We start from the raw sequence: 121,203 nt of genomic DNA, 5'->3' as shown, positions 1-121,203 counted from the left end.
TTTTAGCTGTGTCAGCGGTCTGTACACTAGATACTTTTGGCAGATCAGCGTATTGCTCATGAGTGACAGGCTTCACAAATCCTAACGTTGTATTATCATCTATCTTTACACTCACTTTCAATATTCAAATACGGCACAGTGACATAAGATCTTTGATTGTCAGATGAAGGGGTTAACTTAACTATCCCTGAGCACAAGACTCTAGCCTGAGGAGTACTAACACAAGGCTCAAATAAAGCTTCACTTGCCTGTAGTTGCGTCACTAGCGTTATGTAACCTGCAACAGATGCATGCAGTTGCAAAGGTTCCGCTGCTTGGCAACGTACGGCCTTATTTTCAGTGAGACATTCTTCATTTCCATCTACATTTAGCTAAGATCCTTCACCTCTAGATATAAGACATATTTTTCCTGGCATAATTGTATGGTTTCGCCTTCTATTATCAGTTTTAAGCTTCGTTCTTTTGTTCCTCATTTAGTTGCAATGTTTTCAAAATAATCTCGTGCTACACGACAAATCAGTACTCAACATAATATGAGTCGGCAAATCTACATCGCGTGTTATCAATAAGTCTTGGAAACTACTTTTTCCTTCCATATTAACTTGTCTTTTACCGTCATTTTCAATATGGTATCTTTGCACAGAGACAATATTCACGGGTTTCGCTTCACAGTTATTTACTGCGAGCCCTAATTCTTTAATAAATTCATCCGTTAAAAACTCACACACGCTCCTGGTTCTAGGAGTGCTGCCACTTTTGCATATGTGTTATCATGAGTAGTGCGATCTGCCTAACAAAGTTACTCTTGAGTTATGTTGATTATAGCCTTCTTTTCATTATTTTTAAGGTCACTCCCTTGTTCGTTATAGCCTTCTTTTCCTTATTTTTATGTGATGCGGTTACTCCCTTGTTCGTTATAGCCTTCATCTTATTATATTAAAGGTTACTCCCTTGTTCGTTATAGCCTTCATCTTATTATATTAAAGGTTACTCCCTGTTTTGTTCTTCGCTCATTTTCCGTTTTTTCCACTGCAAGTGTGCATATTTATTTATTTATTATTCATTTATTTATTTAATGTTATTTGTAGTATATAACTGAGGGGGCACTACTCTGGCCTCCTCTTCCTCTGATTCTCTTACTTCACATTTATCTTAATACTTCACACTATTGTCCATATGCTTCATTTTTTATTTTTATTCATGACTTTTATCCATACCTCACACTTTTCTTAGTATTTCACATTTTTTCTAGATCATACTCTACACTTCCTCCCTGGGGGACGCTGGTTAGGCCTTTATAAAGTCACTCTATGGCTGCATGCCCGCCGCGGCACACCACCACCCTGTGAGGCGTAGAGCCCCGTGCTCCCCTCCATCCTGGGGTAACAATCCTAAAACAAACAAACCTGAGGCGGGACGCTGCCGCTGCCTGTCACCTGACACCCTCTCACTGATGAATGGATCGTGGCGCGGGTGGAGAGAGACTGCCCATCCCTTTCCACTCCGCCCGGGAAGGAACTCATGATTTCTCGGTTGAGTCTCGTGTGCTACCCATTGCACTACAGAACAACAGTGGTTGGCCAGAGTTTCCATTACCATATCGTCAAAGTCCATGTCCTCCGGAAGAACCATTAATTATATAATTAAATCGTCACTATTATTTCCGCCACTTAAAACGAGCAAAGCTTAATGAAAATAAGAGGCGTTTTCTCGTCAGAGTAAATTAAACAAAAGCACTGTAAGCACATGTCCCTATTTATCCCTATACCGCTGCCGCCAGTTTTAGACCCTTCTTTTCTTGTATTAAATCAACTCTTTTATCACTCATTAATTACTCCATAAATGATCTCACCGTCTCGTATCCCTGGTAGCGTGATCCGGCTTAAGTTGTTATTGGAGACTGGTGTTCGGGGATAAACAAGGGAAACAGTAAATATACATTTATTTAAAATTAAATGAAAGTAATTGCCTTACGCAATATTCTATGCTCAGACGATCATAACGCTGGCATATTCAGCAATGGATGCGACATATGACAAACGACATGTCTTAAACATAATACGTACTACAATATGTGCTCAGTTGTTGCCAATAATAATAACACTCGTCGTTCCACAAGCAGTGGTTTGTATCTCTCTGCTTACATCACAATCATTATGTACTCTCTTCACAAAATCCTAATAACACATTCCTATAGTATAATCTACTACAAGTCACGGAAACACCCAATTTTACCACACCCAGTGGTTTTACCTTTGCTTTACATCGCAAACAAATAATCACAATCCTGTCCCACTCACAATCCTACTTCACATCTCCTACATTATAATCTCCAGGACAATACAGTCGGTTTCCCTTAGATTCTCGAATTTCTACTCACGATTAAGATCACAACAGCCATCCTCGGCTGAGTGAGTAGCAGGTCTGCTTGAGGCGAGAACCAAGCTCGGTCTACCCATACCACTGATTTCTAGGCCACATTTTTCTTTGCTTTAGGCGGACTTACATCCTTGACACGCCCTTAATTTTCTACATAACCAATGGCCAATACTTCCTGTCACACCCATCTGCTCGCTCATTATGTTGTATTGTTTTACTTCTCCTGCTATTCGTGAGTCAGTCTTAAGACACTCCCTCAGTGATATTTCTGTTAAATTATTGGCTCATAACATGTCGCCACGACTGACGTCACGGGTCAGAGTCTTTTTCAATGGTTGTTCACACTTTCTGACCACGCCCACTGGGCATCTGTTTTCTGTACCTGAGTCTGGGTATCTGTTTTCCTTTACCCTCGTTGTTTCCCCTCTTTGGTACTTGAGATGCTTACACTGTTATATATGTCACTTTTTTTGTTAGTGTTTGTCCTGTCAGATGTCTACACAGTTGTATACCTGCCTTTCCTCTCTGGGTATCTGTTTTCCTTTACCCTCGTTGTTTCCCCTCTTTTGTACTTGAGATTTTTACACTTATATATATGTCACCCTTTTGTTAGTGTTTGTCCTGTCAGGTGTTTACACAGTTGTATATCTCACTCCTCTGTTTCCTCGTTTTCTGGGTCCTGACATTACTTCCCTTCCGGAAGATCTCGCCCCTGAGATCTCACAGGTGTTGGTGGAGAAGATACGCCTTGCAATGTCTGCAGTTGGTTCGAGTCTGGAATTAGGCGGCGTCGTGCGTAGCGTAGGACATAGGAATACCCCACGGCAGACGTCACCAGCAGAAGAACCAGGATCACGACAATGGCGAAGACAATCCACCAATGGATTGCGGGTTGAAAGGGCTGATCCGGCTCGACCACATAATTTAGGGGCTGCAAGCCAGCTGTTAGCTCCTGTAGGGGATGGACTCAGCACTGCGAAGAGAACCTTGCCGAAGCATCAATATCCCATTATCCGTCAGGCTGACAGTATGTCTGTTTACAGGATGGGTAGGGCATGTGAGTGTCAGAGTGATGGGGGAGGCAAGTGAACAGGTCCAGTAGCCAGGACCTTTGAATAGCATAGGGTGAAATGTTTTCAAGACTATTGTGTGGCAGAGGTTGATCACTGACTCATGTTTCAAGAAAGCAGCCGATTTACAAGAGGCTGCGTTACTATCCTCATATACGGGGCCTGTGGGAGGACAAACTAACATATGGTTATTCTTGTTACAGTGTTTTATACTAGAAAGCAGAAAATATATTTTCCTATTCTCACTGAGGGCAATACATCGTGAATCAACACTATACATAAGAAAGTAAGTGCTATTCTGCACAGAACATGGAAGGAGTCGATTCGAAAGACATCAAAGGTGTCAATCGGATCTCCTCGCAAAGGTTTAGTGAAATAGAAATTACGAGAATCGTGCAAAGCCGTTGTCCTGGAGGACAGTTATTACATCCCTATATAGAGCTAAAAAATCAAGAACTGCAAGGCACAAAAAACCTGGAGGCCGATCCTAGGCTTCCTTTAATGTACTGAACAACTGTTTGTTTCACATAATGGTTGGAGTTATGTATGTTTGCAGGGGAGCCTGCAGACTCAAATATAAATCTTGTATACCTGGACTTATGTGTCTCAATGCTAAGTCAAAATATAACAATTCTTGTAGGAGCTTTTATCTCTTCCTAATGCCATAGTCTATTGTAAAATGGCGCACAACTTGGTTCAATACATCTACAGCTGAATATAGCCTGTTAAAGGCAGATTGCATGGCATGCATATTACTTAATGATGTTGAGTTTTCCATAATAAACATTTAACTATATAAAATCTTTCTCAGTTAATGACTCTAGTCCTCTATTGTTTCATGAATAGCATCAACTTGAGCCTGGGTCGCGGTACCAAATAGGTTATTAGACAAGGATCCTCAAAAAAAAATTATTTCCCGTTTTTTTCTTTTCTCTATAATTCATAGAAGCATGCAGCTTGTTTTGAATAGTAGTCATCACATAGCCTAAAACTTTTCTTAGATGATGCAACAATGAACTGAATTCGTTTTCAAAATTAAAGAGTGTGTATTTTTCGCTTTTACAGCTGGATACTCAGGTGACATTTGAATAGCATTTCAAGTAACGAAGCAGTTAAAATCCGTGCTTTATATAATGCAGCTAAAATATCTTCTGTGAGGCTAAACGGTACTATAGTCTCTGTCTGTGAGGACTATAATATAGATAGTATGTTGGTGTGAAACTTTGGCCAGCACGTGTTGGGGACTCCTGTTGTGTCATTGAGTCGTACACCGAAAGAGTCAAATCAATCTGTTGTTTATTTCGTCATATTTCCGCTCAGTTATTGCATTTTTAACCTTATACATTATTCCTGTTCTATATCGTATTAGTTTTGACATTACATTAGGCAACTCTTGTACCGTCGAAGAGCGAAGGCTTTATCTATGCCGAGGTGGCTCTGAAAGTTTGGGAGTAACCTGAGAAGGTAGGGCCTGTGCATCAGCTGTTTATTGCTGTTGTAGAACGAACATTATTTAATGTGTCATGAGTAGCAGTCACCTCTCCGCTACGAGTCATTATTTTCGGTAGAAGTTTTCTCAGCGATTTCAGGGTTGAGCAATGCAAAGAATAGATCAGTGTCTGTCTCTAGATTTAAAGGGTATGCTCGCCTAATCGTTGGACATTGCTGCACATCAATGCAATCTTCATGAAGAACTTTTACTATATCTGTGGGGGCCGTTGAAACCTTACTAGTCCTGAGGTTCCTAATTTTTACCATTATATCACTGATCTTCTCTATTACCCTGTAGATTCCATCAAAACAGGTTACAACTTTTTTTACTTTTCTTTGTGGTCTCATTTTAGGAACACTGTCTCCAACGTTGATAGTTTTGATTTTGTAGCTTTGTATTACTTTTCTATTTCTTCTCTACCTTTTTCAATGTAAACCTGGCATCTATCATAAACTTTCTTTGCAACTGCAGCCATTTCCTCTTCATAGGAGTCAATATCATAAACTTTCCTTGCATTACATCCATTTCCTCTTCATAGGAGTCAATATCATAAACTTTCCTTACAATTGCAGCCAGTTCCTCTTCATAGGAGTCAATATCATAAACTTTCCTTGCAATTGCAACCATTTCCTATTTATAGGAGTCAATATCATAAACTTTCCTTGCAATTGCAACCATTTCCTATTTATAGGAGTCAATATCATAAACTTTCCTTGCAATTACAACCATTTCCTCTTTACAGGAGTAAATATCATACCAGGGCTGCTGATTTTTTTTCTAACATAGTGTAGGGTACAGGAGGATCTCTAAAAATCCTCTCTCTGTCTCTCTCGATAAAATAGGGACTCCTTTATGGTGCGATAATACGCAGCATTATAGGCCAAAATGTCTATAAGTAGCATTATATCCCAAACGGACACATTTCCTAGAACATTCTCCTCAAAATGTTAACAACAGTATAATTTGCGCGCTTTATTATTCCATTCCCATTTGTATGGTAAGCCGTTATTCGCGTGTCGCACAGGTAGCTTCTAATTTATCTCCTGCATCACGGAATTAACGAACTCTGAACCTTGACCTGTAACAACTGTCTGAGGAACACCGTGTACACAAACAACATCCACGTACAACGCCCTTGCCATTTCGCGGGCTTCCTTACTCCGTAAGGGTACTATAATCAAATACCTTTTAAAAACATCAACTATGGGCATTACGTATCGAACCCCATTGTCCGATACACCCATGGGACCCACAAGGTCCATGTGTATTCTTCCAAAAGGAGCGGTGACGTCTGGATATTGCCGCCAAGGAGCAGGGTGCAAGTTCCCAACTCACTTTTAAAACGACTACCATGACGCACTTCCTTACATAATTTTCTACATCCCGTTTCTTTCCAGGCCAGAAAGCGAACTTTCTACACCGACATAACGTAACTTTGGTTCCTCCGTGCCCTGCAGTGGCGACGAATGAGCCAGAGTTATCGCCTTGGAAATACTTGGGGGGTAGAATCACCACCTTAGTGGCTTCTCCGTACGGACTCACTAAAACACATCATTTATTTCCACCTGTAACTCTGACAGGGGCGGCATCTCACATTATGCCCATCTTCAACACAATATAACATAATTTCCACCTGTACCTCTAACAGGGGCGGCATCTCAGATTATGCCCATCTTCAATACAATATAACACATTTTCCACCTGTACCTCTAACAGGGGCGGCATCTCACATTATGCCTTTTTTCTCTGAGTCTTTGCTCAATTTTCATTCTTGGGGCTTCCTTCTTTTAGCATACTTATATGCTGGCTGCTCATCATGCAGCTCACTAATCTCCTGAATACTCCAGTCAAGTGTGTGGCCAATACACTCACTATTCAGGTCCATACATATCATGTATTTTATTTTCTCATTTTTCGGCGCCTGTTTCTTTTTCTGCACTAGTGCAATACCTTGCCCCTCATTATCCACGTGTTCCACGGTTTTTGTTGTTCCCCATCCACAAACATTATCGCGCGTGTCCTTCTAATTCAATCTCAGTGTCCTGTTGAGCCTTCATCCTTGATAAAAAAATCTGCTACTATATTTTCCTTGCCAGGCAAATGATTGATTGTGAAACCATACTCACTCATGAGAGTCTGCCATCTAGCTATCCTGCCGTTGGGACTAGCTACCTGTAATAACCATACTAAAGGTCTGTGACCCGTGTGGATCTCAACAGGGTAACCCAGTATTAATGGGGGGTTTACGTGTAACCCATAAATTACAGTTAAAGCCTCTCGTTCAACTATACTGTACCGCTGTTCTGCCGTATTCAATTTCTCACAAAAAAAGATACAGGTCTTAGTTTATCATCATTATCCTGTTATTGCAATACTCCACCAGTATTGTAGTAGGATGCGTAGAGTGACTGTACCAAGCATTCTATCCTTAAGGGTTGAGAACGCAATTTTTGTTTCATCCGTCCATATGAGTGGAGTTTTAATTATTTATTTATTTATTTTTTGTGTACCTTTCTTCCCTTTGTAAATCTTTAGAAAAGGAGCAACAATTTGTGAATAATTTGCAATAAATTTGCGATAATAATTAGTCAATCCAAGAAATGACTGTAAATCATGAACAGTTTGGGGGGCCGGGACGTTTTGTATGGCCTCCAGCTTGCTAGATTGAGGTCTTATTCCCTCTGAGCGGATGGCATGGCCCAGGTAATCTACTTTGTCCTTAAAAAAGTTACACTTCTCCATCTTAAGAGTCAGTTTGGCTTCCTTTAAGCGATCCAGAATTTGTTCTAAGTTATCTGCGTGATTAGAAAATATATCGCCCAGGATAATTATGTCATCAAGGTACACCTGAACCTTGTTGCTTAATAGTCCTGTAAGGACAGTGTTTATTATTTTCTTGAAGCAGGACGGGGCTGTTTTAAGGCCAAAGGGGAGGGAAGTAAATTCCCAATGTCCTGCTGGAGAAGAAAATGCCATCTTCTCTCTGCTGATTTCATCTAGGGGGATTTGATGGTAACCCTGTTTCATGTCTAGGCATGAAAAAAAACTTACTATCTCCCAATTGATTGAGTATGGTAGTTATATTAGGGAGTGGGTACCGGTCGTCCCGTAGTGTTTTATTAAGTGCCCGGAAGTCCAGACAAAGTCGTAGTACTCCATGTTTTTTTGCACTGGGATAAGTGGGGCATTATAGGGTGATCGCGAAGGGCGAATCACACCCTGTTGCTGGAGCGATATAAGTTGTTTATTTACTCTGTCATGATAACTGATATGAATGTTATATGGACGCCTGTACACTACTTCATCAGTGTTTTGCTTGATGGTGCTTAAAAAAAATAGGGCGTTACTGTTAATGGTTTTTGTTCTGTGGAAAACACTGTTATATATTTATCTATTAAGGACTTTAAAGCCTGATTCTTTCTCTTCACTTGGGAATTTAGCGTCAACAATTTGATAGAGGCTTTTCTTCCTTACTTCAAGCTCTGCGGGCTTCAAGTCTGTTTTAGCTGTGTCAGCGGTCTGTACACTAGATACTTTTGGCAGATCAGCGTATTGCTCATGAGTGACAGGCTTCACAAATCCTAACGTTGTATTATCATCTATCTTTACACTCACTTTCAATATTCAAATACGGCACAGTGACATAAGATCTTTGATTGTCAGATGAAGGGGTTAACTTAACTATCCCTGAGCACAAGACTCTAGCCTGAGGAGTACTAACACAAGGCTCAAATAAAGCTTCACTTGCCTGTAGTTGCGTCACTAGCGTTATGTAACCTGCAACAGATGCATGCAGTTGCAAAGGTTCCGCTGCTTGGCAACGTACGGCCTTATTTTCAGTGAGACATTCTTCATTTCCATCTACATTTAGCTAAGATCCTTCACCTCTAGATATAAGACATATTTTTCCTGGCATAATTGTATGGTTTCGCCTTCTATTATCAGTTTTAAGCTTCGTTCTTTTGTTCCTCATTTAGTTGCAATGTTTTCAAAATAATCTCGTGCTACACGACAAATCAGTACTCAACATAATATGAGTCGGCAAATCTACATCGCGTGTTATCAATAAGTCTTGGAAACTACTTTTTCCTTCCATATTAACTTGTCTTTTACCGTCATTTTCAATATGGTATCTTTGCACAGAGACAATATTCACGGGTTTCGCTTCACAGTTATTTACTGCGAGCCCTAATTCTTTAATAAATTCATCCGTTAAAAACTCACACACGCTCCTGGTTCTAGGAGTGCTGCCACTTTTGCATATGTGTTATCATGAGTAGTGCGATCTGCCTAACAAAGTTACTCTTGAGTTATGTTGATTATAGCCTTCTTTTCATTATTTTTAAGGTCACTCCCTTGTTCGTTATAGCCTTCTTTTCCTTATTTTTATGTGATGCGGTTACTCCCTTGTTCGTTATAGCCTTCATCTTATTATATTAAAGGTTACTCCCTTGTTCGTTATAGCCTTCATCTTATTATATTAAAGGTTACTCCCTGTTTTGTTCTTCGCTCATTTTCCGTTTTTTCCACTGCAAGTGTGCATATTTATTTATTTATTTATTATTCATTTATTTATTTAATGTTATTTGTAGTATATAACTGAGGGGGGCACTACTCTGGCCTCCTCTTCCTCTGATTCTCTTACTTCACACATTTATCTTAATACTTCACACTATTGTCCATATGCTTCATTTTTTTATTTTTTATTCATGACTTTTTATCCATACCTCACACTTTTCTTAGTATTTCACATTTTTTCTAGATCATACTCTACACTTCCTACCTGGGGGACGCTGGTTAGGCCTTTATAAAGTCACTCTATGGCTGCATGCCCGCCGCGGCACACCACCACCCTGTGAGGCGTAGAGCCCCGTGCTCCCCTCCATCCTGGGGTAACAATCCTAAAACAAACAAACCTGAGAGGCGGGACGCTGCCGCTGCCTGTCACCTGACACCCTCTCACTGATGAATGGATCGTGGCGCGGGTGGAGAGAGACTGCCCATCCCTTTCCACTCCGCCCGGGAAGGAACTCATGATTTCTCGGTTGAGTCTCGTGTGCTACCCATTGCACTACAGAACAACAGTGGTTGGCCAGAGTTTCCATTACCATATCGTCAAAGTCCATGTCCTCCGGAAGAACCATTAATTATATAATTAAATCGTCACTATTATTTCCGCCACTTAAAACGAGCAAAGCTTAATGAAAATAAGAGGCGTTTTCTCGTCAGAGTAAATTAAACAAAAGCACTGTAAGCACATGTCCCTATTTATCCCTATACCGCTGCCGCCAGTTTTAGACCCTTCTTTTCTTGTATTAAATCAACTCTTTTATCACTCATTAATTACTCCATAAATGATCTCACCGTCTCGTATCCCTGGTAGCGTGATCCGGCTTAAGTTGTTATTGGAGACTGGTGTTCGGGGATAAACAAGGGAAACAGTAAATATACATTTATTTAAAATTAAATGAAAGTAATTGCCTTACGCAATATTCTATGCTCAGACGATCATAACACTGGCATATTCAGCAATGGATGCGACATATGACAAACGACATGTCTTAAACATAATACGTACTACAATATGTGCTCAGTTGTTGCCAATAATAATAACACTCGTCGCTCCACAAGCAGTGGTTTGTATCTCTCTGCTTACATCACAATCATTATGTACTCTCTTCACAAAATCCTAATAACACATTCCTATAGTATAATCTACTACAAGTCACGGAAACACCCAATTTTACCACACCCAGTGGTTTTACCTTTGCTTTACATCGCAAACAAATAATCACAATCCTGTCCCACTCACAATCCTACTTCACATCTCCTACATTATAATCTCCAGGACAATACAGTCGGTTTCCCTTAGATTCTCGAATTTCTACTCACGATTAAGATCACAACAGCCATCCTCGGCTGAGTGAGTAGCAGGTCTGCTTGAGGCGAGAACCAAGCTCGGTCTACCCATACCACTGATTTCTAGGCCACATTTTTCTTTGCTTTAGGCGGACTTACATCCTTGACACGCCCTTAATTTTCTACATAACCAATGGCCAATACTTCCTGTCACACCCATCTGCTCGCTCATTATGTTGTATTGTTTTACTTCTCCTGCTATTCGTGAGTCAGTCTTAAGACACTCCCTCAGTGATATTTCTGTTAAATTATTGGCTCATAACATGTCGCCACGACTGACGTCACGGGTCAGAGTCTTTTTCAATGGTTGTTCACACTTTCTGACCACGCCCACTGGGCATCTGTTTTCTGTACCTGAGTCTGGGTATCTGTTTTCCTTTACCCTCGTTGTTTCCCCTCTTTGGTACTTGAGATGCTTACACTGTTATATATGTCACTTTTTTTGTTAGTGTTTGTCCTGTCAGATGTCTACACAGTTGTATACCTGCCTTTCCTCTCTGGGTATCTGTTTTCCTTTACCCTCGTTGTTTCCCCTCTTTTGTACTTGAGATGTTTACACTTATATATATGTCACCCTTTTTGTTAGTGTTTGTCCTGTCAGGTGTTTACACAGTTGTATATCTCACTCCTCTGTTTCCTCGTTTTCTGGGTCCTGACATTACTTCCCCTTCCGGAAGATCTCGCCCCTGAGATCTCACAGGTGTTGGTGGAGAAGATACGCCTTGCAATGTCTGCAGTTGGTTCGAGTCTGGAATTAGGCGGCGTCGTGCGTAGCGTAGGACATAGGAATACCCCACGGCAGACGTCACCAGCAGAAGAACCAGGATCACGACAATGGCGAAGACAATCCACCAATGGATTGCGGGTTGAAAGGGCTGATCCGGCTCGACCACATAATTTAGGGGCTGCAAGCCAGCTGTTAGCTCCTGTAGGGGGATGGACTCAGCACTGCGAAGAGAACCTTGCCGAAGCATCAATATCCCATTATCCGTCAGGCTGACAGTATGTCTGTTTACAGGATGGGTAGGGCATGTGAGTGTCAGAGTGATGGGGGAGGCAAGTGAACAGGTCCAGTAGCCAGGACCTTTGAATAGCATAGGGTGAAATGTTTTCAAGACTATTGTGTGGCAGAGGTTGATCACTGACTCATGTTTCAAGAAAGCAGCCGATTTACAAGAGGCTGCGTTACTAGCCTCATAGACGGGGCCTGTGGGAGGACAAACTAACATATGGTTATTCTTGTTACAGTGTTTTATACTAGAAAGCAGAAAATATATTTTCCTATTCTCACTGAGGGCAATACATCGTGAATCAACACTATACATAAGAAAGTAAGTGCTATTCTGCACAGAACATGGAAGGGAGTCGATTCGAAAGACATCAAAGGTGTCAATCGGATCTCCTCGCAAAGGTTTAGTGAAATAGAAATTACGAGAATCGTGCAAAGCCGTTGTCCTGGAGGACAGTTATTACATCCCTATATAGAGCTAAAAAATCAAGAACTGCAAGGCACAAAAAACCTGGAGGCCGATCCTAGGCTTCCTTTAATGTACTGAACAACTGTTTGTTTCACATAATGGTTGGAGTTATGTATGTTTGCAGGGGAGCCTGCAGACTCAAATATAAATCTTGTATACCTGGACTTATGTGTCTCAATGCTAAGTCAAAATATAACAATTCTTGTAGGAGCTTTTTTCTCTTCCTAATGCCATAGTCTATAGTAAAATGGCGCACAACTTGGTTCAATACATCTACAGCTGAATATAGCCTGTTAAAGGCAGATTGCATGGCATGCATATTACTTAATGATGTTGAGTTTTCCATAATAAACATTTAACTATATAAAATCTTTCTCAGTTAATGACTCTAGTCCTCTATTTTTTCATGAATAGCATCAACTTGAGCCTGGGTCGCGGTACCAAATAGGTTATTAGACAAGGATCCTCAAAAAAATTATTTCCCGTTTTTTTTTTTCTATAATTCATAGAAGCATGCAGCTTGTTTTGAATAGTAGTCATCACATAGCCTAAAACTTTTCTTAGATGATGCAACAATGAACTGAATTCGTTTTCAAAATTAAAGAGTGTGTATTTTTTTGCTTTTACAGCTGGATACTCAGGTGACATTTGAATAACATTTCAAGTAACGAAGCAGTTAAAATCCGTGCTTTATTTAATGCAGCTAAAATATCTTCTGTGAGGCTAAACGGTACTATAGTCTCTGTCTGTGAGGACTATAATATAGATAGTATGTTGGTGTGAAACTTTGGCCAGCACGTGTTGGGGACTCCTGTTGTGTCAATGAGTCGTACACCGAAAGAGTCAAATCAATCTGTTGTTTATTTCGTCATATTTCCGCTCAATTATTGCATTTTTATCCTTATACATTATTCCTGTTCTATATCGTATTAGTTTTGACATTACATTAGGCAACTCTTGTACCGTCGAAGAGCGAAGGCTTTATCTATGCCGAGGTGGCTCTGAAAGTTTGGGAGTAACCTGAGAAGGTAGGGCCTGTGCATCAGCTGTTTATTGCTGTTGTAGAACGAACATTATTTAATGTGTCATGAGTAGCAGTCACCTCTCCGCTACGAGTCATTATTTTCGGTAGAAGTTTTCTCAGCGATTTCAGGGTTGAGCAATGCAAAGAATAGATCAGTGTCTGTCTCTGGATTTAAAGGGTATGCTCGCCTAATCGTTGGACATTGCTGCACATCAATGCAATCTTCATGAAGAACTTTTACTATATCTGTGGGGGTCGTTGAAACCTTACTAGTCCTGAGGTTCCTAATTTTACCATTATATCACTGATCTTCTCTATTACCCTGTAGATTACATCAAAAACAGGTTACAACTTATTATTTACTTTTCTTTGTGGTCTCATTTTAGGAACACTGTCTCCAACGTTGATAGTTTTGATTTTGTAGCTTTGTATTACTTTTCTATTTCTTCTCTACCTTTTTCAATGTAAACCTGGCATCTATCATAAACTTTCTTTGCAACTGCAGCCATTTCCTCTTCATAGGAGTCAATATCATAAACTTTCCTTGCATTACATCCATTTCCTCTTCATAGGAGTCAATATCATAAACTTTCCTTACAATTGCAGCCAGTTCCTCTTCATAGGAGTCAATATCATAAACTTTCCTTGCAATTGCAACCATTTCCTATTTATAGGAGTCAATATCATAAACTTTCCTTGCAATTGCAACCATTTCCTATTTATAGGAGTCAATATCATAAACTTTCCTTGCAATTACAACCATTTCCTCTTTACAGGAGTAAATATCATACCAGGGCTGCTGATTTTTTTTCTAACATAGTGTAGGGTACAGGAGGATCTCTAAAAATCCTCTCTCTGTCTCTCTCGATAAAATAGGGACTCCTTTATGGTGCGATAATACGCAGCATTATAGGCCAAAATGTCTATAAGTAGCATTATATCCCAAACGGACACATTTCCTAGAACATTCTCCTCAAAATGTTAACAACAGTATAATTTGCGCGCTTTATTATTCCATTCCCATTTGTATGGTAAGCCGTTATTCGCGTGTCGCACAGGTAGCTTCTAATTTATCTCCTGCATCACGGAATTAACGAACTCTGAACCTTGACCTGTAACAACTGTCTGAGGAACACCGTGTACACAAACAACATCCACGTACAACGCCCTTGCCAGTTCGGGCTTCCTTACTCCGTAAGGGTACTATAATCAAATACCTTTAAAAACATCAACTATGGGCATTACGTATCGAACCCCATTGTCCGATACACCCATGGGACCCACAAGGTCCATGTGTATTCTTCCAAAAGGAGCGGTGACGTCTGGATATTGCCGCCAAGGAGCAGGGTGCAAGTTCCCAACTCACTTTTAAAACGACTACCATGACGCACTTCCTTACATAATTTTCTACATCCCGTTTCTTTCCAGGCCAGAAAGCGAACTTTCTACACCGACATAACGTAACTTTGGTTCCTCCGTGCCCTGCAGTGGCGACGAATGAGCCAGAGTTATCGCCTGGAAATACTTGGGGGGTAGAATCACCACCTTAGTGGCTTCTCCGTACGGACTCACTAAAACACATCATTTATTTCCACCTGTAACTCTGACAGGGGCGGCATCTCACATTATGCCCATCTTCAACACAATATAACATAATTTCCACCTGTACCTCTAACAGGGGCGGCATCTCAGATTATGCCCATCTTCAATACAATATAACACATTTTCCACCTGTACCTCTAACAGGGGCGGCATCTCACATTATGCCTTTTTTCTCTGAGTCTTTGCTCAATTTTCATTCTTGGGGCTTCCTTCTTTTAGCATACTTATATGCTGGCTGCTCATCATGCAGCTCACTAATCTCCTGAATACTCCAGTCAAGTGTGTGGCCAATACACTCACTATTCAGGTCCATACATATCATGTATTTTATTTTCTATTTTTTCGGCGCCTGTTTCTTTTTCTGCACTAGTGCAATACCTTGCCCCTCATTATCCACGTGTTCCACGGTTTTTGTTGTTCCCCATCCACAAACATTATCGCGCGTGTCCTTCTAATTCAATCTCAGTGTCCTGTTGAGCCTTCATCCTTGATAAAAAAAATCTGCTACTATATTTTCCTTGCCAGGCAAATGATTGATTGTGAAACCATACTCACTCATGAGAGTCTGCCATCTAGCTATCCTGCCGTTGGGACTAGCTACCTGTAATAACCATACTAAAGGTCTGTGACCCGTGTGGATCTCAACAGGGTAACCCAGTATTAATGGGGGGTTTACGTGTAACCCATAAATTACAGTTAAAGCCTCTCGTTCAACTATACTGTACCGCTGTTCTGCCGTATTCAATTTCTCACAAAAAAAGATACAGGTCTTAGTTTATCATCATTATCCTGTTATTGCAATACTCCACCAGTATTGTAGTAGGATGCGTAGAGTGACTGTACCAAGCATTCTATCCTTAAGGGTTGAGAACGCAATTTTTGTTTCATCCGTCCATATGAGTGGAGTTTTAATTATTTATTTATTTATTTTTTTGTGTACCTTTCTTCCCTTTGTAAATCTTTAGAAAAGGAGCAACAATTTGTGAATAATTTGCAATAAATTTGCGATAATAATTAGTCAATCCAAGAAATGACTGTAAATCATGAACAGTTTGGGGGGCCGGGACGTTTTGTATGGCCTCCAGCTTGCTAGATTGAGGTTTTATTCCCTCTGAGCGGATGGCAGGGCCCAGGTAATCTACTTTGTCCATAAAAAAGTTACACTTCTCCATCTTAAGAGTCAGTTTGGCTTCCTTTAAGCGATCCAGAATTTGTTCTAAGTTATCTGCGTGATTAGAAAATATATCGCCCAGGATAATTATGTCATCAAGGTACACCTGAACCTTGTTGCTTAATAGTCCTGTAAGGACAGTGTTTATTATTTTCTTGAAGCAGGACGGGGCTGTTTTAAGGCCAAAGGAGGGAAGTAAATTCCCAATGTCCTGCTGGAGAAGAAAATGCCATCTTCTCTCTGCTGATTTCATCTAGGGGATTTGATGGTAACCCTGTTTCAAGTCTAGGCATGAAAAAAACTTACTATCTCCCAATTGATTGAGTATGGTAGTTATATTAGGGAGTGGGTACCGGTCGTCCCGTAGTGTTTTATTAAGTGCCCGGAAGTCCAGACAAAGTCGTAGTACTCCATGTTTTTTTGCACTGGGATAAGTGGGGCATTATAGGGTGATCGCGAAGGGCGAATCACACCCTGTTGCTGGAGCGATATAAGTTGTTTATTTACTCTGTCATGATAACTGATATGAATGTTATATGGACGCCTGTACACTACTTCATCAGTGTTTTGCTTGATGGTGCTTAAAAAAATAGGGCGTTACTGTTAATGGTTCTTGTTCTGTGGAAAACACTGTTATATATTTATCTATTAAGGACTTTAAAGCCTGATTCTCTCTCTTCACTTGGGAATTTAGCGTCAACAATTTGATAGAGGCTTTTCTTCCTTACTTCAAGCTCTGCGGGCTTCAAGTCTGTTTTAGCTGTGTCAGCGGTCTGTACACTAGATACTTTTGGCAGATCAGCGTATTGCTCATGAGTGACAGGCTTCACAAATCCTAACGTTGTATTATCATCTATCTTTACACTCACTTTCAATATTCAAATACGGCACAGTGACATAAGATCTTTGATTGTCAGATGAAGGTTAACTTAACTATCCCTGAGCACAAGACTCTAGCCTGAGGAGTACTAACACAAAGCTCAAATAAAGCTTCACTTGCCTGCAGTTGCGTCACTAGCGTTATGTAACCTGCAACAGATGCATGCAGTTGCAAAGGTTCCGCTGTCGGCAACGTACGGCCTTATTTTCAGTGAGACATTCTTCATTTCCATCTACATTTAGCTAAGATCCTTCACCTCTAGATATAAGACATATTTTTCCTGGCATAATTGTATGGTTTCGCCTTCTATTATCAGTTTTAAGCTTCGTTCTTTTGTTCCTCATTTAGTTGCAATGTTTTCAAAATAATCTCGTGCTACACGACAAATCAGTACTCAACATAATATGAGTCGGCAAATCTACATCGCGTGTTATCAATAAGTCTTGGAAACTACTTTTTCCTTCCATATTAACTTGTCTTTTACCGTCATTTTCAATATGGTATCTTTGCACAGAGACAATATTCACGGGTTTCGCTTCACAGTTATTTACTGCGAGCCCTAATTCTTTAATAAATTCATCCGTTAAAAACTCACACACGCTCCTGGTTCTAGGAGTGCTGCCACTTTTGCATATGTGTTATCATGAGTAGTGCGATCTGCCTAACAAAGTTACTCTTGAGTTATGTTGATTATAGCCTTCTTTTCATTATTTTTAACCCTAGAACGCTAACCATGGGTATGAAGTACCCGAAGCGAATAACGTCATTGCCATTGTGTATGGTTCCGGTGCTCTGAGGGTACCCACCTCCTCAGTAGCTTCATGTGCCCGCTTGACAGTGTAGGGGAAGGTCACGTTGTCTCGCTCTCTCTGCTCACCTTTGTTGTAGGCCTACATTCGGGTGCGGCATACCCATGGTTGGTGATACAGGGTGTTGTACATGTCCCTAGGATATTGTTTACGTACTTTTTTAGTGATCACCTGTGCAGTGGATCACAGGACCTGGGAGGCCATACAAGAAGTTTGGAAGCCATCGGATGATAAATTTTTTTATGAAATTTTTTTTTTGAAATTTTTGAACATTTTTCCTATTTTTAGTAACATTTTTCAGTACCTGATTTTCATACCAAAACAATACGTTTTTCAGTTCTTCTTAATGTTAAGTCAAGATACAAAGTTTGAAGTCCCTTCATGTAACTTTATTCCATTAAAACTTTACATTTAATTTTATTTATTTTTTTTTCAAAATCGGGTATGATGTACCCATGGTTAGTAGTGGTGTGACTTTTTCTAAGGTTAGTGTTCTAGGGTTAAGGTCACTCCCTTGTTCGTTATAGCCTTCTTTTCCTTATTTTTATGTGATGCGGTTACTCCCTTGTTCGTTATAGCCTTCATCTTATTATATTAAAGGTTACTCCCTTGTTCGTTATAGCCTTCATCTTATTATATTAAAGGTTACTCCCTGTTTTGTTCTTCGCTCATTTTCCGTTTTTTCCACTGCAAGTGTGCATATTTATTTATTTATTTATTATTCATTTATTTATTTAATGTTATTTGTAGTATATAACTGAGGGGGGCACTACTCTGGCCTCCTCTTCCTCTGATTCTCTTACTTCACACATTTATCTTAATACTTCACACTATTGTCCATATGCTTCATTTTTTTATTTTTTATTCATGACTTTTTATCCATACCTCACACTTTTCTTAGTATTTCACATTTTTTCTAGATCATACTCTACACTTCCTACCTGGGGGACGCGGGTTAGGCCTTTATAAAGTCACTCTATGGCTGCATGCCCGCCGCGGCACACCACCACCCTGTGAGGCGTAGAGCCCGTGCTCCCTCCATCCTGGGGTAACACTCCTAAAACAAACAAACCTGAGAGGCGGGACGCTTCCGCTTCCTGTCACCTGAAACCCTCTCACAGATGAATGGATCGTGGCGCGGGTGGAGAGAGACAGCCCATCCCTTTCCACTCCGCCCGGGAAGTAACTCATGATTTCGGTTGAGTCGCGTGTGCTACCCATTGCACTACAGAACAACAGTGGTTGGCCAGAGTTTCCATTACCATATCGTCAAAGTCCATGTCCTCCGGAAGAACCATTAATTATATAATTAAATCGTCACTATTATTTCCGCCACTTAAAACGAGCAAAGCTTAATGAAAATAAGAGGCGTTTTCTCGTCAGAGTAAATTAAACAAAAGCACTGTAAGCACATGTCCCTATTTATCCCTATACCGCTGCCGCCAGTTTTAGACCCTTCTTTTCTTGTATTAAATCAACTCTTTATCACTCATTAATAACTCCATAAATGATCTCACCGTCTCGTATCCATGGTAGCGTGATCCGGCTTAAGTTGTTATTGGAGACTGGTGTTCGTGGATAAACAAGGTAAACAGTAAATATACATTTATTTAAAATTAAATGAAAGTAATTGCCTTACGCAATATTCTATGCTCAGACGATCATAACGCTGGCATATTCAGCAATGGATGCGACATATGACAAACGACATGTCTTAAACATAATACGTACTACAATATGTGCTCAGTTGTTGCCAATAATAATAACACTCGTCGTTCCACAAGCAGTGGTTTGTATCTCTCTGCTTACATCACAATCATTATGTACTCTCTTCACAAAATCCTAATAACACATTCCTATAGTATAATCTACTACAAGTCACGGAAACACCCAATTTTACCACACCCAGTGGTTTTACCTTTGCTTTACATCGCAAACAAATAATCACAATCCTGTCCCACTCACAATCCTACTTCACATCTCCTACATTATAATCTCCAGGACAATACAGTCGGTTTCCCTTAGATTCTCGAATTTCTACTCACGATTAAGATCACAACAGCCATCCTCGGCTGAGTGAGTAGCAGGTCTGCTTGAGGCGAGAACCAAGCTCGGTCTACCCATACCACTGATTTCTAGGCCACATTTTCTTTTGCTTTAGGCGGACTTACATCCTTGACACGCCCTTAATTTTCTACATAACCAATGGCCAATACTTCCTGTCACACCCATCTGCTCGCTCATTATGTTGTATTGTTTTACTTCTCCTGCTATTCGTGAGTCAGTCTTAAGACACTCCCTCAGTGATATTTCTGTTAAATTATTGGCTCATAACATGTCGCCACGACTGACGTCACGGGTCAGAGTCTTTTTCAATGGTTGTTCACACTTTCTGACCACGCCCACTGGGCATCTGTTTTCTGTACCTGAGTCTGGGTATCTGTTTTCCTTTACCCTCGTTGTTTCCCCTCTTTGGTACTTGAGATGCTTACACTGTTATATATGTCACTTTTTTTGTTAGTGTTTGTCCTGTCAGATGTCTACACAGTTGTATACCTGCCTTTCCTCTCTGGGTATCTGTTTTCCTTTACCCTCGTTGTTTCCCCTCTTTTGTACTTGAGATGTTTACACTTATATATATGTCACCCTTTTTGTTAGTGTTTGTCCTGTCAGGTGTTTACACAGTTGTATATCTCACTCCTCTGTTTCCTCGTTTTCTGGGTCCTGACACCTTGCCATTATTCAGACAGATAATATAAGGTTAATTGCACATCAAAAAAAAAAAAATCCTATATCCTAACCTTCCTCTCAGGTGCAGTCTAACACCTAGCCACCATGAACTCACTCTGTAAAGTTTACTGATAATGAGTTTCTAATAAGTTAATTTTCCCCCACAATGGTTCAATTCTCAACTAGTTAAAGTGAGATCCCACCGCTGAAACACCAATATAACAGCCCCGGGTTCGACCCCTGGCCTTCACAGGTTGAAAAAAAAAAAAAAAGGGAGGAAGAGGAAAAATAGTGACGCTATGATTCCTCAACCTCCCAGAGAGTGTATGGCTGGGTTCGATTCCCTGCTGTTCCCTCTCTGTAAGCTGCCACCAGGAGGTTGTAATATGGCACAACCCCCAAAGCCTGCAAGTGAGGAACGGCAGTTCTATGAACCAGGTGGGGCGGAACTAAACTAACTGTTTAGTCCCCAAACTCTCCCTGCCCTGGCAGGCCTGGCAACACTTGACTTTAACAACTGTCCCACCTGGTAGATAGTGTCCGTCGTTCCCCAGCTTACTATGGGTTGTTCCTTGAGGTAGATGGTATCCTCAGTCCCAAGTTTGGTAGTGTGGGGTCGTGGTTACCTTCGGAGGTAGTGATGGGGGAGATTGTGAGACTGCACCTTAGGCTAGGAAGGCTGTATGCATTAATACAGGACATACAGAATACAATTTATTGGTTTAATCCTCACTCCCGATGGAAGGGTAGCATGTTTTGGTTAATACAAAATTGTAAATCTTTCTTCTAATTCCTAACATTTTTATCGATAAATGCTACACACGAGAGATGACCATATGTAGGTATATATCACAGGGCTACCGCCCGATTGACTAGACAATCCGATTTCAACTTCCCGCATCGGCGTGCATACACAAATAAAAACACTCATGACAAAAGTAGGAAGAAGGGTAAGTATGAGAGAAAGATCAGACTGTTACAGCTAAAGGGGGGGTGAGGATACTGTTAGCCCCTCGTCCACCAAGCGGATGCCCCTTACCCGGTTTACACAATTTCCTTGGCTTGGTGGAGGCCTGAGAGCTACACTATATGCTGTTGTGCCGTGCCTAAAGGGGGGGCTTCGGAGCCGTTTCTACTCCCATCACCAGCCTGCTGATCTCGGGGGCGGCAGGGACTGGACTGGCTCGCCCTTACCTCGGCTCAGTTCAGGCACTCATGACTGAGGGCATGACCCTTGTTCACCACTGGCGTCTGGGTCCATTCTCGACTCTCAATGGGGGCGGCTTCAAGATGGCGGGCCACTCGCCTTGCCTAACCCGGGATACCGGCCTTCAGCTGTCTCGCGCCCTCACCTGTGCCGTGGAAAGGTTGTCCCGAATGAATCACTAATGAACGCCGGCTAGGGCTATCTCTCACTCCCAGACACTCAGGACTCTAGCGAGCGGTGAGCTTACCTGTGGCGTGGAAAGGTTAAGTCCCGAATGAATCTCATCAGGCCGAGCGGTTAACTCGTTGTTGTTGTTGTTGTTGAAGGTTTACCCCCTAAAAAGGGGGAACGGGCCTTTGTCACAGTGGACGGCCCGTCGCAAAGGGGGACCCGCCGCTGGCGTGCGGCGGGTGGGGGAACCCTTCCGACGCCGCCTCAGCCACGGGTATAAGCCGGGGGGCAGCGACGGAGGAACGGGCCCTCCGAGCTCTGGCTCAGGAGCAGCCCGTTCGTATGGGCGAGCAATGCAAGCTCGATGCGGGACGCCTCCGCCGCCGCCACAGCCACGGGTAACAGCCGGCGAGCAGCGACGGAGGCACGGGCTCTCTGGGCAGGCGCCCAGCAGACACCCGTAGCGGTGCACGGGCGAGCAGCCGACCGATCGACTTGACTGCCGCGGTGGGGCCCTAAGCGAGGATGACCAAGCTGGTCAACCACGCCGCAGCAGAAGGACCCCCCGGCCGCTCGCCCGAGGAGTGCTGGCGGTCCACTGGGTTAACTCGTGACCTTTCCTCTGACTTGGCCACCTCAAGGTTCCAACACTTTTCCTTCTCGCCTTTCAGCTTGGTACAATAATCTATCCTTCCTCTGCCTTTCTGAGGTTGTCTTTTTGTATGTTAATTCTAAACTTAATTTTCCCTTAATTTCTAAGTCCTAACGTATAAATATATATAAAAATAGGGATCCGGCTGGATTTATATCAGGGGTGCCAACCCAAGTTGTGGTTCGTATTTCTCGCTCTCTTCCCTTATCTACTTATGACATATTAACCTCTACGGGTATTGTTTCGGCCGAGGAGAAACTGGATCCGGTAAATAGCCATGGCCATGTACAAGGGATTATTCCCACTTTTCCCAGTTGGCTTTTAACTGGCTTCTGGGGTGTTGGTATGCCGGCAGGTACGTTACAGTAGGGTATCCTGGACGGTTGTCTATTCGGGGCATACCGCCTACCAGGTGCCTTGTAGGGACGGAAAGAGGGTCTCCGAGTCCCTAGTTTCCTGGCCTTGTGAGCCTCCTCGCATTTCTTTACCACGTCGAACGGGAACAGATCATCCTTTCCTACCTCACACTCCCATTTGCAGAGGTCTGCCAGGGCAGAGTCGTGTACGTGGGATCCGTGCAACCTCCTTCCTCAGGTGATTAACGTAATTAACAGCCGAAGTAAGGAGTCTGAGGCTATTATTTAGTCCATCTAGGTAGCAATGGATGTTCTGACCTTTCTTATCCCCAATATCACTGATGCAACGGGCAATGGGGACCAATGCCTTAGCAATCAGGCCATTAGTATGCGAAAGCCGAGCATCAACTAACTTCCCTCCTAAACTCATGGCCTTGGTGATGGCAGAATTGGTCATTGGAACCTTCAAATTTAGCACATTACTTGGGATTTTGATCTTGCCACAAGTTGCCTTAACTCCTTCAGACGAGGGCCGGCGTCTCAGACTCGAATCGAGGATGGAAGCCAGACGCTCAGACAAGGGCTCACCTTTCTCTTCCTCACCGTGGAAGTGGCCTGAGAGGTCCTCGAGGGCTTTAAGGAAGTCTGGATCATCACCTGAATCACGGTTAGGCTGCACGGCGGTGAACTTGTCTAGTTCATCAAGGGGGTCAGGCAGGCACTCTGGAATTTCTCCGTCTTCGCCCTCAGAGGAGGAGAGGTTATGAAAACCACTGAAGTCAGTACTGTTCACCGTCGGCACATCAGTCTCTATCGGTTTCTTGTCCGGTTGGTCTAAGAAGCCACTTAACAGGGCACTCAGACGGTCAAAACTGTCGGTCCCAGACACCCACTCTGTTGCAGTGTTGACATGACTCGGGCCGGCAACAGACGGTGGAGAAGCGCACACGGCCCCCAGCTGTAAACTAGAAACTACCAGGGAAGCTTTTCTCCTCTTAGTAGAAAGTGTATCTTCATCCTGGGAATCCTTCTCGCGTCGTTTCCTTTCAGAAGTAGACGAACGCCTTGGCGTCTCTAGAACGTTCTCCAGGCCCGCCATCTGTCAAGCGAGAACATAAAGCCGGGTCACAAAAGAGAGTCCATATATGTCCTTGGATCATATATGTGTTGTGCTGGAAGCTTCCCCCGGCGACCATAGGCCTCTAGAAGGCTCCCGGAGAAACGAGCAAGGGGGTGGAGAGCAAGGCGAGGCGTCCGCGGCGGCCAGGCGCCAGGCGGGAAGTGTTGCCAACTCGCATATATTTTTGCTACATGTTCTTGCATGATCTAAAATACACTGTAACATTCTAGACTGTACTGTTCTGGATATATATAGGAGAAGAGGGCGAGAGAGGCCCAGTCCCAGTCATAGTAAGCTAGTGGTAAGTGAAGAGTCAGAGTGAAGTGTACTACTGAGGAAGAATATTAAACTACAGAAGCGGTGCAAAGTGTTTACATATCCCCCTCCCACGGAGTCTCCTGACGGCGACACGGAACCCAAGTAACACGTCCGGCATAACACTGGTGTCAGGAGTGTAGCCATTTGTTTTTTCGCCATGGAGACTCGTTCCCAAGCTGCCCAGAGGGACGACATGTTGACTGAACTTTTGGAAGCCTTGAGACTACAGGGGGAGAAACAAGAAAGAGCACACCAAGAACTCAAAGAACAACAAGAAAAAGCACACCAAGAACTCAAAGAACAACAAGAAAAAGCACACCAAGAACTCAAAGAACAACAAGAGCACAGCATCAACAAGAAGGAACACTCCAAGTGGTTTTCAACACTGGATATGAAGTCTGGGTATCACAAAGTCAAAATGGCGGAACAGGACAAAGAGAAAACAGCCTTCTCTTACGGTCAAGGCCTGTGGCAGTTTAAGGTCATGCCCTTTGGCCTATGCAACGCGCCGGCCACGTTCGAGCGGCTGATGGAGAGGGTGCTGGAGGGACTTTACTGGAAGACGGCACTCATCTACCTCGACGACGTGATTGTCTTTGGCCAGACCTTCGAGCAGGAGATGGAAAGGCTATCAGAGGTTTTCGCCCGGTTTAGAGCTGCACACCTTAAGCTCAGCCCGAAGAAATGCTGTCTGTTCCAAAAGGAGGTCCAATACTTGGGACACATCGTGAGCGAGGCTGGAGTACGCACTGATCGTGAGAAGGTGGCTGCGGTAAGGGACTGGCCGACACCCACCAACGTGAAGGAGCTGCGGAGCTTCCTCGAGTTGTGCTCATACTACCGCAGGTTTGTGAAAGGCTTCGCTACGGTTGCTGCACCACTGCACCTCCTGACGAAGAAGGGGCGCAAGTTTGAGTGGACAGCGGAGGCTCAGGTTGCCTTTGAGAAGCTCAAGGAGGCCCTCATCAGCTCGCCCGTACTCACCTACCCAGACCCCTCTAAGCCTTTTATACTGGATTGTGATGCCAGTGATGAGGGGATTGGTGGAGTGCTATCCCAGGCATGTGCCGACATGGAACGGGTTGTGGCCTACTTCAGCAAGAAGCTCACCCCAGCCGAGAAAAACTATTGCGTGACCCGGAAAGAACTCCTGGCAGTAGTCAAGAGCCTTGACTTTTTCCATGCTTACCTGTACGGTGCAACTTTCACCATCCGCACGGATCTCGCTGCATTGCGGTGGTTGAAGTCACTGAAAAACCCTGAGGGCCAGCTTGCTCGCTGGATAGGTAAACTAGAGCAACATCACTACACTATTGTGCATCGATCTGGGCTAACACACGGTAACGCGGACAGCTTGAGCCGGCGCCCCTGCCAACCTGAGTGTCAACATTGCCTCCAGAGGGAAAGCGTCCAGAATATGTGCCGCCGCACTACAGTGGACCAGACAGCGGAGGTGCCATGGGAAGACTTGGGAAAACTGCAGCGGGAGGACCGAGATCTGAGACCAATTATGGAGTGGCTGAGTCAGTCGTCAACGCGACCTGGGTGGGAAGTAATCTCGAGAGAAAGCCCTACCACCAAGAATTACTGGACTCAGTGGGACACTCTTCGGATGGACAACGAAGTGTCTCTCATGATGGTTTTGACCACTACTGGTCCACGGTGCTACCTGTGAAGTCCCGGGAAGGCGTCTTGAAAGAAATGCACGACAGCATCACCAGCGGACACCTTGGGGTAAAGAAGACACTGAGTCGCCTGCGCCAAAGGTTCTACTGGGTTGGCATGAGGAAGGACGTGGAAGAATGGTGTCACGCGTGTGAGGTGTGCTGTGCAAAGAAGGGCCCCAAGAAGCGTCACCGTGCCCCATTGCAACTATACCAGGTTGGAGCCCCCATGGAACGGGTGGCAATGGATATAGCAGGACCCTTGCCTCTGACGACGAACGGAAATAGGTACATCTGCGTCACAATGGATTACTTCACCAAGTGGCCGGAAGCCTACGACATCCCTGATCAGGAAGCCACTACCATCGCCAAGGTTTTGGTGGAGGAGTTCTTCTGTCCCTTCGGTGTGCCTAACGAGCTCCATTCCGACCAGGGAAGGAATTTTGAGTCAACAGTCCTTGCTGAGTGCTGCAAGCTTCTGGGTATCAAGAAGACCCACACCACCCCTCTGCACCCACAGTCAGATGGAATGGTGGAGAGGTTTAATTGGACGTTGGGCCAGGAGTTGGCCAAGCAGTGCAACAATGATCAGTCTTCATGGGATCAGAAGCTGCCTGCGCTTCTCATGGCCTACAGGTCTGCCGCCCACGAGACTACGGGGTATTCACCGGCAAAGCTGATGTTTGGACGTGAGCTGCGATTGCCGGTGGACCTACTGACAGGAAGGCCTCCTGGGGAAAGCCTTCCAAGGGACGCCTCCAGTTTTGCCCGTCAACTAGAGGAACGGCTGGAAGAGGTGCACCATCAAGTCCGAGGCGTCCTTTTTTGCTACATGTTCTTGTATGATCTAAAATACACTGTAACATTCTAGACTGTACTGTTCTGGATATATATAGGAGAAGAGGGTGAGAGAGGCCCAGTCCCAGTCATAGTAAGCTAGTGGTAAGTGAAGAGTCAGAGTGAGGTGTACTACTGAGGAAGAATATTAAACTACAGAAGCGGTGCAAAGTGTTTACATATCCCCCTCCCACGGAGTCTCCTGACGGCGACACGGAACCCAAGTAACACGTCCGGCATAACATATGTATCTTTCACCATATAGCTAACAGCTTGCTGTAGCGTAAAAACGACGAGGGTGAAAGCTTACCAGGCCAACTCCTTGGAGAAAGCCGGTGAGAAGGCCCAAAGCCGACGAAGCGGGGAAGGTGTGAACTGCATGGAGTCAGGTGGCGAACTGACGTGGAGCGGGCACCGCGGGCATCTCGTTGGCTACCGATGACGTCAGTTAAATGTTGTGAAGTGAAATTCACCTCCTTCTGCATCTGTGCCCTCTTCTGTGGATGTAACCGATAATAGTGGTGTTTTATAGGAAGGGTTCCTGGCTGCAGGTTGATGACGTGACGTATAGTGTGGCAATGGCCAGGATTATCCTTAAGGACCGAACTAAACTGTCGAGTATTTGGTTCAGATCATCTTGTTGCGAGGAGGTGAGGTGCTGGAGAAAATGAGGAAGACTACCAAGAATCTCCGAGTTCGACAAAGGAACCGATGGAATGATGTGGGTCAGCTCTGGTTCCTGAACTGTAGGCAGAGCACCGGGGTCCTCAACCACGGGTATAGAGGAATCAGATCTGACTGTAAGACTTACACATGACATGGGTCTCTGAGGGTTGTCTGGTGAGTTCTGGTGCTTATAGGGCTTTATTAATTAAGTTAACGTGAACTAGCAGAGTAGCCTTACGGCGGTATGGTGTCTCAATTATGTAATTATATTCAGACAATTTCCTCTGAACTCCGTAAGAACCATGATACTTGGCATGTAGAGGAGAACCAGTAATGGGGATGTACGCCAATATCATGTCACCCTCTTTAAATTCCCTGATCTGAGATGCGGCATCGTAATTGGCTTTCATGACTGTCTGGGCATGAGGGAGGGTTGAGGGAGGATGAAGTATATTATCCTTAGAAACAGCTTTTGCATGCAACTGAGTCAGGAAAGGGTCACTTTGTTGGGCTTTAAGGCTTTGTTTAGTGAAAATAGTTGGAATGAGACTCTGGGGAGGTAAGGTAGGCTCCGAAATTTTACCAGCTTTGGATTGTGATCTACTAGGGAGTAAGCCGGGTTGATCTTGTTCGAAATCAGCTGTTGGAGTCTTGGACAAGGGCGACTTACAGATTATTACTGATGGGTATACCAGACTTCCAGCAAGATCGTTACCCAGGATTAAGTCAACATCAGGAATGGGCTACATCTTATCTTCACTTACTCCCACCTTAACAGCTCCCTGAACCAAGCCACATCTCATGTCCACCCTGGCAAGATGTGCGGGAAAAGGATCATGAAAGTCCCTCAGGTACACCATTTCACCGGTGTAGTTTTCAGAAATATTAGGGAAGGCAGACTGCCTGATGAGGGATTGGGCGGCACATGTATCCCGAACTATTCTAACAGGATGCTTCGGCTGGCCAGGGCCAAGAGAAACTGTACCGGTGGAACGGAAGGGTTGGAATGGGTCATTAGCTTTGGGTGGCAGAGTTTGAATGGAACCCACAGGCTTTTTTGTAGCAGTCTTTGCCACTTTGCATTTGGGATCGGGACAATTGGTAATTGCGATCCCTGATTTTTTTACAAAAGAAACACACAGGATCAGGTTTAGCCAGTTTACCAGCCTTAGTTTTGGTAGCTTCAGCATCTTCAGAACTACCAGGCAACCTAACATTACGGGTGAGGTGCTTCCTCTCCCTGGTTGGCGACTTGTGGATTAGAGCACTATTGTCAGCCAACTTGGCTGCCTTGATTAAATCTGTCTCCTCTTTGTCGATGATGTGAACCTTGATAGTAGGTGTGGAACTCTTCGTAGGAACTCTTCAATAGCAGTTAAGTTGAACAAGTCTTCAAAAGTGCTTACTACGGCTGACTTTAACCAGCGCTTTAATGTGCGAATTTTGTCCGAGGCAAACTCTGTGTAAGTTTGATATTGTAGTTTACCAAGGTTACGAAAAAACTGGCGGTAACCCTCTTTAGTAATGGAATAAACTGCTAAAATGGCTTCCTTAACTGTTTTATAGTTGGTATTGTCTTTCAATGTAATTACAGACAGTTAGCGCCTTTTCAGACAGCTTAGGCTTGATAAGCCATACCCAATCTGCTGGAGGAATTTTAAAGTGATTAGCTGTTGACTCAAATTCTCTAAAGAAAGCTTCAGGATCTTTATCAGGGAAAGAGGGAATCAGTTTGACATACTTTAACAAGTCAGTTTTACGGGGAATTTCAGATTCTTCAGGTGGTTTTGAATTGAGCTGTTGTAGTTGGTAGGCACGTGTCCTCGCCTTATCTTCATTTTCAAGTTCTAGTTGTCTATTTTGCAACTCATGTTTCCTAATTTGCAACTTATGTTTCCTAACTCTGTCTCTTTTCTCCTGTTCCCTAATTCTTTCTCTTTCTGCATGTTCCAGCTCGAATAACTTAGCTTGCATTTCTACCTTTTTAATCTCTAGCATGAGCTGAAAATCATGTTTGGAGGCTTCAGAAGTAGGGAATTCGACGGTTTCGGTATCCCCAAGATGGGCAAGGATGCGAGTTCTTGATTTATCCTTCTTAACATCCTGATTGAAAGGGATGTTGAAGGTCTTAGCAATGTACTTTAAATCGTCTTTAGACATTTTAGCAACTTTGAATTCCTCTATATCGGGGTTACCAGTAAACTCTACGGCGTTAAATGCAGCCATGATGAAGAGTTCCACAAACTATTAGTTAAACCTGCTATTCCCTGGCTCAGCTAAATGTGCGGTTCAAAGGAGCCATGTGAGGAATAATCCAAGAGTACAGCGTTGCCACATCTTTAACCCCACGTTGGTTCTCTCTCTCTCTCTCTCTCTCTCTCTCTCTCTCTCTCTCTCTCTCTCTCTCTCTGTGTCTCTGTCTCTCTGTGTCTCTGTGTCTCTGTGTGTCTCTGTGTGTCTCTGTGTCTCTGTGTCTCTCTGTGTCTCTCTCTCTCTCTCTCTCTCTCTCTCTCTCTCTCTCTCTCTCTCTCTCTGTGTCTCTGTGTCTCTCTGTCTCTCTCTCTCTCTCTCTCTCTCTCTCTCTCTCTCTCTCTCTCTCTCTCTCTCTCTCTCTCTCTCTCTCTCTCTCTCTCTCTCTCTCTCTCTCTCTCTCTCTCTCTCTCTCTCTCTCTCTCTCTCTCTCTCTCTCTCTCTCTCTCTCTCTCTCTCTCTCTCTCTTTTTTATATAAACAAATTTTTACAGAAAAAGGAGGCTCAAAATTACACTTTTTAGGTATAATTATTCTAAGAGCCTGTGTATGGGACAAATTGAATTGTCGAATGTTGAAACATACAAGCATACAAGTACAAAATACGAAAACAATAAAGAAAAACATGTAAAAACAATATGGAATAATGTCAGTTTGTCACTTTATATTTATAGTTTATAGCACTAGCGCACTCGGGTGTCCCTCACGCCACCTGTGAGCAGCCAGCTTCACCTGCTGCGTGCTCATGTTCTCCACTTGGGGAGTGGCTGCCGTGAACATGTTCCACAGGCGTGTGGTCCTGGCTGTATAGGTGCGCTGGTGCTGCCTGGAGTGTAATCGAGGCACCTCCACGAGCTGGTCACCGGAGAGTGTAGTCCGGGTGAACCTCTGAGCAGCGCGTGGAGGGAGCCTCAAGCTGCTGAGGTGGGGAACCCCCTGCACCTGGGCTTTGTGACACACCACCAGTGCTGAGACATCACGGCGGTGCTCCAGCGATGTCACAGTGGCAGACGACTACTCCAGGTGCTCGCTGGCCTCCACCAGACGCAGTGCTCGTCGCTGCACTGCGTCGAGCCTCTGCATGTGGGTGGCAGCACTCGCCATCCAGCACAGGGCACCGTACTCCAGATACGGACGTATCTGTGCCTTGAAAAGAGTGAGGATGCCCCGTGGGTCGAGGGATCCCGCTACTCTTCGCAGGGCAGAGACTCGCAGGGAGGCCTGGCGGGCAACAGCTCGGACGTGGAGGTCGAAGCGCAGGCTTTGGTCCACAGTCACTCCCAGGACCTTGATGTGGTCCTGGAGGGGCAGACTCTTGCCTCCAAGACGCAGCTGGCCTAAGACTGCTCGAGAGGCGTCTGGGGACCGTGAGATGACCATGGCCTGCGTCTTCTCCGGGGCGAGGGTGACCTGCCACTCCTCTCCCCACTGCTCCACCAGGCTGAGCTGCCTGTTGATCTCCTCAACGGCTGTCGGGACGGCAGTAGGAGCGGGAGAGTGTGCAGTCATCGGCGTAGGCTGACACTGCCGATAGCTGCCGGAAGAGATCGTCGATATATATGTTCCACAGGATTGGGCCAAGCACGGAACCCTGTGGAATTGAGACATGCACTGGTGAAGGCCTTGATGACTGCCCGTTGATCACCACCTGAAGGGTCCTCCCCTGGAGGTAATCCTTGAGCAGCATCAGTAGGGCACCCTGGACACCTTTGGCGCGAAGCTTCTCAATGAGCCCCGCGTGCCAAACCCTGTTAAAGGCTCCAGCAATATCCAGGGCTACCACGAGTGTGTCCAGGCCTTCATCCAGTGCGTCTTGCCAATCCTTGGAGAGGAGGAGGAGGAGGTCCGCGGTGGACCAGCCAGGCCTAAAGCCAAACTGTCTATCTGAAAGGAGATGGCTCTCACTCAGATGCTGACAGATGACTGCAGCCACCACACGCTTCAGCACCTTGCCCACCACAGAAAGCAAGGAGATGGGCCTGTAGTTGCTGGGCTCGGACCTCGAATTTTTCTTGTGGACCGGAACCACACGCGCCTCCTTCCATAGTGAAGGCCACTTGCACTCCCTCAGGCAAGACGTGAAGACGGCGGAGAGAGGACCTGAGAGCTCTTTGGCACAATTCTTGAGGAGGCGTGGGCTTATGTCATCCGGGCCAACGGCTTTACCTGCCGCGCAACCTGCCCTGCCGTCACCGACACAGAGGAAACAACACGGTCGGTTTCCTGGGGCAGCACAGGTGCGGGTCGTCCCGGGTCACCAACCTTCATTTTTTTGGCGAATAGTTCAGCCAGGAGCGAGGCTTTGTCTCCACTGCTTGTGGCCGTGGAACCGTCAGGCCTGGTGAGTGGAGGGACGGCATGGGGTTGGTTAGCCCCCTGCCGCTCCTTAACGAGACCACCAGGTTTTGTTGCCAACTCCTGGGCCGCAAAGTTTCCGCTGCTGGTCCTCTCTCTGTCGCCTCTTCGCCCACGCGCAGGTAACTGTCATCCGATTGCAGGCCTCCCGGTGTAACACCGGCGGTGTTGGACCTTATTTTGGCGTGACGGATGACGCTTGTACCTCTCCCAGGCGGTATGCTTGGCCTCGGCAGCAACCCGGCATCGGAAACCGAACCAAGCGGGGTCACTAGGCCTGGCGAGGTACACCCTGCTGGGGACATATTGTTGCTGAAGGGCAAGGAGCTTGGTGGTGAGAGCCCGTGCCTTGGCCTCGGCGTCCCCAACCAACAGGGTCTCCCAGTCCGTGTCCTCCACGGCGTCTCATTGACGGCCAGTCGGCCCTCTCCCAAAGCCAGATGGTGCGCGGGACTGCGTCTTCCCTCTCTGTAGTCAGCTTGTTGGTGGTAGCGAGTGTTCCCAAGTGCTAATAGGTTCCCGGATAGAAAAACTCAATATCCGTCAGGGTTACTTTATTGGACAAAAATACAACAAGTCATTGAGACAAACACAACACAAAGAAAAGGTGTTTGTGTGGGTATACGTTTGTGTGAATGTTGTTTGTGTAGGTTAACATTTAAGTGTTGGTGTATGTGCATAACAATGTGTAACGGTGGACAACAAAAGGACATAGACGGACAGTCAAAGGTAAACGAGTACAAGAAAGATAAACATTGAAGACACGACGCGGACAGAGACAAGTACTGACGATGAACATGAAAACACAGAATTTTAAAGTCTTTCTCTGCAGTGCCCCATTTTCTTATGTGTCACTGAGGGGAAGGAACACGCGATTCGAGCGATGACTGCTACAAGCTCAACCCGAGCCAGTACGGCATAGTGGTCAGAGCTGCCCACTGGCCCCAGCTGCTGGCAGCTGAGGCTGGCCACGGGGAGGTCCGATAACACAGGGTCCAGTAGCCCTCCTCGCTCATGTGTGGGGAAGGTTACTTGGTTTACCAGACTCTGCACCGTCAGTAAGTTATCGAAGGCTCCCTGCTCCAGGTGAAAAGTTTAGATCTCCCACCACCATCACGTGGGAGCACTGATGACGCAGGAGCAGGGTGTCAAGCTCCTCCGTCAGGCAGTCCAGAGGAGCCCGCCCTTGCCTAGGGGGGCGGTACATGACACAGAGGAGGAGACCACTGTTGTCCGTCAGTGCCACCCTGAAAAATAGAGCTTCCGTTTGGTGAGGCAGCGTCACCTTGAGCTTCTGTACATTTAGGCAGTCCTTAAAGCAGGCAGCCACGCCTCCGCCTGCTCTGTTCTCCCTGTCCTTCCTCACCCAGTGGGAATAACCCGGGATTTTGCCAAACGTTGGCTCCACCTCCTCAGTGAGCCACGTTTCCGTCACAGCAACAACGTCGGCTCGATGGCGCAGGACAAAATTGTGGGTGAGGTCGCCAACATTTGTGCGCATTCCCCTGACATTGGCCGACACGACGGTGAGATGCCGGGTGAGGCGCCCATGCCCTCGCCGCCTCGCGTTGGCTTGGCAGGGAGGTGTGGTGGTGAGGCGAGACGTGTTAGTGTCTGCCCTGCCACAAGCTCAGGCTGTTGTTGGTGATGTTGCCAGGTGGGGGGCTGCTGGGTGTCCTGAAAGGGCTGCTGAGGGTGGAGAGTTTGCTGCCTCCCCAAGCCTTCCGTCAAGACTCTCCTGAGCAGAATTTCCAGGCGATGGTCAGCACATTTCTCCCAACTGGGAGTACCGATTCACTTCATTCATTCATGAGAGAGAGAGAGAGAGAGAGAGAGAGAGAGAGAGAGAGAGAGAGAGAGAGAGAGAGAGAGAGAGAGAGAGAGATTAATCCACCATACACAATATATCATAAACGAAAGAACAGAGTTTGAATCCCCTGGCGAGGATTTTTGTATATGAAGAATTTTGCTCTGATTTTCCTTCTAAGAAATTTTACATTTACTGATCACCTGTGCTGTTGTCAGAGCTATACATTTAGAGCTCACTGACTCTATGAGTGTTGAGGATTGCATGCTTGCCTTACGCAGATTCATTGCACGGAGAGGGCTACCTTCAGTGATATACTCAGATAATGCCAAAACTTTTTATTTGCTTGCAGTGGGCAAATACAGAAGGTTTATGGTCACATATCTCCACACTGGAAGTTTATAGTCCCCCGTTCTCCATGGTGGGGAGGATGATGGGAATGTCTGATAAGATATGTCAAATCTGCCATGAGGAAAACTCTAAGTGTTAAGTGTATTTCCAGAAGTGAACTAGAGACTGTACTACATGAAATAGGAGCAAGTGTAAACTCAAGACCTATCACTTATATTGGGGATGAACCTAATAGTGCTTCACCCTTATCTCCTTCACATTTCCTCATTGGCAAAAATGCTAGTACTCACTCTGAGTTGGACCCTGAACCTTCCTGTATTTCCCCTCAAGATCTGAGGAATAGAGAACATTTGAGAAACCAGACTTTAGACAAATTTTGGAAGAGGTGGAGCTCAGATTATATTTCCAATTTCCCCCAGTTGTTAAGGGTTTCACTTCAAGATGCAGTATTAAAAAAGGTGACTCAGTCCTGGTGAAGGAGGACAACATTCCAAGGCTACAATGGCCCCTGGGTTTGGTTGTAGATATTTTCCCTGGTCAGGATGGTGTTCTCAGAAGTGTAAATGTGAAGACTTCCAGAGGAGTACTAAATAGGGCAGTTCAGAAGTTACATAACTTGGAAGTGTCTATCCATGAGTATACTGATGTTAATGAGACTGTCCAAGATTTACCTGAAGTTGATGCAGTTGTCCAGGAGTCTTCAGATTCCAGTCCACTTCCTGAGACAGCTGCTGAAACTCGTACTCGCTCTGGTAGGTCTGTTAAAGTTCCTAGAAAACTTGACTTGTAACTTCAGTTGAAGTTCAAGTTGACAGACTAGTTTCGGAGGCTGTGAATTGTATTTCCCAAGTGATATGTATGAATAATTTAAGGTTGATGCTTTATACTCAGGAATACAGTTGTCATACGTAATAGGAGTGCTAGACTTCTATGGTGGGGAGTATGTTGAAGTTAGTGAAGAAGTTATTTAAGTCTCCCATTTAAAGTACAGTTTCTTTAATTACTCCTCCACATATTTTTATAAATCCAGCAGTTTAAGCTGAAATTACTGAATCCATTATTTTCCTTTATTATAATTAATTTCATTTAGTTTCTGTAAATCAAGTTTTGTATTCTTAGTTGAACTGAGATAGGTACATATTTGCCTTTCTCGGGTTTTGTCTGTATAAGTTCCTGTCGTTGAAATAAACAAGTCTCAGCAAGAAGAGAGAGATCGAGCAGCCACCAGCCTTTCTCTACCCTCCGTTCACCTCCATATCTTAGCCACGGTGTTGATATTCAACACATATAACGAAATCAGCCATATTAACTAAAGAATATATGTGAAGTCTGCTAAATAAGTGTGAATAATGAATAAATGTAATTAATATAGGTGAAGAGTCTGTCTTGGTGATACCTGTTAATATAAGAGAACTTTAATACTTCTCACCATTATTTCACCTTTTCTGCCCAGGAAATATTAGGCTATCAGCAGATTTGAGGGGTGTATTACAGCGAGACACTCCACATTTTTTCATCATACTTATTCTTCACAGTTATTCTTTATATTTATTCTTCACGTTTACTTTTTGTACGTTTATTTTTCATATTACTCCTTCATTACCCTCCGCTCAGCTGATGTAATGTTGACACTTCCCGCCGCTCCGGCATACCAACACTGCCGACTCACGTGCCTTCGTCTTGTCATGATTGTCACCACACTGGTAGAGTCGCCGATACCACGAAAACAGCGACTGTGAAAGCGGATCGAGGCGATGGTAATGACTGCTACCATGCAGAGGGGCTGGATTCATCATACCATTTACCGGACCTCTGTCTGGTAAGTATTGCGGTATCTCCGCCCACCCGGTAAATCTGCATTCATCAACCACTTACCGGACCCGTGGTAAGGCCAACAGTTATACCGCGGCTCCAAGCACCCGTAACTGAGTTACCCCAGGCGTGGTAAGTGGGTAGACACTGCCTCGGCTCATGTTCGGAGGCGATTTTGAGCCTATGTATATTTTTACCTCATGACGTGCCCTACACTATCAGAAGCAGAAAAGCATGCAGATTTAGGATCTGGGCTTATAAAAGCGATGTGACGAAAACCAGCTGAGTACGAAGGAGTTGAAGAGAAATAAATGCAAGAAAATGTGTACTCCTTATTCATTTAACTCTGATTTTCGTATGTATATTTGCACATTATTGTTATATACAATTTTATGCTAGTGTGATGCAGAATTTTCTCAGGAAGATGATGGTGGTCTCCATTTTTCTCACAAATGAATGTTGGGGTCAGGAAACGGGGTGGGTGTGAGGTGTGTGAAGTCGTCGGTTTGGGATGAACTGGGCACACCCGTGCACGGCCTCAGGCAGGCTTCACTTGCAGGCCGCACTCTATAGTATGTAATAGCGTCTTCCATTTAGCGTAACCCGTTTCTGGGTCGTGATCTGGCGTGTTCCATTTAGCGGAACCGATCAGCTAACGCCGCAACTTGCACCCATTTTAGAGGATCTGGATGACCCGGAGAGACCCCAATGGAGAGCAGGGTTGGGCAGATCACTTTCGACCCAAGACCCAGGCCAGGACCAAGACTATCGCCGCCACCGCCATTTGCATGCCTTATTTCCCATATTTGGGTATTTTTTGCTACAACCACTGCATCCAGGTGGTGCCTGGTGATCCGAAATTGTAGATACTGTATGACAGTTACATATTTACCAATAGATATGTGCCGAAAACCATGAATAATAAGTTAAAAGTAGTGCAGTGGGCGGGGCGTTGAAATTTTAATTTCGGGCCCAGCAAGAAGCCTGTAGTGGCTTTCAACGAAAACAGTTGGATGAATAAATGTGTGGAGAGCCATATATGTATGGCGGGGCAAGAGTTTTGTGGTCGGGCGAGGGAGGGGAGGGAAACGCAACGGCTGTTTTATATAGAATAGCACCCACCCGGATGTCACACTGGCTCTGTGTCCCGGGGTAATGGGCTCCCTCCCCCACCACAGGCTCAATGGCCAATGCGACGGAGATGAGCACCGAGGCCACGCGCTGCTATAGCGTATGCCCCAAACTTTACCTTTACCTTAGTGACTGACGTTTATTGCCGATACATGTTGATTTGCAATTCATCATTATTATAACCATGGGTAGGCTACTAGTTCATTTTCATCATCATTGGTAACCCCCATTTATGCATTATGTAAGGATGAATCGTATGTTTCAGTGACTTTATTGTGTTATTTGGGTCACTGATATCACAAAAGAATACCAGTTAGGTTAGACTATCAATGAGTGAAGCAGTAACAATTCAATATTATATTTAAATGGTAATCAATTGCTGATCTAGCAGCAGTAGATTGCTATCCATCAAGTAAGGTTCAGTTGCCTTAGACTGAAGTGCGGCAACTAATAAGGGAGCCTCCCATAACCCACTTGGCGAGTGGGGTACCTCTTTGGCCGACTCGGTAAGGAGTGGCTCTCCCGTCACGCTTGTCGCGGGTTCAAGATAAGTACAAGATAACTAATTATGCGGCTATAGGTCCAAATATGTTAAGTTTCCTAAATGACATTGTTTAAAATTATATTCCATCATTTTTTTGTTGCCGAGGTATAATTTGAAGGCATGAATAGTATTCCAATTGTTGTAGAAAGTATCCAATTTGGATTATCAATATACAGTCATCTATCAAAGGTGGCATACGCTGGGGGGCGCGTCGCCTCACCCACCCTACAACGCCAAGTCCGAGGGTCCCTCCGGACAAGTCTCCATGCAGGGCCCCCTTTCATCCTGAGTACCTCCTGGCAGGATTTATCAACTTGCTCAAGTCACAAACTCTGTAGGTGTCATTATTAGTTTCTTCTAATCTTAGAGTGAGTCAAAACTGTAAAGTTAACATGTACCCAGTTATGATAATCATTATTAATAGTTTCATGTATTTTTTATTTATTTCGAGTCAACGTGTTCCATCAATGTCCCCAATCACACCTGGGAACCCAGCAATGTCTTGAAATTCAGTTTCTTTCTCGATTAATCTGTGTAATAAGAAAAAAAAATTGTACCTGTTGTTAATTGTGCTCAATGTTTTTATTAGTTTAATAAATGCATTTGTACAGTTGTTTTGCTTTATTTTCTTATGCCGGAGGATAGAATTGATCTTGATTTTCATGACCCTATTTGTGCTGAGTGAATGAGGGAGTTATAGTTCAGCAGTGTTATCATTAGGTAAAGTTGGAGGCATTTGATAAGATGTGTGTTGTCTTGATCTTGACAAGTAATGCACAGGGCACCAATACAGGTGCATAACACAGATATTTATGTTGGCTACTGGGGGAACTGGGGTGCCGGGTGTGTAGGGAAGGGAAGTGAATAGGTGTACTACTAGTTAGTCTTGGTGTGTTGTGACAAGTGAGTGTGTATTTGTTTTCTGAATTAGTCTATTGTACCGCAGTCTAAAGTCTGTAGGGGGAGGCTGTTCCAGTCACGTGTGGTGCGTGGAAAGTATGAGTCTACATGCGTCAGTGTTAGTGTGATATGTTTGGTATTTTTGGCTGAGTGTGTTACAAGTACACTGACTGTTTGCGTCCTGAAAGTATGTGTGTGGGTCAATGTCAATGTAAGTGTATGTGATCTTGTACAGAATTTTAAGTGTGTGCTTGTCTGCACATGTGAAGAGGTTACATATTAATCTGTTGTTTGATCTGTGTTATGATGCCTGGTGTTCAAGTTCATTGTTTATAATGAACCGAGCCACCTTGGTGTTGATTAGTGCTAACTTATAAATGATTGTGTGTGTGTGTAAGGATCCCACACCGTGGAGCAGCATGCTAGTGTTGGTCTCACAAGTGTGTTGTTCATCAGCGCTTATTTGTCTCTGGCCCTTAAGTCTGCGTCAAGTGAGAACCTATTACCCTGGGACACAGGCAAGTATCTAATGTCTAAGTTAAAAGAGTTTGCTTTCCCGGAAAACCCATTTATCCATCAGCCTGATAGGGTATCAGGACACCTCTCCTCCCGAAATTGATCTTTCTTTCGGCCACCTCTTTTAATTATTTTTGGGGAGCAGCGAGTAGCGGGCTTTTTATATTATTGTTTTCTTTTTTTGTGCCCTTGAGCTGCCTTCTTTGTTGTAAAAAAAAAAAAAAAAAGGGAAGATTAACAGGTGGTGTGCCATCTGCCTAGGCTGGGCCTATGAATTTTAGAGTAAAAGAGTCGACATTAAGATGGTACAGCAAGACACAGAAGCTAGAGGGAGTAGACTGGCATGTATAGGAGACTGGGGGAGCAAGCTGATGTTTAAAGCAAGAACGAGAACCCTGCAGCTAAATGGTAGGAATAGGGAAGGGGGAAACCAGAACTGTAGCTGTAGGACAGGGGAGAAAGAATCAGTGGAACACCTAATAGTAGAATGCAGCAACTATGAGAGGCAGGGAGGGGAGTTATTAGTAGCACCAGGGAGGAGTGGGCTAAGAGGCTATAGGAGGACAACGGGGCCATCGCACGGTACGTATTGGATGGAGATGCAGTGCTGGGAAAAAAGGGCACAAATGCTTGAATAAGTGCACGGATAAGCAATGTTAGTAAGTTATTCAAGCAACAAACTGAAAAGTAAAGTGTGATAGTATATTGCAGTGAAGAAAAATTAAGCAATTGAAAGGAAAAGTGTGTGAATAAACAGGAGAGACGCCCGAGAGGAGGACAGGTCAAAAGAAGAAGAGGAAGAATGTTTGTTTACATATCCGCCTAAATGCGTTCCAATTACGGCGCGAAAACGTCACTATTCAAGCTTTACTTCATCCGTTTTCTGTCATCGCTACCCCATGATACGTCTCACCTATACCTCCCATCCCTCCCTCATACTCCCTCACCCCCGATGCGCGCGTCCCTGACATTCCTTATATTGACAGTGGCCGCCATGACCCCATCGGCCAGTTTCACGATGAAATACTATAGTACATAGTACTGGTACCGGTACCTGCCCACCCCTAGAAGGAAGATGAGAGGAGGAGGAGGATAACAATACAAAGTGAAGGAAAAGCCAAACAAAACAAGTAAGAAACATATTAAGGAGGACGAGAAAAGAAACAAAATATTAAAATAATGAAAAGAAGAAGAGGAAGATGAGACGAGGAGGAGTTTAAGGAAAGGAGAAAGGAGGAAAAAAATAAATAAAAAAGTAAATGAAGAATAAGAGAGAAGATGAAGAACACGACGAAAACTGAGAAAACAAAGAGGAGGAGGAGGAGGAGGAGGATTGTGTGTGTGTGTTCCTATGTTCATATTGCGGAAAATTATTATGAATACTTAAATTTTCCTTATTATGCCCATTTTCTATTACTCCCAGACACCTTACCCTCGTCCTCTATGGAAGGATAAACTATTATATTAGTCATTACCTTGCCCACAACTTACATTACGAAGGACGACAATACAAACATCACTTTATTGCATTGCACATTTATATATATAAGATTACAAAATACACATTATCTAAGTGGTAAAAATAACTTTTTTTCTCTTCTTTTTTTTTGGCATTTCGTTGGGGATATATGCCCCAAGGGAGGAAGGCGGTGCATGCCGCACAACACCTAGAGAGATGCCCAATTTTTTCAAGGAGGAGGCCCACCGACGGGCTGAGGGTGTCCGAAAGAGCCCACCTTTCCACTCCCATGGCACCGGGCAGGTCTCGAACCCATACGCTCCAGCACACCACCGGAGCGCAAGGCGGAGACTACCGCGGGACCACGGGAGCCCCCGATAATAATAATAATATAAGAGACTAGTTCCTGCAGCGCCACGTTGTAGAAAGTGTAGGTACCCGTATGTGTCTATATAGGAAGCACCTCATTCGACAGACAGATAGAGGCGCGTATGGACAGAGTAGACAGAGCAAGATATAGGATGCAAATAGCTAGTGCCAATAGTTAAGATAAAGGGAAGTAAATAAGTTTGAAAGAGCAAGATGAAGTTTAGGATAGAAACAGCCGATCTAAAGAGTAATCAATCAATAGGGACATTCACCGATGGAAGAGCGAGGGTGGAGGAAGGCACCGTTACACACACACACACACACACACACACACACACACACACACACACACACACACACACACACACATCCTTATCCTTCCTCACACACCTCCCTCTTTCTGCCTATCTAAAAAATCGGAAGGGAGAGGTGAGGGGTGGCATCTTATACACACACACGCACACATACACTTCATCCTCTTCACTCTCCTCTCTTTCTCCTCCTCCTCGCTAGATCCATATATTCTTAAGCGTATCGGGCTCCAGCAGGGCAACAGGAAAGAGTAACCAGGTTCTCATGGGTGATTTTCCAGCTGAGGGTGCAGAGTCGTGTAAATCTATCCCCTGCATCACAAAACAGTTCATGAAATATCCAACAACTTCCACGAGACTTTTCAAATAGGCGAACTGTGGGGCCGAGACGTTCAAGAAGCCCAAGAGTGCAGAGGGCGTATAAAACTATCCCCTGCATCACAAAGCAGTCCATGAAAAGCCCAGCAACTTCCACGAGACTTTTCAAATAGGCGAACTGTGGGGCCGAGACGTTCAAGAAGTCCAACAAGAGTGCAGAGGGCGTGTAAAACTATCCCCTGCATCACAAAACAGTCCATGAAAAGCCCAGCAACTTCCACGAGACTTTTCAAATAGACGAACTGAGGGGTCGATAGGTTCAAGAATGGGCTAAGATCCTACCTAATACCATAATATCGTGCCAATGAGCAGCTTCAGCAGGTAACCCACAAACAAAATGATCGCTATGGCAAAGAGGAACATCACCACCCTCAATCTCTTGCTGCTGCCAATCGGCCTAACCGGGGCGGCGATGACAGGCTGGAAGGAAAGAAGGGTTGTTAGTGGTTATGGTGCTGGTGGTGGTAATGGTAGTGCAAGGAGTAAAACAGGTGGTGGTGGGGGGTGGGGGGTATAGGGTGATAGTGGTGGTGGTGGTGGTGAGAGGATACTGGCTGGTGGTGGTAACAGTGGTGATGGTAGGAGTAGTGGTAATGATGGCGTTGGTATTCGAATTGGTAACAACGAGAAATGGAGAGCTTTGAACACGACCCAGGAAGAAGAAACCAGGACGAACAAAAGATCAAGCCATAGGACCCATTAAAAAAAAAAAAACTATATCTTCTTATCTGCTAAGGTGAAAAGAGTGACGGTGTAGTTACTGATAATATAGTCAATAGTAGTCATGGTAGAACTAATAAAGATGATGATGATGATGATAGTGAAGGTCCTCTCACTCACCCCTCTATCAGTCAGTTCTGCCCCTCTAGTCTCCGACGAGTCTTGATGAAAGGGTCCCATGTTTAGGCCATAGTTCGGGTGCTTGGTGGACTGGCCGTGGATGGGGGTGGTGAAGGGAGCGGGGTGCAAAGGGGGGCTAGTCGGGTCAGGATAGGGGGCTGTGGATGTGTAGGGGGCAGTACTCGTGGATGGGTAAGGGGTGGCACTGGTTGTAGGGTAAGGGTAGGGACCAGTGGGGGTGGTTGCCGTAGGGAGATAGGGGGCGGTGGGGGCGGTGGAGGGGGGCATGAAGTTGGGGGAGGTGGCTGGGGGGGCATTTGAGGTTGCTTCGTCGTAGGAGGGTGGGGGTACGGCTGCTGCCCCCCCTGTCGCCCCCACCCCCCAAGTGTTCTGCGCCCCCCACTGATCCAACTCCTTCGGGTGCTGTGGGTGTGACATGTCCGCCCTTAATTCCTGAAGATCCTAGAAGTCCTGCAGAAAAAGAAGTTACTTGTATTACATTTCTTCTTCATCCTCTTCCTCTTCCTACTCCTCTTCCTCTTTTTTTCTCCCTTACTCCTCCTCCTCTTTTTAATACTTTTCGTTTGGTCTTCCTATTCTTAGATATAATTTTCTTTTTTGTATTTTTTTAAAGTAAAGGAGACAGACTCAAAAGCTACATGATTACAGAGTAGTGAAAAATTATCGTAACACTTCTTGCCGCACAGACCAAGACCACTTACTAATTGCCAATGTTGTTAATCTAGTCATATTCTTATTTAGCATTTCGGCGTGCACACACACACACACACACACACACACACACACACACACACACACACACACACACACACACACACACACACATTTGACAAGGCTTTAAGTCGTAGGAGTTTTGTTAGCATTTCCATTTTGGGCATTTTCATGAGTTTAGTGGTAGTTTGACAAGGCTTCTGCACCGTGAACGTGAAAACCACTCCTGAGAACCCGACTAATCTCCTTTGTTGTGGCCTTTGGAAATAGTGTTGTGAGTGCCGAAAGCATCTGAGAAAATGGGCAATACAAAAGCAAAACAAAACAAAAGGAGAAACGAAGTAAGACGAGATATAGAAAAGTTTAAAAGAAAGGAAGAAAATGAAGACGAGGAGGAGGAGGAGGAGCAAGAGAGTATAATACAGCATCCTTGTATTACGCCTTGAACGGTGATGAACGAATGGCAGCTGTGAAAATAAAGAAATTATAGCTATTTATATGTAAAAGATTCTTGTGCATAGGTTTGTTGAGGCCTTGTATGCTTTATGTGGGCGGTGTGTGTGTGTGTGTGTGTGTGTGTGTGTGTGTGAGAGAGAGAGAGAGAGAGAGAGAGAGAGAGAGAGAGAGAGAGAGAGAGAGAGAGAGAGAGAGAGGATCCAACACACACACACACAGCACTTCCATACCCTTCAAAATAATAAATATTATATCCCGTCATCTTACATCCTTCACTCATCCTTCTCATGCAGCCTTCTGGCAAACTACTTCTCCCTCTCCTTCCCCCCTTGCATTCCTTCCATCCTTCCACTGATACTCCACTCCTTCGATCCTTGTATACATAGAAAAATATAGTTAATATAGTTTTTGACACTGATGATGGTCATATTACCTTGATTAGAAGAACTGTAGCTACAGGTAAATCACAGGTGGTTATAAAAAGAGAGCAAGCATGTAGGATTCACAGGTATGGGATCCTACACCCTATGCTTTTGACGGTTGGTAGGAGACTGACTCTTATTGTAAAGTTACACAACTGTGGACGCCTCCTACTCCTCCTCCTCTATAGTTGCCACATATCGCTATAGTCAGCAACAGGTTTCCATTTTTCATGACGGGTGGGGGAGGGGGGTTCCAGGAAGAGGGTGCATAGGAAAACTTTCTTCGCTGTGTTTGTGGCTTTGTTGTGTTGTGTTTCATCATGTTTTGTTGTGCCTTTGTGTGTGATGATGCTGAGCGAGATGATGGAGGGTGATATGCTGGTGATGGTAAGGAGATGATGGAGGAGGAGGAGGAGGAGGAGGATAATGATGGCCGGGGTACACAGTGAACAAAACAAGGAAGAACGAAGGAAAGTGAGGAAGAGAAAAAGTTAAAAATGAAAAGAAGGAAATGAAGATGAAAGGAGGAGGAGGAGGAGGAGGAGGAAACAATACAAAGTGAAGGAAAAGCTAAACAAATCAAGGAGAAACGAAGAAAGGAGAGGAAAGGAAAGATTCAAAACTGAAATGAAGAAAAAAGAAGACGAGAGGAAGGAAGAAGAAAAACAGAAGAAAAGCAAAAAAGAAAAAATATAAAAATGTAAATGAAGAACAAAGAATAAGAACAGGAAGAACGAAACGAAAACTAAGAAAACAAAGAAGAGGAGTAAGAAGAGGGGGGCTCATCACGGTAACGTAATAATCTAACGGCCTATAGTGGGTTAATTTTATCAGGCCCGGAGGATGAAGAGTAGGAAAAAGAGGAATAGGATGAGATGAAAGAGGAGGAGGAATGAGGAAGAGAAGTAGGAATAAGAATCGAATAGATGGAAGGAAGATGAAAAGGAGAAGCAGTATAGTAGGAGGAGGAGGAGGAGGAGGAATACATAGGAAGAACAGACACCAGAAAAACTCTCGGTCTATGGCGAGGGTGTCTGTTAAAAGGACAGAATAGATGAAAAGGAAAAAAAGAGGAGGAGGAGGAAGCTCACCCAGAGAGGAAGAGGAAGAGAAGTAGGAATAAGAATCGAATAGATGGAAGGAAGATGAAAAGGAGAAGTAGTATAGTATTAGGAGGAGGAGGAGGAGGAATACATAGGAAGAACAGACACCAGAAAAACTGTCGGTCTATGGCGAGGGTGTCTGTTAAAAGGACAGAACAAATGAAAAGGAAAAAAAGAGGAGTAGGAGGAAGCTCACCCAGAGAGGAAAAACGCTTTGACCAGTTCCCACGCAGTGACGTCAGCAATCCCGCCCTCTCGGAAGTCCACGAATTTCCAGTCCAGGTGATCGCGATAGAATATCTTACTTATTTCTTACTTATTTCCGTCATGTGTGAGTTAGTTTGTCTGTCTTCTTGTTTTTGTTTTGTTTTCGTTGTTTTCTTCGTCTTCGTTCTCTTCCTCCTCCTCCTCTTCCTCGCTTTCCGAGCTTTTTCTTCCTCCTCCTCCTTCATGAGTCAACCTATCAGTTCTTCCCTATTTCCGTAATTTCTATAAGTTTGTGTTTTTTATATATTTCCTTTTTTTTTCTCCGTCGTTGTCTTCGTCGTCGTCCTCCTCCTTTTTCTTCTTCTCCTCCTTCTCCTCCTCCTCCTTTACCCTTGTTCTCTCTTCTTCTATTATTTCTCTTACTAGGTAACTACTATCCAGAGAGAGAGTGCGGGGGAGAAGGAGGGTAGGAGGGAGGGAAAGGGAAGGATGGGAGTAGGGGAAGCCAGGGGTGGAGGAAGGTGGTGGATACACGTCACAAATACGTCACGCCTCACCTGTTCGAATGTGTAAGTGGCTCACGCAGGTTTTGCCATCATAGTCAAGAGTAAACGCCATAATTAACCGCATCTGGTAATGCACAATAGCGTCAAAAATTAGCGGAGTGTGTGAAACAATCTGTGCCAAAGTCCCATGCCGATCCGGCCGAGTCTTCGTTTGAAAGATATTTGCAACAAACGTTATGTCATAGGGTCTGATATGGATAGTAGGCTATTTCTGTTTATCTCTTTGTCTAAATGTCTATATATTAATCTATCTGCTAATCTATCTATTTAGCCCTATATGTATATTTATCTATATCTGGTAATTTGTATTTATATCTATCTACATTAACCTACTAATGTATCTGCTTTAGCTTATAGTTTGCGAAAGAGGAATAATGGCACAAAACTTAATTAAAGGTAGGCAAGTAAATTCAGACAGCACCAAATTTTTCTTCACCACCGTTATAGTGCGAGAATGGAATAAGCTCCCGCCTTCAGTGGTCCATTGTAACACGATTGACTCCTTTTTAAACAAGCTCGACCGACATTTCCTTCCTTCAACTTAATATTAACTAGAGTTGAAATGCAAAGTTTTGGAGCCATCTGATTAATATAGAATCCCTTAGGTTTAATTAAGGACAGACCACCTAGCCTGGGCCATGGGGTCTATGTGATCTGAGTTTCTGTGTAAATCTATGTAAATCTCTCTCTCTCTCTCTCTCTCTCTCTCTCTCTCTCTCTCTCTCTCTCTCTCTCTCTCTCATGGTAAACTCACGCAGTATAACGTAAACAAAGGGGGAAGGGAGAAGGGAAGGGAAGGGAGAAGGGAAGGGAAGGGGTTGAAGGCAGGGTACGGAAACAAGGAAGGTACTCGTAGGGAGAAAGGGTGGGTGAAGAGGGAGGTTGGGAAGAGAAGGGAAGGTAAGAAGAGTAGGGAGAGAGGGAGGTAAGAGATGAAAGGAAGGGAAAGGCAGGAGAAGGGAGGTAGGGAAGGGAGTCTCATGGTGGTGATTCAAGGACACGAGAGAGAGAGAGAGAGAGAGAGAGAGAGAGAGAGAGAGAGAGAGAGTGCCAAATGTCACCACTAACTAAAGTACCCCAAAGGAGGAGCAAAAGGAAGTAGCCCTAGAAAGGTATTCCCTAAAATTTTAACGTTCCGGGTATCCGTGTGCCAACTGGAATCACAGCAGGAAAAAAATAAAAATAAAATATATAAAGACATGTTTTATTGATTATAAATGAAATTGTGGTACAAAAATAAGTTTTCCGGAGTAATACTGGCTATGTTTTATACTAACAAAAAAAAATCTGACTTTTAGATCATTGAAAAAAAAACCCAAAAAATAATATTTTCAGATTTTTTTTCATTAAAAAATTAAATTAAGTAAAAAAATGTGCCCACACTAAACTAGAATGATGTTAGATGCCCCAGTCTGCCTCTCAACCCTTGGCTGCACAGCAATCATGGTGCCTGAAATGACTAGAAATGGGTGATTCCAACTGGCCTCACTGTAGGAAAAAACAAAAATAAAATAAAGACACGTTTTATTGATTTTAAATTGTACTCTGGTACAAAAATAAGTGATCCGGACTACTACTAACTATGTTTTATAATAACAAAATAAAAAAATCTGACTCTGACTTACCAGTTATTCTTAGAGGGGGAGGGGGGACATCTCCACACACACTCACTGAGGAGTTCCCAACATCAGTGATTGATTCCAGTGTGATGTCTGTTGACTGAGGCATCACACTCGAGTTCAGTATCTTACATATGTCATCATCAGGAATTGGTCGCGTTCGTTTTGTGGCCATGACTCAAACCCGCAAAAAAAACAAAAAAAACGTAGATAATATATAAAACTAGGTTTAGTATATGGGTCAAGTTTATTGATCAGCGATTTTTACTCTCTGTAACACTCGGAAACTTCGCGCCAATTGATCTAACATAACAGAACATATGACTACTTTCCTTCACACTTTTTTTTATCCTAAAAACGATTCGGGTTTACCTGTGCCAATTGTATACACAACTACTTACCATACTCAGAAACAAATGCGGAGCACTGACGCACACCCCTCCCCTACGAGAGAGCAAGTGGAATACAGAGGATATAAACATCAAATGTTGCAAAATACCCATTGCTGTGTGAACAATGCGCGCGAAAATTAGAGACACGCAAGTGTGTGATTCCAAATGGCACAGGAATGCCTTTCTAGGGGTAGGATGGGCAGGTACCGTTAATTTGAGTACCAGTAGTAGTGGTACCGAAATCTCAGGTACCATTAGTGCCAGTACTGGTACCGGTACCGAAAGGAGTTTTTTTTTTTTTTTTTTTAATTAATGACGTCTGATGAAATTCCTAATTAAATTTTCTGTAAAGAAAACTCTCTCTCTCTCTCTCTCTCTCTCTCTCTCTCTCTCTCTCTCTCTCTCTCTCTCTCTCTCTCTCTCTCTCTCTCTCTCTCTCTCTCTCTCTCCACTGCCCTACGAAACAGAAAAAAAAAAATAGATAAACACAACTCACTAATTTGCTCCCTCCTCCTTACCAAGATGGCGCTAAAGAAATGCTCTACTTGCACAGGAAACTTCTCAGGCCATTTCTTCACAGGACGATCGACCGTCTGCAAGATCTGCCTGTTGACACAGCAGATGGAAACGAGACTCCTTCAACAGGACGGAAGGCTGACGGCTGGCGAGGAGATCACCGAACTAACACGTACTATTGAAACCTTGCAGGAGTTTATCCAGGCCAACATCGTCGCCCCTGCTGCAAGTGACGCCTCATCACCCTCCGCACCTGCTCTCGATGCCCAGCCACCTTCCAAAGAAGACACGTCACAGGGGAGCGATATAGCTGCACCTGATGCTGAAGGCTTCACTCCCGTGAAAGAAGGAGCCTGACCTGCCCCTAGACCCATTTATCCTACTCATTGCTACCACAGATTTGCCATACTGGAGGAGGAGGACGACGAGCAGAGCACATTCTTGGTCGGTGACTCTATGATTCGCCATCAGGTGGTTGAATTCTGTGGAAGAGTCCCCCGCCGTAGGCGTAACTACTGTTATCCCGGAGCTGGAGTTGACGACATCACAGCTGCCCTGGACGAGGTCTCCGCTGAGGCTTCTAATGACTCACTCTTTGTCCTCCATACAGGTACAAACGACGTCACCACGACCCGGTCTGAGGAACTGCTGGACAAGTACCGTAGGCTCATCCAGCAGTATAAGTCTAAATCCCCTAATATTTTGATATCAGGAATTCTACCACGGACATGGGATGAGAGCGACTTCTTCAATTAGGCCTTCAGCCTCAACAACCGCTTACAGACTCTTTGCGGAGAGCTTGACGTTGAGTTCTTTAACGCCTGGGACAATTTCTACGGCCAGAGTAAACTCTTCCACAGGGACGGAATACACCTGTCCCCCATCGGGGCAGCCAGATTCGGAAGGCTCCTCAACGACGCAGACGTGACACCCGATCAAAAAACGACTCTCAGCCACGTCCCGCCACGTCCCCCGTGTAAATAGACGCCATTCATCGCAACAAACTCGTTATGTTGACTATCTTGTATTAAAATCATTTTAAGATATCTAAATAAAAAGTTACTATTTGTATATAATCACATCACTATGTAAATCAACCTATATTAAGCGCCTTATTATACATGTTATTTTTTTTTATTTAGTATTCATTCCTATTTCTTCCCATTTATGAATAATACATTTAATTTGCTTTCTTTTGATACCAAATATATATGTATATCTGTATGTTTACATGCATATATATACATACATACACATATTTGGTATCAAAAGAATGCAAATTAAGCGTATTATTCATAAATGGGAAGAAATAGGGTTGAATACTAAACAAAATAAAAAAAATACATGTATAATAAAGCGCTTAATATAGGTTGATTTATATAGTGAAATGATTATATAAAAATAGTAGCTTTTTGTATAGATATCTTAAAATGACTTTGATACAAGATAGTCAACATATTGAAGTGTTCATGTATGAATTTATATGCAGATATATTAATTTGTGTGGCGTCAGGAAGGTTTTTCGTCGCGGCGCGTGAAATGAGTCAGATTCAGCGAATTTTCGTCGCGATTTCTGGTCAAGCTCGAGCAAAAACTACTGAAGCTAGGAAGGCGTGCTTGGTGGTAGATGAAAGCTCTATTAATACAGATTAATAATCAGAAACAAAAATTGGAAAGCACTAAAATAAACAAAAGTTAAAAGCAAAAAACTAGGACGTGTCCAAATTGCGGCAAAAGGGCCGAAAAACAGGCTGTTTTGTGACGGCTCGACGACAAACTTGGAATCGAGCTATCACAAAATCCTTCGAGCTGGTCAAAATACATTGCCAAGAGGGGCACATGCCAAATTACAGTTTTCTAGAGGCAATAGCAATGCCACACTAGATAAAAACGGCAAAGTGTCTGGAGTTCGTCAAAATCGCTCTCAAAAGGGTTTACGTTTCGAGCTCTAGCGACGAAACTACTGAGAGTAGGGAAATGTTATGCATCATATTGGAAAGCAGATTGGTAGGACTAAATTATTTCTTAAATGTTTTTTTTTAATTTTCAAAAAATTAGTGGGTTTCAGGGTTGGGAACTCAAAGTTTTTTTCAGTCGTTTTTTGCGAAGTTATTCGATTTTTTACCCTTTCGAGTCGGTTTCTGAGCCCGGTCGCTCATTAAAAATATAGCCCTTTTATTTTGCCGTCGATTGATACCAAAAACATTTCTGTAGCCCCAGAAATAAGGGAGTTATGGCGATTCGCACAAAAGCGGTTGATTTTCCAAAATTCGCGGCTTAATGACAGGGCTGGGGCAAGTTTCCGGTCCATAGTGTAGGGTTCACTGGATGAGGTGATAACCTACTAGAACCAGTGGTAGCGAGAGGGCATGAGTGTGGTGTAGGCGGTTCATGTGGACGCAGCTGGCCAAGGGCGCCACCCAGACCGATGAGGTGAGCATCGTTTGGTGGGTTCACTACGCTTCTCTCCCAAAACAAGCTTGGCCTCCAGTGGGAATGCGTGGTTTCCGTATGGGGAACACTAAATTCGTTGCAAACACTTATTGTAGTGGTCGTGGAAGGAAAAAAATCCCTAAATGTAGAGAATTTCCCTAGATCTAGAGTATTTTTTCATCCCCCCCCCTCCCCACACACACACACTAAAAAAAATATGCGATTGCGACGGATTTCGTGTCCCCCACCCGAAACCCCGCATTCCCACAGGTCCCCAAGCTTGTTTTGGGGGTGAGGGGGGATTATGGGCAAACACTAGAATTTTACCCTAATAATATACCAAGGAATACTACATGACTATAACTAGATGATATAAAGAAATAACGAGCACTTGTAAAACCACGTGCCTTAGACCGCCCCTAAAACCCCTCCCTCTGTAACTAATGCATACTATCACTTCTAACACTCTTAAAAACATGTAACTTAGTAAATGAATGACATACTATTTACATGATCAATAACTTACCTCAGAGCTTTCTAGTCCCTGCAGGAAGCCAAGGAAGCAGCGCACGGACCCACACACATACACATCTTCCCTCCTCGGCGTTCCAGCTGGCAATGGCTCACTGACTCACCTGCTCGGCACACCGAACCTTGACTCACCTGCGCAGCGTTGCCGTTCCCAAACCCTTCCAACTATTTCCAGAGGCCTAAAATAGACCAGTCGGGTCCTCATGGGTGTTTTATTAGGTTTACGGTACAGGAGAAGGGTCATACCATTACCAGGGTCATTAGACAACCCCTGGAAGTGCCCAAAACTCCTTAAAAAAGAGTATCAGATATGTGCTGGGCGACGAGATGTTTGAAAGGGGAGACAATGGTGTGGAGAGAGAGAGAGAGAGAGAGAGAGAGAGAGAGAGAGAGAGAGAGAGAGAGAGTCGTAAATAGGAGAAGAGAAAGAGGTAAAAAGATAACTGAACGCATATAGGAATGAAACAGCAAAAGAAAAGGGAATTAAGACGTATAGATATAGAGCAAGAAAGAGAAGCACGGTGAGAAAGGAACACACACACACACACACTAACCACACGTGGGTATAAAAACTACAAATCATTCTTAAGTCGTTGTTTAAACCCATAAAAAAAAGGAAAATGTAAAGGACGAGAAATAAAAGTTATTCAAGCCTTCTGATTTCATGTTTTCTGGCCTTTAATTTTCTATCTAGTGTGTGTGTGTGTGTGTGTGTGTGTGTGCTTTACTGCTCCTCCTCCTCCTCCTCCTCCATTCTTCGCCAACTCTTCTGCTCTACCTCCTCGTCATCTTCTTTCTTCAACTCCCTTTCTCATATTCTTCGTTTACATCATGTTTTTTTGTTTTGTTTTCGTCACTGCTCTCTCTCTCTCTCTCTCTCTCTCTCTCTCTCTCTCTCTCTCTCTCTCTCAGGTGTGTGTAGGAGGGAAAGGATGGGGTGGTTAGGGATCGCGGTGGTAGGCTCTGAGCTGACTTCAAGGGGAAGGAGGAAGTGCGAAATCAGCCTCCTGGAGTTGTTGTGTCTGCCATACGAGAACAGATTGGAAGAAATGGATCCGACGACGAAGAGAAGACTTAATCGCTTTGAATAAACTTAGTAGTGCATTGGACAAAATGAATGGAAGCGACCTGGTTGTGGCAGAGGAGAGGAGGGGCTGAGAGGACACAGTAAGAAGCTGAAAATGGGAATATGTCTTGAAGATAAAAAGAAGTACATTTTTCCATACAGAAGTGTAGATGAGTGGAATGGTCTACAGGAGGAGGTTTTGGAGGCGGGGAGTGTTCACCAAATAAAGGAGAGCTTGGACAAATGTAGACAAGGAGACATGATCATCCCAGCTTAGCTCAGGCCCTGGAAACCACAAATAAGTAAACACACACACACACACACACACACACACACACACACACACACACACACACACACACACACACACACACACACACACACACATTTAATGAAATAGTGGATCTTACAAGAATGTATGAATTATAATTGTATAGGTCTTACAGAATTTTCTTTTAAAGTCACTGAACTGCAGTTGCAGGCCACAAAAGCATTATTATGCACATAAATAAAATATGCCAATAAAGATAATACTGTAATCCTTAGCTTTATAAGAGAATATGCTAGAGTTCCTTAATCTACGTACATTTGATTTGCAATAACAGACTCCATAGGAAAATGAGTTATACTTCCTTAATATACATACTGGTTAAACTGTTTACATTTGATTAATAATAGGAGGAAAAATTAACATGAGCAGGATGTAAAGTTATGATTGTCAAATGAAAGCATGTTTTGATTTCCTCTCTCCATAAAAGCAATGAGCTGCTTTAAGAACTGCCGGTTACAATTAACAGCTGTGTTCCTTCATAAGTCTGATCACTCAAACCACGTGAACTTACTTTAAATTGTAAGACCATCTCTCTCAAAACTGTGAGATATCAATTTCGAATAAAAAGATCTAAAATCAAATTGTTGGTGATGGGGGCTTGATATGGCTTCAGATCTTTGGTGTCTCCATTATTCTTGGGGCAAACTTATCCTACAGGTGCTCCGTTAGGCGCTCATTCCATCTCCTTCTGAAGGGCCGGAGAGCCAGCATGACAGGCAAGATAATGCCAAGGCCAGCTAGGGCAGCAGCTTGAGTGTTGATGACGATGGCTTCATTTTCCATGCGTGAGTACGTTATTTCGTTGGTCACAGTGTCCCTGTGTGTTATGGCAAGAGTAGGGTTAGTAAAGAGGCCCGACATGCTGCAGTCTTTTGATTAATGCCCGGCTGAAACGTGCACCCATTCCATTACTACCAAAGGACAGTTGGTGAACAGGATCAGGAACAGCATCCACCAAAAGCCTTCAGCAAGTTAATGGGAAAAGGTTACAAGAAGAATATTTATTATTACTATTGACTTTTTATTAGTATTCTCAATGACCTTACTTCCAAATAGATAAATTAATGCATACTCCATTTCTGATAGATTTTTGTTATTGATGCAGACTGCAAAAGTGGGAAAAATCCCTGCTTCATCATATCCAACCTATTTATAACAATAGAATTCTGTTGCGTTGAACATTGATAAATTGCCAAAACACTCATTTTTGGAGGACCAAAAGAATGTTTCCTCGATCATAAGAGAAATTGTCTGTATTCACAGCAATTCTGTCTTTGCCAGTTTATCATAAAAGTAGAATGTTTACTTAACACCGGAATCGGACCAATGCGTTGGCGCCATTGTCTGCCTCACCACCCGAGGGTTTAAAAGGAAAGAGGCAACTAACCCTGTTGACCTCCCTCCCCAACCTGTCTCGGTGGGGGTAACTATATGGCATTAATCTATCTGGAGCAAAACGGCCAAGGTGCAGGTAGGTTGTTACTCTCACTGGACATGCGTCAACTTAAATTAGCTGATTTATGAGTCTTGTATGCTACTACTCCACTGTTGTTTGTACTCAACAATATTATCCTGAAAAAAAAAAATCATGTTTCCAGTTTCAGAAATGAAGAGCAGCCTGTCTTCCCATTGGCATTCATTAAACATGCAATAAGCAGCGCTTGATAAGGAGGTAATACACTGTAAATACGTGTCTGTAATAAACTTATGGACACCCGGTGCTGTAGATGCATGTGTCGTCATGTAATGGAGGCCTTCATAGAGCAGTGTCAGAAATTAATACCCATATATAAATTTGCATTTTACGGTACTTAGTGCATAAAGGTTTCATATAAAAATAAGAAACCTGAGTATTATAGATGGGTGGCATTCCACTATAGCTGTTTTATTATATTGAAGAATTGTCAGTCTTCTGGTACTTGCAGATTTAAAAGTTTGGGGTGCAGTGGCTCATGTAAGTGGTAAATACACGTTTTTGATAACTGGTGTAGAGTGTAGCAAGAAAAAATAGTATAAATCAAAAGGGATCTTGAATACTGAAAGTGGGCAGGTAAAAGAAAAGGGGGCATCAAGCATAGCTGTGCATGGTTTCTGTTCTAATCTCTGTATCCTTAGATGTCAAGCCTGTGGTGAGTAAAAACCCATTACCCTTGAGACACAGGGCAGGCTTAACAACTGGGTAACTACAGTCTACCTTCCCCATGTGTCAGGAGGGACCCATTTATCAACCAACCCCAAAAGAGGATGAACAGCTGGATGGGCTACACGACAACTGCCCAGGCCGTGATTAAAACCCGGGTCCACAGATAAACAGCAAGGCATACTTAACACTACACCACAGTGCGTCTGTGGTGAGAGGAAGGTAATTTAGAATGACGATTGAAAAAATGACAAAATTCAAACGGGGAGACTTGTTAATATGCAAAACCAATAATTGTAGGTTAATGGTCTTTTGAGAGACTTACACTGAACAGTAATAATATACAAGAATTAGTGCGCATTGTAAATTACACGCAGCAACTGTCATCTTGTCATGTCAAATTAGGTCAGCTGGTTAACTCTAGAATATAGGATTTGGATAGCATGGGGGATGAGGTAGAGACAGTAGAGTAAAAAGTCGTGTGCAGTGAGGCCGCAGAAGGAAGGGGAGGCATGCAGATATCAAGTCCAGAGAGCAGTTAGCATATTGAGAGGCAGCATTGCAGCGGAATTTATTAAGTAGAAAACTTACTAAAAGGGGAGCTGAGGAGACAAAAAGTGACTGTTCCATATGGCTGTGTGTGTGTGTGTGTGTGTGTGTGTGTGTGTGTGTGTGTGTGTGTGTAATTTTTTTTTTCACCACGGCCTGATCACGAGTTGGACTCGCTTTCGCCAGCAGGTATACCCTCACGACGTGAGCAAGTGCTCATTATTGACCTTTATTGTCGATCTCTGGGTACTGCCAGGGCCTCACACACCACACACCCCATCCCTCTTGCTCAAGGGGGGACAGTAACCATTCCTAGTCAACGGAAAGAATCCGGCCTGAGCGGGGCTCGAACCGCCGCCTGTTTAGCCGTGAAGCCTTGCAGCGCGGCGCTCTAACCGATTGAGCTACTAAAGCGGTGTGTGTGTGTGTGTGTGTGTGTGTGTGTGTGTGTGTGTGTAACCTCCCCATAAATGATGCATACTTCATACTATATACGAAGGGGGGGAATAGCAGAGATGATACAGAATGACTAACCTCAATGAAGCTGATTTAGCAAGGGATGAGATTTGGTTTCAAGTTGATATTTTGAGTTAAGGACATACCAAGTACTATATGTTTATTGTAAAAGGGGGCGGTTGTGTGTTATTGAAAAAAATGGTATAGAGACTCTGGAAGTTTGTGTTTGAGTTGTCAGGTGGAGAAATTGATATATTTGGGCACTGAAGGACACCCAATGCCTCATGGCCCACTCAGAAATTATATCAATTAGGATCATTTTGTAGCGTCCAGCCTCGAGTTGTGTATTTCTTGTGGTGAAGGTTTCTTGTTAAAAATGTTGAGTAATGCAGAGTGGACTCTTCAGAATAGGAGCGGCTAGAATTTTTTTTTTTTAATCATTGATGAACAATAAAATGAGAGTGGGAGATAGAAAACAGCTCTGCAGAACATCACAGTTGATAGGCTTATGGGTAGAACAGGGAGCATTTACCGCAGCGAATATGGATCGGTCTGAAAAAAAAACTTGTGAAGAGAACAGAATGAGGGATGGAAGCCGTTGGTTAGTTTAGTAAGCAAAGGTTTGTGCCAGACTTTGTCAAATGCTTTTGAGATGTCTGAGGCAACAACAAAAGTCTCACCGAAATGGCTAAGAGAGGATGACCATGAGCCACTTGAGAAGGCAAGAGCACCATTACAATTCCCCCTGAGGAATTCATATGAGTGATCAGAGAGAATGGGGATGAAGAAAGGTAACTGAATTGAAACAGAAAGTAGCAGATGCTGCGTCACCACTGCTCTGGCTGGGTATCCATTGTTTGCAAGCACTGTCTGACCAAATGCTTCCATATAAATTCCAGTTTCCATTGATCATTTGATATCGTTATTATGAAATACTCTCATATGAAGAAATATGATTTAGTAAGCCATCGCACCCTTATGAGTAGTTTTGTTGGGTTATAATACCAAATGTTAGAAGGGAGTGTGGCACAAAGAGAGGAGTCACACAAGCACAACATATACAACTACAAGAGAGCAAACTTTATGGGCTTAAGGAAATATTTTGATAGAGCAGATTGGAGGGAACTCAAAGGGACTAGAAAGACGCAGAAGTGGCCTTTTTCCCTAAACTTAAGTGTGGAAAGGCATGTGCCAAAAGCAGGAGAAGGAAATGGAAAAAAAGATTGGTTAACTCCTTGGATGCAGATTTCCTACAAGAAGACACCACCAAGCTACAGTAGTGGAGCAAAAAGTGGCTGCTACAATTCAATGAAGAAAAATGTAAAGTCATGCATACCAATCCCAGATGGAAAACACTCCATTTTCTACCATAGAGGCAGAGAAAGACCTGGGACTTTATGTTGCCAGGCTACCACTGAAGGCGAAATCCATGCCGATTGCAGCGGACGGGTTAATAAACATGTTTGAGACATTAAAAAAATGAAAGGGAAGCAACTTGAATCAACTAGAGGTCAACAATAAAACAGAAAAAGCATACAAAGTGTCTAGAAATAAATATATAACCAGAAGCAAAATTTGAAAGGACAGCTGACAAGTGCAAGGAGGAACCTAAATTGTTCTTCTATAGGTACTGTCAAAAGAGGGAATCAGTAATCTAAAAGTGAAGGGAACGGTCTATGAAGATGTAGGAATGCAAACTGAAATACTAGATGAAAGATTTCAATTGGTCTTTTATAACACAAAGGAGTAACTATAAGTCCACGGCTGAAAACATTACGTACAGGTGCAAGAAGTGCATAAACTACTGCAAGCTCAAGATATAAGAAAGGTCCCAAGGAGTGATGGTATATCTGTTAACAAGAGCGAACACTTTGAAAACGACAAAAATGAAAAGCAGAAGAGAAAGAGGAAATTCAATGATGTCTTGAGGACTAGAAAGGGTTGGCATGAAAGACTATTTGATGAGGTAAAATATAAGAAGAAGAGGTCATGAGTACAAGTTAAAGAAGACTAGATGTGTTAATACCATCAAGAAATTCAGTCTTCCACATAGAAGAATTTATTGTACGGAATGAACTGGATGAGTTGGTGCAGACAAGGAACATCTCTGTCTTTAAAGCTAAGCTACATAAGAACAGACATTGAAACAGGATAACACAAAACTGTATTGTATACTAAGCCAGGCAAGTGCACAAAAAAAACAGACACACACAATACACTCACCATCACAAAAAACTTCATCTAATTTCAGTGCAATAAAAAAATGTACATGAAATGAGTCACACATTTGTAATTTCAGTCTTTCACATATACATTTTCCTCATATTGATCACCTATGTACCATTAGACCCGTCATCATGCAGTCAGACAAAAAAGTAGCATATTTGTTTGTAAAAAAATGTGAGTAATCTTCCTGTTTGCTTTATTCACACAGACAAGGTGCATGCATCTTTCCATCTATTTCTGACACACAGTACACAAACTAAAAGTACATGTACAGTAGGATCTCGCCAAAAACATTTCATTAGTGGCTGAAAAACGGGGTTACTAATGAAAACTTTTTGCATGACATTGAACTGCTCATAAACTACAAGAGTATTTTCACCCACTGTTTCCATTCAAAACATTCCTCTCAGTATCTTTTTTAGGTGAATAAGACACCTAACTGAATCAATCTGAGTGACATGAAACTCACCATAAAGGAGTTAATGGGCAGACTGGTATGATGGCTGTTTCGGGTCTTACGCATGGTCCACTTGCCTCATCCTTATGCTGGCCCCTCATGCCAGGCTAACTCACCTCTAGCAATCTATCTATATCTCCGATGATGTGCTCCCTCACATGAACTTCCTTTCACGTGGTGGCTGCAGCAGAAGTGTCTCCATCTCTCCCTGTTCTGGCACTCCCTCTCAGCACACTCAATCCTGCTACTTCCAACTCTCTCGCTCCAATACTCACTTACCCTATTGATCCACTTCACAGGTGGTCTTCCCCTGACACCCCCTCCCTCAATCCTTCCCTCATACACTCTCTTCAAAAAATAATTCTCCCCAGTTCTCATCACGTGTCCAAACCATCTAAGTGCACCACGCTTCACCCACTCCACAATCCACTCCTTTCACTGCCACACCCTTGCCAAACCTCTCACACTTTTATCTCATCCTGACACACAACATGCACCTCTTACAAAACTCATTTCCACTGCATGTGTTCTCGACTGCTGTGCTGCATTCCTGTCTCTGACGCATATGACACATCATCAACACATCATAAAACCCACCAAAGGCAACTCTCACAACTCTTGGTTATAGAGGCGAAACAGTCACACAGCAGCTCACGCACCACTTTAAACTAAAGAGTATGAGAACCTTGAGCTATTGGGAGAGATCTGGCCTCAACTAAGGACAAGAGACAGTTACACCATGCATCAGTTCAAACTACATGTATACAGCTCTGATTAGTGACAAAAGCGTACACTGTACGGTGGCCAAACTGTGGGAATGGCCATGCAGGTCACTGAAGACCATTCAACTCGGTACTTTCATTTGGATCAAGAGTCACAGACAACACATGATGCATTGTTGGTAAAACTAGGATCTGTGAAGATTCCTTATTGTCTAATATCTTTGGTAACGGCCTGGTCACCCACGGCTCAGAAACTTCCATTCCTTGTGATTTAGTATTGTGTGATATTTTCACCTTCAGAAAAGTAAATGTAAAGCCGCGTCCACACTAGGCCTCGCGAGGCGGCTCATGAAGCGGCTCGTGCACCCGGACTCAGAAAAAACATAGAAAACGTAGGCGCATGAGGCGGCTGCCAGCAACTCTGGCGAGAGGCATTTTGGGGGCATGAGGCTAGACTCATTTGTCGTGAACGGGGCAACATTGGCTGCGCACTGCTCAGTATCATGGCTGAAAACGTTGATGACAACGTGGAGTGGACACCGAGCAACACTCTTTTACTTATTGATATTCTGAACCAGCACCCTTGCATCTGGCAGGTGAAGAACAAACATTATGACTGGCGAGGCAGGATGAGGCAGCCGTGGAAACATAGTGTGGACCAAGGATGAGAGACAAACTAAGGATAGTTCAGTGAAACGTCATCAGCTCAGCAATGACGTCACGTGTTCTATGACGTCACGGCGGTGACGCGCGCTGGAGACCCTCGCCAGCAAGAATCTCATTCGAATCTTGGTTTTATTCAAAGACTTACACATCAAATATGAAGTGTGGTGTTCTCTGATGATAGAGAAGAATTCTATAGATCTTTGGCAAAACCCTGAGCGCAGGCGGGTGGTAGTGGTGGACCGATCGACACTTTTTACATATTTTTAAGCTGGTTAACAACTGCTAAAGCCATACCTAGCTTCTGCTTGGATCTTTTCATGTATTTTCCTTCATAAAGCCTGGGATATATTGTAACAACCCAGCACGGCACGCACAAGAAAAGGAGCACACCGATTGTGACTCCAGCCAAGTTCCACAGCCTAGCTCTTATTTCTCCATTATGAGAGATTATTAAGGATTTGATGTACACATATGTTAATGTACATGCCTTATTTATACATTATAACCTAAAATTACCCATCTAAATAGTTATAACAAAAATATGTAAAAAATAATGTACGTACTAGCTCAATTTTTCCTACCTGGTCCCCTTATTTCTCCATTAAGAGGTTTCTCATGCTTGGTGTGGACACACACCCGTGAGGCGGTGCACGAGGCGCCTCATGAGTCGCCTCGTGAGGCCTAGTGTGGACGCGGCTTTAAGTGTTGGCTCTGATGCGTTTGATGTGTTGATGGACGCACATGAGCCAGGGCTGAGAAGCCACGATAGTCTCCATGTGTAAAGCTAGTATCAATCATCATACCAAACACCTCGCTAACTTTTTTAAAGTGATTTTTACAATACTAGTGTCGCTTCAATAATGACTTATATTGGATCATATATAAAAAAAAATAGTGATATGAGAGGTTCAAGTGGAAAAATGAAGGAAGGTCCTGAGGTGAATCCACCAAAAAATCTGTTTATACACACGTTCAATGTGCAAGTTTGACGACTACGTCATCAAAATAATGGCAAAAAATTGCTATCCAAGATGCAACTAAACACTTTCTTCCATACAAAAAATATGCTAACCAAGAGAATACAAACGTTATTGTAGAAACTTGACATCTATTCTAACTTACCGTTATACTGTTGAAAACGTTATTTAGGAAAGTGTTTTTGCCGAGCTCCTACTGTAGCTGTCTGCTGTACACCTAAATATAAAACTGTTTGTAAAAAGGAGCAATATATTAAGAGCTAAAAAGTAATAAAAATATAAATCTCTAAGTAATGATCTGACACACAGTAAAATAAAAAAAAAGATGAAATATGTAGACTATTCAGGCTCCAGTTTCTCCAGGACTTTTACTGAATTCATTCTACATACATCGTCAAGTACAGAGACCATCATAGATAACTTTGAAACTACATGTTACGTCTTTGCAGCAAAAATATCAGAGATTTACTGTCACGATTTGCACTCCAAGAAACATATGTATTGAAACCCTGTATTATAGAAAACAGGTATAGGATTAACTGACAATGCATAGAAAATAATATATATATATATATATATATATATATATATATATATATATATATATATATATATATATATATATATATATATATATATATATACATATCAAACAAAACTATTCATGGTCTCTGTAGTAATAAGTCTTTTGAGTCATGACATAGTGAGAGCTGGAGGGTGGTTCAACAATAGCCACAGGGTGTCTGCTTCGTGCATAACGGGAGGAGTAGAGAAGGAAGCCCATCAGAATAGCCAGCCCAGCCAAACATGTTGCCTGAGCGTTGATCACCCAGGCTTCTTCCGGCATCTGAGAGTAATTGCTGCAATAGGTGAGGGAAGAGAATGGACTCAAGACCAAAACTGGTGAATGTTTCTACCTAGAAACTTCAAATGTGCTATGCTTGGGCTAAAATGCACCTCATCCTGTGCTTAATGAAGAAACTGCCAGTGCACCAGAAATAAAGAAACCAATGGGAAAACTTTATGATGGCTACAAGTAATGCATGACTATTTATGAAGTGCTAATGCAAGTACTTCCCTTCATAACTTAAAAAGGGAGAAAAAAAGTGCTTTACTATACAATAATGAAACAATATATACATCATAATAATTGGTAAGGTGAGTTGGGGAGGCACAGTACATGTGGACATGATGTAGAATAATATCTGTAGCTATTTTAATGGACTAATATTACTTTGCCTCTAATAGCAAGAAAGGAAAACGGGAGACGTGGCCCGGCGGTGCCACGCGGTGCTGAAATGTTTACTTAAGTTTTATTACTTTTTTATGGTTTTCATGGTCCATTTTGTTCTAGAAGCTTGGGGTGTGCAGGGGAGGTACTGAATATCCAAATATGTTTAGCTGTGACAGAACGAGAAATATCAAAACAGTTTACAGGCCGTGGCTGAGTGGTTAGCGTGCCGGCGCCGCGTCCGGGAGACCCAGGAGGGACGCGGGTTCGAATCCTAGCCGCCACACAGTTGGGTTTTTCAGTCACCGCAGAGTGGCCTAAGACTACCCACATGCTGCCCTGAAGACCACCTACCAACCCGGACTCTTGATAACCTCTCCAAAGAGAGGCTAAAAGATGAGCTCCGGGGGGCAGCATGAGCCAAAACAAGATGGCGCCACTATAAACACTCGCCTGCGCCACAACGGGCTGGGCCGACCATCAGGCCCACCAGTGAAAAAGCCTAACGGTGCAATAGGCCGCGATGTAAACAAAAATATATTCAATGGATGCTGTGTTGACGCTCCATACATCAGCTAGTAAAATGTATGAAATGTAAAGTAATGACCAGTTAGACCAGTGCCCCCCTCGGAACACCTTCATTGTCTTGGGAGACATCAATGCCAGTACTGGCACTGACAGCGTTGGCTACAATCTATATGTTGGTCCCCATTGGTACCAGGAACATCAACAGCTCTCTTCTCCTGAAATTTGCAAGATCCAGTAGGTTAAAAATTGCGGGTTCTTGGTACCAGAGACCAGAGCTGCATCGCTGGACGTGGTATAGCAATGCCGGAGGGGTAGCTAAGGAGATTGACCACATCCTTATAGGTACACATTGGAGGATTCTTCAGAACTGCAGGGTTTACCAGAGTTCTGAGTTCTTTGCAACTGATCATAGGCTTGTTGTTGCAACACTCAAGCTTCATGTCAGGTCAAGAAGAATCTTGAGATGCAACAATGCTGTGTTCCATCTCGAGAGGCTGAAGGACCTGCCATGTGCTCAGGAGTATGAGGTAACAGTCTAAAATTGGTTCAGTGTGCTCAGCACACTTGTGGTATACCTTCAAACATGAGACTCTGGAAGCTGCCAAGGATTGCAGTGGAGAGTGTCCAAGATCTAAGAATAGATTTGCCTCGGCAGAGATACTGGAGAATATTGAGGAGTCGTGCTGCAAAGCTTGCTGGGAATTGGGACCAATACAGGGCTCTGTCATGTAGGACAGGGTCTGGCACTAGTCTTTGCTTTCTAAACTGCCCTCTTTCGGATTCTATCCCTCTCTCTGTTCCTTTATCTCCAGTTTCCTTTCCGGCCGTTCTATCTCTGCGGTGGTAGACGGTCACTGCTCTTCCCCTAAACCTATCCACTCACACAGTTCTTCTGGACAGAGTGGAGTCTAAGGCTCGTCGTCTCATCAGCTCTCCTCCTCCTACTGATAGTCTTCGACCTCTTAAATTCCGCCGCGATGTTGCCTCTATCTTCTATCGATATTTCCACGGTGACTGCTCTTCTGAACTTGCTAACTGCATGCCTCCCCCCCTCCCGCGGCCCCGCTGCACATGACTTTCTACTCATGCTCATCCCTATACTGTCCAAACCCCTTATACAAGAGTTAACCAGCATCTTCACTCTTTCATCCCTCACGCTGGTAAACTCTGGAACAATCTTTCTTCATCTGTATTTCCTCCTGCCTACGACTTGAACTTTTTTCAAGAGGAGGGTATCAGGACACCTCTCCTCCCGAAATTGACCTTTCTTTCGGCCACCTCTTTTGATTCTTTTTTTGGGGGGAGCAGCGAGTAACGGGCTTTTTTATTATTGTTTCCTTTTTTTGTGCCCTTGAGCTGTCTCCTTTGTTGTAAAAAAAAAAAAAAAAAAAAAGGGTCTATAAAGAATCATGGGATATCACTGGAATGACTTTGTGTCAAACCAGCAACTACTCTGTGAGACTGATGCAACATGTATTATCTTCATAGTCTGTCAACACCAGCTCCATCTAAACAGGATGTGGCACACTAACCACAAACCAACCCTGCTCATCGAGCGGTTTCTATAAGAGGCAAACCTAGTAGAGGAGGCCAAGGGGACACCCATGGAGGTTGTGGTTTGAGCAAGTCGACAGATCCTGCCGGGAGGTACTCAGGATGGGAAGGGGGCTTGCATGGAGACTTGCCCGGAAGAACCACTGGGTTTGGTGTCGTAGGGTGGGTGAGGCAACGCGCTCTCCAGTGTATGCCCCCACTGCTTGCTTGATTGATTGTTGCTGCATATTTCAATCTCAGTCATCACTGACACAGCCAGTTTCATCAAATCCACATTCATGTAGTGGAGCGCCACTCTAATGTTGGTTTGGAGCATACATTACATGTTTTCTCGTATTCTTGCCTATGTGTTTCTCTGAGGACAAGTTGTTTTGGAATATAATACCTATATCCTTTTCCTTTTTGTACTTTGTTAACTTTGTTTACAACATGTTAAAACTGTTAAATGTGTTTAAAAGCAAATACAAAGGCAAATGTGGAGGCGTTGGCTGAGTGGTCAGTTTGGGGTGTGGTGTCCTGGAGGAGCCAGGGTCAAGTCCCTCCCAACGCTACAAGCTGACGAGGCCGAGTGGCCCAAGACTACCTGCATGCTGCCCTAAAGATGACCCATCAACTCAGACCCGAACAAAACTTTAGAGTGAATCAAAGACAAGTTCCCAGGGCAACATGAGCCAAGCAAGATGGCACCTCTAAAAACATTTGTCTGTGTCATCAACGGGCTAGGGCCGATCAGCAGACCCCATTAAAATAGCTTACTGGCGCTATAATCTAAACAGATAATTCATAAAAAGAAAATTCCAGGGGTAGTATAAAAGGTTTGCAGGAAAATTTTAAAGCTAGTGAGTTTTACAGCATTCTTTTTTCTTTACATTAACAAAAAATCTATAATAAAAAAAAATAACATTTCATAATTACCATGTAGACAGTTCTTTTGCAAATCCACTGATTTATAATAAAGGCCATCTTTCTAGTGTGCAAAAAGAGAATGGCAAGAGAAGGGAAGTTTATATGGTAGGTGGACATGCTCGGAGGCTGTCAAAAATGGCAGTCTTGAAATGAATATTTTGTTACACGCAGTTTGAGTGAGGCAGGCATCCAGAAACACTGCCACCTCAGCAGTGTTTTGTGATGTACAGTACCCTTCCAAGTTTTGCACTTGCTTCGTTCCGAAGGTATAGCGCTAAACTCAAGGTACTGAAAACACTGAAAAAGCGGTTATTTGTTCCGACCTGTGGAGAAGCTGACTTTTTCCCCCACTTTATTCCTTGTTATCTCAAAATGCGTACCTTGGAAAAGAAAGAGAATGTGAAGAGAAAACCGATTGTTTTGAACTCAGAGCAGAAGGCAGCTGCCTTACGATTGGCTGACAGTCTTGAAAACACGCTTGTGATTCGCTGAGTCCAATGACGTCATCGCGGGCACTAACCCAATCAGCAGCCTTTGACATCCTTTAGATGAAAGCTTTGTGAATCTGAAGTTAACGTTAATAGTTAAATCAATAGTTCGTAGTTTTTACCAAGTGTCATTGGCACATATCTCTGTGAATCTCGCCCCAGCGCGTGTGAACATAGTCAACACGGTCACCCAACTGAGGGAGCCTAAATTTGCTGGTGTCACACTGGACCTTTTACCTCCAACCGCGTTGGTGGTAGAGGCAACCACCAACTCCAACTTTTTCGAGTGTGCTTCACACACGCCCAAGGTCGGTTGCCCGTATTCACAACGTAAACAAAACAGTCGCCCTGTATTGACATGGCGCTGTCGCTAAAGTGCGGCTTGTGTTGCCGTTACCCAAGTTATGGAATTGTTGCTGTATAAATGGATGGAAGAAGCGGTTGTGGTCATGATCATGGCTTCAAAGGCAGGAAGACAGGAGTTCTAGCCAAACCTCGTCAAAGAACTGTGTCTTTTGAACTGTGGTCCCATGGCACTTGTCAGTTAAATAAACAAAGCAGCTCTGCCAGTCCACTTTACGAGTCTCTTGGTGGGCCATCTTCCACTGCTCCTCACTCCTCAGCCACTGCTGTCATCTGTTTTTTTTACATACAGCTGTGCTGTTGCTCGTACCCACAACTGTTTTCTATCTGTATGGACAACTGACAACTTGCTCCCGGTTGGGCGTACGGGCAACTGCGGTTGCCGGTAGCCCCAACGGTTGTAGGAAGATAGACAATGTGACACTGCCTTAAGGCAGCGCACACGACACCTTCCGTAGGTAGACATGACCCGTACATGTCAAAGCAGCGCGAAACTTGGGGTGATAATACGTGAAAGTCAGAATGGTAAGAATTTAGGACTGAGTGTGAAACTCGAGGATCGCGAAACTCGGGAGGGTAGGTACTGTATAAACATTTGTCTGTGTTACCAACGGGCTGGGGCTGATCAGCAGGCCCCATCAAGAAACCTTACTGGTGCTATAGACTAAACAGAAAATTCCAGGGGTAGAATAAAAGGTTTGCAGGAAAATTTCAAAGCTAGTAGGTTTTAAAGCATTCTTCTTTCTTTACATTTACAAAAAAATCCATAACAAAAAACAATTTTATAATTACCATGTACAGTTCTTTTGCAAATCCACTGATTTATAATAGAGACCATCTTTGGAGAGTGTGCAAGAAGAGAATGGCCAGAGAAGGGAAGTTTATATGGTAGGTGGACAGGCTCGGAGGCCGCCAAAATTGGCAGTCTTGAAATTAATATTTTGTTACACGCAGTCTGAGTGAGGCAGGCATCCAGAAACTGTCACCTCAGCAGTGTTTTGTGATGTAGATGATATCGGTGATGGTTTTGTACTTTTAAAGCTACAACAATTTTAAAGCTACTAAATAAACAACATGAAGTATAGTCAGCATTATTTTTTAGTTTTCTTGTAATGTGTCTGTTATGTCATATGTCATTTGTAATATGTCATATGTCACCCATGCTGTGCCCGCATGTGCCAAGTGCTTGCCCAGCAGAGCCAGTGCTGTGCTATGAGTGGTGGTAGGATTTTGTGCTGTACATATCAATATGAAATTATATCTGCACTCTTTGCATAACACCTGCACTTGGCCATAGCTGGGCGTTATCGCGATAAGCTATCGCGATACTTTATCGCTGATAACAAGATCGGGTTATCGGCCATCTGCTACTTATTTAGATATATATCGGTATCTTCGTTACTTTTGTAACCAAACTAGCGATAATCGCTACTTTTTTCCGCCTCTCAGAAAAAGCGTTGTCTCCTCCCTACTGCGCATGCGTGGTCCGGGCGCCCGGTGTTGTATGAAAAAACTTCGGGGTATGAAATATCTTCGGTGAAGAGATTTCATACTTAGATCATCAACATTAAAACACTAGGTTATTTTTTGATGTTAGACTCAAAAATAAATATATCAAAGAGAAAAAACATTTAACTTTCCCCAAAAAATGATTATTCACTGCCTCAAATTTGATATTCCATATTCGTTTGAGAGCATGCCATGGTATTGAAGGCACCGGTGTTGTGTTATTTGGTGTCCCATCGTCAAAAGCTGGCGCTTTTGTTTACAAATACTGGTCTCTCGTGAACTACGCATGTTCAGACCAGTAAGCGTAGCCCTGTACAGTCTCACAAAGCTTTTTAACACATTAAGAGTTGCTGGAAGGCTGAATCAGACATACAGTACCACCATCCTTGCTGTTTCTAGAACGACACTCTGTACATATAAATACAACTCGTACAGAGTGTCGTTCTTGAAAGAGCGGGGATGGTGGAAGTAGTACTGTATGTCTGATTCAGCCTTCAAGCAACTCTTATTTACAGTTAAAAAGCTTTGTGAGACTGTACAGGTCTACGCTTGTTGGTCTGAGCATGCGCACTTCACGAGAGACCAGTGTTTGTAAACAAAAGCGCCAGCTTTTGACGGTGGAGACGCCAAATAACACAACACCGGTTCAGGCGCTTCTAGTATTACCGTCCATAGGTACGTGTCAACGTGTGGTTTTCAGGGTTTGTAAGTTTTCTAAAATACAGATAATGAAAATTTGATTACATCTAGTTTTTTATTTGAAATACCAATATAGTATCGTTTCCGCCTGTCGGACTTATCGCTAGCTAGTATCGGAATTGTGGAATAATATCGGGTATCGGTTATCGGTTATCGCCTATATTTGTGTTTCCAGTTAACGAATATCGGTCATCACCGATAAGGTTTTCCATTATCAATTATCGGTTATCGGGAATAAGGTTTTCTGTTATCGTGCCCAGCTATGCACTTGGCACATGTGGGCACAAGATGGGTGAAGGAAAGACATATAATAAAAAAAAAATCAGTAAAAAATAAAGCTGACTGTAAAATTAATATCGTTTTAGCTTTAGAAATGCTGTAGCTTCTAAAGCATCAAACCTACCACTGATACTGTTCACAACCCAAAGTCTGCTTAGGTGAGTGTTTCTAGATACTCCAGAGCCACTCATATCGGGCATACGTTATTGAGTTTTCATTTTAGGACTTCCAGACTTTTCCTCATACAAGGAGAGCCTCACTAAGCTGAGGCTCACTCATCACTTAAAAAATAGCTCCCCATCTCTCCTAGCATGCTGATATTATTTAACCACACCAATGTCATATCAGAGCTCTTCATAAAACTACATAGGTGCTTAGGAGATTAAGTGCCCATATAATATGTACTTGTACAACAAGACATCTGATGCAGCAACTAATCAGGTGGGTGTCACAGTCTGTGATGTAATGAAGGTGAAAGTGATTACAAGTGTGCTGTTATAATCTGTAGCAGTTAACCTCATGCAGAACATAAGTAGCCTATGTGTAAAAAGCAGGTGTTGCCGTAGATGGAACTGCTGCAACTTTTGGCCTTCCCAATGAACCCCCCCAAAAAATTACGTTACTTGTCTGATAAAATGTTTTGTTGCTAATACTAAGTGAGCTGCAACTCATCATGCAAGTGCTGTGTGGTTCCAGGGATATACGTAATATGATTACAGAAGGATCTCACCAATGGTTATTTCTAGTATGACATTTTTTACCATATCGGTAAGTTAGAATTGACACCCAGTTTCTATGATAACATTTGGAATCCCTCAAACGTTTATTTGCCAGGAGGAAGCGTCCGGTTGCAACTTGGATTTTTTGTTTGCCGCCACCTTGATGATGTACAGTAGACAGACTTGCATCTTGGACACATGTGTAAAGGAATTTTCTGATGTTGCTAGCTCAGGAGTTTCATCAATGTCTCTCATTTGAACCCCTATTATCACAACCTTTTAACAGTTGAAATAATATGAATTGTTACTGCATTGACTGGAGTAATATAAAACTCACTTTAAAGGACTTATTGAGATGTTTGGCGTGATGATTGCTTCAAGACTTCTACGTAATTCTGTGGCGTACTAATTCACAGACAGTGGGTCATATTCTCAAGGGGACCGTCCGGTAGTGAGCCACTGAGAAATACATGTGGGCTAGGACAGTTCACCCATGGCCGGTTTGGGAAATTTTTCTATATTTAAAGAGCAAATTTAAAGGTCACGCGCACCCCCTGACTCACATCGACAACTGATTTTTGTTTACATCAATATTTATGGTAAAATATCATTACACAAGTAATTATTAATATTTCTGATGCATTTTTTGATAAATCGCACATCTGGCAGTGAAGCTAGGCAGGAGTGTAATGTAGAGCCGACGGCCTGCTTAGAGCTCTTAGAACGTTGTATGATGATAGGTCCAGGAAGGACAGAAAAAACGATCACAGACTCCAGCCAAACGATCAAAGAAAAAGCAGAAAATACGTGTCAGTGAAGGATATGAGGCTGGAAACTATTGATAAAACCTGGCGACAATGAGGAAGGTCGCGCCTTCTGAAACCCTCGTTCTTAGAACGAAAATACTTTTTTTTTTTTTACGTGTTAGCCTATAGCGCCGGTAGGCTTTCTTGAAGCGTCTGGTGGTCGGCCCCAGCCTGTCATGGTGCAGGCAAGTATTTATAGTGGCGCCATCTATTCTTGTCTCATGCTGCCCCCCTGGAGCTCGTTCTTGATTCACTTGGATGATTTCCTCTAGAGTCCAGGTTGACAGGTGGTCTTCCGCACAGCATGTGGGTAGTCTTATGCCACTTGGCGGTGACTGAAAAATCCCAGGTGGTAGCAGTGCTAAGTCTATATACACCGAGTCAAATCATAAGCAGGTACGTGGGAGGAGACACGGCAGAGGCGTCGTTTATGCGTGACACTGCTTGGAGCCAAACTAGAGAATGTAGAAACAGGGATTTAGAGAAAACGAAGAAAGGCGGACTAATTTTAAATCAATCACTTCAACATGCCTTCCCTCACACCTCACACCGCCGTTTGTAGGCATTGGAATTACAGTCACGCAATACCACAATAAAAAAGACATTTTTTCGTCAGTGGGTTGCATGAACGCGCTGTGAAAGTAGGCGAGAATGCACATCCAGAGTGCAGATACAGCCCCAACTTTAGTCACCCCTGAACTGGCGGGTATTTTTTTTTTTTTTTAGCTTCAAGTGACGTCATCCCGCTGCTCCGCCCCAAAACCGCCTCCTGCGCGTACCGGTCGCAATTTTGAAGCAGAGTGACTTGACTTAGTATATAGAGACTTACGTAGCGTTGGATTCAAACCCGCGTTGTCAAGAACGCGGTGAATGCAGGGCACGCACGCTAACCACTCAGCCACCGCCTACCCAAACACAAACATTTTATTTATTTATTTACATTGTAAGGGGGACCACGTGCAATATAAAAAGATAGCATGCATCAGGAATATGCTTAGAAACATGTTTGCAAACTTAGAATATGTAATTTTGGCGACTCGTAACAATAAATAATCTGAGAGCTAGAAATAGAGGAGAAAAAAAAACTTTAAGGCCGTTTTCTCAAAACAGTTTTTCTGACATTTTTCCCTATTTCTTCGTCCCAAATTAACCGATTTTAATGTTTTAGATACCATTTTAAAGATGACTGAATGCACAATGATAAAAAACAGAGACTTTCTTTTTTTTCACGAAAAATCGTGAACCGTTTAAACGCAAGTGAAAAAAAAATCATGTTGAAAAATAAGAGAAATTGAAATATCTGGCTCTTTATTTTTGCTTTACCACTTGCAAGTTTTATATTTATGCAAAAATGTATCGTAAATACGTGATGAACTGAATGGAATGGAATATTTTTGAAATTGAAAAAAAAATCGATATATATATATATATATATATCTATATATATATATATATATATATATATATATATATATATATATATGTATATATATATATATATATATACATATATATACAGATATATATATATATACACACCAGGTATTCATTATATATGAGGGTTATGTTCTGCAAAAAGCTCGTATAATGTGAATTCGCATATATCCAACCTGTCATCTCATTGATTATAGGGGGTTATGTTCCACGACCTGTTTTCTAACCCTCTAACCTCTGGCACCGTTTCACAATAATAAAGCACTAAAGCAACAGTTAAAATGTGCATGTTTTTTTCTACTGTATAACGTACTGTATATTCATATGTATTTTGATTCCTACTGAAGTTATATGTACCCCATTCAGGGTAGAGCTTCTCCGAGTCTGACAGCCCAGAGCTGCTGATTGCTTCCGGGGAGACACACCTAAAGTCTACGATTTAAATAAGTAGCTACCTGAGGATTAACTTTAGGATCAGAGGGAGGAAAAGGTTAATTATATGCGAGGAAAGTGCGGGAAAACATTTGCACCCACCGCCCTATAGTGCGAGTCGGCCACCATACCTCACCAACCAGTCGCACCAGCACCGCTACTCGCGTAATAGCAAATTTTTCTTGCATAAAATGAATACTTGGCACATTTAGGTTATTCGCATATCAGCGAATTCGCATATTTCGAACTCGCATATATCGAATACCCGGATATATATATATATATATATATATATATATATATATATATCTATATATATATATATATATATATATATATATATATATATATATATATATATATATATATATATATATATATATATATATATATATATATATATATATATATATATATATATATATATATATATATATATATATATATATATATATATATATATATATATATATATATATATATATATATATTGAAACTTCTGCAATATTCTCACATCATTCAGGTCTAAAAGGTATTACTGAGTTAGATTTTTTGGTCCAATAGTTTTAAAAATAGAAATCTACCGGACAGTTCCCCTAAACATCTCGGCGTCCAAGCACACACATCTGACAAAGCTTTCGTAAGTATTCTGAGTATTTCCAGGGGTAGTTGTATGACCCTAATGGTAGTTTGACCCTTTTGTCCGATGAATGTAAAAAAAAATCATTAGAATCCGATTAATCTCCTTTTCGGCTTTTGGAAACAGTTGGTGTGAGACAGAAGCATCTGATAATACTGACCCACTCTGACCCACTGCGCCCAGCTCACACGCTTACGTCACCACCTTATCAAATCTGTCAGAGCCAACCATTACACTTACTGGTTATATTGGTGATGAGCTAAAACAACAGCACACACACAACTTCGCACCACAGAGCACGATACCTTTTGAGACTACTGAGCTATGGGTGACATGGCCAAAACTAAACTCTTGATGATATGAAAACATCATGCATCGTACGTTGTTTGTGCTTCTTGATACACATGTAAATATACGTATTGTCAAGAAGTCTCTTGACAATGCAGTGAACTGGATATTAATAACCTGCATACCTAATAATCTGCAATATGACCATTCCTGGAGTCTGGTCATAATGCAGTCACAGGCGACCCTTCATGTATTGTATTATTGTCTCTTGCACTTGGTTGTGGCTGAGTCACCACTTAGTGACCACTAGCTCAAAAGTTCGTGGTTCTATACAGTACCATCTCGGGTTGCGCGCTATCCGAGTTTCGCGCTTACTCCTTAGACTCCTAAATTCTTACCATCCCGACTTTCGCGCATTATCGCCCCGAGTTTCGCGCTGCTTTGACATGTACGGGTTACGTCTACCTACCGTCGGCGTCACGCGTAATTCCTTAAGGCGGTGTCACACTGGCCGTTTTCTTCCAACCGTTGGGGGTACTGGCAACAGCGGTTGCCCGTGCGCCCAACCGGGAGCGAGTTGTCGGTTGTCCTTACGGATGGAAAACGATTTGGGGTACGAGCAACCGCGCGGCTGTATGTAAACAAACATACGACGGCAATGGCTGAGGAGTGAGGAGCAGTGGAAAATGGCCAACCAAGAAACTTGTAAAGTAGACTGGCAGAGCTGCTTTGTTTGCGATTCGATTGACAAGATAAGAGATAACACCCCGTGCTGTGGGGCCACAGTTAAAATAACTCTTCTCCATTCTATGAAAACTGTAGAAGGACAACGTCTTCACAGCACAGTTCTCTGACAAGGTTTGGGTAAGCACTCCTGTCCTCCTATCTTTGAAGCCATGATCACACTCACAACCGCTTCTTCCTTTCATTTAACTGCGGCAACAAGTCCATAACTTGGGTAACGGCAGTATAAGCCTCAGTTCAGCAGACGGCGCCATGTCGATACAGGGTGACGCCACTGCTTTGTTTATGTTGTGAAAACGGACAACCGACCTTGGCCACCCACACCCGGAAAAGTTGGAGTTGCTGGTCGCCCCTAGCGGCAACACGGTTGGAGGAAAAAGGTCCAGCTGCTTATAGGCGCGGTCACACAAGCTACTTTTTCGGTAATTTTCCACGAAATTATTTCCCGACAATTTTCTGCCTCGAATTTATCCTCATCTTTGGCCACAAGGAGGACTGTTACATTCTGGGATATATCAAATGAAAAGCAAAACAAACAATGGATCCAGACGTTGCAGAGGTTGCTTTGTGGTGTTTGCTAGAGAAAAGGAAAAAATATGAAAAGAAAGCATTTGTTGGTTTATGAGTGGTTAGCTCGGAGACACAGGGAGAGTGTGTTACACCTTGCTACCATTAAGTGCCACGAGAACTTAGCAGTGAGGACCCAGACATGATGAAGCATGTGGCTACGCTTGGACAAGACTCAAATCCAAGACCTGCTTAGCCTGATTACTTCAAGCTTTTCTAGCTTCGTGGAACTCATTGTGGTACTGGTATAAACACGCGGATAGCTACTGAAAAGATCAGCTGATAATATATATATATATATATATATATATATATATATATATATATATATATATATATATATATATATATATATATATATATATATATATATATACGCTCTTCTTGTGAACACAACTTACCGACCTCACGAGAAAATAACAGACATGCTGGTGACTAAGTTTCTGACTAGAAATTCGATGAGTTTCCTGTAAAATGTAGCCGACTTTGAATCTGTACAAAATTCCCGAGAAACTAGCGGTTGGGTGACCGTGTTCACACGTGCTGGGGCGGGATTCGCAGAGATGCGCACTGATGGCCCGCGGTAAAAACTACGAACAATTGCTTAAACTGTCAACGTTGACCAGATTCACAAAGCTTTGGTTTCGTCATAGTTAGATGCCATTGATTGGATGGGCGCCAGCGATGACGTCATCGGACTCGACGAAACAAGCGTGTTTTCAGGACTCAGCCAATCATAAGGCAGCCAGCCGCCTTCAGCTGCGGCTTCAAAGCGACCCGTCCTCTCTTCACATTTTCTTCCTTTTTCCAAGGTACGTATTTTGAGATAACAAGGGAGTAAAGTGGAAAAAAAGGGCCGGAACCAATAAGTGCCTTTTCAGTGTTTTCAACATAGCTGGGCACGATAACAGAAAACCTTATTCCCGATAACCGATAACTGATAATGAAAAACCTTAGCGGCGATAACCGATATTCGTTAACTAGAGACACAAATATAGGCGATAACCGATAACCGATACCCGATATAAATCCACAATTCCGATACTAGCTAGCGATAAGTCCGATAGGCGAAAACGATACTATATTGATATTTCAGATAGAACAACATTGATGAATTCAAATTTTCATTATCTGTATTTTAGGAAACTTACAAAACCTTAAAACCACACGTTGACACGTACCTATGGACGGTAATACTAGAAATGCCTGAACCGGTGTTGTGTTATTTGGCGTCCCCACCGTCAAAAATTGTTTACAAACACTGGTCTCTCGTGAACGGTGCATGCTCAGACCAGCAAGCGTAGACCTGTACAGTCTCACAAAGCTTTTAAACCGTAATTAAGAGTTGCTGGAAGGCTGAATCAGACATACAGTAACACCATCCTCGCTGTTTCTAGAACGACACTCTGTACGAGTTGTATTTATATGTACAGAGTGTACATCGTTCTAGAAACAGCGAGTGTTTGATTCAGCTTTCCAGCAACTCTTAATGTGTTAAAAAAGCATTGTGAGACTGTACAGGTCTACACTTAATGGTCTGAGCATGCGCAGTTCACGAGAGACCAGTGTTTGTAACACAACACCGGGTGCCTTCAGTATCATGGCATGGTCACAAACGAATATGGAATATCAAATTTGAGGCAGTGAATAATCATTTTGGGGGCAAAGTTAAATGATTTTTCTCTATGATATATTGATTTTTGAGTAGCATAAAAAAATAACCTAGTGTTTTAATTTTCATGATCTAAGTATGAAATCTCATCACCGAAGATATTTCATACCCCTAAGTTTTTTCATACAACACCGGTCCACGCATGCGCAGTAAGGGGACAACGTTTTTTTCTGAGAGGCGGAAAAAAAGTAGCGATTATCGCTAGTTTGGTTACAAAAGTAACGAAGATACCGATATATATTTAAATAAGTAGCGGATGGCCGATAACCCGATTTTGTTATCAGCGATAAAGTATCGCGATAACTTATCGCGATAACGCCCAGCTATGGTTTTCAATACCCCGAGTTTCGCGATCCGCGAGTTTAGCGCTATACCTTCGGAAAGAAGCAAGCACGAAACTCGGGAGGGTGAGTAGTTGAAAGTGGTACGTGAGCTGCTGTGTGATGCCTTTGCCTCTATAGTCAGTAATTGTTTTGGTTGGCTTTGATGGGTTTTAGGGAACAGCGTGGAGATGGGACAAATGATATGTCACAGGCTGAGTCACCTGCTAGCTCCAAAGTTCGTAGTTCTATAGATGAAAGGGGTACATGTGCTGCTGTGTGATGCTTTTGCCTCTATAATCAGTAATTGTAATGGTTGGCTTTGATGGGATTTAGCAGACAGCGTATGAATGGGACAAATAATGCTTTACGGTACTTGCCATGCACAAACTTTGGAACAACCATTATATAACAAAATATGAAGGGAGTTTCATATTCATGTTTATTCGGATTCTTATTACTTTAGCTAGTAGTAGAGACTGACAAGAGTGGTTGAGCTGGGAAAAATGGGTGAAAGTCCTAGGATGGAGGTACAGATATTTTATGTCACAAATAACACTTTTTTTTAATAACAGGGCTTTTCCGGCACCAAGTAGATATTATCGGCAAGATCCTACTGTATGTTACTTAAATAGAAATATTGGTCTACATCTATGAGTGCAAACAGTAAGGATTTGTCATATATAGAGTGCTCAAGGAGACAGGTAGCCAAAACCTACCTCAAATTGATTACACAGCAGGAGATGCTGAACAGTTTGATGATGCCACATGTCCACACAGACAATACAGGGACATAAGGTCTGTGTGTGGTGGCCAGTAACTGTATGCGAGGCTCTGAGCACAGACTTTCACTGGAGTATTTGAATAGTAGTTTGGTTTTATAAACATAGCTACATCAACTTCTTAAACATGTATGCACTATACTGTTGCAAATTTCAATAACTTTTGTTTGGTTGAAGATACCTATAACATCATGAAACCAGGCTTTGCAGAAGACATTCCAAAGAGGTGTGTGTGATGTCAAAATAATTATCACTAAGCAACGAGAAAATCTTGATGCCAACCAGCATATAGTTTTCTCATTTCCCATAACACAGAATTACTAGACCTGCCTCCCAAAGTCAGAGAGAGTTCCTAAATTTGTCTGGCACCCACAGTGTTTTGCCCACACTCACGTCACACCCACACGATTCCTTAATATATGACCTGCATCTGCAATATCTGTGCTCACACCTGCCCAGCATCCACAAACTTTTTCAGCAGGTAACCAACACCCACACCCCACCCACAATGTTGTCACAGTGTTGTCCCACATCCTCCACTTGCGGTAAACTTTTGGAATATTCTTCAATGGTATTAATAGCCTCATGCCCACAATCTTTTGCAACTGAGAACAAACCCCCATCCTCACCCACAATGTCGGCCCTCGTCCTACCCAAAAGGTAAAGTTTTAGTACAGGGGGTCCTCGGGTTACGATGGCCTCGACCTACGACGTTTCGTGGTTACGACGCGGTTCCCATATATGATACATAAAACAATTCTTGTTTCGACTTCCAACATTTGCTTCGTAAATACAAACTTCGAGCGGGAATTAGTTTGTTAAGCGCGGCGGAAGAATACTCAGAGACAGGACCACATGAGCGTAGCTCACTTCCTTTAAATCACAACTAGGTAAATACAGGGAAGGGGAAAGGGAGGAGGAGGGGGACAGGGTGAGTGATAAAAAAAAAAAAAAAAATACAGATAGAGGATGTAAGAAGGGAGAACAAAGAAAAGGAGTGGAGGAAACAGAGAGAGATAGAGAGGATAAAAACAAGGAAAAAGGAGAAGGTTGTGGAGAGGGAGGGGCAGAAGGGAGAGTCAGGTCAGGGCTTCGGTCAAGACATGATCTGACTCTCCCTTCTGCCCATTCCTCCCCACACCCTTCCCATTTCGCCTTCTATGTGTGTGTGTGTGTGTGTGTGTGTGTGTGTGTGTGTGTGTGTGTGTGTGTGTGTTCACATAATCTAATGGGGAAGGAAAATAAGACGAAGAAACATGGAAACATGGAAATGCAGGCAACAGAAAGCCTATTGGCTCATTACGAGGTTGCCCGCTTTGGTGATTTAATCTGCTCGACAGCCACTTGGTGCTTGAAGAGCAGATGAAAGCACCTCGATATTCAGTTTACTCCCGACGCAGCGAAATGACGGTCGATTCTATATTTGAAGAAGTTGATGGTATTCGCATTTACTACTTCTGAGGGAAGACTGTTCCAGTGGCGGATGACTCGGTTTGAAAAGAAACTCCTTCCAGTGTCTGTGTTACATCGACTCGACTGAATGGATAAACCGTTCTTTCTAGTTCTTGAGTTGGTTTGCAGTTCAAAGAATTTGGAGTAATCGATGTTATTGATTTTTTTCAGGTACTTGAAAACTTGAATCATATCCCCTCATAGGCGTCTTTTCTCCATTGTAAAAACATTGAGTCGCTGGAGTCGTTCCTCGTACGGTTGGGCCCTTAAGGTTGGAATCATCTTCGTGGGGCGTCGTTGAATCCTCTCCAGCAAATCAATGTCCTTTCTGTAATTAGGAGACCAGAACTGTACTGCATACTCGAGGTGCGGTCTTCCCATGGAATTATACAAGGATAGCATCACGTCTGGCGTTTTACACTCGAAGTTCTTCGCTATGAATCCGAGCATAGTATTGGCTTTGTTATATGCTTTTTTACAGGGATTCGCGTGTTTCAGGTCACTGCTGATAGTGACTTCAAGATCCTTTTCCTCCTGCTTCGTCTGCAGAGGTTTCCCATTCAAAATGTATGTGTGGTTACTATTTGGGGACCCAATGTGCATGATTTTGCATTTAACATTAAACATTAAACATTTAACATTAAAGGACATTTGCCATTTTTTCTGACCATTCGATAATGTGATTGAGGTCTTTCTGAATGATTTCGCAGTCGGTCTTTGTAAGGGCCTTTCCACCCACCTTGGTGTCATCAGCAAATTTCGATAGTGTGAATTTCAGTCCTGATTCGAGGTCATTGATATATGTATATATATATATACATATATATATATATATATATATATATATATATATCTATATATATATATATATATATATATATATATATATATATATATATATATATATGATAAAGAGAATGTGTCCCAGCACTGACCCTTGAGGCACTCCACTAGTGACTGGAAGCCAATCGGAAGGCTGTCCGTTGAGTAGTACTCGTTGTTTTCTGCTGGTGAGCCAATCTCTTATCCACGCGATCAGATTGGCTCCAATGCCCGCCGAGTGCAGTTTTTTAAGGAGTCGCTCGTGCGGTACCTTGTCGAAGGCTTTCTGAAAGTCCAGGTATATAACACCACTGGAGTGATGGAGTGAGAGACAAGGCTATTGATAAGAGGGTGTGAGAAAGGAGGAAACAAGGGAAATGAGTGGAGAAAATGGGACGGGAAAAGAAGAGAGAGAGAGAGAGAGAGAGAGAGAGAGAGAGAGAGAGAGAGAGAGAGTAAAGGTGAGGAAAGAGGGAGAGAGAAAAAGTTTGAATGGGAGGGAAAGAGATTAGAAGATAAAAACTGGGAGGGAGGGGAAAGGAAAAGAAGAAAGAAATGAGAAGGAAGGAGAAAAATACGGGGACGGAGAGGGAGAAGAAAAAAAGGAAGTTGGGAAGAAGAGAACCAGGGAAAAGCCTAACGGAACAATAGGCCGCAACGTAGAAAAAAAAAGAGGTGGGTGACGTAGGTGCTTATTTTGGTGTGTTCCGACCAAGGTAAATATAGTCTACCGACGGGTAAAATCATCCCCCCTCCCTCGCGCAGGCAAGGTACCAAACTCCGCCCATACCCGTGACGTCAAAGAGTGGTATAGGTAAACTCCGCCCATACCCGTGACGTCAAAGAGTGGTATAGGTAAACTCCGCCCATACCCGTGACGTCAGAGTGGTATAAGTCTGTGTCTTGGATGTGGGTGAGCTTCTTCATTCAATGGAGCTCCCCGTTGTCTTGATTTATTTCTGTGTCGAGCAGGTTCTTCATTCTTTTCATTGTCTACAAAATTAGTATATATATATATATATATATATATATATATATATATATATATATATATATATATATATATATATATATATATATATATATATATTATTTTATTTTATTTTATTTATTTATTTATTTATTTATTTATTTATTTATTTTTTTTTGCCTCTTGTCACATGCTGTATGTGCTGTATGTGTGTAGAGAAGTTCCCCATTCATGTCCTGCAAGTCACTGCACGTCACGGGGTCAAGTCTGAGACTGAGCCGCTGTTAGCTCTGCAACCTTTCCTCCTACCCACGCTCTGACGTCACACACACCCGCACTCAGAAGCGCAAATTTAGAGCCAGCGTTTGGGGGGGACGATTTTACCTGTCTGAAGGATGTTTTTACCTTGGTTCCGACATACGTCGAAAATCGGGTTACGACACGTCGTTAGGAACGGAACTCCGTCGTAAGTCGAGGACCTCCTGTATACTGTTTAAAAATATTAGCGATTATTAATGTTCTTAAATTCAAAAGTGTATAAGAACATACCAAAACATCAAACTACTGAATTATAAATGGTCTCATGTTTCAGTAGGAGGTGTTGTCATGGGGCTCCCAATGCAAGGGGGTAGCTCAAGCGCCTGCCCAGCTTCATCAGCTCCACAGATATCGGCATAACAACGATGAAGCTGAGCAGGTGCTTGAGCTGCCACCTAACATCGGGAGCCCCACGAGAGCACTTCCTGCAGAACAGAAAGATAACGCTAACAAGGAAAATACTGGAAGAAAACACACATTATCACGAAATGCCTCGTTGTACGACGTCTCTCCATACTGGAAGCCCTCCATATTGCTGTAAAGAAATAGAGCCAAATCTTAACTAACAAGCAGACGACCTACATGCACTCCCGAACATGCGCAGGAGCGCCGCGCACCAGTCTGACCAACTAGCAGCCAGCGTACAGCATAGGGATGTGTGTGACGTACACCCAGAAAAGTTAGAGTTGCCAGTTGTGCCTACCGCCAACAAGGTTGGAGGAAAAAGGCCCAGTGACTCATGAAGGGGAGGGGAGGATGCCGATCGACCGACTCCATCGGCTGGCGTCAGCCTAGCTGACCAAGTCAGTCTTTCAACGAGGACTGGCGTGTCTCTTGGTACATGTCGAAGACGTGAGCGTGGGTTCCCTTTGTTCGCTGCAAGACGAGAGTGTTCAAAGCGGAAAACAATGGGAATAGATTCTAAGTTAATGCTGCCACCTTGAGCTAAAAAAAAAAAATAATAATAAATAAATAAATAAATAAAGGAACGCAACATATTATTCTCCCATACAAACCGAATCCATATTTTAAGGAACGGATGGCAACCCTAATTTTTTTCTAGCCTGTCATGATGACAGCCGCTGCCCGCTGCTGGTAAGGGGGACGGACGTTACTACGCGTATTTAACACGTATTTTAGGACGACCCTTGACAAACATAATTTTATGGACTGGTTTTGTGGTTCACCGAAAAATGTGCTCCCTATAGTTTTAAAATACTTACTTTTATTTGTTTAACCATTCAGACAAGCAAATACGGAACAAATGGCATTCAACGTCGGGCAACAAAAATGATCCCTTCCTTGCGCAACAAACCCTACGAAGAGAGGATTTCCACCCTTAAAATTTTCTCTCTTGAGAAACGTCGCCTCCGAGGAAAACTGATCGAATGTTTTAAAATACTTAATGGATTCACGAATGTGGACAAATCAAAATAGTTTATGATCGATGACACTTTGCGAACGAGGAATAATGGCACAAAACTTAAAGGTAGGCAAATAAATTCAGACTGCACCAAATTTTTCTTTACCAACGTTGTAGTGCAAGAATGGGATAAGCTCCCACCTTTAGTGGTACAGTGTAACACGATTGACTACTTTATAAAAAAGCTCGACCGACACTTCCTTCCTTCAACTTAATATTAACTATAAAAGAGTTGAAATGCAAAGTTTTGGAGCCATCTGATTAATGAAGAATCACTTAGGTTTAAAGACAGGCCACCTAGTCTGGACCATGGGGTCTGCGTAGTTTGATTTTCTATTTAAATCTCTGTAAAACTATATGTAAACGCGCAGGACGGAACATGGCTGCACTATACGCGAGTCGGTGTTGTGAGAAATACCTCCTCACAGAAATATGTCGCTCTTCTGTTCAATACGTATGCACACTGGGGGAATACACAGCAGGGAAACATTAATTTTCCTGTGTTTTTTCTGCTTTCTCCACTTGTGATATTTGTGAGCGGTGAGTTAAATATAGAAGCAGTAAGCAAGTTGAACCTCTCTGTGAGCTATTTTGCGGCGGTGGGTGCATAACAGGCAATCCAGAAGTCAGTCATTTAGTGATTTCCAGAGAAAGATACTATCTCCATAATAAACAGCATCATATTTTGTCGTGAAATAAGCAGTCAGCATCTCGAAATTAGTAGGTTACCCTCTCGTGAATAATCCCGTATTTCAGTTTTCATATTATTTACATTCAAATAAAAATATTCCGAAATCCGAAAAAAATCCGAAATCCGCAATGCTTTCGGTCCCAGGAATTTCGGATAAGGGATTCTCAACCTGTACTATATTTATTGCCACTCCTTATCATGACTGAAAAAACGTCACTACTTTCTGAAACCACAATAAAAAAAAGTGAAACCAAATTGTCGAGTCCGTTTTGGCGTTGGCTCCCCCCTCTGCTCTGACACAGAGTCCCAACACCTATTTTTTCCTCTCATGTGTTACCTATAGCTTACATATGAGAGGAAGAGATAGGTGTTGGGACCGTGTGGCAGAGCAGAGGGGAGAAAAGGACCGCGGGAGCCTACGCCAGACCGGCCTCGACATATTTGGAAGACTATAGTTTTGGGGGTAAATTTTAAATAGTAAAAATGAAAACGACGAATTTTTCAAAAGCTAACTTTTTTACTCTCGTTCTCCTACTTTTAACAATTAGATTTACAGTAATATATAAACATGAATACAATAGAGAAAGGCAACAAAAACTTGCCATTAAATACTTTGAATGTGCTCTCTTTGATTAAAAAAGTTCAGAGTTGGGACTGTGTCGGCTTACTCAAAGCATGCCAGGCCACCCTCCTGCACAGTCAGATGTACAACAGCCTCTCTCAGCCACTCACTTCTCTCATATTACAGAAGTTCATGATCATTAAACCCAGTAATGTCCTAGGGGTTAGCAGGGCTGAGCAGAGCATCAGGGGCAACATTACACACCTGCATTCAGTTGACCCACACAAGTGGAACGGAGTCAAACAGAACAGTGGATCAGCGAGCCCCCCAAAATGCCCTACACAACGGCTTCCTCACAGTATTCCAGCAGTAGCTCTGATAGGCAACCCTTTACCGGAAACAGCAATCATAGTTGTGTAGTGCGGCGACTAGGCCTGATGGGCGGGCCTCCCACAACACACTCAGCGAGCAGGGTACCTCTTTGGCCGACTGGTAAAGGAGTGGCTCTCCAGTCACGCTGGTCGCGGGTTCAATCCCGGGCAGCCGGAAAAACCCTCTCCTTGTCTTGATTAATTTCTCGTGTGCTTCGATACACGCAGACCGGAAGTAGTAGAAAAAAAAAGAAAATCTCGACATTTCACTGATGGCATAGCGGTAGGCATCCTCTCCTGCGATTCTCTTGAGTCTCCTCGAACGAGTGACAGGTAAGAGTTATGGCCCATGCTCTCCTAAGTTGATAGAAAATGGGAGTATTGGAGGTATGTCTCTACGGGGACGTTGTGGAGTAGTGCACAAAATATGGGTCACTGTCTAAGGTCTCAACACACAGAAATTAATCTACATAGGGGAGAAAGCCGTGTAGTGCGGCGACTAGGCCTGATGGGCGGGCCTCCCATAACCCACTCAGCGAGCGGGGTACCTCTTTGGCCGACTCGTAAAGGAGTGGCTCTCCCGTCACGCTGGTCGCGGGTTCAATCCCGGGCAGCCGGAAAAAACCCTCTAGTTGTCTTGATTAATTTCTCGTGTGTTTCGATACACGCAGAGGACGTGTGGGACCGGGAGTAGTAGAAAAGAAAGAATAAATCTCGGCATTTCAGTTGAACAAAACATTCCTAGAAGGTAAGAAGATAGAGAAGAGGTGACGCTGGCCGCACATTATCTGTTTTGTTTATATTCACTGCCCCGCCTGACTCTGTGAACTCGATGATCCATTCACCACTATCTTGGCAAGACTAGTTAGCTTTATTGCATGATGCAGCAGTGTGTGACCAGCGGGACAAATGAACTCAGGGAGCAGGCGCCCACCCTTCTCACATAACTCCCCACACAAGAGCCATCTTGACGCAACTTACTCATTTACTCCTCCCACCCAATGTCAACATATTTTCAAGGCTTTGATCGTTACTTATAAAACTTGGAACTGTTTCTATCCTATCGTCAGGCTTGAAATTGCTAGTTAGAGACACACTAGTCGTGGGGCCCCACTGTACAAGCCAACCCCTTTAAATTCTTGAATCTCAAAAGATTTATTAAAATAAAAAAGTCTTTTAAAGAAGTTTTTAATGTAACCTATCTTCTTGATTTATTGAATGAAACATAACTGAAAATAGAGATTGGTTTCTTTATAATTCTGGTAGATGTTACATGCATTTGCTAGTCCAGCATTTCAGTTCAAAAGACAGTTAAAGGTGCTACTAAAAACACATATCATGCAAGGGTCCGTGTCTCACCTGAGGGAAAAGAAGGCCTTCTCTGTATAGCCTGTCACAGCTGTAGCAATGGCCAGCATGAAGGTGATGATGCCAAAGGTGGCGTGGACTGGCACAAGACCAGCCCGGAACTTGGCTGAACCCTGCTCACAGCACAGCAGGACCCAAAAGCTGAAGAACCCTACCACAAGCTGAAAACAAAACATTAACAGTGTCAAAGAAATGAAAATAAATGATGCTGTATCCTTACTGTGTACACTCTTGAGGCCACTTCACGCTATGCTGGCAAGGCACGCCCACAATGTATGCTATGACAGCGTTCACACTGGAAACATTGTCAGGTAAGCTACATTGCAGATGTTCCACCCAACAGCTGTCTTTCCTGTATACATCCCTCCAGCCTTCTGTACATAGATCTATCATATAAGCACAGATATTTCTGTACTTCCATTACTTTCAGGAATCCCGTGCTTGAAAACTGAAATTGCCTCCTTTATACAGTGCCTCACATGCTTAGGTTAGTACATAGCAAATTGCAGGTAGAATCTCACTTTCTTAATTGCCAGGCAGTGAGCAATGCAGAGGCTCCCCTTACAGTGTTCTACTTCGCATGCATAAGGCGAGCTGTGTTCTTGAAATATCGCAGAGGTGACTCACAAGCTATGTCATAGGCGCCGCTTGCATAGCTTTGCATCTAGTGTGAACAGTCTCACTGAAAACAACAGAAGCGATTAAAGGCCCTTACCCAGTACGTACAGTCAACGCTTAGTTTGATAGAGCCTGATATAAAAGATTTCATAGTTTGATGTACCAGACAAATAATAAAATTGGTAGAATTTTCTGCTAAAGTCACCTCTCTCTGCCCACAAACACTTGTCAGACAGCAGCAATAAGGGACTTACTAAGTTGAAGTTTGGTAGAGGGTAGCACTGTCACTGATTCATCAGCATGAAGATAGAAATGCAATACCTCTCAATTGATTCTTTAAACCTTAATTACACATCATCTCAGTATCTCAAAAACAGATGAGAGACTAATGAAGTCTGGGAAGGAGGAACCATATTTCCCATGCTGAAACTCAGCCCACGGAGACGGAGAGCCAACTTTTTACCCAGTCAGATAAAGAGGTGTCCCACAGTTAAATTGGTCTGGGTGTTTTTTTTCACTTCTGGAAGCTTACTAGAGTAAGTGCTACCCCTAGAATACATGATGTATGCTGTCCATGGAAAATGCTGAAGATTTGCTGAATCTGAAAGGAGACTATGACTGTCCAACAGGTATGACATTGCTGACTTAAGACTACTTTTTATGGTATTTTTGTATGTGTTACAGAGGAGTAGGTAGGAAGACACCTACCGAACGGGCGTGAGCTACCCCCGGTGAGGATATATGGGAAGTGAGGAGGGTGCTGAAGCCCTTCAAAGACCCTTCCCATGTCCTCACTAACCGTTTCCCTTTTGTCTCATCAACACCAGACAGCAGTTCAGCATGCTCTCCAAAGACAGTTCCTCTCTCTTTTTACACCACACTACATTCACACAACATAAACACCTTTTCCCAAAATTCAAAATTCAAAATGGCGAAAAATTACAGAGCCTCGGAGTCCCCGCCTGGGGGAGGGAACCATAAATTCCCCCAGGAGGACTCCCCTTCTGGCTGCCGACTTGAGAGGTGTCCTGATGACTCCTCGAACCTCCTCCTTATCAATTTCTGCAACATTCGCGGTCTTCGTTCTAATTTTCATTCTGTGGAACACCATCTCTCCTCCTCTAAACCTCATCTTCTCTTCCTCACCGAAACACAGGTTTCTGAGGGTACTGACAACAACCTCTACTCTGTTCCCTCCTACTATCTCTATCCTAAATTTCAATCCAAAGCTGGATGTTGCGTCCACGTGCGCAACGACATCACTTGCCCTCATGCCCACGACCTTGACTCTTCTGAATTTTCTACCATCTGGCTAAGACTTCATTGTCATTTTATTACTAAATACATCTGTGCTGTGTATCTCTCACCTAACTCTACTGACTATGTAAAATTCTTTGACTATTTGAACACTAAAGTGGAGCACATCTTGACTCACTCTCCCTTCGCTGAAATCTCCATCTTAGGAGATTTCAGTGTTCACCACCACCAGCTTTGGCTTTCATCCTCTTTCACTGACCAGCCTGGTGAACACGCCTACAACTTTGCTCTCCTCAACGACCTAGAGCAGTTGGTTCAGCACCCTACTCGTATTCCCGACCGTCTTGGAGACAGGCCCAACATTCTAGACCTCTTCCTTACCTCTAATCCTTCTGCTTACTCTGTCAAACTGTTCTCTCCGTTGGGCTCCTCCGATCATAACCTTATTTCTGTATCCTGTCCTATCGCTCCTGTACATCCTCTGGACCCACCGAAGAGGCGATGCTTCTGGCATTTTGCTTCAGCTCGGTAGGACGACCTGAGGATGTACTTTTCCGATTTCCCGTGGAATGATTACTGCTTCCAGGAGAGAGACCCCTCTGTGTGCGCCCAGCGCATCACAGAGGTGATTGTCTCTGGAATGGAGGCATACATTCCACGTTCTACTCCTCATGCTAAAAAGCCTTGGTTTAATCATACTTGTTCTCGTGCTATTACAGATAGAGAGGCAGCTCACAAAAAGGTTCCAGAGCCTTCGAACACCCGCTAACTTTGACCTTTACATTTCAGCCCGGAATCGTGCCAAATCTATTCTCCGACTTACCAAAACTTCTTTTATCAATAGAAAATATCAACATCTTGCTTCTTCTAATACTTCCCGTGACTTCTGGCATCTAGCCAAAAATATCTCCTCCAATTTCACTTCTTCCTCTTTCCCTCCTCTCCTTAACCCTGACGGCAGCACTGCCGTCTCATCTGCCTCTGAGGCTGGACTCTTCGCTCAAACTTTCTGTAAGAACTCCACCCTGGGCGATTCTGGGCATATTCCTCCTACTCATCCCCCCTCTGATTCCTTTATGGCTGTTATTAAAATTCTTCCAAATGATGTTTTCTATGCCCTCTCTGGCCTCAACTCTTAGAAGGCTTATGGACCTGATGGAGTGCCTCCTATTGTCCTTAAAAACTGTGCTTCCGTGCTGACACCCTGCCTGGTCAAACTCTTTCGTCTCTGCCTATCAACATCTACCTCTCCTTCCTTTTTTTTTTTTTTTTTTTTACAGCAAAGGAGACAGTTCAAGGGCACAAAAAAAGTAAACATTAATAAAAAAAGCCCGCTACTTGCTGCTCCTAAAAGAATCCAAAGAGGTGGCCGAAAGATAGGTCAGTTTCGGGAGGAGAGGTGTCCTGATACCCTCCTCTTGAAAGAGTTCAAGTCGTAGGCAGGAGGAAATACAGATGAAGGAAGATTGTTCCAGAGTTTACCAGCGTGAGGGATGAAAGAGTGAAGATGCTGGTTAACTCTTGCATAAGGGGTTTGGACAGTATAGGGATGAGCATGAGTAGAAAGTCGAGTGCAGCGGGGCCGCGGGAGGGGGGAAGGCATGCAGTTAGCAAGTTCAGAAGAGCAGTCAGCGTGGAAATATCGATAGAAGATAGAAAGAGAAGCAACATTGCGGCGGGATTTAAGAGGTAGAAGACTATCAGTATGAGGAGGAGAGCTGATGAGACGAAGAGCCTTAGCCTCCACTCTGTCCAGAAGAGCTGTGTGAGTGGAGCCCCCCCACACATGAGATGCATACTCCATACGAGGGCGGACAAGGCCCCTGTATATGGACAGCAACTGTGCAGGGGAGAAGAACTGGCGGAGACGGTACAGAACGCCCAGCCTCGAGGAAGCTGATTTAGTAAGAGATGAGATATGAAGTTTCCAGTTGAGATTTTGAGTTAAGGATAGACCGAGGATGTTTAGTGTTGAGGAAGGTGATAGCTGGGTGTTGTCAAAGAATAGGGGATAGTTGTTTGGAAGATTGTGTCGAGTGGATAGGTGGAGAAACTGTGTTTTTGAGGCGTTGAAGGACACCAGGTTCTTCTTGCCCCAATCGGAAATAATAGTAAGGTCTGAGGCTAAGCGTTCTGCAGCCTCCAGCCTTGAGTCGTTAAGTTCCTGAAGGGTGGGTCTTCTATTAAAAGAAGTTGAAATGACGGTTGGTCCAGACCCTTGCCGAGTCTTGTCGTGAAAGTTTAGCATGGAATATTTTTTCGCGCTAACCCTCACGACCCCAAACTCCCCTTCCAACGTCCGCTCAGCATTCGGCGACCGTTTCTAGACCTCTTTCATGACCTGCCCGACCCTTTCACATCAACACCCGAGACCTCATGTACCCTAGAGTCGTGGGTAGTCGTGGCCCAGAGTCGGCACAGTGTGAGCGGGGCTCTAAAGGCCCCTTCACACTGTGCGGACTCTGGGCCACGAAAACCCAGCGACTTTTGCATTTGACAAGTCGACTCCCACGCTCCAAGAATAAGGGGGAGCTTTTTTTGGCGCATTGGTGTCGACTAGCATGCTTGCCGACTGTCTGGGACATTCGGCCAACTAGTTACCAGCATGTCTGCGACATGCTGCCAACTAGTCTCAAGACGAGTCTCAACGGTCATTTTTTTAAATGACGCAATGTCTACGACAACAACGAATCTGCCGACCGATTGGCCGACAGTCGCAGACGGTCTTGACGATAGTCTTGCAGATTGTCTGTCAACTGGTTGGCCGACCAGCTGGCCGACAGTTGCCAAGGAGTTTGCCGACGGTCTTCCCGACGGTCTTCGTGACTGTCTTGGCGGCAGCCTTGCCGACTGTCGCCGAATTCTATCCAAAATCTTAAAAGGATATTTTGGCCGTAGATATCTTAATAGCAGTCTTCATGAGTGCTGGGGTATACAGGGCCGAGACTCCGCTGTGTCTACTTCTAGGGTTGCCACCCGTTCCTTAAAATACAGAATCGCTCTGTATTCGAGAATGAAATGTAGCGTTCCGTTTTGAACCAATACGGAAAGCCATTTTTCCGTATTTTGTGATCTAAATGGTCTAGCAGATAAAATTCAGTATCTTAAAATTGTAGTGAGCGCATTTTTCGGTTAACCACAAAACCAGTCCGTAAAATTTGTCAAGATTCGTCCTAAAATACGTTTAAAATACGCGACGTAACGTCCCTCACCCCTCCCTCTTGCCTCCACCAGCAGCGTGCAGCGGCTGTCACTCATTGCATGCTCGAGAAATTTTAGGGTTGCCACCCGTTCCTTTAAATATGGATCCATTCCGTATTGAAGAGTGAGATGTTGCATTCCACATATTTCTGACCTCAGGCTGGCAACCCTATTTGTGTCATTCAACACAAGAGAAGCAGCAGGAGTGCGTGCGTGCTGTGCGGGTTCCAAATTTGTGCCCGTGATACGTAACCATGCCCAGAAGTTGTTATTGTGCTTGTGATTGCAAAATGAATATATAAATTTCCTGATGGCGGCAGTGCTAGCCAATATTTCTGAGCCGACAGTCGTCACAAACGTCCTTCATTAGGCGAAGACTATCGTCACGACAGTCCCTCATTATTCTTAAGTAGTCGGCACCGGCGACTGTGTCGACAGGAAACGGAAAAAAATGAAAAATGGCCCCGACAGTCGTCACGAATGTCTCAAGACAAGCCAAGACTGATGACGACAGTCTTGACGACTGTCCCGGACCTCCCTCAGACCTCAACCGGAAATGACAGTTGGTTATGATCCTTGCCGACTCTTGTTGTGAAAGTTTAGCATGGAATACTTTTTCGTGCTAACCCTCACGACACCACACTCCCCTCCCGACGTCCGCTCAGCATTCGGCGACAGTTTCTAGACCTCATTCAAGACATGCCCGACCCTTTCACATCAACACCCAAGACCTCGTGTACCCTAGAGTCGTGGGTAGTTGTGGCCCAGAGTCGGCACAGTGTGAACGGGGCTTAAAGCGGTGTCACACTGGCCGTTTACCTCCAACCATTGGGGCTACGGGCAACGGCCGTACGCCCAACCGGGAGCGAGTTGTCGGTTGCCCGTAAGCTGGTGTCGCACTGGGCCTTTTCCCTTCCATCGCATTGGCGGCAGCTAGGGCAACCGGCAACTTCAACTTTAACGGGTGTGCGTCACACTCGGCTAAGGTCGGTTGCCCAAACCCACATCTACGACGTAAACAAAGCACTTGCCCTGTATCGACATGGCATCGTTTGCTAGAGTAGGGACTGTCGCGGCTTGTGCTGCCATTACCCAAGTTATGGATTTGTTGCTGCAGTTAAACTGAAGGAAGAAGCGGTTGAGGGTGTGGCGTGCCTGTGGTTCCTCCGTGCTTTCATTGTCACCACTGAGCGTGCGTGGCCAACCCACCCATCTAGACTCCGACCACATAAACACGTGGATCGAGTAACAACACACACACACACACACACACACACACACACACACACACACCAGACTCATTGGGAACCATGGCAGATGCTTGTGACAAACAGAAATGATTTCACCATTTCTTTGAGTGTATTTGAACGTATTTGGTGAGTGGCTCACATGAACCAAACCAAACTCTTGGCAAGAAGAGAGCAGTCGTCTTTGACACTGCTCTCTTCTTGCCATTGGGTATTCTTGCCGTTAGGTTAGTATGAGCCACTCACCAAATAAGTTCCAACACACTCTGGCCATTTCTGTTTGTCAGAAACATCTGCCATGGTTCATTATGAGTCTGGTGTGTGTGTGTGTGTGTGTGTGTGTGTGTGTGTGTGTGTGTGTGTGTGTGTGTGTGTGTGTGTGTTGTTATTCGATCCACGTGTTTATGTGGTCGGAGTCTAGATGGGTGGGTTGGCCGCGCACGCTCGGTGATGACAATGAGAACTTCTGGCACGCCACACCCACAACCGCTTTTTTCCTTTCATTTGACAGCAGCAACAGATCCTGAACTTGGGTAATTGCAGCACGAGCCGAGACAGCCCTTATTTTAGCAGACGATGCCACGTCGATATAGGGCAAGTGCTTTATTTACGTGGTGGATGTGGATATGGGCAACCGACCTTGTCCGTGTGTGACGCACACCCGGAAAAGTTGGAGTTGCCGGTTGCCCTAGCTGTCGCCAACGCGGTGGGAGGAAAAAGGCCCAGTGTGAAACCTGATTACGGACAACCGACAACTCGCTCCTGGTTGGGCGTACGGGCGTTGCCCATAGCCACAACGGTTGGAGGAAACCGGACAGTGTGACACCGCCTTAAGGCAGTGAGGCCGCTGATTGAGTGGACGCCGGCAATGACGTTATCGGACTCACAGTGAATCACAAGCGTGTTTTCAGAACTGGCAGCCGCCTTCAACTGCGGCCTCATAAGGACACGTTCTCTCTTCCCATTTTCTTCCTTTTTCCAAGGTACATATTTTCAGATAACAAGGGAGTAAAGGGGAAAAAAAGCCAGCTTCTCCAAGGGTAGGAACAAATAAGCGCCTTTTTAATGTTTTCAATACCCCGAGTTTCGCGATTCTCGAGTTTAGCGCTAAACCTTTTTAACGAAACAAGCGCGAAACTCGGGAGGGTAATGTAGTTGCCTCCTCCTTTCCATCTCAATTAAATCATTTTTATCCAACACGTCCATTCCACTTGTATTCCTGTACAATGCTGTCAGGTCTCCTCTCTCTTCTTTCTTCGAGTGTTGGTAAGCCCAGTTCCTCCAATCTACTCTTGTATGACAGGTTTGATAGTTCTGGTACCATCTTAGTTGCAATACTTTGAATCCTTTCGAGTTTCCTTATATATTTTTTTCCTGTGTGGTGACCAAACAACTGCCGCATACTCTGACCTTGGTCTAATCAATGTCGTTATTATTTTCATCATCATGTCCACATCCTAGTAGTGAAATGCCACTCTAATATTTTGCAGCAAACTACATTATATGTTTCTCCGAATATCTTATTTATGTGCTCCTCAGGTGTCAGTGTATCTTGCATTATATTTCCAAAGTCTTTTTCTTCCTTCACTGTGTCGATGATTGTCCCTCCCATCCTATACACTCCACTTGGTCTATTTTTACTTTTTTCCATTTTCTTTGTGTAACATTTCTTTTTTGTTAAACTCCATTTCCCATTCTTTACTCCAATTATGTATCTTTTAAATCTTCCTGCAGTTTATTACAATCATCATCATCTCATTTTTCTAAGCAGTTTGGCGTCATCTGCAATCATACTCATGGAACTCTTTACATTTTCCGGCATATCATTTATGTATATTTAAAACATTATTGGCGCTAACACTGATCCCTGTGGCATTCCACTTGTGACGTTATCCGATCCGCTTTTTCATCTTTCAACATGGTTCTCATTTCTCTGTTTGTCGGGTAATTTTTCATCCATTCTGTCATTTTTCTCCCCAATCCTTCTCTATGTTCTAGCTGCCACAGCAATCTTTTATGTGGAACTTTAATGAATGCATTTTTTAGGTCCAAAAATATGCAGTCTGGCCATCCGTCTCTCTCCCGCACTATATCTATTACTCTTGAGTAAAAACATTAGATTTGTGACACAAGATCTACTCTGTCTGAAACCAAATTAACTTTTATATATTATCTTCTCTCTTTCCAGATGGCCCACCCACTGTCTTTAAATTACCTTCTCACACAGTGTGTGTGTGTGTGTGTGTGTGTGTGTGTGCAAACCTTTTCAGCTGGACTCTTTTGAGAAACATAAAAACAGAAACTTGGTGATGTACTGACTTAGGCTGCCTCCGACTTAACCTCCTTAAAGAGAGGAGCATTAAGACACCTCTCCACACAAAACTGACCTCATACACTCATCTATAGGCCATTCCCTTTTACAGGGGCAGTGATTAGCAGGCCTTTTTTCTCATTTACTTTTGCCCTTGAGCTGCTTCCTTCAGTGTAAAAAACTCACTATTCGCGATTTTCCTCTGCACCACTCACTCACAGGACAGGGAGGAGGCTAAACAGTACTGACATTACACATTAATAATCACAGATTGCATAGTGAGTGTACAGATTACAGAGGTTACACATATCACAGAATACACAGCATGATTTTCTTCATGCAGTGCTTAGAAGTAAGACAGTCTCACTCTGATCTGACAATGCAGACAAGAAGAAACAAACATTATGCATATAGTTTTGGAATGAGAGCTCCATGAAAGCCACGAGGTACAAAGTGCAGCTGGTACTTGTCGGCATCACCCTACATGTATCGGAGAATGTTTTCCAAGCCAATCGTTAGTTCAGCTTGCTACTTTACCGGAAGTGGATGGGAATATTTCAACATTAGGCCGCATTCCTGAGGAGCTGATGTGGGAGGCTGCCTCACCGTATGTGTTACCTGCAGGGCAAAGAGTCCAATGGTGACCACCCCAAGCCACGAGTGGAGGGAGTAGAGGTTGGGGATGGGCGGCACTCTCAGGTTGTGGGAGTCAAACACCGTTATTGTCCCCACCACGATGCATGGCACGGCCATCAGGTACAGGAAGGTGTGGAGGATCTTGGCAGTCAGCTTGTTGCAGCATCGGTACAAGCGGTACACCAACATGGCTGAAATAAATTAAACTACTTAAAAACATGAAAAACTGATGGGTACGAGGATCTTTTTGTCAGGCTAACAACTGGGTATGTTCACCAAACTACATAAACCGGCCATCCGATTAGGATGTTGTGGAAATTATTCCGTCTGCATATATTGTATATTCTTATCATTGATTTAATGATATTCATTTAGAGCAGGGGTTCCCAAGCTTTTCCTAGCACGACCCCATTCACCATTTTCAACTGTTCAGTGCGACCCCAAGTGTGTGTGTGTGAGTGTATATATATATATATATATATATATATATATATATATATATATATATATATATATATATATATATATATATATATATATATATATATATATATATATATATATATATATATATATATATATATATATATATATATATCCCAAGTGTTTATGTTTACTTCTACATTTACAACACTATTGTGAATTTTTGGTCGAAGAATGATGGATTAATTGAGCGTTTCCGTTTCTTGGTGGAAGTTTCAGATGGTGTCTTTAAAAACCTCTCCATAATGGCTGGCCGCTGGAAAAGGAATTGTACTCGAATTACTAAATATATTTCAATTAATGTTATTAATCAGCAATGTAAATAAAGTATTTTCAAGAGTAACGCAACATCATAACTCCTCTTCCCAAGGTGATACCTCCTTTGCTGCACAATACGCATCATAGCATTGCACCATCTTACCACACTAATAATAAAATACCACATAAAATTGCGGGGGTGGAAGCACAAGTGAGTGCTCTCAGCCTGCTCCTGCACAGGCGTTGATTTGTTATGTGAATTTAATTTCATCAATTGCCAAAAACCATGGAAGTGAGGATTCTTTTGCATATATACCAAAGTTTTACGGGTGCTGATGATAATGAGGATGTGAAATTTTTGGAATAAATTAGTAAATAGGGAGATAAAACGAAATTTAGATTACGCGAATTTCACGAGGATGTAAGAGCGGGGAGGGTAGTAAGGGAGTAACACAAACGCACATACACACAATCACCTATTTTAAGTGTCTTGTCCATGTCCATGACCTGTATGATGTTTGCCCAATAAAGTAACCCTGGCAGATATGACTTTCTCTATCCGCGAACCTACTAGCACTAAGGACACTCGCTACTACCAACAAGGCTACCACCGCCCCACCTCCCCTCACCTCGTCTCACGTCAGCACACCAGCCACCCCCACCATGGGCCTCACGGCCCTACTGCAGTGGATGGAAACGCAGCGACGTGAAGATGAGTGGCAGCGACGGGAGGAGGAGAGACAGCGACATGAGGAAGACACAGCGCGTTATGAAGCACTCATCGCGAATTTGGTACCGCGCATTCAACCCGTCACGACGCGACATCTCCCACACCATAGTCGCCAGTAGCACCATCCGGGACCCAATAAAGTAACGCTTCCACGCCAAGTCCTCCCAAAGCAGCCGCTCAACCACCACCCGCACTCCACGCCGATGTTACCTTCCAAAACTTCAGAGAATGGAGGAGTTAATGGACCGATTATGCTACGATGGTGGATCTTGCAAGCCTTTCTCAAGAGAAACAGCTCATCCAACTGGAGGTGTGCTTATCTCTCGAGACACAGCGCGTATTAGAACACACTCTAGGGGTTCCTCCAGACGCCGTTTCTCCCGTGCAAGCTGTTCTCCATGGATGTCCTTCGGGAACACATCGAATGCCGACGGAACGAGGCATTACGTCGACGCATTAAACCAATGGAAGGTGAACAATTCGCTGACTTCTACGTACGCTTGATGAGGGCATCCGAGGAAGTCGACGTCTGTAAAGGCCGCCATAGAGGATGCGAAGAGACTCAGATCAAGCAAGTGATCTTAATGGGTGTCAGAGACGAAAAACTCTTGCGTCGCCTTATCTCTCTTGACGCTTCTTGTACCCTTCAAGACGTAGTGATGGAATGTCGGGCCTACGAATCTGCCCGCCATACGCCTGCCCTACGCGCCCCCCTCCCCTACTGCCGTAAGGGCCACGTCACAGTACCAGAAGGCAAAAAAGAAGGCTCCAAAGGCGAAAACTGTTTTTCAGACTGAGGCACCCTGTGAAGTGCACAGTGCAATTGCTATGGGAAGCAGCACACTCACCGTACGTGTCCAGCCGCTGAGGCCATTTGCAGATGTTGTGGCCTCAAGGGATATTGATCACACACACTACGATGCCCTGCCAGGAACGCTCAGTGCCGTTTATGCGGTCGTCTCGGCCACTACGACAAGTGCTGTAACCAGTCGAAACCCAAGGCTCAATACCAGCGACGTACTCCACGCATCAGCAACAACGCATCGCGTCCTCCCTCACCTGGCAGTCAACCACGAGACCAAGGACAGTGTTCGAGCCACGTTCGACGGATGGGATCGACCCCTCGCCCCAGTGCGAAGTGCCTTCAGTTTTTTATCAACGTCACCGTCACTCACAAGAATGTGTCAGCATGCTTGCAGATGATTCCTGACACTGGCGCTGACGTCACAGTTATAGGCCCGCAACACCTACGACCCCTAGGACTGGCAAAGCATGATCTCGAAACGCTGCCCAAGGCTAAGCGGTTCACAGCCGATGGTTCCGAGATGGCCCCTGCAGTTGGTTCCTTCGAGGCCGTCATCACTTTCGGCAACAAGTCATGCTCAACGTGGATTGATGTGCACGACGGAGTTCCGACACATCTACTTTCCTGCGAACAGTTGAAGGAACTGTCGATCATCCCGGAGGCATTCCCGAAGCCCATCCTCGAAGTGAAGCATACCAACAGGTTACGCAGCGCAAACAGCGAAGGGAATGAACACCCTTCCGGTAACCGTTCAGAAATCGACTCTCTCACCACTTCATACGTCAGGCTTCTGGACCACGTGAAGAACTGTTTTCCTCGAAACCGCTATGACCTTAACTCGACACTCTTCCCCTATTGGAAGCTACGTGAGGACCTTTATTGTGAGGGTGACCTTGTTCTCTATGGAGCACGGGTTGTCGTCTCTGCAGCCCTACGCCGCAACGTCTTATCTCGCCTCCATGACAGCCATCGAGGAGCAGAGGTCACCAAGAGACGTACAAGGCAAACTGTCTATTGGCCGGGTATCAACTCTGATATCGTCAACTCCGTCCGAGCATGCGAGCCCTGTCAAGTCATGCAGGCCAGCCAGCCGCAGGAACCATTGCTCTGCGATGACCATCCCATCAGACCGTTTGAATCTGTTTCTACGGATTTCTTCGCTGTGGGTGGGATATCGTTCATCGTCATCGCTGACCACCTCTCAGGTTGACCCGTCGTGATACCATGCGGTAACGACACAACGTCCGCCGCCACCATCTGCAAGTTTCGGCACTACTTCAGTGTAACGGGTTTACCGGGGGGTGTTTAAAGGGCGTTGATTAAGACTTCAGGATCCTTAAGGCGAATATATTCGTAGCCTATATGTACAAGAAGCGTCGTAGCGAGAGCGACTCCGTTGTGTGTCAGTCGGACTCTCGTGAAGGAGTGACGAGTTACAGGTTGGAAAATAATTGTTACAATTGGTCACGTACGTCAAGGTGACCTCCACGCACTATGAAATGCTGTGTATACAAACTGAGACGGTAAACACTGACGGACGACATTCATATAAGGTGGCGTGATCTATCTGTCGTGGGTTTTTTCCATTGACAATTGTATGCCTAATTCGTGGTGATATTAAATAATAATAACAATACATTGATATCCTACTATAACATCAGGGACATGGGCGTCCCAGTGCGTCTTCGGACTGATGGAGGACCCCAGTTTACGAGCCGGGTCTTCGCAGCCTTTCTTGACCGCTGGGGAGTCAGACATGTGATGTCTTCGCCGCAATACCCACAATCCAACGGTCACGCTGAGGCTGCGGTGAAGTCATTAAAACATCTGATTCTGAAGGTAGCTTCATCGGGCAACACTGACTGTGAGGACTTCGATCGGGGACTGCTAGAGCTCCGAAACACCCCGAACTACACCGGCCGTTCTCCATCTCAAGTGTTGTACGTTCCTGCGTCCCAGTGCACCCACAGCCCTTCCTGGAAAAGTGGCAGACCCAGATGGAACTGTGCGACCGACGAGCTGCCAAACGTGCACAAGTCGTCGAGAGCGCCTACAACGCGCACGCCCATCCCCTTCCCAAATTGAAGATCAACGACCAAGTTCGGATTCAAGATCCAACATCTCTGCGTTGGGAGAAAGTCGGCACCATCATGGGACTCAGCAAGTTGCGAGCCTACCATGTCCGACTACCGAGCGGCCGTGTCTGGGGGCGGGATCCACAAAGCGTTAGTGAGTAGTTTTGGGCCTCAACAACAAATTTGAGATTCACAAAGCTCGTGCGGTAATAACTACGAACTATTTGATAACGTCACGAGTTAGCGCGCGGATTCACAAAGCTTTTCGTCGCGCTGTGTGACACTAAATTTGTTGTTAAAAAACTACTGCCTCGGAGGTGTAGTAAACGCCAACAATATCATCATATTTACATATAAATGCTTATAAATCGCGTTTTTCAACTTGAAATATAACTTTGCGAGTAGGAGAAGCCCATTTCTTTGTAAAATGATGAGATATACACACTTTAAGAGGCATATCTAACTCAGTAGTTGCCTTACGGCTGACCGTCGTGCACGTATAAATGTACGTCTTCACAGGCAACACCCCCTGAACGCGCCTGTACTTTCGCAGGAGAGGCTTACATTACTGAATCGTATAGATCTTGGCCTCTTCTTTCCAATGGTGTTTGTGTTTTTTAGCTGTGCTAAATAGTTTTTGAGATACAGCAGTTAAAAGAGCGAGCACTAGCGTCACTTGCTAGTGGTGCTAAAAGCTCGCTGCGAGCGCCAGTCGCACTCACAGCAAAAAACACCCCCTGAACGTGCCTGTACGTTCGCAGGAGAGGCTTACATAGCCGAATCTTATAGATCTTGGCCTCCTCTTTCCAATGGTGTTTTTGTTTTGTAACTGTGATGAATAGTTTTTGAGATATAGCGGTTAAAAGAGATCCCCTTCCCCAGCTGGGGTGCCCGAGCGCGTCTGAGGAGATAGTCTCGTTGCGAGCGTTTAGTAATGAAAGGGTTAGGACTGAAAACGTATCCTCCGTATGACACCCATAACTTAACACGGCCCCTGATTTTGACGAGTGACTTGAGATAAATCGAACCACCAAGTATGATTGGTCTAAATGTGAGAAAAGAAACCAAGTAATGGACCGAGAGGCCGACGAAGACTCCAAGAGGCCCAAACAAAATAATCCGTTTATCTCGATGCAAGTGTCTGCCTCCCGTTTCGTTGGTCCGGTGTGGTGTCATCTGCCATCCACGTATCGTGAGACATCCCATCCTGATCTGCGCATGCGCGGAACCCGATCTTTACACACACAGTATTGATATTATAGTTTGTCCAGCCATGATGGCGACAAGACAGAATGGCAGTTTTTATGGGAAAATAGCCAAATTCAAGGATGACATGGACCCCATAATTCAGATACTATTAAATGGAGAGTATCCGAGAAACATGACCATCAATGAAAAGTGTGTAGGTTATCTCATTTATCACATTCACCGACATACAAGGGGTGCAGGTTATCTCATTTATCACATTTACCGACATACAAGGGGTGTAGGTTATCTCATTTATCACATTTACCGACATACAACGGGTGCAGGTTATCTCATTTATCACATTTACCGACATACAAGGGGTGAAGGTTATCTCATTTATCACATTTACCGACATACAAGGGGTGTAGGTTATCTCATTTATCACATTTACCGACATACAAGGGGTGTAGGTTACCTCATTTATCACATTTACCGACATACAAGGGGTGCAGGTTATCTCATTTATCACATTTACCGACATACAAGGGGTGTAGGTTATCTCATTTATCACATTTACCGACATACAAGGGGTGTAGGTTACCTCATTTATCACATTTACCGACATACAAGGGGTGTAGGTTATCTCATTTATCACATTTACCGACATACAAGGGGTGTAGGTTATCTCATTTATCACATTTACCGACATACAAGGGGTGCAGGTTATCTCATTTATCACATTTACTGACATACAAGGGGCATAGGTTATTTCATTTATCACATTTACCGACATACAAGGGGTGCAGGTTGTCTCATATATCACATTTACCGACATATAAGGGATGTAGATTATCTCTTTTATCACATTTACTGACATATAAGATGTGCAGGAAGAAACTCATATTTCAAGCAATTTTCAAATTCAAAACATACGTCATCCTCTACTTAAAATAAATAAATAAACTTGGGTGGAACGTATCACAATGAGGTATATTCAGAGTCGCCGAAGGCGACACTGATACACCCGCGGCAGGTACTCAGAAAATATTTTATTGTAAATATAATTTTTAAAGAGCCTATTTCTGCTTTATTTTGCAGGGTTTCCATGCACGAACGATTTTTGATGAGGATAGGCTTCCGCATAGCATTTAATTTATCTCGTTTACAAATAAATAAAACAAAGAATGATCAGCTACATTTTTATTAACAATAATGTTACTTTTTGTATTGAAGTGTAAATGTTACTATTATAGTACCAGAAAAAAACACAGGTAAGTTACGATAATTGAAAGAATAGCTTGAGCTTCGTGGGCCCTGTGACCCTATCGCTGGTGACACCTGCTAAGAATGAATATATCTCATAGGCAGTCGACAAAAGACACGGTACCGTGCCGAAATTCATCCACCCTTTGTTTGTAAACAAAGCCCGCGCATGTGCAAATCAGGATGGGATATCTCACGATTCGTGGATGGTAGACGACACAACACCGGGTTCATAATTTAATCCAGATCGGAATGTTATAAAGATTTTTTTTTTTTTTTTTTTTTTTTTTTGGCTCTCTCGAATAGAACAATTTCTCATGTGCTTCGATAAGTGGACCTTTCCCTCCACACTGGAAGGGATGACTATGCTCACTTCCCAGTAATTTATGATATATAAAGATACTTCTTTTCATCTCTCATACAGTCATCTACGTGTATATTGAAGAACCAAAAATACATCACACAAATGTCTCACACTAAAACTTTTGCTTATTATAAAACATACTCATGATATAAATGCAATAACTGTTCAGTGTACGGGATTTATTTTATTCAATTAAGTGCCTTCTATGCCATAAATTTCCTGAACATTACATGGGGATTTCCAGTCCCACTTTTTTCTTCTAAATCCATGAATGTTGCATAAACTTCCAGCCGTTGTGTATCAATATTCCTTGATCTTCACTAATCAAAGCGGGTTTGGAAAGAGAAGAGGATGTACCGATCGCATTCTTCCCATTAAAATGTACTTTTTAATGAAGACCATCTACTTTCTTGCATGCGATTCAGTGATATGTATTTCTATAATTATAATAATCTCTCTCTCTCTCTCTCTCTCTCTCTCTCTCTCTCTCTCTCTCTCTCTCTCTCTCTCTCTCTCTCTCTCTCTCTCTCTCTCTCTCTCTCTCTCTCTCTCTCTCTCTCTCTCTCTCTCTCTCTCATGACCTCTTTCTCCTTCTCTAATATACCTTTGATCTCCTCCCTTTCTTTCCTCGCCCTCCTCCTCCCTTTCCTCCCTTTCTTTCCTCCTCCTCCTCCTCCTCCTCCTCCCTTTCCTCCCTTTCTTTCCTCTTCCCCCTCCCTTTTCTCCCTTTATTCCTTTCCTTCATTCCTTCAGATTATCCAGTAATCCCATTCCTCTGTTATTGTTACTCTCTCTCTCTCTCTCTCTCTCTCTCTCTCTCTCTCTCTCTCTCTCTCTCTCTCTCTCTCTCTCTCTCTCTCTCTCTCTCTCTCTCTCTCTCTCTCTCTCTCTCTCTCTCTCTCTCTCTCTCTCTCTCCCTTTTGCTCCTCCTCATCCCCTAGAGGAATAGCCCTTCCTACTCCTCCCTCACCTCCACATATTTCTAAGCCTTTCCCCCCTCACTCACCTTACCTCACATCCTATTTACCCATCCTTTCACCCACCTTACCTCGCCTCTTTCTTAACCTTTCTTGTTCTCACACACCTCACCCACCTCACATCCCTTCCTACTCCTCCTCTCTCCCACTTACCTCCTTTCCCAAACTCCCTCTCACTCATCTCACCTATTTCCTAACCCTCCTTGATCTCACACACCTCACTCACCGCCTCCTTTCCCCTCTTTACTCACCTCATCCCTTCCTACTCCTCCTCTCTCCACCTCACCTATTTCCTAACCCTCCTTGATCTCACACACCTCTCTTTCCCCTCTTTACTCACCTCACATCCCTTCCTACTCCTCCTCTCTCTCTTTTCCTCCATTACTAAACTACCTCTAACACACCTCACCCCTTTCCTAATCCCCTTCACTCTGTGTTTTATCTCTTTCATTTCAGCTAAGATGGCGCCTAAGAAGTGCAGTACTTGTAACGGTAGCTTCTCAGCTCACTTTTTACAGGGCGTTCTGCTGTCTGTCGACTGTGTCTGTCCAGGCAGCATCTCGAGACAAGACTGCAGGAGCAGGAAGAGAAGATGGAAGAAGGCCAGAATAAAATAATAGAGCTTTCTCTCACCAGGCAGCATCTCGAGACAAGACTGCAGGAGCAAGAAGAGAAGATGGAAGCAGGTCAGAATAAAATAATAGAGCTTTCTCGCACAGTTGCCTCCTTGCAGGAATTCATCCAGGCTAACGTTGCTGTGGTGCCAAACCCTTCTCCAACCGCCCCCTTGCCCTCAGCGGTACCGTCGACACCAGCGGACAACACCACGCAACGGGAGGATGCTAGTGGCACCGACCATGATGGCTTCACCGTCGTGAATGGAGGAGCCAAGCCAGCCAGACAAGCGATTTATCCTGTTCATTGCTTCAACAGGTTTGCCATTCTGGAGGAGGAGGACGAGCAGGAGAGCACCTTCCTGGTGGGTGACTCCATGATTCGCCAGCAGGTCGTTGAGTTCTGCGGCAGAGTTCCTCGTCGAAGACGGAACTATTGCTATCCTGGTGCTGGGATCGACGACATAACTGCTGCTCTTGAGGAGATCTCCCCCCAGGCTACTAATGATTCACTGTTTGTTATTCACACAGGTACGAACGATGTCACCACGACCCGGTCTGAGGAACTCCTGGAGAAGTACCGTAGGCTCATCCAGCAGTATAAGACTAAATCCCCTAACATTTTGATTTCAGGAATTCTACCACGGACTTGGGCGGAGAGCGACTTTTTCAGTAAGGCCTTCAGCCTAAACAACCGCTTACAGACTCTTTGTAGGGAGCTTGACGTGGAGTTCCTAAACGCATGGGACAATTTCTGTGGACAAAATGAGCTCTTTCACAGGGACGGATTGCACCTTTCTCCCATCGGGGCAGCCAGACTCGGAAGGCTCCTCAACGAAGCAGTGCGTGTCATCCGAACAAAAAACGAGTCACGGCCACGTCCCTCCACCCCGCCCGTTTAAATAGACGCCGTGCATCACAACAAACCCGTAACCGTGATCCCGCAAGTACCACCACCTCTATTACCAGGCCTCTAGATAACTTAAAAATCCTTAGTTTTAATGCGCGTAGCCTAAGAAACAAATTTGATGAACTGAGATGTCTTGCTTTAACAGAAAATTTTGACATAATTGCTATAACCGAAACATTTATCGACACCACAAATATTGATTTAAGTTCCGAATACAACATAGATGGCTACAGACTCTTCAACAAAGATCGTGTAAACCGTAGAGGCGGTGGCGTCGCCCTTTATGTCAAAAGCTATTTGCAACCCACTGACAAAACACCGGGAAACAGTAACGTTGAACATTTGTGCGTGCGAGTAAACATTGCAAAAGTCAACTTAAATATATCTGTCACCTACAGACCTCCCGGGCAATCACTCGATGACGACCTTGAAATGTACAGCGTCTTAAGGCAGTCACTTAATAACAGCGACTCACTGATATTAGGAGACTTTAACCTCCTCCATATCGACTGGGCGACACTGTCAGGTACAGAAGGCGAGTCACATAGAATTATCGAATTTCTAGAAGAAAATTATCTAAGCCAAATGGTTTCTGAGCCAACTCGACAAAATAATATACTCGACCTTGTTATAACAACCCAAGATAACCTAGTCAGTAGTGTCACGGTAGGAGAACACCTCGGTTCTTGCGATCATAAATTAGTGCGCGTCGACATTAAAGCTCAATCATCAGTGACTGAAAATAAAGTAAAGGTGCCCAATTTCAAAAGAGCTAACTTCGTAGAAATCCGACAAAAACTAACAGAAATACAACTATCAGATGACGGCAACGTAGAGGAAGCCTGGCTAAGCCTTCAAAATCACTTACTCACTCAGCAGAACACATTCGTCCCCTTGTGCGAGAAGCGAATTAACACTAATAAAAGCCCACCGTGGTTTAATAGCGAAATTAAACAATCAGTCAATGAGAGAAAATTGTTTTACAGGTTAAAGAAAGAACAAAGCACGCCCGAAAACATTAGACTTTATAATGATGCCAGGCGACGAGTAAAAAGACTAGTAGGTCAGGCAAAGCGTAGATACGAAGAAAATATTGCAGCCAACTGTAAAAATAATCCGAAATCTTTCTTCAGTTACATAAACAACAGAAAGGCGATCAAAAGTGGTATTGGACCTTTAACAAACAGCGACGGTGCACTAGTGACTGACAGCCAACACATTGCAAACCTCTTAAACAATTACTTTTCCTCGGTGTTTAATACTAACAGTCTTCCTCTCGCTACCACCAACACCAGTACTATTGTAAATCTCGAGCATGCATTGCCTAATTTTGAAATAACAACCGATGAAGTCCTTAAAGCTCTCCATTCACTTAAAACAAATAAAAGTCCTGGACCTGACAAAGTATATCCAACTCTGCTGAAAGAAACAAAGAGCGAAATACTCTCCTCCCTCACAACCGTATTCAATATGTCCTTGCGACAAGGCATCGTCCCTTCAGATTGGAAAAAGGCTAACGTGACACCGATTTTCAAGAAAGGAGACAAAAAAGTACCAGGTAATTACAGGCCCATTAGTCTAACTTCGGTTGTAGGTAAGCTACTTGAGGGCATAATTAGAGACAAAATTGTGAATTACCTTGAAAGCCACTCATTGATTGGGGACTCACAACATGGCTTCCGAAACAAAAGATCCTGCCTATCAAACCTATTAACCTTTTATAACGACCTCTTCACTGTTTATGACGTAACCAAATCACTGGACGTAGTCTATCTTGATTTTCAGAAAGCGTTTGATAAAGTCCCGCATCATAAATTACTTTACAAATTAAAGCAAATAGGTATTGACGGTCAAGTAAACCAATGGATCGCGAATTGGTTGAGCAACAGACAACAAAGAGTAGTGATCGACGGATTTAACTCAGAGTGGGCGCCGGTCACTAGTGGCGTCCCTCAGGGCTCGGTCCTTGGCCCAGTGCTCTTCATTATTTACATCAACGACGTGGATGTTGGACTCAATAACCGCATTAGTAAATTTGCAGACGACACAAAGATTGGCAACTCGGTTCTCACTGACGAAGACAGGCAAAGCCTCCAAGAGGATTTGCACAAAATTTCAGCTTGGTCGGATAGATGGGAGATGCCCTTTAACGTAGACAAGTGCCAGGTCCTTCAAGTTGGAACGAGGAATAAGAAGTTCGAATACGAAATGCGCGGCGTTAAACTCAAAAGCGTTCAATGCGTCAAAGACTTGGGGGTCAAAATCGCGTCAAACCTCAAATTCTCACAGCAATGCATCGATGCAGCAAATAAAGCGAACAGAATGTTGGGCTTCATTAAAAGAAACTTTGTATTCAAGAATAAAGATGTAATACTCCCGCTCTACAACAGTTTAGTCAGACCCCACTTGGAATATGCGGTACAGTTTTGGTCTCCCCACCATGCAAAGGACATTGCTAAATTAGAAGGTGTTCAGCGTCGGGCAACGAAAATGATACCTTCCTTGCGCAACAAATCCTACGAAGAAAGGCTTTCTACCCTTAACATTTTCTCTTGAGAAACGTCGCCTCCGAGGAAAACTGATCGAATGTTTTAAAATACTTAATGGTTTCACGAATGTAGACAGATCAACATTGTTTATGATCGATGACACTTTGCGCACGAGGAACAATGGCGTAAAACTCAGATGTAGACAAGTAAATTCAGACTGCACCAAATTTTTCTTCACCAACGTTGTAGTGCGAGAATGGAATAAGCTTCCACCGTCAGTGGTCCAGTGTAACACGATTGACTCCTTCAAAAATAAGCTCGACCGTCACTTCCTTCAACTTAATATCAACTAGAGTAGAAATGCAACGTTTTGGAGTCTTCTGATTAATGTAAAATCACTTAGGTTTAAGGACAGACCACCAAGTCTGGACCATGGGGTCTGTGTGGTCTGATTTTCTATGTAAATCTATGTAAATCTCTCTCTCTCTCTCTCTCTCTCTCTCTCTCTCTCTCTCTCTCTCTCTCTCTCTCTCTCTCTCTCTCTCTCTCTCTCTCTCTCTCTCTCACCATGGCCCATAAAGAAGATGAATCCAGTGACCATGAGCACTGGGTGGTAGTTGAACTCTTTGGCAACGTCCTCTCGCCAGGCGAACCCTCCTCGGTAGTAGACGACCCAGAAGAGCACCAGACTCAGCACGCCAAACATGAGGATCTCTGCGAGGAACACCAGGAAGTAGAAGACCATTGACGACGTGGTGCTCATCTCGCCTCCGTAGCTCTCCCGATGTGACCGCCTGAAAGCAAAAACGTCCCATGAAGGAGATGGTGACACACACATACACTCACACGGCCTGAGGAAAGTGGTAGTACAATTAGGATTTAGCAGAGAAAATGCGGAAAGTATAAGAGCCCTGCAGAGTGTACTGGGTGCTAAGCAGGAGGAATTTGCCAAAGGAAAAGAGGCAAACTGTAATAGAAAATGATATTAATAAGGTAAAGGCAAGGACGAATGTAGGTGCTGCGTCTGATATAAAACTGCTCAAGACAGAAAACAAGCCATTGAAAACTAAAACTAAAAATTAAAAGGAAAGTTGGGCAGAGTGACGGAAGGGCTAAGTTACAGAAAGAGTTTATATTTAGAAGGTAAACATGAGCTTAAGGGTTGGAACTTTTTCAGAAAGAGGAGAAAGTGAAGCTCAGTAAAACTCTCAAGCAGCAGAGGCAGCAAGTTGAGGAAAAACGAGAGAAAGTGAAAAAAGAAGTCGTAGAAGTAGAGGAAATAAAAGACAACAATGCTCAACTTTAGGACACAGTGAACAAAAAGAGACGGTCCAACCAATCAGGAGAGTTAGAAAAAAAAATGAAAAAAAAAGTCTTTGAGAGAACATAATAAAGACAGGGCTGGATGACAATGAGGTTAAGAAGGAAATGGAAGTATTGTGCAGTCTCGGGATGTATGAGGAGTGAGGAGCGAGGCCATGAAGTCAAGTTTCAGTCACACGAAGAAAAAAAATATGAAGAGAACATGGAAGCTTGCAGGGAATGAGGGTTCAAGAAAGTAAGGATTAGGAGAGACACAAATGGAGAAGAAAGAGAAAACTGAAGAAGCTACTTAAAGAAGAAAAATGGAAAACCCAGAAGCAGAAGATAAGACTCTATTGGAAAGTGTTAGATCAAAGGTTGAGAAAGCGGCTTTTGAGGAGAGAAGAAACTTAACCAAGAGAGTAAACGGCGAAAGGAATGAGTTGAGAGCAGCATATGCGAATGTGGATGGATTCCTCTCAGACAAATTAAAGATGACTGAATTTTTAAAAGCAATTAAGCCTATTGTGTCTATTAGAAACAACAATAAAGGACACTACTTATAGATGTGGGGAAAATAAATTATGTTTATGGAGAAAAGATAAAAACAGAAATTTGGGAGAAGTGATAAGAACATAAGAACATAAGAACGCAGGAGTCTACAAGAGGCCGGTAGGCCTGTACTAGGCAGCTCCTTTGACCCTAAGCTCCCGTGTATCTAACCCCACCTAATATCGCTGTCCATGAATTGATCTAGTCTATTTTTGAATGTGACAATTGTATTGGCACTCACCACATGACTGCTAAGCCCATTCCACTCATCCACCACCCTGTTAGTAAACCAATTTTTGCCTATGTCCCTGTTGAATCTGAATTTATCCAGTTTAAACCCATTACTTCGTGTCCTACCCGGTTCTCTTACCAACAAAACCTTATGAATGTCTCCCTTATTAAAGCCCTTCATCCATTTATAAACCTCGATCATGTCTCCACGCACCCTTCGCCTTTCTAGAGAAGATCTTGGCAGTGGTGGAAATGAACATAACATAGGCATCAGCATTTTGAAGTATAAGAATCATAAGAGGAGACAAAGTAACAAGAAATTATTAACAAATGTATTCCACACTCTTCAGAGTCGAAAGTGACCCTACTGAAAAAGCGGGACTTTAAATGGAATATATTGCGGGACAGTGAAGGGGAAATACAAGAAGTAAAAAATCTAATTAAAAAAACACAAGCTACAAAAGTAGTTAACGAGTTTAGAAAAGCAGTCAGCATGAAAATATCGCTAGAAGATAGAGAGGCAACATTGCGGGGGGAAGTAGATGTGACAAAGAGCCTTTGATTCTATTCTGTCCATAATACTGTGTGTGCAGAACCCTCTCACACGTGAGATGCATACACCATACGAGGGCTGACAAAGCTTTCATTTTTTTTTTTCACTGCAAGTGAGGCAGCTTAAGGGATATATTTTTTTTTTAAAGAACAACATATAAGAAAAACTAACAAGAGGTCAGAAGAAGGGTCATTTTCGTAAAAAGAGGTGTCCTGATACTCCCCTCTTGAAAGAGCTCAAGTCGCAGGCAGGAGGAAATACAGACAGAGGGAGGTTGCTCCAGAGTTTACCGGCGGAAGGGATAAAACCCTGGGTTTACTGGCGGAGGGGATAAAATACTGATGATGTTCGATAACTGGACTCTTGCACAGGGAATTTGGAGAGTAGGGATGAGCACGAATAGAAAGGCGTGTGCAGCGGGGCCGCGGGAGGGAGGGAGGCATGCAGTTAGCAAGTTCAGAAGAGCGGGAAGGATGAAAATATTGAAAAAAAGATAGAAAGAGCTTCAACACTGCGACGGGATTTAAGAGGAAGGAGACTGTCAGTAAGAGGAGGGGAGTTTATAAGACGAAGAGCCATTGAGTCTGCTAAGTCAAGAGAGCTGTGTGTGTGTAATTCACCACGGCCTGATCACGTGTTGGACTCGTAATCGCCAGCAGGTACACTCCCGACGTGAGCAAGTGCTCTTTATCGTCGACCTCTGGGTACTGCCAGGACCTCACACACCACACACCCCATCCCCTTTGTTTAAGAGGGTACAGTAACCACTCCTAGCCAGTGGAAAGAATTCGGCCTGAGCGGGCACGAACCGTGAAGCCTGGCAGCACAGCGCTCTACCAGTTGCGCCACGGAGTCACGAGTGGTGGGTGTGTGTGTGTGTGTGTGTGTGTGTGTGTGTGTTTCACCACGGCCGGATCACGAGTTGGACTCGCAATCGCCAGCAAGTACCCTCCCGATTAGAGCAATTTGTGTGTGTGTGTGTGTGTGTGTGTAAGCTTTTCTCATAAGCAGAGAGAGAGAGAGAGAGAGAGAGAGAGAGAGGGGTGGGGGGGGGTTATGAGGTGGGGCTAATCAGGCACAAGCAAAATGGGCACACGTTCAGACCTAGAATACTCAGAATTATTTTTACACTATTGAGGCTGCGTCGAGAGAGAGAGAGAGAGAGAGAGAGAGAGAGAGAGAGAGAGAGAGAGAGAGAGCATTACATCCCTAGTACACTTTAATAAACAAAGGAAGCACTAAGTCATATATGGAATATAATACGTAGATAGGACAAGCGACTCATGGTCACTCAATACCCGCACCACAGACGACTATAATCAGATCATTGTTATTCTTTCCCGTAGTCTCCCTCAGCAACCCTTTACACATACACGGATAAAACAGACCACAGAAGAGAGAACCAGCGCTTTATTTGAAACCCAAAAACTCTATGGAAAGTACTTGTATTTCACTGAATAATACAGATATGTAAGAGCAGTATTATGACCTAATCTGAAAACAAGTTGATTGGTAAACATCGTGTGTGTGTGTGTGTGTGTGTGTGTGTGTGTGTGTGTGTGTGTGTGTGTGTGTGTCGGAGCATGGTCAGGGTCAAACCACTTAACCACAACCAGTCAATCCAAAGTGTTCATCACCCAACCCCCTCCGCACACCACCACACTCATCACCACTGACGCCAACACCTAGGATAGATAGACGTCTGGTTTTAAGCCGGACAATGCAGTTTTTGAGTGCTCTGTCCTCTGTGTAGTACCAATTTAAACCGAACATAAATGTCCCCTTATGGATGGTTTGATATAAATAATAACAATTACTGTAGGTCTACTAAACCAGCGGGAACAGAAGTCATAATAATCGTAAACGTGTTATTTTCATCGTTGGTTACCGCTGGCAATATACCGCAGCGCCGATGTAGGTCCGGTGCAGGGATGTTAAGATATAGCCCAAGATCGAAGTAAGTAAGGTTACTAAGGTCGACTGACAGGCTGCCCAAAATTCGTTCCACTCTGTGCATCCTCCCCGTCCTCTTCGCGACGTAACACAGGGTATAAAAACAGCAGAGCGAGCCGGCAACTCAGTGTTGCCACCTGCGGTACAACTGTACCAAAATGGTACATTTTGAAGCTAATGGTACTGTGGTCCTACATCCCAAAGTAAAGCCATTTTTGGTACAATTTGCATGGAAAGTTACAATTTTCCTTCTCAACGGTACAATTTGAAGTTTTGCTTGAAGAATATCCTAAAATGACAAAAAATATGAAATAATTTACTAAGAAAAAGCTAGAGTAAAAGAAAAAACATTATACTTTCTAAAACTTCAGCACAAGTATTAAGTGATTTTGAGCCTTGTATACGAGTGGCGTAATGGCAGTCGCGGTGTCCTGTTGAAACCAAAGTCACTTATACCAAGTCATAAGTGACTTTTATCGAAACAGCTGACGGAAGTGACCGTCACGTACGGTGTCATGGGAGCCTCGGGAATCGGGGACCGTGGGGACGAGACGGGGAGGGGGAGAAGGTAGGTAATAATAATGATTTTCAGCCATTTTTAATGTTAATGGGTTTGTCATATCAACACATTATGCCAAGTCTCCACTCTTTGTATTTTCACTGATGATAGGCAGTATGATGTTGTCCTGATGCTGGACTGCAAGTATTATTCGGAAGTTAGTGGGGCTGCCCCTGAGCCTTGTAAACTTAGAGACAGGCCACGGGGTCACTCACCATGATTATACATTGGCTTGCCCTTCAGCAGCACTATACAGGTCACAGGGCCGGTGGGAGCTGGCTGAGCTGGTGAGCTGGCTTATAAATACTGGTACCCTTTCTTTCATTCTGAAGGAGCACCCTCATTTTGCCCAGATTTTAACTTTTGGTGTAGTGTACCCCCTCCTGTCACACTCTGTACATTGTGTTGCTTACAGTACGTAATGTACTATTTTCATAATGCCCCTTGCCATCACTGGTGGCTGGCATTGAATATTCCTTATGGCCAATATATATATATATATATATATATATATATATATATATATATATATATATATATATATATATATATATATATATATATATATAAACTTTTTCTACTTTTGTATGCTTTGTACATTTTGAATTCTTATTTATTTTGGGAAATGGGCTGGCGCCTGGCTGTAACGGGCTTGTCGGGGGGCGTTTAAAGGGTGTTGATTAAGACTTCAGCTTCCTTAAGGCGAATTATATTCCCATCTCCTTTATTTATTTTTATATAACATTAAACCTACAACTCATTAATATCAACTAAATTGAAGTAAACAATGGCCCTTGTCGCATTGATTACCAAGGATTTGTCCGTATATTACCTTATCAACCATCATATTTTCATTAAATAGAAAGTGGTACATTTTGTGGTACACTTTTAAAATTTAGTGGTACGAATGGTACTTTTTCAGTGCAACATGCAGTACATTTTTTATTTCGAGGTGGCAACAGTGCGGGAACTCCATCAGTCACATTCACACTCAAACCGCGATGTTCTCCGCCCGCTGCCTTTTAACTACTCCCGCTCCTTCCTTCCTTCAAAGATTTATCCCCTAGTATCACTAGGGGAAACGGGCAAAAATTCTCCCTCCCTGCGCGGGGGAGCACGGGCTTAGCCTAATGGCGGCCCGTAGCAGGATGCCGACAGACCGACTCTATCGGCGATCAAAATCTAGCCGACCGAGTCGGTCCGTCGACAAGGACTGGCGTGTCTCTGCTCTCTCGCTCCCGCAACATTCTCTCTCTCTCTCTCTCTCTCTCTCTCTCTCTCTCTCTCTCTCTCTCTCTCTCTCTCTCTCTCTCTCTGTGTGTGTCTGTGTGTGTGTGTGTACAGAGAGAGAGAGAGAGAGAGAGAGAGAGAGAGAGAGAGAGAGAGAGAATTTGGCGGGAGGGAGCGGTGTCGCAGCGCGCAGTGCAGTGCAGTTTGAGTGTTGGTGTACTGTACATGGGTGGAAGGGTATTTTTAGGAGTATATTTATTTATATTCCTGTTATTATCATTTATTTATGCACACTAATTGTAATAGAAAATACATTAATATTGATAACAATATTGGTATTAATAATGAAAATGGTAATAATAATGAAAATTAATAACAGTAATGATATTAATACAAATAATGCTATTATTACTGGTGTTTACCTATTAATATTGATAATATTAATACTATTGATATTATTGGCACTATTACCATTTTTTATTTATATTAATACTATAAGTCGTAGTAATGCTATGATAATTATTATCATTATTATTTGCTAATAGTTTTCTTTAGGATGATGATGATTTTCATTATTATTATTATTATTATTATTATTATTATTATTATTATTATTATTATTATTATTATTATTATTAATTATCATTATCATTGTGATGAATATTTTGTTTCAGTTTTGTTACAATTATTATTACTATTGGCTGATTATATTTTTTTTATTTTGTATGATTATAAGAATTATGCTATTACTACTGTGCCTACTACAACTGCTACCATAACTACTATTACTATAATAGTACTACTGTTGCTGATGCTGCCATTACAGCTGCTCCTACTAATAATGATAATAATAACAAAAAATCTGAAGTAATATGGTAAGAGTATGTATAATAATAAAGTAGAAAGCACAAAATGCATTATTATCTATTCACTTATTCTTATTCAATTTACTCATTTTACTTGGTCAGTCTTGTTCTCATCGCAAATATCCAACAGTCATAATTATTTACCCACTCATTCTGTGTGTGTGTGTGTGTGTGTGTGTGTGTGTGTGTGTGTGTGTGTGTGTGTGTGTGTGAGAGAGAGAGAGAGAGAGAGAGAGAGAGACTTCTTCCTTTAAAAATAACCTAGTTACCGCTGAATTGTGAAAGAGAATGGGAGAGGAACCGCGCGTGAGCGAATGAGAGATCCCTTCTTGTGACGTCAATGTCGTCATGCGCGTCGGTCGACCTTACTTATTTCGATCATGTTATAGCCCCCATTGTCGCACCGAGCCACCAAAATTATCGTATTTTGAAGTATATTATCGTACATTCACACTAGAAATCTAAAACCGTTATTATTTCATTTGAATTTATTGTTCTTATGTCTGCTGTTGCCATAATATGAGTTTATTTTTCCCCGTTCACTTATGCCAACAGGAGTACATGGCTGGGCCTGCTGTTTGTACACTATGAGGGGTAGCGATGCTGTATCTAGGTATACTATGTATACCTTGATATAGCAGTATATGTCCATAAATATTAGGGTTGCACCGATAAGCAATTTGGCCGATTACCGATTAATCGTTAACCAATAATCGGCCGATACCGATTAATCGGCTGATTATTTATAAATTGTAAATGTGATTAATCTTCTTTAATTACTGGACACTGGTCACACAAAGTTAAAGACATACCGTAACGCTCATATTTACAACTTTGTTTACTGCCCAACTGTCATCTCCTGTATGGAGAACACATAATTCTACTAATTTATTACTTATAATTTAGCCTTGCTTTGTGGAAACATCCTGGTTTTAATATGTTAGAATTTGCCAGTTTTCTCGTTCTTGTGGTGATCCAAGATGCTACTAGAAATTGTAGTGTACAGAAAGTTTATCAATCTCTCAAGTCTTCTACTAATTTACTGTCGTATGCACGGCAGGCATGGTGAAGGATATTACCCAATTAATGTTTTTACATTACAATTTAAGAGTGTTTAACTTAAAGTACTGAGTAAAATCACTTGTCTAATTCCATACTTTTCATGATATATTACAATAACTTGTTTCCTTATGCACGGCAGGCATGGTGAAGGATATTACCCAATTAGTGTTTTTACATTACAATTTAAGTGTTTAATTTAAAGTACTGAGTAAAATCACTTGTCTAGTTCCATACTTTTCATGATATATTACAATAACTTGTTTCCTTATGCACGGCAGGCATGGTGAAGGATATTACTCAACTACTGTACTAAGCTAGTTGAAAAAGGTATATAATTTTTCTTGGGTGTAATATATAGTAATATGTTGATTTTTTTTCTAGTTTCAAAGTTGAAGCAAATACCGGTACTTCAGTTCATATCATAATTTTGTATATCAATTTTAATTACCTAGTATACATTTGCATAGGGACTTGTTTGAAATAAATGGTGTGGAAAGGTATCAGAGTTTTGGTAACATCACCATCCTTACATTAACATTATTAATATTGTGTTCTTATGTACATTGTATTATAAAAGAGAAAAACAAAAACAATCGGCCCCGATTAATCGGTCAAAAGGCCGATTACCAATTAATCGGCAAAGTGGCCGATTAGGCCAATTACCTATTACTTACCGATTAATCGGTGCAACCCTAATAAATATACATAGATATACATTGATATACACAGTACATTTTTTGTTTTGTTTCAGTGTAAGATTTTTCTTGATGTATTCTTTATATGCCTTCGGGTGAAATAGAATTGTTATTATTATTATTATTATTATTATTATTATTATTATTATTATTATAGCGTTAAAGGAAACATATGAAATATAAGTGAAAGAAAACTCGTCCTTCTGCTTCCCTGCACTAAGAGTCAAGATTTGCCAGTGACAGCGTCTCTCTCTCTCTCTCTCTCTCTCTCTCTCTCTCTCTCTCTCTCTCTCTCTCTCTCTTGTAAGGTGCTTGAACGCATCCTTCTTCCCCGACTCATGCATCGCCTAAAAGATAAGCTCTCTCCTAGTCTGCATGGCTTCCTTCCACAACGAAGTACCCATCACTGCCTCGTAGAACTCTACACCCGCCTCTCCCCAACCAGCGTAGTTGCCTTCCTTGATGTCAAAAGTGCCTTCGACAAAGCCAACAAGGACATTATTCTTGACCAGCTGGTGGACTTCGGTGTTAAAGAAAGCCTTCTGAAGTGGATAAGGGGTTATCTCTGTACCAGAACCTCACGTGTCTTTTATAGGGGAGCATGCAGCTCCAGCGAACGATTTGAGCTTGGCACCCCACAGGGTGGTGTTCGAAGCCCTCTTCTCTTCAATGTCCTGATGCACCGTCTACTCGCTCTTCTTCCTGCCATCCTCGGAACTACAGTCACCTGTTACGCGGACATCTGCATTCATTCGACTTCACCTCATGATCTTCAGCTATTTCTTCACGATTTCTATGTGTCTACTACCGCCCGTGGGCCCATCATCTCCCCGGAAAAAAACAGGATCTTCTCCCGCAACCTCAGAGCACTGCCAGCGTTCACCATGGGTGGGAATGCCATCCCTCACTGCACGCAGTTCACATACCTGGGCGCACCAGTCCGGATCACCCCAGCCATACCCGCTCGCCAACGGATCCATCCCATCGTGAAGGACCTCCTTGACCGTTTGCAGCCCCGCTTCTCCCCTATCAAGTGGCTTGCCACCAATGCCACAGATGTCTCCATTCCGGTTCTGAGGACTCTTTACATCCTGTTCCTTCAGTCAGTCGTTGATTATCTGTCCCCTGCACTAAGTCATCTGCCCAGAAAAGCACTAGGACCACTTGAGGTATTCCAGAATCGAGTCATGAGGTTTACACTGGGGTGTCCTCTCTCCACTCGCATAGTCAACAAGCAGACGGAACTTGACGTGCCTCAACTTGTAGATAGAATTTATGCCAATGTGACATATTTATCGGTCAAGTGTCTCCGCTCTCCCCACCTTGCTCCGCACTTCTCTGCAGTCATCAGAACATCGCTCGACCCTGACGCACCCAAACTCCAACTTCGACCAGGTGGCCGCAACCTCGTCAATACTGTGTGACAACATTCGTGATCTGGCCATTAACGTCCCTGAGGAGGCAGCTGTTCCTGGCTTACCACCATATCGGGTCCCCCTTCCCGTTGTCACACACCGACCTCCAAAGACTCCCCTCTCCTCCTGCAGAAGCAATTGGCTCTGGAGACCATCGCCACTGTGTCCACATCAGTCCCCGCCGTCCATCACATCTACGTTGACGGTTCAGTGCAGGCACACGGGAGTGCAGCATGTGCCATGTTCTCCCCCACCATGGAACCGCTTGTAGTGGATGAGTGGCTCGGCCGCAGGGTACCCAACTCATCGAGCTCCACCTTCTGTGAACTTCACGGCATCCTGGATGCAGTAACTCTCCTTGCTCGACGAAGAGTGAATGGGGTTATGATCTGTGACTCCCAGTCTGCTCTCCATGCCCTCTCCTCGCCCAGGGCCAGCTGTGGCCGTGTTGTGCAGGACGTCCTGCATCAACTAGCCATTGCCCGCGATTCCTCTCTTGTCATGTCCTTCATGTGGACGCCCTCCCACATCGGGCTTGCTGGTAATAACACGGTGGATCGTCTTGCCAAGGCGGCCTGTACAATGGACTTGCATGATGCGGATGCTGTACCCTTCCTCCGGTGCCTACGACACAGCATATACTCAACTGCTCTCTCCAAGACAGTGCGTCGCAGGGACGCAGAACGGGCCAACAGTGGGTCCATCCAGCACCACAACAACATGCTCCAGTGTCGTCACAAGTACCGCCGACACGGCCTCATGGTTTAGAGGCACAATGTTGTGAGTGAGCGGCTCAGGCTCGGATACCGGCCAGTGTGGCAGGTCTCTCAAGAAGACGATGTGCCGCACTATTCCTCCTGCAAACGAGCAACCGAACGCCAACACCCTTGAACACTATTGCCTCCAGTGCCCAACATTAACAAACTTACTTCCACACAGACAAACCCTACTCCAAAATTGTAAATACTTACTCACTACAGACAATTTAAACACCATTCTTGTCAGACATCCACATTTTGGTGGCTGTTGATTGTGAATATTTTGTTCATTGTCTATATTTTGCTTACGTGTGTGTGTGTGTGTGTGTGTGTGTGTGTGTGTGTGTGTGTGTGTGTGGATGGGTATTGTACGTATATGTACGTATGTATTCCAAAGTTGTTTTCAACGTGCCCTGCGAGTCACAAAAATGTAACTAATTGGCTGCACAACTGTCACTAGGTCTGTCGCCCTTGGGAGTAATAAGTTTACTAAATAATAATCTCTCTCTCTCTCTCTCTCTCTCTCTCTCTCTCTCTCTCTCTCTCTCTCTCTCTCGGCGAAGTAGAATAATTATTTAACATATCTCTTGGGTGACACCACTCTTCATCTCGTCCAGCACACACACACACACACACACACACACACACACACACACACATACATGCCACAGGACACAGACACAAGAGCAGTGCACAAGCCGTGACCACCAGGGCCTAACAAATATATGGCTACCTATCCGTGACTACTCTTCTGACTGTTCCGCCGGATGTAGAGATGGGACCCGCCCTCGCACACCCACTCCACCCCACTCCCTTCTTCATGTAGTAGTAGTAATGGTAGTAGTAGTAGTAGTAGCAGTAGTAGTAGTAGTAGTAGGAGGAGGAGGAGGAGGAGGTGTTTGGAATGGTAGAAAGTGTGATAGGGGGGGAGGGGTCGATTTCGGGAGGGGAGAAAAAGGCAGGGCTGGGAGGGGTCTTGAGGTATGGTTTAGGGTGGGGGATGAGGTTCACGGTTAGGGGTTGGGACTGGGGTGGGGTAAGAAAGGTGATATTTGAGGGATGACATGGTGCAGTGATTAGCGTGCCTAGCTATACGAATCTGCGGGTCCGGGGTCGAATCCCTGCCCGGTAGTCGGTGTGTAACTTATCATGTTGTTCATTCCCCTTTTTCGGATCCGTCACTATCACGACAGAGAGAGAGAGAGAGAGAGAGAGAGAGAGAGAGAATTCCTCCACGTCATGCCCGTCCTCCCTGGCCCGATCTCCCTTGCCCCCACTCCCCCAAGCCCATCCTTTCTCCCTTTAACTTCAGCACACACACACACACACACACACACACACACACACGAAAAAGAGAGTGGCCTGAGCTGAGTCGCCTATCACACACAACCGTCTCAATAGTACCGCTGTTGGTGTACCCTCACACTCTCCTCCGAGCGACCTTGAGCGAGCAGTCAGACAACACAAGGGACAAACGCGTTGCCAAGGTTGCAGCTTCTCCCTGTCGATTGGGCTGGCTATTCCTGCTGATGTTGCAAGGGAAATATTTTAAGATGGCGGGTTGCGGATTTTGAGTATCATTACTTAATGGCTTTTGCATTTTGAGATATAATGCTTACAATTTATCTATGCAGTGTCAAATTCGAAGGAGATAGACATGCTGAAAATAACATTGCTTTTACGGTGGGCTATCACTATACATGATATTATCTAACCTCTTCTCAAAAGTATTTTATTTGCACTCACAATATGAATGCGAAGCCTGTTCTAATCATCCACCACTCTATTGGCAAACCAGTTCTTGGAACTATCTTTATTGAATTAGAATTTATCCAACTTAAACCCATTGTTACGTGTCCTACCCGGCTCTCTAACAACCAAAATCTTGTTAACAAGATTGAACCTATCTAGGGTTAAAGCCCTTCAAACATTCGTATACTTCCATCATCTCTTCGTACAAATTGCCTTTTTAGAGAATGTAAATTTAAGCGATTAAAACTATCTTCATAAGGCAAGACGGTCGATGCGATTTTCAAAGGAGTTGATGGCTTCTGCACTTACTACTTCTAAAGGAAGGTTGTACCAAAGGCGAATGACTCGGTTTAAGAAGGAACTCTGACAGTCATTGTTTGTATTACATCGCCTCGTTTGAAGAGATAGACCGTTGATGATAATACGTGAGTTGGTTTGTAAATAAAATAAAAAAGTGATCGTTGTTAGACACAAAAGATTTTTTCTCTCTCTCTCTCTCTCTCTCTCTCTCTCTCTCTCTCTCTCTCTCTCTCTCTCTCTCTCTCTCTCTCTCTCAGACCCTGAATAAGTACAGTGGATCAGTAATAGTAGTAGTGGAAGCAGGGGAGTGGTGGTAGCCTTGATATCACCGGCAGGCCCCTTAATTATTAAGATAAAGGAACACCCTCTTGTTTTCCCGCCCCTTGGCACATCCGATCACAGGAAGAGAGAGTGCAGCTGTGATAACGAGCGACACACACACACACACACACACACACACACACACACACACACACACACACACACACACACACACTGCCCAGTCTACAGGTAAGCCTGGCCCCTCTCCAACTCCGGCTCATGTCACTGGTAGATGCTGGGAAAGAATGAATTTTACTGGTCGGCGGGCGTCGGCAAACTTCACTTGCGCTTTGTGAACGAGAATATTCACAATTTATCCGGTAGAAAATGGTTCAGCTAATCAAGTGCTGGTAACTAGAAGAAAAAAAAATTTCGCTGTGAAGTATTACTATCCAAAGACCTAAGTTTCTAATGATGACTTTTGACACACAACGCTACCTAACAATATACGCACTGATTGTGTGTGGGGTGGTGGTTGGGGGGGAGTATGTATGTATGTGTGTGTGTGTGTGTGTGTGTGTGTGTGTGTGTGTGTGTGTGTGTTTCACTAAAGAAATGATTACGTGCTGGACTCGTGATTTCCAGACAGTACCCTCCCGGAGAGCTTGGAGTTCATTAGCCCATCTTACTCGGCTGGAGCCTCACACACCACGTACCCCCATCACCTTTGTTCAAGACGAGAGGGTAACCGGTTGGCCGGTTAAATACAGTATCGACCCAATCACGGAAACAGAGTGTGTGTGCTTGTGTGTGCAATTCGCCATGGTCTGGCCACACGAGTCTCGCGATCGCCACCGGTACCCTATAATACCCAAATGGGCTTCCTCACGAGTGACAGATCTCTGGCTACGGCTAAAACTTCACACCAACACACACCCGGGAGGCGGGACACAACCCCGGACAGATACCCGTTATCCATTTATGCTGGTTAGACAGAGGGCAAGGATTAAAGGAGACTGGCCATCCGACTCCACTCTCCTGAGAATCGAACCCGGGACTTCTCGGTTGTGAGGCGAACGGGCTAACCACTGCACTACAGAGATCCTTGTGTTCACCACGGCCTGATCACAAACTGGACTCGTCATCGCTAGCAAATACCCTCCCGACAAGAGCAAATCATTCTAGTCGACCTCTGGGTATTGCCTGGACCTCACAC

General features: G+C 43.6%; 2 protein-coding genes across 5 annotated transcripts; both read right to left on the bottom strand.

Moving 5' to 3' along the window:
* Nucleotides 1-40,730: 40,730 nt before the first annotated feature.
* LOC126998908 (uncharacterized) lies at nucleotides 40,731-44,313 on the bottom strand. The gene is made up of 3 exons (XM_050861142.1): nucleotides 44,189-44,313; nucleotides 42,568-43,038; nucleotides 40,731-42,147 (listed from the first exon to the last, which is right to left on the bottom strand). The coding sequence occupies exons 2-3, from the start codon at nucleotides 43,003-43,005 to the stop codon at nucleotides 42,010-42,012; spliced, it is 576 nt and encodes a 191-aa protein (XP_050717099.1). The 5' UTR covers nucleotides 43,006-43,038; nucleotides 44,189-44,313; the 3' UTR covers nucleotides 40,731-42,009.
* An 8,137-nt stretch (nucleotides 44,314-52,450) lies between these two features.
* Nucleotides 52,451-107,326, bottom strand: LOC126998895 (plasma membrane ascorbate-dependent reductase CYBRD1-like). Of its 4 annotated transcripts, XM_050861127.1 has the most exons (5): nucleotides 107,066-107,326; nucleotides 94,313-94,533; nucleotides 85,064-85,233; nucleotides 56,767-56,831; nucleotides 53,614-53,758 (listed from the first exon to the last, which is right to left on the bottom strand). In XM_050861127.1, the coding sequence occupies exons 1-5, from the start codon at nucleotides 107,259-107,261 to the stop codon at nucleotides 53,748-53,750; spliced, it is 663 nt and encodes a 220-aa protein (XP_050717084.1). In that variant the 5' UTR covers nucleotides 107,262-107,326; the 3' UTR covers nucleotides 53,614-53,747. The 4 variants fall into 4 exon arrangements, with proteins under 4 accessions (XP_050717073.1, XP_050717084.1, XP_050717055.1 ...); XM_050861116.1 differs by lacking the exon at nucleotides 56,767-56,831 and having other exon boundaries at nucleotides 52,451-53,758; nucleotides 107,066-107,325; XM_050861098.1 differs by lacking the exons at nucleotides 53,614-53,758; nucleotides 56,767-56,831 and adding an exon at nucleotides 58,492-61,994.
* Nucleotides 107,327-121,203: the final 13,877 nt, after the last annotated feature.

Source organism: Eriocheir sinensis, chromosome 2 (assembly GCF_024679095.1).
Source record: "Eriocheir sinensis breed Jianghai 21 chromosome 2, ASM2467909v1, whole genome shotgun sequence".
Taxonomy (NCBI): Eukaryota; Metazoa; Arthropoda; class Malacostraca; order Decapoda; family Varunidae; genus Eriocheir; species Eriocheir sinensis.
Note: the sequence above shows the minus strand (reverse complement) of the source record. Positions and strands in the feature narration are given on the sequence as shown.

Bases quoted from the DNA above. Each gene is read 5' to 3' on its own strand.
- LOC126998895 (XM_050861098.1), bottom strand. From the start codon at position 107,261: ATGAGCACCACGTCGTCAATGGTCTTCTACTTCCTGGTGTTCCTCGCA. The intron at 94,534-107,065 runs GTGAGAGAGAGA...AATTTATTTCAG, and splicing joins CATCTTCTTTATGGGCCATG to CCATGTTGGTGTACCGCTTG. The intron at 61,995-85,063 runs GTGAGACACGGA...CACCTATTGCAG, and splicing joins AAGGCCTTCTTTTCCCTCAG to CAATTACTCTCAGATGCCGG.
- LOC126998908 (XM_050861142.1), bottom strand. From the start codon at position 43,005: ATGTCACACCCACAGCACCCGAAGGAGTTGGATCAGTGGGGGGCGCAG. The intron at 42,148-42,567 runs GTGAGTGAGAGG...CTTTCCTTCCAG, and splicing joins CAGAACTGACTGATAGAGGG to CCTGTCATCGCCGCCCCGGT.